This window comes from Nycticebus coucang, chromosome 1 (genome assembly GCF_027406575.1).
Source record: "Nycticebus coucang isolate mNycCou1 chromosome 1, mNycCou1.pri, whole genome shotgun sequence".
Lineage (NCBI taxonomy): Eukaryota > Metazoa > Chordata > Mammalia > Primates > Lorisidae > Nycticebus > Nycticebus coucang.
The window spans coordinates 47,292,633-47,436,811 of record NC_069780.1 but is presented as its reverse complement, the minus strand read 5'-3'; the positions used below and the strand labels follow the sequence as shown (position 1 = coordinate 47,436,811).

The 144,179-nt window shown below is 38.7% G+C and overlaps 1 protein-coding gene and 1 non-coding gene across 2 annotated transcripts; one reads left to right on the top strand and one right to left on the bottom strand.

Annotated features, from left to right (window-relative positions):
• The first annotated feature begins 59,183 nt into the window (after positions 1–59,183).
• On the top strand, positions 59,184–118,885 carry QRFPR (pyroglutamylated RFamide peptide receptor). The gene is made up of 6 exons (XM_053597490.1): positions 59,184–59,523; positions 109,568–109,726; positions 112,551–112,612; positions 115,948–116,183; positions 117,665–117,762; positions 118,494–118,885. Exons 1-6 carry the CDS (start codon positions 59,184–59,186, stop codon positions 118,883–118,885), a joined length of 1,287 nt encoding a protein of 428 aa, XP_053453465.1.
• Positions 61,254–61,360, bottom strand: LOC128591974 (U6 spliceosomal RNA). Its single transcript, XR_008381727.1, has one exon. It is a non-coding gene; the product is annotated as a U6 spliceosomal RNA (small nuclear RNA).
• Positions 118,886–144,179: the final 25,294 nt, after the last annotated feature.

The window sequence follows — 144,179 nt, the reverse complement described above, 5'->3', positions numbered from 1 at the left end:
GAGGAGAGGGCACTCCGCTGAGGGGAAATCAAGCCTTGGCGGCACTTCCCTGCAGTGCAGTGCAGGAGCCCTCCCCGGGCACAAGACTGAATAAGACTCTGGCCTCCCCGCTGAGAGCTGAGAGCCCCTACTCTCACTCGGGGTCTGAGGGCCTATCCCTCCGGAGTTCGGCTCCTTGGGTGATTTCTCGAGGGGAGTGCACAGTGCCGGAGCTGCGTCAGGTCAGCGCTGACTCTGGGATACGTGAGCGAGGAGAGGGCACTCCGCTGAGGGGAAATCAAGCCTTGGCGGCACTTCCCTGCGGTGCAGTGCAGGAGCCCTCCCCGGACCGTAGTATTGCGTGAAACTGAATGAAACTCTAGCTTCCCCCCGCCCCACTCCCAATCCGGGTCTGGGCGCCCATCCCCCAAGAGTTCTGATTCTTGGGGGATCTCTTAAGGGGTGTGGACCCAGCACAAACTGCGGCCGCTCAGTGCTGACTCTGGGGCGCGGGACAGAGGAGAAAAGGGTCGCCTGAGTGCCCACACCAGAGCAGCAGTTCCCTGGAGGTAGATCAACAGCCGTTTTTTCTTTAACGGCAGAACGCTCACTTCTGGATATTCTGAGGCCACACCCCCTGTCTCCCTGGGCAACCAGAGGAGGCCACCGGTGACACGGCTCACAAACCCGGAAGCCTCCAGGGCGGGGCCGACCCAGAGAGGTGTTCAGACGCAATTCTCCAGCAGCAAAGACGTTTGAACTCAAAACAGCCCGTCTCCTGTAGGCGACGACAGGAACAGAGACAGAACCTCACAAAGTTGTCTGTTCTGTTCTGTTCTGTTAGCAGCATCCATCAGGGACGGGGCTAAGCCTGAGTGAACACCTCCTTCCCATCACCTGCATCAAACACTCAAAGATGTCAGGCCCCATCTCCTCCTGCTAGATAGCGGCAGTCTGCGGGGGCCTGGCAGACTTCCTCGCGATTCAGGCAGGTGCAAACCCCTGGAGTGTCTGTTCACTGCAGGCAACTGGGTTAGCCATCTGCAGAGATACCAGTGACTGGGTCCGACGGAGGGGCAAAGTGGGGAAGGAGACGTCAACCTTCCCAGACTGCTCTGTTTGCGGGGTGGCTCCTCCTGACTCCACGCTGCACTGGAGTGAGCTGTCTCAGAGGAGTCACCAGGCCCCTGTGATCCAGTTCCCAGAGACCTCTTGAACCCTTCCACCTGAGACAAGTGCCGATTGAGACAGTTGATTCGGACCTTTTGAACTGGGCTAATAGACTGAGGACTTTTCAGGTGGTACCCTGGGTGTGCGATTGTAGGAAGGTTTGATTCTCCTTTTCCAACTGGGGCCAGAGGTGGGCAGGCGGGGTGACTTAATTGCTGATTTTTCCACACAGCTGAGACTTCAAGCCAGAGTAGAAGTTGCAATAGGATAGAACAGAAACCAGCTGAAAACAAGACAGAACCACTTTGCTCCACCACACCAGACAGGGCCCCAGTTTCTCAGGCCACAACACTGTACGGGCCCTCGATAAAACCCCAGGGGAAAAACCAAAGGGAGTAAACCATGGGGCGGAATCAGCGGAAAAACTCTGGTAACATGAATAACCAGAATAGATCAACCCCCCCAAGAAAAGATACGGCAGATGTGATTGAAGATCCCATTCATAAACAACTGGCTGAGATGTCAGAAGTCGAATTCAGAATTTGGTTTGCAGACAAGATTAATAAAATGGAATTAGGAATTCGTGGAGAAATTCAAAAACTGTCTCAAGAATTTAACGAATTTAAAGACAAAACCACCAAAGACTTAGACACACTGAAACAAGAACTTACAGCCCTCAAAGATATGAAAAATACAGTAGAATCCCTCAGTAACAGAATGGAGCAAGCAGAAGAAAGGATTTCTGACATTGAAGATAAAGTCTTCGAACGCTCCCAATCTCTCAAAGAGGAAGAGAAATGGAGAGCAAAAACGGATCACTCACTCAGAGAGCTCTCAGATAATTCGAAAAAACATAACATAAGGGTTATAGGAATTTCGGAGGCTGATGACGTGGCAGCCAAGGGCACAGAGGCCCTTCTACATGAAATTATGAAAGAAAATTTTCCAGACATGCCTAGAGAATCTGAAATTCAGATAGCAGACAGCTTCAGAACCCCAGCACGATTCAACCCCAAAAAGCCATCTCCCAGACATATCATAATTAGCTTCACTAAAGTTAACATGAAAGAGAAGATTCTCAAAGCAGCCCGGCGAAAGAAAACTATAACGTACAAAGGTAAGAATATTAGAATAACTGCAGATCTCTCTGCTGAAACTTTTCAAGCAAGAAGAGGCTGGTCATCAACTTTTAATCTCCTAAAGCAAAAAAACTTTCAACCCAGGATCTTGTATCCAGCTAAACTGAGTTTCATCTATGATGGAGAAATTAAATACTTCAATGACATTCATATGTTGAAAAAATTTGCCATAAGTAAACCAGCTCTTCAGGATGTTCTCAGACCTATCCTCCACAATGACCAACCCAATCCTATACCACAAAAGTAAACTCACTCAGAAACTTCGGATCAAACTCCAACTTCCACACTGGCGAAAGGATTAAAAATGTCCACTGGACCTTTGAAAAACTCGATACCCAAAATTCCACCAGACTTATCCTTACTCTCCATCAATGTGAATGGCTTAAACTGTCCTCTAAAGAGGCATAGGTTAGCTGACTGGATACAAAAACTTAAGCCAGATATTTGTTGCATACAAGAGTCACATCTCAACTTAAAAGACAAATACAGACTCAGGGTGAAAGGATGGTCATCCATATTTCAGGCAAATGGTAATCAGAAAAAAGCAGGTGTTGCAATTTTATTTGCAGATACAGTAGGCTTTAAACCATCAAAAGTAAGGAAGGACAAGAATGGTCACTTCATATTTGTTAAGGGTATAACTCAATATGACGAGATCTCAATTATTAATATCTATGCACCCAACCAGAATGCACCTCAATTTATAAGAGAAACTCTAACAGACATGAGTAACTTGATTTCCTCCAGCTCCATAATCGTTGGAGATTTCAACACTCCCTTGGCAGTGTTGGATCGATCCTCCAGAAAGAAGCTGAGCAAAGAAATCTTAGATTTAAACCTAACCATCCAATATTTAGATTTAGCAGACATCTACAGAACATTTCATCCCAACAAAACTGAATACACATACTTCTCATCAGCCCACGGAACTTACTCCAAAATTGATCACATTTTAGGTCACAAGTCTAACCTCAGTAAATTTAAAGGAATAGAAATTATTCCGTGCATCTTCTCGGACCATCATGGAATAAAACTTGAATTGAGTAACAACAGGAATCTGCATACCCATACAAAAACATGGAAGTTAAATAACCTTATGCTGAATGATAGCTGGGTCAGAGATGAGATTAAGAAAGAAATCACCAATTTTTTGGAACAAAATGACAATGAAGACACAAGCTATCAGAACCTCTGGGACACTGCAAAGGCAGTTCTAAGAGGGAAATTTATAGCACTGCAAGCCTTCCTCAAGAGAACGGAAAGAGAGGAAGTTAACAACTTAATGGGACATCTCACGCAACTGGAAAAGGAAGAACATTCCAACCCCAAACCCAGTAGAAGAAAAGAAATAACCAAAATTAGAGCAGAATTAAATGAAATTGAAAACAAAAGAATAATACAACAGATCAATAAATCAAAAAGCTGGTTTTTTGAAAAGGTCAATAAAATAGATAAACCTCTGGCCAACCTAATCAGGAAAAAAAGAGTAAAATCTCTAATATCATCAATCAGAAACAACAAAGACAAAATAACCACAGACTCATCAGAAATCCAAAAAATCCTTAATGAATATTACAAGAAACTTTATTCTCAGAAATATGAAAATCTGAAGGAAATAGACCAATACTTGGAAGCACGCCACCTTCCAAGACTTAACCAGAATCAAGTGGAAATGTTGAACAGACCCATATCAAGTTCAGAAATAGCATCAACTATACAAAACCTCCCTAAAAAGAAAAGCCCGGGACCAGATGGTTTCACATCAGAATTCTACCAAACCTTTAAAGAGGAATTAGTACCTATATTACTCAACCTGTTCCAAAATGTAGAAAAAGAAGGAAGACTACCCAACACGTTCTATGAAGCAAATATCACCCTGATCCCCAAACCAGGAAAAGACCCAACAAGAAAAGAAAATTATAGACCAATATCACTAATGAATATAGATGCAAAAATATTCAACAAGATCCTAACAAACAGAATCCAGCAACACATCAAACAAATTATACATCATGACCAAGTTGGTTTTATCCCAGGGTCTCAAGGCTGGTTCAATATACGTAAATCTATAAATGTAATTCAGCACATAAACAAATTAAAAAACAAAGACCATATGATTCTCTCAATTGATGCAGAAAAAGCTTTTGATAATATCCAGCATCCCTTCATGATCAGAACACTCAAGAAAATTGGTCTAGAAGGGACTTTTCTTAAACTGATAGAGGCTATCTACAGCAAACCCACAGCCAATATCATATTGAATGGAGTTAAATTGGAATCATTTCCACTCAGATCAGGAACCAGACAAGGCTGCCCATTGTCTCCATTGCTTTTCAACATTGTAATGGAAGTTTTAGCCACCGCAATTAGGGAAGAAAAGGCGATCAAGGGTATCCATATAGGGTCAGAAGAGATCAAACTCTCGCTCTTCGCAGATGATATGATTGTGTATCTGGAAAACACTAGGGACTCTACTACAAAACTCCTAGAAGTGATCAAGGAATACAGCAGCGTCTCAGGTTACAAAATCAACATTCATAAATCGGTAGCCTTTATATACACCAACAACAGTCAAATTGAAAAAGCAGTTAAGGACTCTATCCCATTCACAGTAGTGCCAAAGAAGATGAAATATTTGGGAATTTACCTAACAAAAAACGTGAAAGATCTCTATAAAGAGAACTATGAAACTCTAAGAAAAGAAATAGCTGAAAATGTTAACAAATGGAAAAACATACCATGCTCATGGCTAGGAAGAATCAACATTATCAAAATGTCCATACTACCCAAAGCAATATATACTTTCAACGCACTCCCTATTAAAGCTCCACTGTCATATTTTAAAGATCTTGAAAAAACATTACTTCGTTTTATATGGAATCAGAAAAAACCTCGAATAGCCAAGACATTACTCAGAAATAAAAACAAAACAGGAGGAATCACACTACCAGACCTCAGACTTTACTACAAATCGATAGTGATCAAAACAGCATGGTATTGGCACAAAAACAGAGAAGTAGATATCTGGAATAGAATAGAGAACCAAGAGATGAATCCAGCTACTTACCGCTATTTGATTTTTGACAAGCCAATTAAAAACATTCAGTGGGGAAAAGATTCCCTATTTAACAAATGGTGCTGGGTGAACTGGCTGGCAACCTGCAGAAGACTGAAATTAGACCCACACCTTTCACCATTAACTAAGATAGACTCTCATTGGATTAAAGATTTAAACTTAAGACATGAAACTATAAAAATACTAGAGGAGAATGCAGGGAAAACCCTTGAAGAAATTGGTCTGGGTGAGTATTTCATGAGGAAAACCCCCCGGGCAATTGAAGCAGCTTCAAAAATACACTACTGGGACTTGATCAAACTAAAAAGCTTCTGCACAGCTAAGAACACAGTAAGCAGAGCAAGCAGACAGCCCTCAGAATGGGAGAAGATATTTGCAGGGTATAACTCTGACAAAGGTTTAATAACCAGAATCCACAGAGAACTCAAACGCATCAGCAAGAAAAAAACAAGGGATCCCATCGCAGGCTGGGCAAGGGATTTGAAGAGAAACTTCTCTGAAGAAGACAGGCGCACGGCCTTCAGACATATGAAAAAATGCTCATCATCTTTAATCATCAGAGAAATGCAAATCAAAACTACTTTGAGATATCATCTAACTCCAATGAGACTAGCCTATATCACAAAATCTCTAGACCAGAGATGTTGGCGTGGATGCGGAGAAAAGGGAACACTTCTGCACTGCTGGTGGGAATGCAAATTAATACATTCCTTTTGGAGGGATATATGGAGAACACTCAGAGATCTAAAAATAGATCTGCCATTCAATCCTGTAATTCCTCTGCTGGGCATATACCCAGAAGACCAAAAATCACAACATAACAAAGATATTTGTACCAGAATGTTTATTGCAGCCCAATTCATAATTGCTAAGTCATGGAAAAAGCCCAAGTGCCCATCGATCCACGAATGGATTAATAAATTGTGGTATATGTATACCATGGAATACTATGCAGCCTTAAAGAAAGATGGAGACTTTACCTCTTTCATGTTTACATGGATGGAGCTGGAACATATTCTTCTTAGTAAAGTATCCCAAGAATGGAAGAAAAAATATCCAATGTACACAGCCCTACTATGAAACTAATTTGGGACTCTCACATGAAAGCTATAACCCAGCTACAACTTAACAATAGGGGGAAGTGGGAAAGGGGGGGGTGGGTAAAAAAAAAAAAAAAAAAAATAAAAATAAAAATAAAAAGATTTTTTAAAAATTGTAAAAATATAGAAAAGTTTAACAAGGTGATAGAGGTAGAAATAGGGAAATCAGATAGTTGTTTTATATACATTATATATATATATATAATTATATATGTATATATTACCTTGATAGTAATAATAATGCAAAGAAAACATAGTATTATTGAGGTAAAATATACATATATAATTTACCATCTTTACCATTTTTAAGTGTATAGTACACTGGTAATAAATACATTTCTATATTTTTCCCTTCATTCATCAAGCTTCATTAGCTGTGGAAATTCACTAATCTACTCTGAATAATTATGAGATCCACTTTTTAGCTCCCACGTATGAGTGAAAATATGCAATATATTCTTTCTGTGGTCAGCATATTTCACTTAACATAATGTCCTCCAGGCTCATTCATGTAGCCATGAGCAATGAGATTTTACTCTTTTTTATGTCTGAATAATATTTCTTTGTGAATATACACCACATTTTATTTATCCATTCATCTGGTTGATGAATACAGGTTGATTTTATATCTTGGCTATTGTGAATAGTGCTGTAATAAATGTGGGAATGTTGTATCAGTTGTAATATCTTCTTTTTTACTTCTGATTGAGTTTATTGGAGTTCTTTCTTTTCTATTTTTGGTTAATCTAGCAAGAGGTCAATTTTGTTTTAGTTTCAAAGAACCAACTTTTTGTTTTGTTAATTACATTATTTCTTTTTTATCAATTTCATTTAGTTCTCTCTGACCAGAGTTATTTCTTTTCTTTTGCTGGGTTTGGGATTGGTTTATTCTTCCTTTTCTAGTTCCTTGAGGTGATTTGTTAGATTATTGATTTGTGATCTCTCTATTTTTTATTTTATTTTTTGATGTAGGCATTTAAGGTTATGGATTTTCCTTGTAGGTCTGCTTTTTGCTGAAACCAACAGATTTTAATAATATGTGTCCCCTTTGTTATTTATTTAATGAATCTTATAGATTCCATCTTAATTTACTCCTTGACCCAATAATTGTTCAGCAGCAGATTGTCTAATTTTCACAACTTTTTTTAGAATTGAGTATTTCGGTTGGGAGTGGATTTCTAATTTTATTCCACTGTGGTGTGTGAAGATACATGATCTAATTTCTATTTTATTAGTTTCTTGAATTTTTTGAGTTATGTTTTGTGGCATAAGATGTGATCAATCTTGGAGAATATTTCATGTGCTGATAAGAATATATATTCAGTAGTTTGGGGGTAGAGTGTTCTATGAATGTCTATTAGGCCAATTTGCTCTAGAGTCTGATTTAACTCCTATTTTTTAATTTATTTTCTGTTTGGAAGATCTGTCCAGTTTTGTCAGTGGAGTTTTGAAGTTGCCAGCTACCACAATGTTGCTGTTTATCATTTTGTTTAGATCTAGTATGGTTTGCTTTATAAATCTAAGTGCCCTTGTGATAGGTGCTTAAGTTTTATAATTTATATCTCTTTGTTATTATTATTAAATCATAGCTGTGTACATTAATGTGATCATGGGGCACCATACACTGGTTTTATAAACAGTTTGACACATTCTCATCACACGGGTTAACATGGACTTCCTGGCATTTTCTTAGTAATTGCATTAAGACATTTATATTCTACACTTACTAAGTTTCACATGCACCCTTGTAAAATGCACCACAGGTATAATCCCAGAAGTCACTCTCCCTCTGAAAATCCTCTCCCCCCCTCCCCTCCCTCTCACCCTTCCCCATATTCTTAGGTTATAACTGGGTTATAGCTTTCATATGAAAGCCATTAATTAGTTTCATAGTAGGACTGAGTACATTGGATACTTTTGCTTCCATTCTTGAGATATTTACTAAGAACATGTTCCAGCTCCATTCATGTAAACATGAAAGAGGTAAAGTCTCCCTCTTTCTTTAAGACTGCATAGTATTCCATGGTGCACATATACCACAATTTATTAATCCATTTGTAGATCGATGGGCACTTGGGCTTTTTCTATGACTTATCAAATATGAATTGGGCTGCAATAAACATTCTGGTACAAATATCTTTGTTATAATGTGATTTTTGGCCTTCTTGGTATATACTTAATGGAGGAATTATAGAATTGAATGGCTGATCTATTTTTAGATCTCTAAGTGTTCTCCAAACACCTTTCCAAAAAGAATGTATTAATTTGCCTTCCCACCATCAGTGTAGAAGTGATCTCTTTTCTCCACATTCATGCTAACATCTCTGGTCTTGGGACTTTGTTATTTGGGCTAATCTTACTGGAGTTAGGTGGTATCTTAAAGTAGTTTTGATCTGCATTTCTGTGATGATTAAAGATGTTGAGCACTTTTTCATATGTCTGTAGGCCGTGCGCCTGTCTTCTTCAGAGAAGTTTCTCTTCAAGTCCCTTGCCCAGCCTGCAATGGGATCACTTGTTCTTTTCTTGCTTATACATTTGAGTTCTTTGTGGATTCTGGTTATTAAACCTTTGTCAGAGACATAACCTGCAAATATCTTCTCCCACTCTGAGGGCTGTTTGCTTGCTTTACTTACTTTGTTCTTGGCTGTGCAGAAGCTTTTTAGTTTGATCAAGTCCCAGTAGTGTATTTTTGAAGCTGCTTCAATTGCCCAGGGGATCCTCCTCATGAAATACTCACCCAGACTGATTTCTTCAAGGATTTTCCCAGCACTCTCTTCTAGTATTTTTATAGTTTCATGTCTTAAGTTTAAATCTTTAATCCAGTGAGAGTCTATCTTAGTTAATAGTGCAAGGTGTGGGTCCAGTTTCAGGCTTCTACAGGTTGCCAGCCAGTTCACCCAGCACCATTTGTTAAATAGGGAATCTTTTCCTCACTGAATGTTTTTAATTGGCTTGTCAAAGATCAAACAACGGTAAGTAGCTGGACTCATCTCTTGGTTCTCTATTCTGTTCCATATAACTACCTCTCTGTTTCTGTGCCAGTACCATGCTGTTTTGTTCACTATCAATTTATAGTATAGTCTGAGGTCTGGTAGCGTGATTCCTCCTGCTTTGTTTATATTTCTGAGTAATGTCTTGGCTAGTCGAGGTTTTTTATGATTCCATATAAAACGAAGTTTTATGTTTTCAAGATCTTTAAAGTATAACAGTGGAGCTTTAATAGGGATTGCATTAAAATTGTATACTGCTTTGGGTAGTGTGGACATTTTAACAATGTTGATTCTTCCCAGCCATGAGCATGCTATGTTTTTCCATTTGTTAACATTTTCAGCTATTTCTTTTTATAGAGTTTCATAGTTCTCTTTATAGAGATATTTCACGTCCTTTGTTAGATAAACTCCCAAATATTTCATCTTCTTTGGCACTACTGTGAATGGAATAGAGTCCTTAACTGTTTTTTTCAGCTTGACTATTGTTGGTATACATAAAGACTACTGATTTATGAATGTTAATTTTGTAACCTGAGACACTCCTGTATTCCTGGATCATTTCTAAGAGTTTTGTAGTAGAATCTCTGGTGTTTTCCAGATATACAATCATATCATCTGAGAAGAGTCAAAGTTTGATCTCTTCTGACCTTATATGGATACCCTTGATCACCTTTTCTTCCCTAATTGCGATGGCTAAAGCTTCCATTACAATGTTAAAGAGCAGTGGAGACAATGGGCAACCTTGTCTGGTTCCTGATCTGAGTGGAAATGTTTTCAATTTAACTCCATTCAATACAATATTGGCTGTGGGTTTGCTGTAGATGGCCTCTATCAGTTTAAGAAATGTCCCTTCTGGGTGGCGCCTGTGGCTCAAGGAGTAGGGCGCCGGTCCCATATGCCATAGGTGGCGGGTTCAAACCCAGCCCCGGCCAAAAAACACAAAAAAAAAAAAAAAAAAAGAAAAGAAATGTCCCTTCTATACCAATTTTCTTAAGTGTTCTGATCATGAAGGGATGCTGGACATTATCAAAAGTTTTCTGCATCACTTGAGAGAATCATATGGTCTTTGGTTTTTAATTTGTTTATGTGCTGAATTATATTTATAGATTTACATATATTGAACCAGCCCTGAGACCCTGGGATAAAACTGACTTGGTCATGATGTATAATTTGTTTGATGTGTTGCTGGATTCTGTTTGTTAGGATCTTGTTGGATATTTTTGCATCTATATTCATTAGTGATATTGGTCTATAATTTTCTTTTCTTGTTGGGTCTTTTCCTGGTTTGGGATCAGGGTGATGTTTGCTTCATAGAATGTGTTGGGTAGTCTTCCTTCTTTTTCTACATTTGGAACAGGTTGAGTAATATAGGTTCTAGTTCCTCTTTAAAGGTTTGGTAGACTTCTGACAGAAGCCATCTGGTCCTGGGCATTTCTTTTTAGGGAGATTTCATATGGTTGATGCTATTTCAGAACTTGATATTGGCATGTTCAATGTTTCCACTTGATTCTGGCTAAGTCTTGGAAGGTGATGTGCTTCCAAGTATTGGTCAATTTCCTTCAGATTTTCATATTTCTGAGAATAAAGTTTCTTGTAATATTCATTAAGGATTTTTGAATTTCTGAGGAGTCTGTTGTTATTTCATCTTTGTCGTTTCTGATTGATGAGATTAGAGATTTTACTTTTTTTTTCTGATTAGGTTAGCCAGAGGTTTATCTATTTTATTGATCTTTTCAAAACACCAACTTTTTGATTTATTGATCTGTTGTATAATTCTTTTGTTTTCAATTTCATTTAATTCTGCTCTAATTTTGGTTATTTCTTTTCTTCTGCTGGGTTTGGGGTTGGAATGTTCTTCCTTTTCCAGTTGCTTGAGATGTCCCATTAACTTGTTCACTTCCTCTCTTTCCGTTCTCTTGAGGAAGGCTTGCAGTACTATAAATTTCCCTCTTAAGACTACCTTTGCGGTATCCCAGAGGTTCTAATAATTTGTGTCTTCATTGTTGTTTTGTTCCAAAAATTTGGCAATTTCCTTCTTAATCTCATCTCTGACCCAACTATCATTCAACATAAGGTTATTTAACTTCCATGTTTTTGTATGAGTATGCAGGTTCCTGTTGTTACTGAGTTCAACTTTTATTCCATGGTGGTCCGAGAAGATGCATGGAATAATTTCTATTCCTTTAAATTTACTGAGGTTAGACTTGTGACCTAAGATGTGATTGATTTTGGAGTATGTTCCATGGGCTGATGAGAAGTATGTGTATTCAGTTTTGTTGGGATGAAATGTTCTGTAGACGTCTGCTAAATCCAAATGTTGGATGGTTAGGTTTAAATCTAAAATTTCTTTGCTCAGCTTCTTATTGGAGGATCTATCCTCTGACTATTATGGAGCTGGAGGAAATCAAGTTGCTCATGTCTGTTAGAGTTTCTCTTATAAATTGAGGTGCATTGTGGTTGTGTGCATAAATATTCATAATTGAAATCTCATCATATTGAGTATTACCCTTAACAAATATGAAGTGACCATTCTTATCCTTCCTTACTTTTGTTGGTTTAAAGCCTGTTGTGTCTGCAAATAGAATTGCAACACCTGCTTTTTTCTGGTTACCATTTGCCTGAAATATGGATGACCATCCTTTCACCCTGAGTCTATATTTATCTTTTAAGGTAAGATGTGACTCTTGTATGCAGTAAATATCTGGCCTGAGTTTTTGTATCCAGTCAGCTAACCTGTGCCTCTTTAGAGGACAGTTTAAGCCATTCACATTAATGGAGATTATTGATACGTCTGGTAAAATTTGGGGTATCGAGTTTTTCAAAAGTCCAGTGGACATTTTTAATCCTTTCGCCACTGTGGAAGTTGGAGTTTGATCAAAAGTTTCTGAGTGAGTTTACTTTTGTGGTAGAGGATTGGGCTGGTCATTATGGAGGATAGGTCTGAGAATATCCTGAAGAGCCTGTTTGGTTAGGGCAAATTTCTTCAATGTATGAATGTCATTAAAGTATTTAATTTCTCCATCATAAATGAAACTAAGTTTAGCTGAATACAGGATCTGGGGTTGAAAGTTATTTTGTTTTAGGATATTAAAAGTCGATGAACACCCTCTTCTGGCTTGAAAATTTCAGCAGAGAGATCTTCAGTCATTCTAATATTCTTCCCTTTGTAGGTAATGGATTTTTTTATGTCTGGTTGCTTTGAGACTTTTCTCCTTCATATTAACTTTAGTGAAGTTAATTATGATATGCCTGGGGGATGTCTTATTGGGATTTAGTCGTGCTGAGGTTCTGAAACTGTCTTCTATCTGAATTTCAGAATCTCTTGTCATGTCTGGAAAATTCTCTTATATAATTTCATGGAGAAGGGTCTCAGTGCCTTGTGAAGCCACTTCATCACTTTCAGGGATTCCAATGAGGCAGATATTACCCTTCTTTGAATTATCCCACAGCTCTCTGAGAGAATGATCCATTTTTGTTCTCCATTTCTCTCCCTCCTTGAGAGTTTGGGAGCGTTCAAAAGCTTTGTCTTCAATGTCAGAGATCCTTTTTTCTGCTTGCTCCACTCTGTTACTGAGGGATTCTACTGTATTTTTCAGATCTTTGAGGGCTGCAAATTCTTGCTTCAGTGCATCAAAATCTTTGGTGGTTTTGTCTTTAAATTCATTAAATTCTTGAGACAACTTTTCAATTTCTCCTCGAATTTCTAATTCTCACTTTTGAATTGCTCTTCGTATTTCTAATTCCAAATTTTCCTCCATTCTATTAATTTTGTTTACAATCCAAATTCTGAATTTGATTTCTGACATTTCAGCTAGTTGTTTATGAATGAGATCTTCAGTTACATCTGCCATATCTTTCCTTGGGGCAGGCTGGGGGGGGGGGGCTGTTGATCTATTCTGGTTATGCATGTTACCAGAGTTTTTCCACTGATTCCGCCTCATGATTATATTACACCATTTGACTTTTCCCCTGGAGGTTTGTCGAGGATCTGTACAGTGCTATGGCCTGAGAAACTGAGGATCTGTTTGGTGTGGTGGGGCTAAATGGTTCTGTCTTGTTTTCAGCTGGCCTCTGTCTGACCCTAGTGAAACAGTTACCTTGGGTTGATGTCTCAGCTATGGAGAAATACCAGCAATTAAGTCAACCCGCCCCCCACAGCCAACAATTGGAAAAGGAAAATCAAACCTTCCTACAACCACACACCCAGGGCACCACTTGAATAATCCTCAGGTGATTGGCTCAGTTCAAAACATCCAAATCAATTGTCTCAGTCAGCACCTGTCTGACGTGGGAGAGCTTAAAATGTCTCTGGCAACTGGATTGCAGGGGTCTGTTGACAACTCAAATATGACTTGCTCTGGTGCTCTGTGATTTTAGGAGGACCCACCCAGCAAATATATTAGTATGGGAAAGTTGATGCCTCCTTCCCCACCTTGTACCTCTGTCACACCCAGTCAGTGATAGCCTCACAGAGCTGTGATCCAGTTGCCTCCAGTGAGCAGATACTCCAGGGATTTGCACCTGCCTGAATCATAAGGAAATGTATATGTGCTCAACCAGGCCGCTTCTCTCTGTCTCTATCCAGCAGGGAGAGGTGAGGCCTGACAACCTCGGGCACTTGATGGAGGCTGGGGGGTGTTCACTCAGTTCCAGCCCTGCCCCTGACTGATGTTACTGACAGAACAGAACAACTTTGTGGGAATTTGTTTCTCTACCTGCTAAATTCCCCTGCTGAAGAGAAGGTGTTTTGAGTTCCCAGAACCTGTACCTTGGGCCCTGTCGTTACTCCTGCAGGTTTGTATTTGCAGCACAGTTAGCTGTCAGCTCTAACCTCCTGCTTGTTCTTGTTGAATGTGAAAATTGGAGTTAGGGAAAATAGCCCACCGGAGAATTTAGCAAAACACCAAACTCATTGAAGCCAGATGAGCAAATAGACAGATAAAAAGGCTACCAGACACACAAGCTCACAGATGGACAATCAGAAACACATTGACATACAGGCAACAACAAAAAAACTACAATAAAAATAATAATAATTTTAAGATAAATGGAAAAAAAGTTAAAAAACAAACAAAATGACCAAACAAAAAAACCTCTAAAAATCTGATGTAAGCACTCTCAGAAACCATAAGTAGGGAAGAAGAGGAAGAGAGAAGGGAAAAGGATAAAAAAAAGTGTTGTCATAAAAAAGTTATAAAAGAAGACAGAAAAAGTTAAAAATAGAAACAATAAAAATAAAAAATATATATATATAATAATAATAATAATAAAATTAACAATAGCTCCTCCAAGAAAGTGATGAGGAAAAAAAAAAGAAAAGCACCAACCACAAAAATATTATTCTTGTATATATGTAGAAATATACATCTGTATGTATCACGTAAGGATCAACTTTCATAGAAATATATTTATAATGCAATATACTTTCTGGACACCAGGTGGCGCTGTGAGTGGTTCCCAGACTTATACCTGGTTCACAGTTTACACTGTTACCATGGTAACTACCCTACTTGGCCGATGGCCATTTTGGAGTTTCTGTAAAAGTTTATTACCTAGTTATTGTTGAATCTCAGCCGCTCTGTTCCAGATAGCACTCCTATCTGACCTCCCAACTCAGTGCAGGAATCCACGCTTCACAAATCTTTCCACTCTGCTCCCACGTTCTCCTGTAAACTGGCAACTGCAATTGGCTGTGGGTGAGGGTGCTGGCTGCCACTGGCTTTAGCTGCTGCTGGCTCCGGCGGCTGCACGGAGACCTTATCCTCAGTTTTTGTGGCTCAGAGTCTCACTTTTGAATCTGGAATTTTGAGTCCAGCCACCCACCAGTTCACCAAACAGCCTGAACTGCCAGCCCACACCAATATTCCCCACCAGGAATGGTCCAGTGTATTTAATCACTCCTGTTGTTCTGGGGGAAGGTGTCCGCCGTTTCAGACAATTCAAAATGTCTGTTTCCCGGCAGATCCCTTCCCTTCAATTTTCCATCGGGTTGCCTAGCCCCTTGTGGCTCTGAGCAGGACCCCTTTCAGGTCATTAAACTTGGCTCAGGAATAAATTTTCGTCAATTGGGTTTTGCCAGGAATTGCAAGCTACTGACCTCCGTGAGGGTTGGGCCTGCTGGCCAGCAAAAATCTCTACAAAATCTCTCTTCGTGGTTTTAAATTACACCTCATATACAGAAGTCCGCCAATTCGCTGCACATCTCCAGCTGTCTGTCCACACCAACAATTCACACGGGGAAAAGGTCCAGACCCCCCTTCCTCTCACCTGATGACCTGGGAGAGGTGGGCTACATGTCCGTCCCATCTGCCATCATGCTCTGCCTCTATAATTTTTATCTCTTATTGTTGATTCGTTCCCTTTACAATGACCATTTTTGTCTTTCTTTACTTTTGTTGCTTTGAAATCTATTATCTGATATGAGAATGGCTACAGTAGCTTTCTTTTAGTTTGCATTTGAATGGAATGTTGCTTTCCATCCCTTCACCTTGACTCTGATTGAGTTCTTGTGGATTATATGTGTTTCCTGGAGACAGAAGATACTGGCTTATGTTCTTTTCAACCATTCATGCCGCCTATATCTCTTGAGAGGAGAGTTCAATCCAATTACATTTACTGAAAAAAAATTAATAAATGGGGTAGATTTCCACTCATTGCTTTGAGTAGAACTTTACTGCTTTATTTTACTTCTTGAAGCTTTGTGGTATCTGGACTCTGAACTTTAACATTGGGATAATTTTATACTGGTGGGTGTCTAATGTGCTGATTGATATATAATGCAGGTCTGAGTATTTGTTGCAGGGCAGATCTGTTCTTATCAAATTCCTCACTGTTTGCTTGTTTGAGAAAGTCTTTTTTTCTCTTTCATATAAAATACTTAGTTATACAAGATACAAAATACTAGGTTAACTATTATTCTGTTTGAGAAGACTTGGGACCCAAGTTCATTCTGACTTGTAAGATCTCAGTTGAGAAGGGCGGCACCTGTGGCTCAGTCGGTAGGGCGCTGGCCCCATATACCGAGGGTGGTGGGTTCAAACCCGGCCCCGGCCAAACTGCAACCAAAAAATAGCCGGGCGCCTGTAGTCCCAGCTACTCAGGAGGCTGAGGCAGGAGAATCACTTAAGCCCAGGAGTTGGAGGTTGCTGTGAGCTGTGTGAGGCCACGGCACTCTACAAAGGGCCATAAAGTGAGACTCTGTCTCTACAAAAAAAAAAAAAAAAAGATCTCAGTTGAGAAGTCTGCAGTTAGTCTGATGGGTTTTCCTTTGTAAGTTACCTGAGGTGTTTGCCTTGTGGTTTGTAGGAGTTCCTCTTTTGTGTTAACTTTGGCCAGTCTGATGACCACAAATTATGGTGATTTCCTCTTGGTAACAAATTTCCTAGAAGTTTATTGAGTACCTGTATTACCAGATTTCCATAAAGACCTAGGACAATTTGCCACGTATTCCCTCAAATACCCTGTTTTCCCGAAAATAAGACATCCTCCGAAAATACGACCTACTTACAGGAAAGATAAGATGTCCCCTGAAAATAAGACCTAGTGCATCTTTGGGAGCACACCTTAAAATAAGACACTGTCTTATTTTGTGGAAAACAGGGTAGGTTTTCCAGCCCTTGTGTATTTTCTTCCTTACCCTCAGAGATGCCTATGACTTTTAGTTTAGGCCTCTTTACACAATCCCATATTTCTTGAAGGCTTTGTTCATTCCCCTTATTTCTCTGTTCATTCTCTTTGACTGACTTCAAAGTTGTCATCTTCCAGATCTGATATTCTTTCTTCTGTTTTAAGGCTTTTCACTGTGTTCTGTATTTCCTTAAATGAATTTTTTATCTTCAGAAGCTCTACTTGATTCTTTTTAATAATTTAATTTTTAATAATTAAATTTATTGAATTTCTCATTCATTTCCTGCATTATTTTTGTGGTTTCTTTGTTTTCATTTGTACTTTCTCTTCTATTTCATTGAGCTTTATTTCAATCATCATTCAATATTCTGTTTCTGTCATTTCTATATTTTAATTTTGGTTAGTTTCCATTAGTAGAGAGTTATTGTTTTCTTTGATGGTGTCCTTTCATTCTGATTTTTCATTTTTCTTTTTCTTAATTCTTTTCAAAATTTCAGGTTAATATGAGGGTACAAATGATTATATTACATTGTTTGCATTTGTTAGGAAAAGTTCAAGTTGTAGTTGAGACTTTCACCCAGAAGATTGTGCTGTATACCCTTCTATTGTGCCCATTAGCTAAGAGCTTAACAATCCCCCACCCTCTTCCCCCTCTCCTCTCCTCTCCTTTCCCTCCTGTCTGTCTCATTTGAATTTAATTATGTTTTTTTTTTTTTCTCATGTGGGCATGTATCTGTTTATCTATTGGTCACATATTAGCATTAAGTATATTGGATACTTGCTTTTCAAATTTTGTGATACTTTACTAAGAAGAATGTTCTTCAACTCCATTCAGGTAAATACAAAAGATGTAAAGTTTCCATCTTTTATTATGGCTGAATTCATGTTTTCAGAGTTCTTTTGCTAATTCCTTCTGCTCTGTAGTGGCTGTTGCTTCTTATTTTTGAATTTTCTTTTGTTTAGATAATGGCCTTACCAGTTTAATCAGTGGGATAATAGATGGTGCTTGTAGGTGAGACTCACCCACATCCTGTATTATTGAGTCAATAAATGCTGTGAATGGCATGCAAATTGACCTTTCTGTCAGTAGATGGCAGTTGCTAGAAGAAACAAACTGCAATGTTGTTTGGGGGGTTCTGTGACTGGCTCTAATCCCCAGCAGAAGCACTGGTTGCCCTAGGTGGTTGGTGAGGCCCTTGAACTACAGGTGAGTCCTTGTTCTCTGCCATAGCTGATGTGGGTGGGGGAGTGCCATTGAGCGGGGATGCATTGGGAGAGCTTGCACTCAGGCTTCAAGTAGGCAGAGCTCCCCCATGACTGTAAGGCAGGCTGGGCAGATCCCTGCCCAGGGACTGGCCTGAGCTGAGGGCATGGCCCTCCCATAGGGGTAGGGTTGTCCTGAAAGCACATTTCAGCTAGGACTCACACTGCACTCTCCCTCTGATCTGCCTATGCAAGCAGACTAATTCATAAATTTCCCCTCTATGCCCTTGAGCAATGTGATCAATACCTGGGGTATGGGATCTGGCTTATGGGCTTGTCCTCAGGTCCCTGAAGATCAATCCCTCACAATGCCAGTGGGAAGCACAGTGGTCCTGAGTTACCCACAGGGTTCACAGCAGGTTTGATGTCCATCTACCTTGGGGAATGCCCTTCTCTGATGGAATTTCTGGGCAAGCAGCATCAGGGAGGGCTAGTGAGCAGGGAGCTCACAGTCACAGTACCTCTCTGTCCACTGCACCACTCAAGGAAAGGGCACAGCCTCACTCTGTATAGAAGTCTTGGTGTGGTGGCTCAATTGTCTCTCTTGGAAACCATGGATGGGGAAGGGAAAGAGGATAAAAGGCGTCTGAATGGTCATATCTATCCCTCTCTGCAGGAGGCTGCCTGCTCAGAATGTCCAGGCACTGGAGTCACACATTATCTGGGACCCACTGAACTACTGTGTCTCCTGCAGCCTGGGCCAGAGTTGGGAAATGTCTGTGTGGGAATGAGCAAGACAAAATCTGAGGAGTTGAAGCCTCTAAGGGGAGACAAAGGTGCACAGTGGGTAGTGAAGCAATGTGGTGCCGGCCATTTCAGCTCAGGTCCATGGAGATGAGCAGTGTCCTGGGGGACTGACAGCCTGGTACTCTATCCATAGGAAGTTCCAGCTCACTGGCTGCAGCACTCTTTAGGTTTATGTGGGCAGAAAGTCTTTCCAGCAGCTCAGAAACCTGCTGACCATCAGAGATTTGGGAGAAGGAGAAATGAATTGCTCCCCCTTCCTTTCTTACTAGGCTCCCAGCCTCTCCAGAATTGATCTCTACTGATATCTGGCTCCTTCATGTTCTGCTCCACAACTTCTTCCCATAGGGTCTCCTGAAGTTTCTGGAGAACCTTCCCTCAGACCAGCACCTGATCTATGTTTGTCTATTTTTTCTCTTTCATCTAAAACTCTTTCTTATTGAGATGCTCTGGCAGTGGATGTCACAGGTCATCCATCTTGCCCAGCCAGAATGTCCACTTATTTGTTCATCAAACACACTTTGCGCCCAAGATATATCATATATTATATTGTGTCCTAGAAATAAAATAATGAATGATACATAATCTAATCCTTGCTGGCAGAGATTTTTACCTTTATAGAAAAGACAAGAAGCCTAAATTTTCCTAAGTCAGAGGTGGTCAGGCTTAGAGACACATTAGAATCACCTGGGGAGCTCTTACTTTTTTTTTCTGTGTAGATTCCCAGTAATGGATTGATGCTTTGGCCCCACCTGCAAAGATTCTCATTTAATTAAAAAGTGAATTAGGTGATTCTAACATGCAGCCACAATCTGAAGAATGCTGATGTAGCAGTAAAAAGAACCAGACTGGAAGCTGGTCAATGATCACAGAAACAGAGGGCTAGCAGGCACCAAACCATGAATCTCTGTACTTAAAAGAGTGGACATGGGCATTTGAAAAGACAGGCCATTTGAGTAAAGACAAAGTCAGGAAATAGATTGAAGCATCTAGGAAAATTCAGTACTTGATAATGATGAGCTTTTTAATTAGTGTGTTTGGGACAAATGGTAGCTTTTTGAGAGAAGAAGAAGATAGAGCTATGCTTACCCTATAGATTAAATCTCGAATTGATCAGAGATATAAATGCTAAAAAAAAATTATACAAGTACCAGAATAACACACAGGTGCATTTTTTTTATTTCTTAAAACTATAGACAAATCTTCCTCCTAAGTCTGACTTACAATTGTAATGTAATAAATTATTTTAATAAAGTTCCATGTGCATGCCTTAAAAAATGTGTACCCCAATTTCCCTTAAAATATAATTATTTTCAATGTGAGTCATATTACAGAATTCTTTTTCTCCTATTCTTTTTTCTCTTTTTTTCTGCAAATTTCAAATAACATACTTGACTTACATGAGATGTTGTCTATTTTTAGAAATAAGTTAAAAAATCAAACACTTAATATACTTGTAGGTAAATTTTAAAGGGAAATCATTACATAACTTAAACATTTTACTTTTGCAAAGAATCATACTGTTCCTTGATAATACCAAGATACACCAATTCAAGTGAATACAATCCCTAGGGAAGGTGTGATTACGAAAAGGCTTTTATTCTTTTCTTCAATCTTCAAATTTACAGTTAATATACTGTTTAGAATTAGAGTTCTAACAAATATCTCACACATACTGCTCAATGAAAAACACAATCTAAAATATGTATCCCTAAGAAAACTGTTTATATATTTTTTTCTTTTTTTTTATTGTTGGGTATTCATTGAGGGTACAAAGAACCAGGTTACATTGATTACATTTGTTAGATAAAGACCTTCTTATAATTGTGTCTCATCCCCAAAAGGTGTGTCACACATCATGACCCCTCATCCCCCTTCCTCCTTCCCTCTCTCTGCTCTCCCCTTCCCCCACCTCCCACCATGTACTAGGTCATTAATTGTCCTCATATCAGAATTGAGTACATAGGATTCTTGATTCTCCATTCTTGTGATGATTTACTAAGAATAAGGTATTCGATTTCCATACAGGTTAATACAAAAGATGTAAAGTCTCCATCTTTTTTAATGACAGAATAGTTTTCCATGGTATACATATACCACATCTTGTTAACCCATTCCTGGGTTAGTGGGCATTTAGGCTGTTTCCACATTTTGACAATTGTAATTGAACTGCAGTAAACAGTCTAGTGCAAGTGTCTTTGTGGCAAAAGGATTTTCTTTTTCCTGTGTGGATGCCCAGTAATGGATTGCAGGATCAAATGAGAAGTCTAGGTAAGTTCATTCAGGGTTCTCCATACCTTCCAGAAAGGTTGTATTAGTTTGCAGTCCCACCAGCAGTGCAAAAGTATTCCCTTCTTTCCATATCCACACCAGCATTTGCAGTTTTGAGATTTTGTGATGTGGGCCATTCTCGCTGGGGTTAGAGGATATCTCAGGGTGGTTTTGATTTGTATTTCTCTAATAATTAGAGATGATGAACATTTTTCATGTGTTTGCTAGCCATTCACCTGTCTTCTTCAGAGAAGGTTTTATTCATCTCTCTTGCCCATTGTTATATGGGATTGTTGGGTGTTTCCTACTATGTAGGCTATTTGCTTTCATTGTTTTCTTGTTACAGAAGCTTTTCAGTTTAATTAAGTCCCATTTGTTTATTTATTTATTTTTTTTTTATTGTTGGGGATTCATTGAGGGTACAATAAGCCAGTTACATTGATTGCAATTGTTAGGTAAAGTCCCTCTTGCAATCATGTCTTGCCCCCATAAAGTGTGACACACACCAAGGCCCCACCCTCCTCCCTCCATCCCTCTTTCTGCTTCCCCCCCATAACCTTAATTGTCATTAATTGTCCTCATATCAAGATTGAGTACATAGGATTCATGCTTCTCCATTTTTGTGATGCTTTACTAAGAATAATGTCTTCCACGTCCATCCAGGTTAATACGAAAGATGTAAAGTCTCCATTTTTTTTAATGGCTGAATAGTAATTCCATGGTATACATATACCACAGCTTGTTAATCCATTCCCGGGTTGGTGGGCATTTAGGCTGTTTCCACATTTTGGCGATTGTAAATTGAGCTGCAATAAACAGTCTAGTACAAGTGTCCTTATGATAAAAGGATTTCTTTCCTTCTGGGTAGATGCCCAGTAATGGGATTGCAGGATCAAATGGGAGGTCTAGCTTGAGTGCTTTGAGGTTTCTCCATACTTCCTTCTAGAAAGGTTGTACTAGTTTGCAGTCCCACCAGCAGTGTAAAAGTGTTCCCTTCTCTCTACATCCACGCCAGCATCTGCAGTTTTGAGATTTTGTGATGTGGGCCATTCTCACTGGGGTTAGATGATATCTCAGGGTTGCTTTGATTTGCATTTCTCTAATATATAGAGATGATGAACATTTTTTCATGTGTTTGTTAGCCATTTGTCTGTCGTCTTTAGAGAAAGTTCTATTCATGTCTCTTGCCCATTGATATAAGGGATTGTTGGCTTTTTTCATGTGGATTAATTTGAGTTCTCTATAGATCCTGGTTATCAAGCTTTTGTCTGACTGAAAATATGCAAATATCCTTTCCCATTGCGTAGGTTGTCTCTTTGCTTTGGTTATTGTGTCCTTAGCTGTACAGAAGCTTTTCAGTTTAATGAAGTCCCATTTGTTTATTTTTGTTGTTGTTGCAATTGCCATGGCAGTCTTCTTCATGAAGTCTTTCCCCAGGTCAATATCTTCCAGTGTTTTTCCTATGCTTTCTTGGAGGATTATTATTGTTGCATGCCTTAAGTTTAAGTCCTTTATCCATCTTGAATCAATTTTTGTGAGTGGGGAAAGGTGTGGGTCCAGTTTCAGTCTTTTACATGTAGACATCCAATTCTCCCAACACCATTTATTGAATAGGGAGTCTTTCCCCCAAGGTAAGTTCTTGTTTGGTTTATCAAAGATTAGGTGGTTGTAAGATGTTAGTTTCATTTCTTGGTGTTCAATTCGATTCCAAGTGTCTATGTCTCTGTTTTTGTGCCAGTACCATGCTGTCTTGACCACTATGGCTTTGTAGTACAGACTAAAATCTGGTATGCTGATGCCCCCTGCTTTATTTTTGTTACTAAGAACTGCCTTAGCTATACGGGGTTTTTTCCGGTTCCATACAAAATGCAGAATCATTTTTTCCAAATCTTGAAAGTACGATGTAGGTACTTTGATAGGAATGGCATTGAATAGGTAGATTGCTTTGGGAAGTATAGACATTTTAACAATGTTAATTCTTCCCATCCATAAGCATGGTATGTTCTTCCATTTGTTAATATCCTCTGCTATTTCCTTTCTGAGGATTTCACAGTTTTCTTTATAGAGGTCCTTCACCTCCTTCGTTAGGTATATTCCTAGGTATTTCATTTTCTTTGAAACTATGGTGAAGGGAGTTGTGTCCTTAATTAGCTTCTCATCTTGACTGTTATTGGTGTATACAAAGGCTACTGACTTGTGGACATTGATTTTATATCCTGAAACATTACTGTATTTTTTGATGACTTCTAGGAGTCTTGTGGTTGAGTCTCTGGGGTTCTCTAAGTATAAGATCATGTCGTCAGCAAAGAGGGAGAGTTTGACCTCCTCTGCTCCCATTTGGATTCCCTTTATTTCCTTGTCTTGCCTAATTGTATTGGCTAGAACTTCCAGCACTATGTTGAATAGTAAAGGTGACAGAGGACAACCTTGTCTGGTTACAGTTCTAAGAGGAAAAGCTTTCAGTTTTACTCCATTTAGTAAAATATTGGCTGTGGGTTTGTCATACATAGCTTCAATCAATTTTAGAAATGTGCCACCTATGCCTATACTCTTCAGTGTTCTAATTAGAAAAGGATGCTGGATTTTATCAAATGCTTTTTCTGCATCTATTGAGAGGATCATATGATTTTTATTTTTGCCTCTGTTAATATGGCGGATAACGTTTATGGACTTGCGTATGTTAAACCAGCCTTGCATCCCTGGGATGAAGCCTACTTGATCATGATGAATGACTTTTTTGATGATAAGCTGTAATCTATTGGCTAGGATTTTGTTGAGAATTTTTCCATCTATATTCATGAGTGAGATTGGTCTGAAATTCTCCTTTTTGCTTGGGTCTTTTCCTGGTTTTGGTATCAGGGTGATGTTTGCTTCATAGAATGTGTTGGGGAAGATTCCTTCTTCCTCAGTTTTTTGGAATAATTTCTCCAGTACAGGAATAAGCTCTTCCTTGAAGGTTTGATAGAATTCTGGAGTGAAGCCATCTGGACAACAGCATTTTTTAGTTGGAAGCTTTTTTATTGTTTCTTTGATCTCAGTGCTTGAAATTGGTCTGTTCAGGATGTCTATTTCTTCCTGGCTAAGTCTAGGGAGAGGGTGTGATTCCAAATATTGATCCATTTCCTTCACATTGTCAAATTTCTGGGCATAGAGTTTCTGGTAGTATTCAGAGATGATCTCTTGTATCTCTGTAGGATCAGTTGTTATTTCCCCTTCATCATTTCTGATTGAGGTTATTAGAGATTTTACTTTTCTATTTCTAGTTAGTCTGGCCAATGGTTTATCTATTTTATTTATTTTTTCAAAAAACCAACTCCTTGTTTCATTAATTTTCTGAATGATTCTTTTGTTTTCAATTTCATTGATCTCTGATTTGATTTTGGATATTTCTTTTCTTCTACTGAGTTTAGGCTTAGATTGTTCTTCTTTTTCCAATTCCATAAGATCTCTTGTGAGATTGTTGATGTGCTCTCTTTCTGTTTTTCGAATGTAGGCATCTAAAGCGATGAATTTTCCTTTCAAAACTGCTTTTGCAGTATCCCACAGGTTTTGGTAGCTTGTGTCTTCATTGTTGTTATGCTCAAGGAAGTTAATGATTTCCTGTTTTATTTCTTCCTTCACCCATCTGTTATTCAACAGAAGATTGTTTAATTTCCATGCCTTTCGGTAGGGTTGAGCATTTTTGTTAGAGTTGAGTTCCACCTTTAGTGCCTTATGGTCTGAAAAGATACAAGGTAAAATTTCAATTCTTTTGATTCTGTTGATATTTGTTTTGTGTCCCAGGATATGATCAATTTTGGAGAATGTTCCATGGGGTGATGAGAAGAATGTATATTCTTTATCTTTGGGGTGGAGTGATATACGTCTATCAAGCATAATTGTTCTAGGTTCTCATTTAAATCTCTTACATCTTTGTTTAATTTCTGTTTAGAGGATCTGTCCAGCTCTGTAAGAGGTGTGTTAAAGTCCCCTGTTATGATGGTATTATCAGATATCATATTGCTCAGACTGAGTAAGGTGTGCTTCAGGAATCTGGGAGCATTTAAATTGGGTGCATAAATATTTAGAATTGAAATGTCTTCTTGTTTTATTTTTCCCTTGACCAATATAAAGTGACCATCTTTGTTTTTTTTGACTTTAGTTGCTTTAAATCCACATGTATCTGAAAATAAGATTGCAACTCCTCTTTTCTTCTGAATTCCATTTGCCTGAAAAATTGTCTTCCAACCCTTGACTCGGAGCTTTAATTTGTCTTTTGAAGCCAGGTGTGTTTCTTGCAGACAGCAAATGGATGGCTTGTGTTTTTTAATCCACTCAGCCAATCTATGTCTCTTCAGTGGGGAATTCAAGCCATTAACATTTATGGAGATAATTGATAAGTGTGGTAGTATTCTATTCGTCTTATTTGGTGAGAGTCCATTGCTTAGTTTTATCTTTTGCATCAGTGTGGAGGTTAGGTTCTGTCCTTTGATTTCTGAGTTCTTACTTTGCTGCTGATCCATTGTGGTGGTCAGTGTGCAGAACAGGTTGAAGTATTTCCTGTAGAGCTGGTCTTGTTGTGGCAAATTTCCTCAATGTTTGTATATCCGTAAATGATTTGATTTCTCCGTCAATTTTGAAGCTTAGCTTAGCAGGGTACAGAATTCTGGGCTGAAAATTGTTCTGTTTAAGTAGATTAAAGGTAGATGACCATTGTCTTCTTGCTTGGAAAGTTTCATTAGAGAAGTCTGCAGTAACTCTGATGGATTTGCCCCTGTAGGTCAACTGGCGCTTACTCCTGGCAGCTTGCAGAATCTTTTCTTTTGTCTTGACTTTGGACAGGTTCATCACAATGTGTCTTGGAGAAGCTCGGTTAGAGTTGAGGCGACCCGGGGTCCGATATCCCTCTGAAAGCAGTGTGTCAGAATCTTTGGTGATGTTTGGGAAATTTTCTTTTATAATATTCTCTAGTATGGCTTCCATTCCTCTGGGGCATTCTTCTTCCCCTTCTGGAATTCCTATAACTCGTATGTTGGAACGCTTCATAAAGTCCCATAATTCTGACAGTGAACGTTCTGCTTTCTCTCTCTTCTTTTCTGCCTCTTTTACTGTCTGAGTTATCTCAAGAACTTTGTCTTCTACCTCTGAAATTCTTTCTTCTGCATGGTCTAACTTGTTGCTGATACTTTCCATTGCATCTTTAAGTTCCCTAATTGACTGTTTCAGTTCCTTCAGCTCTGCTATATCCTTTTTATATTCTTCATATCGTTCATCTCTTATTTGATTCTGTTTTTGGATTTCCTTTTGGTTATTTTCCACTTTATTAGCAATTTCCTTCATTGTTTCCATCATTTCTTTCATTGTTTTCAACATGTGTATTCTAAATTCCCTTTCTGTTATTCCTAACATTTCTATACTGGTGGAATCATCTGCAGTAGCTACCTCATGGTCCCTTGGTGGGGTTGTTCTAGACTGGTTCTTCATGTTGCATGGAGTTTTCTGCTGATTCTTCCTCATGAGTGATTTCTTTTATCTGTTTCCTTGCCCTAATTTTCCTTTCACTTCCTCTTGCTCTTTAAGTTCTTGTGCCTGTGGACTAAGGGTTACAGGACCAGAAGGGTGAGAAGGTTGAAGAGCAAAAAAAAGGGGATTTAAGAAAGGAGGACCGAGTGATAAGAAAAAAAGAAAGATAGAGAAAGGAGAGGGGGTGGGTATAAGGAATATTCACAAAAAGAAGAGAGCCACAGAAAGAGGGAGACAGGGCAATATAGGTGTACAGTAGGGTACTTTGACACAACCTTAAAAAACCCCACCTTCTGGGGGTGCCCAGTTGGGTGGTTCCCTTGAGGTCAGCAGCTCTTTGCTAACCTGATCAGACACAGTACCCCACCTCCACCAAGTAGAGAGGAAAGACAAAAATGCTATAAATCAAACCAAAACAAGCAAACAGAAAACTTTACAGGGATAAAATTGGGTGAAAAACCAAATTATATCGGTAGAAACACTAGCAAAAATGAAGTTGAAGTTATTTAAAAAGGCAGCAATGGGAAATTATAATTAAACTAGGAAAATTGAGAAAGAAAAAGGGATCTGTGTGGAAAAGTTTGAAATTAAAAAAACAAAAGAACATCAGCAACGTCAAAATAAACAAACAAACAAAAACAACCAAACAAAAAAAAAAAAAGAAAAAAATACACAACCAAAAACAAAGCAGTTTGTATATGTTATTGAATATTGTCTGGGCAACATGTGGTCTTCTGGGGTATGAGATGTTAGTCACAGTTCTGATACGACTGGAGGCTGCTGATTTCTCAAACCCCAGCAGGTAGACACCCTAAATCTCTCTTCAGCCTACTTAAAAGGCACTTTGAACTTGTAAACTTGCTGAGCAGAAGCTTTCCCAGCTTTCTCGCTGGAATCGCTGCTGAAGTGGCTATCCACTTACCCAGTGTGCCAAAACCTGTCTCACTCTGCCCCTGAGGGTTAGGGCTGCAAGGCGGCTCAGACCCCACCCTTAGGCTACTTGGTTGCTGGGTTACCAGCTCCCACCCGTTTCTAGCTCTGCGACCCTGAGGGCGGAGCTTGCCGGGGCAGATCACTGACAATGGATCCGTGTGACCCACCGCCAAACACTATTAGCTCTGTCTGGCTCAGCGGCTCAGACTGGGGCCCTAGACAATGGCCAAAGTTCTCCGCACTCCCGCTCAGGCCTTCCCGAAGGCAGTTCAACTCAGTGCCAAGTCCAAGGACATCAAAACAGTTCACAGGTAAGGCCTTTCTGGTTTGCAGTCTCGCTGCTACTGAACTTACAGTTGTGGGCGGGTTTAGAAGGATAGAACACACGCGACCACTTGCCAGTTTTCCACGGTTTTAGTCCTCCTCTTGGGGTCCAGAAGTCTCTCTCTGACTCCCTGTATCCTCATAGGAGTGATGATAGGCAGATCCCACCAGCCAGAGATGCCTGGAGTCCTATCTCCCCAGACTCACGGTGCCCAGATGCAAGGAAGCTGTTACTCGGCTGCCATCTTGCTCCGCCTCCTCTGGATGTTTTTTCCTATTTGTTTATTTTTGTTGTTGCAATTGCCAAGGAAATCTTCTTCATAAAGTTTTCCCCAGGCTGATATCTTCAAGTGTTTTTCCCATGCTTTCTTTGAGGATTTTTATCAGTTCATACCTTAAGTTGAGGTCTTTTACATTTTTAAATGATAGAAAAAATTCATGTTCCCTAGCAGAGATAATAAAATATCTTGAAAGTGTGATGATAATTCTTCCATGTTGGAGCAATAATTTGGAGTTTTAGGTTGTCTTCAAAATACTCTTAGTTCTTGGGTATAGGCAAAGGTTGAGTTCTGCTGAAGTGAATGTAATATTTCTAAGAAAAACAAATGTTTAATTTAAAACTCCTTTCCCTATTGTAACCTCCAGTGTGATTTCAAGGTATGATGCTATCACATTGTTGGTTAAACATTTAGAACTGAGTTTAAGAATGTGGTCGTACAACAGAAACTCCAAATTGCTGCTAAGAGAATTGAATAGTAATTGTGGCATTAGGTTTCTACCAATGATTGTTCTCCTTTCCCAGAATATGACAAAGTTAGGAGAAGCCATTCAAGCCAAAAGGGGTTTAAACAGAATAGAATAATTGTTTTAGATCAGTTATATCAAAATGAACCAAGAGAACATAACCATTGCAGTTACATCTTGAAGTTAAGGTAGAGCTAATCTTTATGACCTAAAGTTTTCTTTCTTACAAAGCAATTTGTTCTGATAGAGGAAAAACATGTCATTCAACAGACCATGTTGAAGGCTGATTATGTTTTTAGTGTTCATTGATAGTGAGATTGGCTAGTTCCAACAGTACATTTTGCCCTATCTTAGAAACAAGAGTATGGAAATTTTCTGCTAGAGGAACTTACAAGTCCAGATGGATTATAAAAGGAAGTAGGAAATTCTTGCTCCTAGGAACTCACTGCACCTGCTCTCTAAAATCCAATTGAGGATGAAGCATCTGTCTGTGGATTGGAACTGCAAAGGAGTGAAGACAGGTGGAACTGGGTGTTCCTGGTGTTCAGCACCCTGCCTCTTATACCCCAAGATGACAATCTTCAGTGGGTTCAAAAGTTTTGCTTCATTTCTTTGCCAATGAACTTTGGAAAGCCACCTTGAGTCTTTCAGGCAAACTTCAAGACCAGTAGAACTCAGATTCTCTGAGGCAACTTAGAAATTTAGGAAACACTGAAAATGTTTGAAAACTCTTAATTTCTTTGCAGTCTTTATCTCCTCATGCTCATAAATCAAGATAATCTTCCCAAATTAGGAATTTCTTACTGTGTGTTCAGAATCAATTTCAACTAAGCTTAAACAGCTCTTAAATATAAAACTTCAACCCAACACACTTCATATCTGTTTTGACTACAGGAAGACCATTAAGGAGGAAGGAGGAAGTTGGAGGTTACAGGGCCTGGCCCTTCCTTTCCCACTCCAAGAATCCAGTGCCAATTAGCAGAATTAGCCGTGGTTCTAAAGCTCAGGACAACAGTCAGGTGGGGTCACTATGAAGAACCCAAGTCTTGGGTGGGCAACGAGAAATAGAAAATAAAAAAAAAAAAAAGGAAGGAAAGAGGGGGAGAGGAAGCAGAAGGTTTGCACAGATCTGTCAGGATTGTCAGCCACAAAGGGTCCTCTTTGTATCATTTCATCCTTAGTGTGGGAGGTCTCTAGGGCCTAGCATTGTGTGTAGACACCATATCACCTACAAAATTGGTAAATAATGGGAATAGTAGGAATAAATTTTACTATAACAGAAACTAAGATATCTCCATTTGCTCCTGTGTATTCTCTGGTTAGTCCTTTTCATTAAAAATGAGCTCAAAAGCCTGGGTAATTTTACATAAAGTTCAAATTTTTTATAACAAATTTATATGTCAGTATAATAATAATCATGCCTTGACTGTCCAGATCAGATGTCAAGAAACTTAAATTTGCATTTAAGAAGTTTTGCATTCTTCTTGGCATCCACTGGGCTGAACCCAGAACGATTCAAAGACTGACATCCTGGTTAACATAGCATAGCCTTCCTGGCATTTTCTTAGTTATTGTGTTAAGACATTTATATTCTACATATACTAAGTTTCACATGTACCCATGTAAGATGCATTGTAGGTGTGAACCAGTGTGATGAAAATATGTCAAATGATATATAAAACCAGTGTATGGTACACCATGATTGCATTAATGTACACAGCTATGATTTAATAATAAATTAAAAAAAAAAAAAGACTGACATCCTGGCAAAGGCAAAATTGTGAGAAGAATGTCTGGCTTAGCTGTCTGGGTAGGATTGGAGATCTTATGGGGTCCATTTTCAACCTGCTGGAACTGCTTGTGAGTTTAGCAGGCTTTAAAGATGGTTGACTTAATGTTTGTATTTAATTTAATTGTCTTCTTAAATATCTGTAATTACAAGTTAAAGTTTGTTATGAAAAAAAATTCAAACTTTATGTAAAATTACCCAGTTCAAGGCTTTTCCTTGCTGCTTCCTCATTCCCAATCCTGCATAGGGATTGCTGTTAAGGTTTCTATGTAAGGCAATTAGATTTAGAATAGAATTTTTAGAGAAGTATTACACTAAGATTTAAACAAAAATGTTCTGCAACCATAAGATCGTAAAAAGGAGTGTTTGAAAATTCCCAAATTAACTTTGTGAGCACAAAATCAACTTCAAAAACAAAAAATAACCATGAATATGGTGGAAAGAAAACAGCATGTGTATTTTGGGAATGTAAATGATGAAGGATGAAACTTGGAGAAGCACTTTAGACTTTACATTAAGGCCTAGATTCATTAATTAATACCATTACTAAGTCACTTTCTGGATCTTAGTTTAAGTTTGCATAATAATAGCTAGTATTTGCTTAGTATTTATCATGTGTGCACTATAGAAAGACTTTACACAAAATAATAGCCAATGAGGTAGATACGATTACAATCTCAATTTGTGGTAAGGAGAGAGGGAGCAGTGACAAAATTGACCTACCCCAATGTTATGGCAAATAATGAGGAGTAGGGCGCTGACCCCACATGCTGGAGGTGGCAGGTTCAAATCCAGCTCCAGCCAAAAACTGACAAAAAAAAAAAAAAGAGGGGAACTTTAATATGCAAGCGAAAGTGTGCATGTGGCACAGAATCTGCGATGCCGTCCTGCCTGTGCTTCTTGCTTCTCCAGGCAAGGGTAGCCAGAGGAGCTGCTTAGCACTGGACACTGGCCAAGACCCATAATTGAAGAGCTGTCTCTGCCCTAAACGTCTCCAAACCCAGAAAACTCTGAGAAGTACAACAACCTGTGGGTTTCTTCCCAGACTGTAAAAAGAAAAAACAAAACCTGTACATTAAATATAAAATTAAATTCCAAAAAAATGAATGGATGAATCCCATGTGCTATTTGCTATTGCGGAAACCCAAGAATATTCCAAGCTATTTCCTAATGTGAGAGAGCTATAGACAAATGATGCCCTCGGCTTCTTATACCGCTTCTCTGCCATCCTGGATATCCCCTCGCTGGCAATTGTAACATGGTCCACACTCAGAAGTAATTCTGGCAAAATGATTTTTTTTTTTTTTTTTTTGGAAAGAAGCACTGCTTATCTTATTTTCTCTACTTCTGAATGCAAGTGTTGAATTTTATCAGATAGGGTGTTTGTGGTTCAAGTGTCTATACATAACAAAATCAGAAAGGAACTTTTAATTAGAGATTTTGTGAAGATTTACTTAATAAGGAAGCCTTCTGTCATGCCATCTGTGAAGGCATTCTTCTAGATGATTTGCAAATAGGAATTTGTTTAATCTTCCTAACAATCTTTTGGAAGAAGGTCCTTTTATGGTCTCTGCCTTACAGATGATGAGACTGTGCTTGAGTTTCTGTGGCGGGCCACAGAAACGTGGCTGGGCCAGGGGTTGGGCGTCAGAGTCAGTTGTGCTGTGTTACACTGTGGACTTATGGAGATTGAACATAACTATAATCTGTGCAGGGAGTCACACGCATTTAATCACACACGCAGTATACGGAAGGTTATGCAGTGGGTGTGGGGGTGTGGGTCTCCTCCACCTCCTCACTAAAGAACTGGTGATGGCCTTTAACCCGTGTGGCTAAAGGACTCTACCCTTTTGTCAGCGTCCATCCAATGCAATGGTTATTTCTCACTTCGGAGTTCCTAATAAAAATTTTAGAAAAATTCTATATTTGCTTATTGTTCTAAATTCAGTCTTTAAGCAGCATATAATCAATTTCTTCAGAAAACGTTGATTCCTTCCAAAACATTGCACAAAATTCTGGCTGCCTACCTTGCTCACTAACCTCAGAAATTCTGCAGCCCCCTGACTCTTTAATCCGAACACACTGTGTCTGCCTGCTGTTTCCTGGCTGTAGTCTCTCTGCAATCACTGGGTTCTCCTGCACTAAGGGGCAAAGGAATTTACTCTCTCTTTGGATGAAAGAACTATTTGCTACTCAGATTCTGAATTTAAAACTGATTTCCCATTCTGTGACACTGTAGCATTTTCTGGAAAACAAAGTACCGGTAACTATTTTTGTAACAGCAACTCAGAAGTGGCCTTAAGGGAGAGTTTCTGTTTAAATAAGGAGCGTGTCTGCTATACTGTCATGGGAATATAATTAATTATATGTTACTCTCATCATACATCAACCCTGAGGAATAGTAAAGGCTTATGATTATAATCTTCGCATGAATACACACACCCACCATTCTGAGAACAGAACTTTTCCCCCTTGTGGTTCTCTTGACAAAACATCTGCTCAATTCATCTCTTGCAAACTTGACTTGGCAATTATATATTGCTTTGCACTATTTTTATGGTAATTCTCATAGTGTGAGAACCTGTAAAACAAGCATGATGGATTTAATGCTATCACCTCCCAAATTCAGGCCATGAAGCTGATTCTTTCCAGTTGGTTCTATATGTGACGTTTGATTAGCTATCATTAGTGGATAGCATAGACTCATAATTTTGTTATAAAAATTATGTAATTCAACAAAAATTATCACTTAAAGCAAGGGAGTAATTATTAATGTCAGTGGCTCTCAAATTCAATTACTCATTGGACTCAGCTGGGGAGCTTTTGCCCACGCTGCATCCAAATTATTTTTATTTTTACTTTTATTTTTGAGACAGCCTCACTATGTCACCCTGGATAGAGTACTGTGGCATCACAGCTCATAGCAACCTCAAACTCTTGGGCTTAGGTAATTCTCTTGCCTCAGCCTCCCAAGTAACTGGGACTACAGACACCCACCACAACGGCTGGTTTATTTTTTTTGTTGCAGTTGGTTAGCTGGCCCATGCCAGGTTCAAACCCACCACCCTCCATGGATGTGGCTGGTTCCATGACCACTGTGCTATGGGCACCAAGCCATGCATCCAAATTAGTTATATCAAAATCTCAGGGGATGGGATTCCAAGACACACTTACTAAAGTTCCCCAGAAGATTTCAACATGAAACTGAATTTGGAAACTACTGATTTACAGGGAGTTTTCAAAACTGATACTGTTAATTTATTAAGAGGTGATAATAAGAACACTTGTTATATTCTACACTGATAGATAGCAAGAGCAATGTAGCAAGTGTTCTCTATTTAATCTTCGCTATGACCCTGTCATATTATTGCTATCTCCATGTTATAGTTGATGAAAATAAGGGAGAGAAATTAAGTAACTTGTCTGAAGTTGCCCATATTCTAAGTGACAGACTCATGATTTTTGCTCTGTCAGTTTGACTCTTAAGCCCTGTATTATTCTTCCCGTTAAATTTTCACCTGTTAAACTAGAGTAGCTGTAGCAGCAGGCATCAGAGAATGCAGATTCTGAATGAGGTATCCTGCCAAGTGCCTGACACTCAGACATACATTGGGGGCCAAATGAAGTTTCCTGAATAAGTGCGAGCTCGTCTTAGTAACTGCTTGATCTCATTCTACTTTTTATTTTTCTACCCTCAGAATAAGCCCGCAATCCCTGTAGACTACTCCCTAAAAACTCTGCCCAGTGCTGCTGGCATTCTTACCTCTGCTCTCTGCCTTCCCCACTTTCCTCATTTACCTCCCTACAATTCTCTCACCACCCAGTTTCCACACAGAAGCAAACTGCTCATGGGCCCTTGACAATCAGGGAAAGAGCTCGCTTTCCTCTGGTGCAGTAGGAAGCAGAGAGGATTCTCCTAGCCATAGATAGTCCCTAAGACCATGTGGGGATGGGGGAGTAGACGGCTCTGATTGCCACCTTCCTGGAATCTGTTGCCCCTCTGCTTTATAACAACCAGCTGGGCTCCCTGACACAGGGTGCCCTTTGAAGCTCTGTCGCTGGAACCACGTAGCTGTAGCTGGTGCCATCTGAGCCCAGCTGCAGGCCCTAACATTGTCTTACACAAGGGACATCAAAGAGTAACTGAGTGTAAAGTTGGCATAAATGTAGTCGTTGATCATAGTCTGACCCTTGGTCCACTCCAAAATAGTACATTGAGTTATTTCTGTACCCACACTCTGCTTTGCATCTTATTTTTAAGAAATGTGTCTGCTTTTCTCTTCACACTCAAGTCTCTGACACAGGCTCTGACCTGAGATAATTGTCCTATTCCCTTCAGGCCAGCTGGGTTCTATCACCCAAGCCCCTAATTCCATCTCTTACCCCTGATTGGCCACCTGCCATCAGATCTCCTCAGGATGTGTTGCCTGGTCTCGTGGTCCTACACCAATTTCCAGGCCGCTCTGATTTCACTTGCCAGCCCCCTTGGAATTTTTTTGTGTTATCGCTTTTGCTGAGTCTTGTTCGGTGACCTCCCGTACCCTAGGTACTTGGTGAATTTTGGGTTGTGGTCTTTTCTAGCCTGCCAATCCAAGTGGCCATTTGAGCCTGAGGTTTGGTGGTCTTCCCTCTAGCTGACCTCCTCGGGTTTGTGATAAGTTATTTCTGTCTATGTGGAATTTTGGCTTGTTACTGAGCTCTATCACAGGCTTCTAGCCATTTTCCCACCTGTCTCAGGATGGCTGACATAGACTGCTCCTTTATTGAAGTGGCCAGGTCCTTTTTTGTAAAAATATTCAAAAGCCACATTTGAGCAGGACAAATCTGTAAGCAGGTATGCCTCATTTCTCAGGGCACCATTGGGCGTCAGTACTTCCCATGTTCCCACATCCCTCCTCCATCTCTGTGATCACTGCCAGCCTCCAGCCAGGCTGATCTTTCCCCTTTCCCAGACACACCCCTCCTCGCAGCCCTCATCTACCAAGTTCAATACCCATTCCCATTCTGCAAACATTCTCTGAGCCACAGCTGCTTATTAGCACCACTTGAATCAATTTTTAATTTCAGAATCTCTGCAGGTATGGCCTGGGAGTTGCCATTGCCAGTGTTAAGAGCTTCTCAAGTGGTTCTAATGCATCTCCAAGCCTAACAACTTCTTATTTTAGGAAAATGCAGGCCTGTGTCTTTTATATGATGGTAAAAATGCTCCATCACTCAGGATTAGATTATATTTCATTTATAATTTTATTCCAAATACACAACATAGCATGTGCTGTATCTTGGGAGCAATATGTGTTTGGTGAATAAATGGATATTCTGAAATGTGTTTATGACTTTTTTGCTAGCTCCAGAAGCTATGATTCCTGCCCACTAAACTCAATCAGCTAAAAGTTGAAACAAATACATTCCAAGCATGTTCACATCCAATTATAAAAATTTTATTTTGCTATTCTTAACCCCTCTGCTTTTAAAATTTTACAACATTTTCTCCATCTATATGGAGAAATATATACACACCCACACATACATATATACATTGTAGGAAAATCAGAAAATGCTTATAGCCAAAACAAAAAAACTAAAAAATAATAATAATAAAATCATGCCACCTAGAAATAACCTGATATTAATCCTTTATCTCTCTCCATTTACTGTGTATATTTATTCTTTTTCTTTTCTTTTTTTGGAGACAGAGTCTCACTTTGTCGCCCTTGGTAGAGTGTTGTGGTGTCATAGCTCACAGCAATCTCAACATCTTGGGATCAAGCAATCCTCTTGCCTCAGTCTCCTGAGTAGCTAGGGTTATAGGTATCCACCACAATTCCTGGCTGTTTTTTAGAGATGGGGTCTCGCTATGGCTCAGGCTGGTCTGGAACCTGTGAGCTCAGGCAATCCACCTGCCTCAGCCTCCCAAGTGCTAGGATTACAGGGGTGAGCCACTGCACCAGGCCAATGTATGTATTCTTGCATCTGTTATGTTGAATCATATCTTATTCACTCAGCAATATAGTGAATGTTGTCTTAATATTATTAATATATAACTCATAGATAAGTCAGCTAAATATTAGGTTAAAATTTAAATAGAAAATTCTCTAAAAGAACCCTAAGACTTTTTTAAACATTCAGCTTCATTAGTGATCAAATCTTTAAATACTGTGTTTGAAAAAACAAACCTTAGGGACTATGAAATAAAGTTAATCTCCAATGAACTACATACAGAGTGTAAAAAAAGAATTTTAATGAAAATGAAAATATTCCCTAAAAGATTTGAATCTAAATTCATAGTATTTTTTTAAATCTATCGTGCCTTTTGCTTTTGAAATCATGATAGCTGATGCTTATCAATAACTTCTTATTAGGCAAAGTGATAAACATTTTATGTTAATTATTTTGTTTACTGCTAGAAACAGAAACATTAAGATGGTTTTACAGTCCTCGAGTTACAGTGGAACAAACTGAGGCTTCGAGGTTACCAAAGTCATTGGGTCCTGCAGAGCTGAGACTTATGACCAAATAAGTATCCCCTGACTAGAACATTCTGCTGTTAGTCCAATGATGTTAAAAAAATACAAATGTAGCTATTTTGGCAATATTTGTTCTTTCTAAAAAACCGTGCTGATAATCTTTCTTCCTCTCCTTTCCTTTATTAGAATTTTACTGTGTCTTTTTTTTTTTTTTATTGTTGGGGATTCATCGAGGGTACAATAAGCCAGGTTACACTGATTGCAATTGTTAGGTAAAGTCCCTCTTGCAATCATGTCTTGCCCCCATAAAGTGTGACACACACCAAGGCCCCACCCCCCTCCCTCCGTCCCTCTTTCTGCTTCCCCCCCAACCTTAATTGTCATTAATTGTCCTCATATCAAAATTGAGTACATAGGATTCATGCTTCTCCATTCTTGTGATGCTTTACTAAGAACAATGTCTTCCACTTCCATCCAGGTTAATACGAAGGATGTAAAGTCTCCATTTTTTTTTTAATAGCTGAATAGTATTCCATGGTATACATATACCACAGCTTGTTAATCCATTCCTGGGTTGGTGGGCATTTAGGCTGTTTCCACATTTTGGCGATTGTAAATTGAGCTGCAATAAACAGTCTAGTACAAGTGTCCTTATGATAAAAGGATTTCTTTCCTTCTGGGTAGATGCCCAGTAAGGGGATTGCAGGATCAAATGGGATGTCTAGCTTGAGTGCTTTGAGGTTTCTCCATACTTCCTTCCAGAAAGGTTGTACTAGTTTGCAGTCCCACCAGCAGTTGAAGCCAAAAAGGCTCTGTCACCCTGGATTAGATTATATCTCATTTATCATTTTATTCCTTATACACTACTGTAGCACTAATGTATATCTTGGGAGCAATGTGTGTTTGATAAGTAAATCAGCAACTATTCTAAAATGCGTTTATAACTTTTTTCTAAATCTGGCAACCACAATTCCTGTCTGCTAAACTCAATTACCTCAAATTCATGGTTTAAAATCCCTACTTTCCTTCTTGAGAAAATTGGGAATTTACCCATATCTAGTCTTCAATAGTTTTCTTGATCTTCTAATTTCCAAAAGATTTTTGGTACTGGTTCTCCAGACATGTCAGTTAAATTCTCCTCATGCTTTCCAGTTAGTCTGTTGCTGACTTTTGTATAGAATTGAAGGGATGCACTTGAACAGTAGGATAACACAGCTGAGCCCTTAACTTTGAAAGGAATCCACTTACTGGCAGATATGCTGTGGCCGGAGCTAATCAACAAGGCTTACCTCGTTTATCTCAATTTAGAGCCTTTAATATTGCTCCTGTCTAAAGCCTGACAAAGCCAATTCATATCCAGGGCTGGTAGTGTATGAGATATGGGTGATTGTATAGTTGCTAAGCTTTCTCCTACTGGACCAAATCACCAGGAAGCAGCATTCGGTACCTGCATTACTTTACGCAGCTCTCTGTAGAAGTTACTTTCCAGAACTACAACGTGAATGATGCCTTCAGCTTGCACCTAGCTTTAGGAATTGCTACGTCTAGCATGTCCACTGCTATTGAAGGCACTCTCCATGATGTATTTCACTGCTTCTTATATGAAAACTAATGCAGTAAATCTTCCCCAGAGATCAGAGCCAGAAAAATGTTATTCTCTGCTGACACGCCAGAGAATAACATTTTCTTTAGAGGTAATGAGGACTGCAATATTCCTTTATATTGTCCTTTTACCTCTGACTTCCTGGCTGTCAGAAGTTTATAATCAGAAGTGAACAGAACTGATTAAAATGTTTCTAATCAGTTGCTGTAGCTTCCCATAATCTAAATGTGCTGATATAATTATCTGCTTAGCCTTTTTCATGGCTATTCTCAAGTCTTCTCCTCCCTCTCCTTTGGGTTTTGTCCTAATATTAGTTTATGCTTTCTGGATTAGTAGTAAAGACAGTGTGGGCTGAAGAGTCTGGCTGGATGGAATTTTGAGAAACAAACTAACAGTTTTTAGCTGTATGACCTTGAGCAAGTTTCATTATATTCTCTATGCCTTGCTTTTTCATCTATATATAAAACAGGGGTAACAGAACATCTACTCCACATGGTTGTTGTGAAAATTAAATTAAATAATGCGTATGTATGTATAAAGTTTAACATAGTTTAGCAGACATTAATTTTTATTTTTTTCTTTTTAAAATTGTGGTAAAATGCTAAAAGTTTCCATTTCAACCATTTTTAAGTATCTATTCACATTGTTGTGTAACTAATCTCCAAAACTCTCTTCATCTTAACTGAAACCCTATACCCACTAAACAACACTTTCATTCTACCTCCTCCCAGCCCTTGGAAATTACTAATCTGGCTCCATGATTCTGACAAGAGTAGGTGCCTGATGGAAGTTAAATCATGCAGTATTTTTTCTTTTTCTGACTGGCTTATTTCACTGAGCATAATGTGCTCAAAGTTCATCCATGTTGTAGCAGGTGTCAGAATTCCTTCCATTTTAAGGCTGAGTATGGCATAAGTCGCATTTTGTTTATCCAGTCAGCTGTCTCTACACACTTGTGTTGCTTTTGCCTTTTGGCTGTTGTGAATAATACAGCTATAAATATGGTGTACAAGTGTATATTTTGGACCTTGTTTTCAAATATTTTTAGTACAAACCCAGAAGTGGTATTTCTGCACCATATGGTAATTCTATTTTTAATATTTTGTGGAATAATCACATATTTTCCATAAGGGGGTACTAATTTACAGTCCCACCAACAGTGAACAACAGTTCTTTTTAAACCACATCCTTGCCAACATTTATTGTCTTTTGGTCCTTTTGAAAATAGCCATTCTAACAAATGTAAAGTGATTTCTCATTCTGGATTTGATTTTCCTTTCCCTACTAACTGCTAATGAGTCTCTTTTCGTGTGCTTTTTTGGGCCATTTGTATATTTTACTTGAGAAATGTCTATTCAAGTCCTTTGCTTATTTTTTTAATTGAGCTTATTTTGTTGGAATATAGGAGTTCTTCATAAATTTTGGATATTAACCCCTTAGCAGATATACGATTTGCAAATATTTTCTCCCATTCCATAGATTGCATTTTTACTCCATTGTGTCCTTTGATACATAGAAGTTTTACATTTTGATGTTAATTAAATTTACTTTTAATTTCTATTTTTACTTTTATTATCTGTACTTTTGGTATCATAGCCAAGACATCATTGTGAAAGCCAATGTCATAAAAGTTTTCCCCTGTTTTCTTCTAGGAATTTTAGAGTTTTAGTTCTTATGTTTAGGTCTTGGATACAATTTGAGTTAATTTTTATATATGTGTAGGGCAAAAGCCCAACTTCATTCTTGTACATATGAGTATTCATTTTACCCAGTACCATTAATTGAAAAAGTTTCTTCTTTTTCCATTAAATAGTCTTGGTAGCCCAGCCCAAAATCATTTGATCATGCATATGAGAGTTTATTTTGGGGCTCCCTATTCTATTCCATTGGTCTGTATGTTTGTCTTTATACAAGTGCCACAGTTTTGATGACTATAGCTTTGCAGTAAGTTTTAAAAATAAAAAGAGTGAGATCTCCAATGTTGTTCTATTTCAAGGTCAATTTTGCTATTCGGGGTCCCTTGAGATTTTATATGAATTATAGAATGAGTTATTCTATTTCTGCAAAAAAATGCCATCAAGATTTTGATTAGAAAATCTGTAGGTTGCTTTGGATAGTATTGACATCCTAATAGTAAGTCATCTAATCCAGAAACACTGAATGTCTTCCTATTTATTTGTGTCTTGTTTAATTTCTGTTAGCAGCATTTTGCTGTATTCAGTGTTCAAAGTCTTTTGCTTCTTTGGTAAAGTATATTCCTAAGTATTTTATTCATTTGGATGTTATCACAAATAGAATTGCTTTTTTAATTTCCTTTTCAGGTTGTTCATTGTTAATGTATAGAAACACAACTAATTTTTGCATGGTGGTTTTATAGCCCACAATTTTGCTAGATTCATTTATAACTTCTACCAGGATTTCTTTGCATTCTTTATGTGCAATTATTTTTTTAAGCATGAGTTTCCTCCAATCCTCCCTTATGGTAATTAATATGGTTATAAAAATATCTAGCACATACAGTTACACAATTCTCTCTCTCTTGCTGGAAGTGCTTTTCACAAAACCCAATTTCTTGTGGACCTTCCTGAAATCACTATTGTTAGATGTTACATGTGTGTCTCCCTGCTATAATTAAATATATATACATATATATACATATATACACACACACACATTTACGTATCCCTGCTAAAATTAACAGAATTAATTTTATTCTGAACTTTGCTCTGTAACAGAGTTCAGAATATTGATTTATGTATCCTCATTACATAGTGTGGATTTTGCTGCATCTTTTTTGTTTTTCATTGTGATATTTTGCTATTTTGTATTAGAAAATTAAATTTTAGAGCTACTTAGCCCTCTTTAGCTAGCTACTATTTTGCAAACACTAGCCAAGAGATCAGACAGTCTTTTCTAAGCACCATTAACTTAGCGTCTTAAAGCTTAAAATCCTTATCTGATAACACATAACATGTCTTGCCTTGTTTCATACAAGGAGTTGGAAGCAACTCTTCTCAAGCTTTCAGTCACCCTAATCTCATCATCAACTCTTTCCTCACTGGTCATAATTAAGAACAAAAAACAGATCTCCCAGACTCTTCTTCCTTCTGAAAGTCAAAATTCTTAGCAAGGCGAGGAAAACATTTAGCTCATACTATGCTTTTACCTTCAGCCAATATCCAGTGAATCCTCCTTCTCTGACAATGTGATGACCTTTTCTAAGGAAGGTTTGATTATTACACCATCTGACTCTAGAACATTCCCATTAAAGTATCACTTGCCTTTCCTTTTGCATTTATCCAGATACTTTCTCGAGTGTTCCTAGAGAATCTTTTGTGATTCTCTTTTCCCTGTTAGCTTGTTTCTTTTAGAAAAGGGCCCCTCTGTAACTGTTGTCTTCCAGTCGTGAAAATTGGCAACAACTATTAAAAGCCTAGAGATATCCCCCACCATTTCCTATCTCTAACATAATTATTTCTACCCCTTTGGAAAGGCTGCTCCTCAAGGTGAAATAAGCGACCTTTCCCTTATTCAGTTTACTCCTTCTTGGCCCTATTCATATTCCACTTTCTCCGCATAGCATTTGTGGACCTGTCTTTGCTTGAATTTCCAGAAGATGTCTTTTCTGCATATGGATATGGCACTTACCACCCTGCTTTGGGCTATAAATATTTGTGTCCATCCTGCTTCACCAATAAGATCAGGGGATAGCAAACTTTTTCTACAAAGATTCAGGTAGAAAATATTTTCTGCTTTGTGAGCCACATAGTCTCTGCTGCGAATATGCAACTATCAATGCATTATGGAAGTGAGTATGGTGTGCTCCAATAAAACTTTTCTATTTTTATAGACACTGAAATTTGAATTTCATATGATTTTTGTATAATAAAATGTATTTCCTTATGATTACTTTTCAATAATTTAAAAGTGTGAAAACCATTCTTGCTTATGAGCTATACAAACACAGGTAGTGGACTGTGTCTGGCCCAGGCTGTAGTTTGCTGACTCTGAACTAAATAATGAGTTTCCAAAAGACTGAGCTGAGTTGCATGCCCTTGTGGACATGCTGTGACACTCTGCATGTTGGTCATTACATTTTAAGGGTAAGAGCTAAGTCTGTTTTGTCATCATATTACTCTCAGTGAGGAGCACAATGCCTGGCATATGTCAGATGTCCAAAGAAGTTATTGAATAGAGGAGTAAGTATTCTCCTTGATTAAGCAATTTTCTAATAACAAACATTTATTTTATTATGGAAATGGGTCACTAAGAGTTGTAGGGGGGCAGTGGTGAAAGAAAGATCAGGAGTCCTGGAAGTATTTTGTCAGCTTAGCCTTGGGTTGCCTTAACTGGGCTATTTTCACTGGGGAAGGAACTGAAAGTAGATGAGTAAGATAGAGTGGATTGGGAGGCTGGGGATATGAGGTTGAACAGGTATAGAGAAGTAGTAGAAATGAGGAATGGTGCAATGTCAAGAAAGGAAGGAAGACCAAAGAGAGTTTGAAACTTTAAAGGCAAATTTCATTGTTTTAATACCTAGCTCCAATCAACCAAACTTCCATCATATACCATTTCAATGAGCAATTCTCCTATACTGGATCTCACTGGTCTCTAAAAAAGTTCTGAGATTTCTTGTCTGGGTCACCCTGGGCTAGAATCAGTGTACAGCTATGCTGTTGGCCTTCCTTGCTCCCAACATCAAGGAGGGGCAGCATGTGTCTTCCATCTCTGTGGCTCCTGCATCATTTGACCCAAACCTTCAGGGCCCAGACCAGACACTGAGCTCACACCTGTGAACTACTGCTCCTACAGAGGGCTATGATTGGTGTGCAACATTACCACCATGACATCTTCTTCTCTTAGGTCTTCTTCAACGGTTATGGGATTAACCTTTTCAAATGCCCTTGGAGCATATACCAAAATAGATTGCATCCTTGGCCATGAAGCAAATATCAACAAATTTAAAAGAACTTAAATCATACTAAGTATGTTCTTTGACCATAAAGGAGTCAAACTAGAAAAGCGGGAGAAAGGCTTTTAAAACTTGAAAAGTAAGTAACACGTTTCTGAATAAGCCATAGGTCAAAGAAGAAATCTAAAAGGGAATAATAAAATGCATTGAATGGAATGAAAATGTATTAATAAATGCAACATATAACAACAAGTAGTGCTGAAAGGGAAAGCTAAACCAGTGTTGAGGGAAATACACAGCACTAGATGCTTACATTAGAAAACAGGAAAAGTCTCAAGTCAATCATTTAAGCCCCCACTTCAAGAAACTAGAAAAAGAGCAGCAAAAATAAACTGAAAACAAACAGAAGAAAACAGTAAGAATAAGAGCAGATATTAATGAAATTCAAAGTAGAAAAATAATAGAGAAAAATCAATGAAGCTAAGAATGGATTCTTTGTAAAAGACAGGATTATCAAACTTCTAACCAGGTTGATGAGGGAGAGAACCAAATCAGGAATAGAAACGGGTTACCACTGCAAACCCTGCAGACATTGAAAGGGTACTAAGAGACTGCTATTAACAATTCTACACATATATATATATAAGTTTAAATGAAATTTATCAATTCCTCAAAAAAATACAACTCACTGAATATGAAACAAATAATTTGAAAACCCCTATACTATTAACAAAACTAAATATATAATGTAAAAACTCCTGCAAAAGAAATCTCCAGACTCATATAGCTTCCTGAGAGAATTTTACCAGCCTTTAAAGAATTAACACCAATTCTGCACAATAATTTCTAGAAAATATAAAAGGAAGTAACACTTCCCAATTCATTCTATGAATATTGAAACCACAAAAAAAGAAAAAAATACAGACCAACATCGCTTATGAAGATAGACATAGAGAGCCTTAAACATTATAGCTAATGGGATTTAGCAATGTATGAAAAGAATTATGCACAGATATTTAAAGCTAATTCAGTATTAAACAGTCAATCAATATAATCCATCATATTAACAGGCTGAAGGAAAAAAATCACATGAGCCTATCAATTGATGTAGAAAAAACATCTAACAAAAATTCAACACCATTAATAAAAGTCTTTCAACAAGTTAAGAATTGAGATTCTGAGAGACAAGATGGCGGACTGAAGCCAGCTTTCAACAAAGGCTCCCGTCCAGAAGGAGAGTTAAGGGACAGGAATTTAGTAAGTATCCTGGTGGACTTGAGCCTCACCAAGAGAGAAGGCTGAAGAACGCACATCAACACCGCTGAGGCAAGTTGTGATCACAAGGACGCAAACAAAAGGTACAAAATCCACCACCAAGCGGACGGGAGTCCCCCTCCCCCATGAGACCGGCTCTGGAGCCCCACAATTGAACAAGCGGGCAGAAATTAAAGGCCCTCCCACTACACTCCACGGGAGAGACCTTCTAAAAACTGGACCTACCTCCCCTACTGGGGTGCCGTGGCGTTCTCCTGCCGGACATAGGGCTGAATAAAACTTTGGGAATCCTTTGCCAGCAACCCTGAATCCCCGGCGCTCCCCTCCCGCCCACTGAGGTCTGGAGGCCTGTCCCCCAGGACTTCGGATCCTTGGGTGATTTCTCAAGGGGAGTGGACAGTCCCCGAGTTGCGACTGGTCAGCATTGACTCTGAGGCGCGCGAGTGAGGAGAGGGCACCGGGCTGAGGGGGAGTCACGCCTCGCGGCACTTCCCTGCGGTGCAGTGCACCAACCCTCCCCGGGCATACGGGGCCCAAGACTGAATCAGACTCTGGCCTCCCCGCTGAGAGCTGAGAACCCCTGCTCTCACTCGGGGTCTGAGGGCCTATCCCCCAGGAGTTCAGCTCCTTGGGTGATTTCTCCAGGGGAGTGCACAGTGCCTGAGCTGCGTCAGGTCAGCGCTGACTCTGGGATACGTGAGCGAGGAGAGGGCACTCTGCTGAGGGGAAATCAAGCCTTGGCGGCACTTCCCTGCGGTGCAGTGCAGCAACCCTCCCCAGGCATACGGGGCCCAAGACTGAATCAGACTCTGGCCTCCCCGCTGAGAGCTGAGAGCCCCTACTCTCACTCGGGGTCTGAGGGCCTATCCCCCAGGAGTTCGGCTCCTTGGGTGATTTCTCGAGGGGAGTGCACAGTGCCTGAGCTGCGTCAGGTCAGCGCTGACTCTGGGACACGTGAGCGAGGAGAGGGCACTCTGCTGAGGGGAAATCAAGCCTTGGCGGCACTTCCCTGCGGTGCAGTGCAGGAGCCCTCCCCGGACATACGGGGCCCAAGACTGAATCAGACTCTGGCCTCCCCGCTGAGAGCTGAGAGCCCCTACTCTCACTCAGGGTCTGAGGGCCTATCCCTCCAGAGTTCGGCTCCTTGGGTGATTTCTCGAAGGGAGTGCACAGTGCCTAAGCTGCGTCAGGTCAGCGCTGACTCTGGGATACGTGAGCGAGGAGAGGGCACTCTGCTGAGGGGAAATCAAGCCTTGGCGGCACTTCCCTGCGGTGCAGTGCAGGAGCCCTCCCCGGACCGTAGTATTGCGTGAAACTGAATGAAACTCTAGCTTCCCCCCGCCCCACTCCCAATCCGGGTCTGGGGGCCCATCCCCCAAGAGTTCTGATTCTTGGGGGATCTCTTAAGGGGTGTGGACCCAGCACAAACTGCGGCCGCTCAATGCTGACTCTGGGGCGCGGGACAGAGGAGAAAAGGGTCGCCTGAGTGCCCACACCAGAGCAGCAGTTCCCTGGAGGTAGATCAACAGCCGTTTTTTCTTTAATGGCAGAACACTCACTTCTGGATATTCTGAGGCCACACCCCCTGTCTCCCTGGGCAACCAGAGGAGGCCACCGGTGACACGGCTCACAAACCCGGAAGCCTCCAGGGCGGGGCCGACCCAGAGAGGTGTTCAGACGCAATTCTCCAGCAGCAAAGACGTTTGAACTCAAAACAGCCCGTCTCCTGTAGGCGACGACAGGAACAGAGACAGAACCTCACAAAGTTGTCTGTTCTGTTCTGTTCTGTTAGCAGCATCCATCAGGGACGGGGCTAAGCCTGAGTGAACACCTCCTTCCCATCACCTGCATCAAACACTCAAAGATGTCAGGCCCCATCTCCTCCTGCTAGATAGCGGCAGTCTGCGGGGGCCTGGCAGACTTCCTCGCGATTCAGGCAGGTGCAAACCCCTGGAGTGTCTGTTCACTGCAGGCAACTGGGTTAGCCATCTGCAGAGATACCAGTGACTGGGTCCGACGGAGGGGCAAAGTGGGGAAGGAGACGTCAACCTTCCCAGACTGCTCTGTTTGCAGGGTGGCTCCTCCTGACTCCACGCTGCATTGGGGTGAGCTGTCTCAGAGGAGTCACCAGGCCCCTGTGATCCAGTTCCCAGAGACCTCTTGAACCCTTCCACCCGAGACAAGTGCCGATTGAGACAGTTGATTCGGACCTTTTGAACTGGGCTAATAGACTGAGGACTTTTCAGGTGGTGCCCTGGGTGTGCGATTGTAGGAAGGTTTGATTCTCCTTTTCCAACTGGGGCCAGAGGTGGGCAGGCGGGGTGACTTAATTGCTGATTTTTCCACACAGCTGAGACTTCAAGCCAGAGTAGAAGTTGCAATAGGATCGAACAGAAACCAGCTGAAAACAAGACAGAACCACTTTGCTCCACCACACCAGACAGGGCCCCAGTTTCTCAGGCCACAACACTGTACGGGCCCTCGATAAAACCCCAGGGGAAAAACCAAAGGGAGTAAACCATGGGGCCGAATCAGCGGAAAAACTCTGGTAACATGAATAACCAGAATAGATCAACCCCCCCAAGAAAAGATACGGCAGATGTGATTGAAGATCCCATTCATAAACAACTGGCTGAGATGTCAGAAGTCGAATTCAGAATTTGGTTTGCAGACAAGATCAATAAAATGGAATTAGGAATTCGAGGAGAAATTCAAAAACTGTCTCAAGAATTTAACGAATTTAAAGACAAAACCACCAAAGACTTAGACACACTGAAACAAGAACTTACAGCCCTCAAAGATATGAAAAATACAGTAGAATCCCTCAGTAACAGAATGGAGCAAGCAGAAGAAAGGATTTCTGACATTGAAGATAAAGTCTTCGAACGCTCCCAATCTCTCAAAGAGGAAGAGAAATGGAGAGCAAAAACGGATCACTCACTCAGAGAGCTCTCAGATAATTCGAAAAAAAATAACATAAGAGTTATAGGAATTTCGGAGACTGATGACGTGGCAGCCAAGGGCACAGAGGCCCTTCTACATGAAATTATGAAAGAAAATTTTCCAGACATGCCTAGAGAATCTGAAATTCAGATAGCAGACAGCTTCAGAACCCCAGCACGATTCAACCCCAATAAGCCATCTCCCAGACATATCATAATTAGCTTCACTAAAGTTAACATGAAAGAGAAGATTCTCAAAGCAGCCCGGCGAAAGAAAACTATAACGTACAAAGGTAAGAATATTAGAATAACTGCAGATCTCTCTGCTGAAACTTTTCAAGCAAGAAGAGGCTGGTCATCAACTTTTAATCTCCTAAAGCAAAAAAACTTTCAACCCAGGATCTTGTATCCAGCTAAACTGAGTTTCATCTATGATGGAGAAATTAAATACTTCAATGACATTCATATGTTGAAAAAATTTGCCATAAGTAAACCAGCTCTTCAGGATGTTCTCAGACCTATCCTCCACAATGACCAACCCAATCCTATACCACAAAAGTAAACTCAATCAGAAACTTCGGATCAAACTCCAACTTCCACACTTCCAAAAGGATTAAAAATGTCCACTGGACCTTTGAAAAACTCGATACCCAAAATTCCACCAGACTTATCCTTACTCTCCATCAATGTGAATGGCTTAAACTGTCCTCTAAAGAGGCATAGGTTAGCTGACTGGATACAAAAACTTAAGCCAGATATTTGTTGCATACAAGAGTCACATCTCAACTTAAAAGACAAATACAGACTCAGGGTGAAAGGATGGTCATCCATATTTCACGCAAATGGTAATCAGAAAAAAGCAGGTGTTGCAATTTTATTTGCAGATACAGTAGGCTTTAAACCATCAAAAGTAAGGAAGGACAAGAATGGTCACTTCATATTTGTTAAGGGTAATACTCAATATGACGAGATCTCAATTATTAATATCTATGCACCCAACCAGAATGCACCTCAATTTATAAGAGAAACTCTAACAGACATGAGTAACTTGATTTCCTCCAGCTCCATAATCGTTGGAGATTTCAACACTCCCTTGGCAGTGTTGGATCGATCCTCCAGAAAGAAGCTGAGCAAAGAAATCTTAGATTTAAACCTAACCATCCAATATTTAGATTTAGCAGACATCTACAGAACATTTCATCCCAACAAAACTGAATACACATACTTCTCATCAGCCCACGGAACTTACTCCAAAATTGATCACATTTTAGGTCACAAGTCTAACCTCAGTCAATTTAAAGGAATAGAAATTATTCCATGCATCTTCTCGGACCATCATGGAATAAAACTTGAATTGAGTAACAACAGGAATCTGCATACCCATACAAAAACATGGAAGTTAAATAACCTTATGCTGAATGATAGCTGGGTCAGAGATGAGATTAAGAAAGAAATCACCAATTTTTTGGAACAAAATGACAATGAAGACACAAGCTATCAGAACCTCTGGGACACTGCAAAGGCAGTTCTAAGAGGGAAATTTATAGCACTGCAAGCCTTCCTCAAGAGAACGGAAAGAGAGGAAGTTAACAACTTAATGGGACATCTCACGCAACTGGAAAAGGAAGAACATTCCAACCCCAAACCCAGTAGAAGAAAAGAAATAACCAAAATTAGAGCAGAATTAAATGAAATTGAAAACAAAAGAATAATACAACAGATCAATAAATCAAAAAGCTGGTTTTTTGAAAAGGTCAATAAAATAGATAAACCTCTGGCCAACCTAATCAGGAAAAAAAGAGTAAAATCTCTAATATCATCAATCAGAAACAACAAGGACAAAATAACCACAGACTCATCAGAAATCCAAAAAATCCTTAATGAATATTACAAGAAACTTTATTCTCAGAAATATGAAAATCTGAAGGAAATAGACCGATACTTGCAAGCACGCCACCTTCCAAGACTTAACCAGAATCAAGTGGAAATGTTGAACAGACCCATGTCAAGTTCAGAAATAGCATCAACTATACAAAACCTCCCTAAAAAGAAAAGCCCGGGACCAGATGGTTTCACGTCAGAATTCTACCAAACCTTTAAAGAGGAATTAGTACCTATATTACTCAACCTGTTCCAAAATGTAGAAAAAGAAGGAAGACTACCCAACACGTTCTATGAAGCAAATATCACCCTGATCCCCAAACCAGGAAAAGACCCAACAAGAAAAGAAAATTATAGACCAATATCACTAATGAATATAGATGCAAAAATATTCAACAAGATCCTAACAAACAGAATCCAGCAACACATCAAACAAATTATACATCATGACCAAGTTGGTTTTATCCCAGGGTCTCAAGGCTGGTTCAATATACGTAAATCTATAAATGTAATTCAGCACATAAACAAATTAAAAAACAAAGACCATATGATTCTCTCAATTGATGCAGAAAAAGCTTTTGATAATATCCAGCATCCCTTCATGATCAGAACACTCAAGAAAATTGGTCTAGAAGGGACTTTTCTTAAACTGATAGAGGCTATCTACAGCAAACCCACAGCCAATATCATATTGAATGGAGTTAAATTGGAATCATTTCCACTCAGATCAGGAACCAGACAAGGCTGCCCATTGTCTCCATTGCTTTTCAACATTGTAATGGAAGTTTTAGCCACCGCAATTAGGGAAGAAAAGGCGATCAAGGGTATCCATATAGGGTCAGAAGAGATCAAACTCTCGCTCTTCGCAGATGATATGATTGTGTATCTGGAAAACACTAGGGACTCTACTACAAAACTCCTAGAAGTGATCAAGGAATACAGCAGCGTCTCAGGTTACAAAATCAACATTCATAAATCGGTAGCCTTTATATACACCAACAACAGTCAAACTGAAAAAGCAGTTAAGGACTCTATCCCATTCACAGTAGTGCCAAAGAAGATGAAATATTTGGGAATTTACCTAACAAAAGACGTGAAAGATCTCTATAAAGAGAACTATGAAACTCTAAGAAAAGAAATAGCGGAAAATGTTAACAAATGGAAAAACATACTATGTTCATGGCTTGGCAGAATCAACATTATCAAAATGTCCATACTACCCAAAGCAATATATAATTTCAACGCACTCCCTATTAAAGCTCCACTGTCATATTTTAAAGATCTTGAAAAAACATTACTTCGTTTTATATGGAATCAGAAAAAACCTCGAATAGCCAAGACATTACTCAGAAATAAAAACAAAACAGGAGGAATCACACTACCAGACCTCAGACTTTACTACAAAACGATAGTGATCAAAACAGCCATGGTATTGGCACAAAAACAGAGAAGTAGATATCTGGAATAGAATAGAGAACCAAGAGATGAATCCAGCTACTTACCGCTATTTGATTTTTGACAAGCCAATTAAAAACATTCAGTGGGGAAAAGATTCCCTATTTAACAAATGGTGCTGGGTGAACTGGCTGGCAACCTGCAGAAGACTGAAATTGGACCCACACCTTTCACCTTTAACTAAGATAGACTCTCATTGGATTAAAGATTTAAACTTAAGACATGAAACTATAAAAATACTAGAGGAGAATGCAGGGAAAACCCTTGAAGAAATTGGTCTGGGTGAGTATTTCATGAGGAGAACCCCCCGGGCAATTGAAGCAGCTTCAAAAATACACTACTGGGACTTGATCAAACTAAAAAGCTTCTGCACAGCTAAGAACACAGTAAGCAGAGCAAGCAGACAGCCCTCAGAATGGGAGAAGATATTTGCAGGGTATAACTCTGACAAAGGTTTAATAACCAGAATCCACAGAGAACTCAAACGCATCAGCAAGAAAAAAACAAGGGATCCCATCGCAGGCTGGGCAAGGGATTTGAAGAGAAACTTCTCTGAAGAAGACAGGCGCACGGCCTTCAGACATATGAAAAAATGCTCATCATCTTTAATCATCAGAGAAATGCAAATCAAAACTACTTTGAGATATCATCTAACTCCAATGAGACTAGCCTATATCACAAAATCTCTAGACCAGAGATGTTGGCGTGGATGCGGAGAAAAGGGAACACTTCTGCACTGCTGGTGGGAATGCAAATTAATACATTCCTTTTGGAAAGATATATGGAGAACACTCAGAGATCTAAAAATAGATCTGCCATTCAATCCTGTAATTCCTCTGCTTGGCATATACCCAGAAGACCAAAAATCACAACATAACAAAGATATTTGTACCAGAATGTTTATTGCAGCCCAATTCATAATTGCTAAGTCATGGAAAAAGCCGAAGTGCCCATCGATCCACGAATGGATTAATAAATTGTGGTATATGTATACCATGGAATACTATGCAGCCTTAAAGAAAGATGGAGACTTTACCTCTTTCATGTTTACATGGATGGAGCTGGAACATATTCTTCTTAGTAAAGTATCCCAAGAATGGAAGAAAAAATACCCAATGTACACAGCCCTACTATGAAACTAATTTGGGACTCTCACATGAAAGCTATAACCCAGCTACAACTTAACAACAGGGGGAAGTGGGAAAGGGGGGGGTGGGTAGAGGGAGGGGGATCTGTGGGATCACACCTGTGGTGCATCTTACAGGGGTATTTGCGAAACTTGGTAAATGTAGAATGTAAATGTTTTGGCACAGTAACTGAGATAACGCCGGAAAGGCTATGTTAACCACTGTGATAAAAATGTGTCAAATGGTTTATGAAGTGAGTGTATGATGCCCCATAATCATATCATTGTATACAGTTATGATTTAATAAAAAAATTAAAAAAAAAAAAAGAATTGAGAGGAACTTTCTCAAGTTGATAAAGAACATCAGGTCAGAAAGAAAGAAATAATACTGCCCTTCTTGTCAGATAACATGATTTTCCATATAGAAAATCCCAAGAAATCTATAAAAAAAAAAAAAACCTCTCCCAAAATTAAGTGCATTCATCGACACTGTTGGAGTCAAGATCAACATAAAAATAAATTGCCTTTCTGTGTACTAGTAATGAATACATGGAACCAATAACTGGAAATTCAGTAAGCACAAATGCTCCCCCCCAAATGAAATATTAAGTACTGCACTTATATACTGAAAACTGTAAAAGGCTTTTAAGAAATCAAAGAAGGGTACATGTGAAACCTACTAAATATAGAATATAAATGTCTTAACACAATAACTAAGAAAAAGCCAGAAAGGCTATGTTAACTAATGTGATGAAAATTTGTCAAATGGTATATGAAACCAGTGTATGGTGAAAAAAAAATAAAATAAAATATTAAAAAAAAAAAGAAATCGGTTCCTACTTCTTAGAATGCAGACAAGCAGCTGAAGACTGAGCCTTGCGCCAACAAAGGAGTCAGAAGAATTTAGGAGGGAAGGAGCAAAGACTCAGAAGAGATCTGGACATTTGGATAAAGTATAGGCCAAATGACAGAAGCCAGTACTAAAGACTTAAAGTAGAGAAGCGGAGCAAGATGGCAGCCGAGTAACACCTTCCTTGCATCTGGGCACCGTGAGTCTGGGGAGATAGGACTCCAGGCATCTCTGGCTGGTGGGAACTGCCTATCATCACTCCTATGAGGATGCAGGGAGTCAGCGAGAGACTTCTGGACCCCAAGAGGAGGACTAAAACAGTGGAAAACCGGCAAGTGGTCACATGTGTTCAATCCGTCTAAACCTGCCCACAACTGTAAGTTCAGTAGCAGCGAGATTGCAAACCACAAAGGCCTTACCTGTGAACTGTTTTGATGTCCTTGGACTTGGCACTGAGTTGAACTGCCTTGGGGAAGGCCTGAGCGGGAGTGCGGAGAACTTTGGCCATTGTCTAGGGCCCCGGTCTGAGCCGCTGAGCCAGACGGAGCTAATAGTGTTTGGCGGTGGGTCACACGGATCCATTGTCAGTGGTCTGCCCCGGCAAGCTCGGCCCTCAGGGTCGCAGAGCTAGAAACGGGTGGGAGCTGGTAACCCAGCAACCAAGTAGCCTAAGGGTGGGGTCTGAGCCGCCTTGCAGCCCTAACCCTCAGGGGCAGAGTGAGACCGGTTTGGGCACACTGGGTAAGTGGATAGCCACTTCAGCAGTGATTCCAGCGAGAAAGCTGGGAAAGCTTCTGCTCAGCAAGTTTACAAGTTCAAAGTGCCTTTTAAGTAGGCTGAAGAGAGATTTAGGGTGTCTACCTGCTGGGGTTTGAGAAATCAGCAGCCTCCAGTCGTATCAGAACTGTGACTAACATCTCATACCCCAGAAGACCACGTGTTGCCCAGACAATATTCAATAACATATACAAACTGCTTTGTTTTTGGTTGTGTATTTTTTCTTTTTTTTTTTTTTGTTTGTTGATTTTGACGCTGCTGATGTTCTTTTGTTTTTTTAATTTCAATCTTTTCCATACAGATCCCTTTTTCTTTCTCAATTTTCCTAGTTTAATTATAATTTCCCATTGCTGCCTTTTTTAATAACTACAACTTCATTTTTGCTAGTGTTTCTACCGATATCATTTGGTTTTTCACCCAATTTTATCCCCGTAAAGTTTTCTGTTTGCTTGTTTTGGTTTGATTTATAGCATTTTTGTCTTTCCTCTCTACTTGGTGGAGGTGGGGTACTGTGTCTGATCAGGTTAGCAAAGTGCTGCTGACCTCAAGGGAACCACGCAACTGGGCACTCCCAGAAGGTGGGGTTTTTTAAGGTTGTGTCAAAGTACCCTACTGTACACCTATATTGCCCTGTCTCCCTCTTTCTGTGCCTCTCTTCTTTTTGTCAATATTCCTTATACCCACCCCCTCTCCTTTCTCTATCTTTCTTTTTTTCTTATCACTCGGTCCTCCTTTCTTTCATCCCCTTTTTTTGCTCTTCAACCTTCTCACCCTTCTGGTCCTGTAACCCTTAGTCCACAGGCACAAGAACTTAAAGAGCAAGAGGAAGTGAAAGGAAAATTAGGGCAAGGAAACAGATAAAAGAAATCACTCATGAGGAAGAATCAGCAGAAAACTCCAGGCAACATGAAGAACCAGTCTAGAACAACCCCACCAAGGGACCATGAGGTAGCTACTGCAGATGATTCCACCAGTATAGAAATGTTAGGAATGACAGAAAGGGAATTTAGAATACACATGTTGAAAACAATGAAAGAAATGATGGAAACAATGAAGGAAATTGCTAATAAAGTGGAAAATAACCAAAAGGAAATCCAAAAAAAGAATCAAATAAGAGATGAACGATATGAAGAATATAAAAAGGATATAGCAGACCTGAAGGAACTGAAACAGTCAATTAGGGAACTTAAAGATGCAATGGAAAGTATCAGCAACAGGTTAGACCATGCAGAAGAAAGAATTTCAGAGGTAGAAGACAAAGTTCTTGAGATAACTCAGACAGTAAGAGGCAGAAAAGAAGAGAGAGAAAGCAGAACGTTCACTGTCAGAATTATGGGACTTTATGAAGCGTTCCAACATACGAGTTATAGGAATTCCAGAAGGGGAAGAAGAATGCCCCAGAGGAATGGAAGCCATACTAGAGAATACTATAAAAGAAAATTTCCCAAACATCACCAAAGATTCTGACACACTGCTTTCAGAGGGATATCGGACCCCGGGTCGCCTCAACTCTAACCGAGCTTCTCCAAGACACATTGTGATGAACCTGTCCAAAGTCAAGACAAAAGAAAAGATTCTGCAAGCTGCCAGGAGTAAGCGGCAGTTGACCTACAGGGGCAAATCCATCAGAGTTACTGCAGACTTCTCTTATGAAACTTTCCAAGCAAGAAGACAATGGTCATCTACCTTTAATCTACTTAAACAGAACAATTTCCACCCCAGAATTCTGTACCCTGCTAAGCTAAGCTTCAAAATTGACAGAGAAATCAAATCATTTACGGATATACAAACATTGAGGAAATTCGCCACAACAAGACCAGCTCTACAGGAAATACTTCAACCTGTTCTGCACACTGACCACCACAATGGATCAGCAGCAAAGTAAGAACTCAGAAATCAAAGGACAGAACCTAACCTCCACACTGATGCAAAAGATAAAACTAAGCAATGGACTCTCACCAAATAAGACGAATAGAATACTACCACACTTATCAATTATCTCGATAAATGTTAATGGCTTGAATTCCCCACTGAAGAGACATAGATTGGCTGACTGGATTAAAAAACACAAGCCATCCATTTGCTGTCTGCAAGAAACATACCTGGCTTCAAAAGACAAATTAAAGCTCCGAGTCAAGGGTTGGAAGACAATTTTTCAGGCAAATGGAATTCAGAAGAAAAGAGGAGTTGCAATCTTATTTTCAGATACATGTGGATTTAAAGCAACTAACGTCAAAAAAGACAAAGATGGTCACTTTATATTGGTCAAGGGAAAACTACAACAAGAAGACATTTCAATTCTAAATATTTATGCACCCAATTTAAATGCTCCCAGATTCTTGAAGCAGACCTTACTCAGTCTGAGCAATATGATATCTGATAATACCATCATACCAGGGGACTTTAACACTCCTCTTACAGAGCTGGACAGATCCTCTGAACAGAAATTAAACAAAGATGTAAGAGATTTAAATGAGACCCTAGAACAACTATGCTTGATAGACGCATATAGAACACTCCACCCCAAAGATAAAGAATATACATTCTTCTCATCACCCCATGGAACATTCTCCAAAATTGATCATATCCTGGGACACAAAACAAATATCAACAGAATCAAAAGAATTGAAATTTTACCTTGTATCTTTTCAGACCATAAGGCACTAAAGGTGGAACTCAACTCTAACAAAAATGCTCAACCTCACCCAAAGGCATGGAAATTAAACAATCTTCTGTTGAATAACAGATGGGTGAAGGAAGAAATAAAACAGGAAATCATTAACTTCCTTGAGCATAACAACAATGAAGACACAAGCTACCAAAACCTGTGGGATACTGCAAAAGCAGTTTTGAGAGGAAAATTCATTGCTTTAGATGCCTACATTCGAAAAACAGAAAGAGAGCACATCAACAATCTCACAAGAGATCTTATGGAATTGGAAAAAGAAGAACAATCTAAGCCTAAACTCAGTAGAAGAAAAGAAATATCCAAAATCAAATCAGAGATCAATGAAATTGAAAACAAAAGAATCATTCAGAAAATTAATGAAACAAGGAGTTGGTTTTTTGAAAAAATAAATAAAATAGATAAACCATTGGCAAGACTAACTAGAAATAGAAAAGTAAAAAAAAAAAAAAGAGAAATCAAAGGAGATCTACACATATGGAGAGACATATTCTGCTCATGAATGGGAAGATTCAACATAGTAAAGATGTTAATGCCTATCAAAATCCCAGCATAGACACAGACAAGTTTATTGGAAAATGTGTGTGTTTAGGCACAGATCCTAGAACAGCTATAAAATTTTGAAAAATAAGAATAGGAGAAATCACTCTACTTGGTTTCCAGACTTACTAATAATCAATACTGTGGAGGACAGATGGACACACCCATGAATTCAATAAAAATGTAAAACTGTAACATTTTCAGGAAAAAGTATGAGAGAAAAATTTTGAGATACAAAGTTTGGTGAAGAGTTGTTAGACTGAACAGCAAAAGCATAATCAATAAAAGAAATAGTTGATAAGCACAACCTTCATTAAAATTCAAAATTTTGTTCCCTGAAAGACCCTGTTAGGAAGATAAATTACAGGCTATAGATTGGAATATTTGCAAACTATTTACTTGACAAATGACATGTATCTAAAATTTAAAAACAAAAAAACCCCTCAACTCAGCAACGATTAAATCAAACACTTCAATTAGAAAGTGGAAAAAAATACGTGGAAAGATATTTCCCCAAAGAAGATACTGGGATGGCAAATAAACTCACGAGATGCCAAAATCAGTTGCCATTAAGGAAATGCAAATTAAACCCCCAATGAGATCTCACTACACCTCTAGAACAGCTAAAATAAGAAAAATCGTGACAATCCCAAATACTGACAAGGGTATGGAAAAGTTAAATCTCTCCTGCATTACATTTCTACATTGTTAGTAAAAGTGTAAAAGAGTACAACTCTCTGGAAAGTAGTTTACCAATCTTCAAAACTAAATGTATGCATCACAAACTCAACAGTCAACTTCTTGGCATTTCCCATAGAAATAAAAATGATGTCCACATAAAAAATCTGTACATGGTTCTTCATAGCAGCTTTATTTGTAATAGCCCCAAACTGAAATCAACCAAAATGTCCTACAGTGCGTGAATGGTTAAATAAACTGCAATGAAAGGGAACAGTTATTAATACATGCAACAACTTGGATGCACATAAAGGCCTTTATGCTGAGTGGAAAAAATCGATACCAAGGGTTACACATTGTGTGATTTCGCTTATGCATGTTCAACCATCTGATAAAAGTATAGAGATGGGGGACAAAGAAGTGATTGCCTGGACTTCGAGGCAGTGGACGAAGGGGCTGGTGTGATTATGGAGGCATGGTACCAGGGAGATCTTGGTGTTGACAGAAGATTTTACAGATGGTTACCGGAATCTATTTGGGTAATAAAATAGCACAGAACTATACACCCAAACTGTAGCTATGTCAAATTCCTGGTTTTGTATTGTGCCTCAGATAAGGAAGATGTAATTAATGGAGGAAACTGGATGAAGTGTATACACGGGATCTTTCTGAACAATTTTTGCAACTTCCTAATGTTATATAATTATTTTTTAATAAGGAAAATAATTTAAAATAAAGCCCGTTTGCCTTGGTAGCTGTGTCCCACGTTATTTCTTAAGAGCAGAAACCGTGGAACTCCGGAAAACCCCAATACCCAATTTTACATATAAGCGTGAAAGGGGCAGCCCAGCAGAAAGGTGGGCAGCCAGGGACGTGCCAGCTCGGGGCCGGGAGGCAGCGGCGCGCGGCTGCCGCGGGGAGGTGGGCGGGCGCTGCGGAGCTCGGCCCCACCCTCCGCCGCTCCCCTAGCGGGGGCGGCGCCCGCACCACACGGCCAGAGGCCGGGGAGCTGGAGGCTCGGGGTCTCTCGCCTCGCAGGCGCTCGGGTGCTACGGACCTTCGCAGGCGTCTCCTTAGACAAGAGCTCGGGAGAACTTTCTTTGAACCGCAAACATGTTTAATCAAGGAGATTGAATTTCTTCTGCTTTGGCTTCCCGCCTCTTTACTGTGGGTTGAATCCCTGTGCCGCCTTCCCTCTCCCGAAGCTCCCGGGGTGCAGCCGAGCGTCCTCCGGCGCGCCCGAGTCCGGGACAAAGGAAGGGAGGCGACTGCCCGCTGTTCCCCGGCAGCCCGGGATGGCCCGGCGCTAGCGGGCTGTGCCCCGCGCCCCGAGAGCGCGCAGCATGCAGGCGCTCAACATCACCCCGGAGCAGTTCTCCCGGCTGCTGCGGGACCACAACCTGACACGCGAGCAGTTCATCTCGCTCTACGGGCTGCGGCCACTGGTCTACACCCCGGAGCTGCCTGGGCGCGCCAAGCTGGCCTTAGTGCTCACCGGCGCGCTCATCTTCACTCTGGCTCTCTTGGGCAATGCGCTGGTAATCTATGTGGTGACCCGCAGCAAGGCCATGCGCACCGTCACCAACATCTTCATCTGCTCCTTGGCGCTCAGCGACCTGCTCATCACCTTCTTCTGTATCCCAGTCACGATGCTCCAGAACATCTCCAACAACTGGCTGGGGGGTAAGAGAGTCCACCGGTCTCTTTTCCCGTAATCCCCACCACACACACACACACACACACACACACACACACGCGCGCGCGCGCGCGCGCGCGCGCGTTCACACCTCCCCTGACTCCTTTCATCTCTCTGTCAAATGCATCTGTGCTCTTTCTCAGTAACTTCATCAGCTGCGCTCACTTGGAGATTAGTTTTTTGCCGCCTCTGACTTGGTCCGGTGTTTCCTCCTTGTCCTTTAGAGACATTGGTTGGGAAAGGTATAGGTCCAGCTCCCTTTACCATAATTGCCGGTTTCTTTCCTATTGTTCTTAATAAAAGTAAGATTAAGATATTCAAATAATAGAAATAAAGTTAAAAATCTCATCCCCTCAGGTCCCCCAAACTCCGGGTCACTTCCCTGTTACTTGTGTGGCTTCCAGATACTTTCTTGCACTTACACACATATGTATAGACTTAAAAACTTGGTGGAATAAATATAATACATTTTCAGGAAAAAGACAGCTTGGACTAGTTCTTCTTTTTAAATTAACCGAATCGTGCAGGAAGAAGGAACACAGAAAACCTATGCCTTCTGAACTGATAAAGGAAAGATGAAATTCTCCTTCCTAAAAGGGGAGAAGACGTTACGGAGGAGACATTTGGAGTCACTAATTTAGGAGCAGTCTGTGGAGGCTGGAAATAAAAAAGACACTATATTTCGCAAATGATCAGTCTTCCCAAAGAGACACAGCTGGAGAGCGTCCCGTCGTAATCCAATAAGGGGGACGTGTTGTATTCTCATCACTGCTTAGGGTGCACCGTAAGGAGGAAGTACTGCTTGCACCCCATTTTCACAGTTGGGTGCATTTTTGTAGTCACATCAAAAATTTTGAAGAACAGTTAGAAATGTGAGCAAAATGGATCATTAATGCCTTCAAACTCTTCCATTTCCAGCCCATTATTAATTCTGTTTAAACACATGGAAGGTGTCTTTCATCCCACCATTACCAATTTGAGATCTTCAGTTTATATCCCCAGCATTGCCTTTTTTCCATTAACTTAATGTTAGTAGTTTAAGATGCTGAAATCTTTGATTCCCATCTCATGTATAATGTATATATTTCCAAACAAGCATTAAACACTTAGTACAGAGCATTGACTTGAAAATGACACATAATGTGGAAAGCTGTAAATTGATTTATGGGTTACTTTCTTATGTATTCTGATGGAGTAATTGTGCTTGGGTATTTTAAAGTTGCCCAGTGCAACCAACACCATAAAATTAATAGCAAAGTTTTTGATCATTATACAGAATTGCTTTTTTTTTTTAGGAAAAGGTGCAAGTGTTTTCATTTCTAAATGCTTGTGAAAGCAGATTTATGGAGCTTGTTTGTACGGCTGTATGAATACGGTTCCTTTGGCAGAGGTGAACATGACTAAGCAAAGTAAAATCTGACACTGGGAATCAAAAGGTCTGAGTTAACTACTTTGGCTCTCGTACATATTAATTCAGCATGCCTGGGTCTCAGTTTTTCCATAAAATATTAGGGGTTAGGGAAGTTTCAAAGTGGAATGCGACCTATTTAGCCCCCAGCTACATGGAGTGATGCCCGGGGAAGGCCATGTCAAGTGCATCTTCCCTATTGAGGGCTTCACTGTTCCCTGCTGAGGCTTTTCTCAAGTTTTCTGTTTTCCTTGCTTTCTGCTTCACTTGAGCTTCTTTTTTTTTTTTCCAAATTAATGAATCTTTTATAAAAATATGGAATGCTTCACGAATTTGCGTGTCATCCTTGCGCAGGGGCCATGCTAATCTTCTCTGTATCGTTCCAATTTTAGTATATGTGCTCCCGAAGCGAGCACTTCACTTGAGCTTCTAAAGACTGGATACAAGTAATAAGTAATAACGTTGGTCATGTGTTTTATAGGGTTAGTGTAAGACTAAAGTATATTAGTATATGTGCTTTGAAAAAAACTGGTCATGCCATGAAAGTGTAAGGTATTAAATATAGTAAGGAGTGTTTAATTGGAGGTAGCCTTTGTTTATCTGGGACCAGATTTGTAGATTAAATAATATTCTTATACAGTAAACAACTCTGAAATTGAAGTTTAGGGGGGAGGGGAGAGGCTGCAGGGGGTGAGGGTGGAGTTAGATATGTGAAAAGAATTAACTTGTATGCTATAGGAAAGAATAATAATTTCAAAACTCTCTTAATAAATTATCAAATGAGCAAGAGAATATAATCTAAGAGCTTAAAATTAATTCAAAATTTATTATTTTATAAAGCTATTAAGGACCTTTGCTATGGCAAAACAATCTACCTTGGGAATGCAAAAATGAATAAAGCTCATTTATGCCCTCTGGGCCCCAGAGAATAGGAGAGACTCCAAAATGAACAAAAATAAGGTTTAATAGACAGGGTCTACTCTGCTGTAGGAGCACAGTTGAGTCAGGAAGGCTTCCCCAAGGAGTTGATGCTTGAGGTGGGTGGGGAAGAATAACTTAAACTGTTTCCAGCAGAGAAGGAACAGGGGCCAATCGCAAGTTGGTGGAAAGAAAGAAGATGGTATTCAAAGAGTTTTGTGCAAGACATTTCAAGACTATATAGTTTATATGTGGGGAATGGTGGGAAATGAGACAGATAGTGTAACTGGGTGGGGAGGGAATCCAATGTATTGAAAGTTAAATGAAAGCCTAAAATATGAATGCCCCTTGGTTTCCTTCAGGTGTCAGATAGGAAATACAAACAAAGCAAAGACCACCAGGAGGTAACAGTGGCAAAGGAAGACTCTGGCTCCTCTAAACAGGGCAGGATTGCAGCATGTGGGAGGTTTCATGTCTTCTGTCCATGCTAGTGTCCCTGCCCCCACCCCCAAAGAACCTGGAGATATAGATTTTTATGATGTTGGCATCTAATTCAAATTAAAAAGTGAAATGCAATTGAGCAAAACAAAACATCCCCATTACAGGTTTTGATAGCTTGCGGCTTCTTTGTGGTTTTGTTCTAGGAATCCAATGATTTCCTTCATTTATCTCCTCCTTGACCCAGCTATCATTCAGCATGAGGTTGCTTAATTTTCATGACTTTGTGTGGGGATGAAGGTTTTTGTTGGAGTTAAGTTCTACTTTTATCCCATTATGATCTGAAAAGATACAAGGTATAATTTCTGTTCTTTTAAATTTGTACTGAAAACTAATTTGAAACTAGTGAGTGAACAACTACTGTAAGGGAGCAGTCAACTCAACCAAGTCATGAAGCCCAATGTAGAGCAATAACTAAAGTTTATTTGGCACCTTGGTGAACATGGCTGAGACTCAATAGCCATCAACCTGGAAGAACAAAAGTGCTTATCTTTTAAAGGTTTTAGGTAAGGTGGGAGAGGAAAGTGTTACTTTGGTGTGCTAGTGACTGTTGCCAGGTACCATTCCAGTTGGCTTCTTGCTGAGGCTGAGACCATTGTTCCTTTATGGGCTAGCCCCCCTGGAGCCATTGTGTTCGTTACTTTCTCATTTTTTCAGATTGGGTCACAGAAGGAAGTGGTTTCAGCACAGGTCACTAAACAGGCAAGATGGAGTGCCTTATGCTCGAAATGGAGTGGCCTATGCTTGCTCTGTTTTTGGAGTTCCTCCAACCAACCTATCAACTACAGGCTCATGTGAGAGGAAAAACATAATGAAATTCAAGAAGGGGGGAGGCAGAACTAGAGAAATGGGCTCAGTAAGATTTCACTTAAGGGAAAAATGTAGGGGTGTATAGTGCACCTCCTGGATGCAGGACTCAAATACAAACTTGAACTTTTCCTAACAAACTCAAACAATGTAATCTAATCATATATACCCTCATATAGATCTGAAATAAATAAATAAATACATCTCTAAGGCTTGGTCACAAATAAATTATGGACTTCCAGTTTGCAAGTTCTTTACATAGCCCTTCTCTGAAACATTTCTGATATGGTAAGGCTGTGAATGCCTTTTTTCTTCTTTTGGTCCACACTTCTTTCTTGTTAGGCACCAGCATCACCTACTGACTCAAAACATGCACTTTAACAAAATTCCTAGTTGATTTATATGCACATTAAAATTTGATAAACACTAAGAATAGTTAATAGTTCTCAGACCTGCCTAGAGGAAGAATCTTTGTGCCAGCCCCAATTCAGACCAGTTGCAGTTGATGCTTTGGGGCCAGCTTGCCCTGACTCAACAGAGGCCACTGTACGTAACTCCACCCAGATCTTCTTTCTGGAACGTCATGGTCAGCCCTGAAATCAGTCACGGTGGGATATTTAAATCATGGAAATGGGTGGGCTACTAATTAGGCCTATAAGCAAACAAACAAAATCAAACAATTATTTTCCAGCACACTATTGAGCAAAGAAATTGAGTTTTTTTGGTCCACCCTTGACACCATCAGTGACAGGTGAGACAAAGTATACCCGTAAACATTTACTTTATTTACATGAATTAGCTGGAGGGAGATCCAGCTCTTCTGTAGCATCCAGGTGTTGCCCAGCATGGAGGCAGGCTGATGCGTCCTCTCTTCCATCCACCTTGCATTACCAGTCTCAGATCAGCTTAGATTTTGAGATAAGTTGTTGACTCACTCTCACATCACTCTCCAGGACTTCTTCCAACATAGAGCTAGCAGGAGCCCCAGGACTATAAACAGCATATGCTCATGACTTTTCTTTTATCACTCACATGAGAATGAGGTTGTGTTGGCATGGCATTTAAGAGTTCTAGCTCTGTTCTCTTCTCTGATGTATTTGGTCAGACTCTGGTAGTAAATTTGCCTGTTGCCTTTTTTTGAGGTCACCAAATGTACCTATCCTTATCTGCAGCCTATTCCTCTTTAGTTTTGCTTTTTTTCTTCCTTTTTATTTCATTCTTCACAGTATCTAAATCCTCCTCTAAAATTACTCGCTAAACATCTTGTTTCTTCCAGCTAAAGTCAGAACAATTGATTTTGCTTCTGACCAACTCTGCAGAACACTACCGTCTTCTCTAGGTTTCCATGAACTTCTCTTTTCCTTTCCTCTCTGTTGTCTTTATGTATCTATCTCTTTCTATGTTCTATCTATTGACAGTTCTTACACTTCCCCTTATTTTGCAAGGGAGTGTGTCCACTGAAGCTTTGTGTGCAATGCCTTTCTTGAATTATACATTTCTGCATAGTAGCTATAGTCAAGACACTCATTTCTTTGCTGATTATTCTGAAATCTGTAGCTAATCGTTATCTTAAACCATAGTCTTTCACCTGATCTGAAGACCAGACATTTACTCATAGATATCTTTTCAGCATCCAACATTCTCTCATGGTATCTTAACCTTCTGCCCAGGGTCTAAACTATGATTATTGGTACTGCAAGTCCTTCTTGTAATCAGCATTTCCTGAGTATCTACAGTGTGTTCTGGAATATAGTCGATAGATATTGAGAAAGCTGTGTCTATGTGAAATAGCCAGGTTTCAGTTAGATTAAGAAAGGGAAGGAAACATTCAAAGAGATGGAGAATGCAGGGGATTTTGTTGGAAAATGGGAAGCTTGAATTAGATTGGGGGATGTTCACAGCTTTTTGAGTTCAGAGCCAAGGGATAGTCTGGGAGAGAATAGGACTGGTGGTGATTGGGATAATTGAAAACTTAAGGCATAAGGGGATTAATTAATTGTGAATGTCTCCCAGAAGGATGTCAATAGTTCTAATTCTAGCCTCCTTTATGACTCTTAAGCTTTAATAATGTGGGTAACGGAGCATTTGGGGGAGGGAACAGGGGTAGTGGCGCTGAAAGGAGCCCACTTTCTCCCTGCAGTGGGTGCTGGAACAGTCAGAGGAAGGGATTGTCTCCTCAGGTGTACACAGGGTTCTATGAGTCTCCCTGAAATCCTGCTGTGGGCAGTGAAAGAATTTTCAGATAGTGGCTGGCAAATAGTCTGACTAAAAGCAATTTCAGAAAGGGAGTTCTGAAAATATTCTAAGTAATGGCAGCATTGTCAGGAGACCTACACATCCACATACATTTACATGTATTCACTTGGGCAAGAAAATAAGTATAGAAAATTCATTTTCTCAGCAGGTCTGATAAGAATTGTTTTTAGAGCAGTGGTTCTTAATCTTAGCAACGTGAGGGGATCACCTGGGGAGTTCTTAAAAATACAGACGGTTCCCACCTCTAGAGATTCTGATTTAATTGGTCTGATTGCAATATCTATTGTCAAGTTTCCAAAAGTTCCCCAAGTTAGAAAAGATTATAAATTACAGCCGAGGTTGAGAACCACTGATATGGTATAAATGCTGACAGCACCAAGACTCGGGCTGTTAGGAAGAGTAAAAGAAATAATGGATGAAAGTTTTTAAATAGCACAGTCCCTACCACATATACCAGCTCAATATAGCTATTATATTGAAAATATAGCAATAGAAGTCAGAATATTCAAAAAATGCAAAAGTAGTTCGTATAAAGTGGAGTCCAACAAAGACCTCAGAGGCAATTATTCCATTATCTGCAGCCTATTACATCTTACTAAAGCTCTTCTTAACCTTTCTGGAATCTTTAAAGATGAATTTTGAAAGAAGTCAAAAATGATCCAAAAGGTCAGAATATAAAACAAACAGGGAAATACAAGGAGAAGTATACATTTTTGACTAGTGCTTTTGTCACTTAGCGCACCTCCCAACAAAGGTTTTCAGCCTGTGTTACCCAGAGCCATGACTGGTGTGGGTGGATGACATGGTGCACCCCAGGTGCATCAAAACAGTTCTTGTCTCCTTTTTTCATAAATAGACATGAGTATGACTTTGACTTTATGAGGGGGAAAAAAGGAGATTTTACTGGAAAGAAGGAAAGGTACTCATTGTATAAAGAATGAGTATTTTGAGAATATATAGAGGTTGAGAGCTGATAAATTGTGAAATGTGTTAAAGGATGTTATCAAATTATTTTATTTTATTTTATTTTATTTTTGAGACTGTATCTCACTCTATTCCCTGAGATGGAGTAGAGTGGCACAATCATAGCCCACTGCAACCTCATACTCATGGGCTCTAGCAGTCCTCTTGCCTCAGCCTCTTGAGTAGCTGGGACTGCAAGTATGAGCCACCATGCCAGGCTAATTTTTTAATATTTTGTAGAGATGAAGAGGAGTCTCACTATATTACCCAGGCTGGTCTAGAACTCCTTGGCTTCAAGTGATCCTCCTGCCTTGGACTCCCAAAGTGCTAGGATTACAAGCAGGAGCTACCATGCCTAGCCAGGAAGTTGTTGAACTTCTATTTAGTGAAAAGATATTAATTTTTGGAGCCAATTTGGAATAGAAGGCTTAACCTGGAATTCTTCGGTTCTATTTTATGTTTCAATTAGTGGTTAGAAAACATCAATTACCTTTGTTATTTTAATAATTTTCACTTTTCTGTGACATTTCAGCAATTTCAAAATTCTTAGGAATATTTACATACGATGAATTGATGTAAAATAAATAGTACTATAGGGCTTTAAAAACATCGTCTAACAGGAATGATGAAAGCTATTGATGAAAAATAGATTTTAATAATACTTTTAAAGTAAAGAAGTATAAAAACATATAATAAATAAATTAAAGAGAGACCCACCAGCAACAGAGGTGTGAAAGTGAAGTCAGAGACTGTGCAATGGGCTAGACCAGTGTTTTCAACCGGCACACTTGAACCTATAGTTAACCTTCTGTGGCACACTTAGATTATGTTGATCAAAAAAAAAAAGAGTAAAAAAAGGAATATACTTATTGTGCTTGAACTACTTTAGAAAATAATTTAATTAATAATCTTTAGAAACTTTCAAAGCATACCTAAGATCCTCTCATGGCACATTGGTTGAAAATCACTTGGCTAGACTCTGGCTGATCTTCCCTAGAGTCAGTTATGTGCACACTTTGAAAAGATGCTACAGGTTAAGAAATCACTAAATTTTCTTCCATTTTTTAATGTCCTCTGCTATTTCCTTTCTTAGGGTTTCATAATTTTCTTTATAGAGGTCCTTCACCACTTTTGTTAGGTATATTCCTAAGTATTTCATTTTCTCTGGGGCTATGGTGAAGGGAGTTGAGTCCTTAATTAACCTCTCATCTTGGCTATTATTGGCGTATACAAAGGCAACTGACTTGTGGACATTGATTTTATATCCTGAGATATGACTGTATTTTTTGATGACTTCCAAGAGTCTTGTGGTTGAGTCTTTAGGGTTCTCTAAGTATAAGATTGTATCATCAGCAAAAAGGGAGAGTTTGACCTCCTCTGCTCCCATTGGGATGCCCTTTATTTTCTTGTCTTGTCTAATTGTATTGGCTAGAACTTCCAGGACTATGTTGAATAGTAATGGTGCCAGAGGACAACCTTGTCTGGTTTCAGTTCTAAGAGGAAAAGCTTTCAGTTTTACTCCATTCAGTAAAATATTAGCTGTGGGTTTATCATAGATAGCTTGGATCAGTTTAAGAAATGTGCCACCTATGCCTATACTCTTCAGTGTTCTAATTAGAAAAAGATGCTGGATTTTATCGAATGCTTTTTCTGCATCTATTGAGAGGATCATATAGTTTTTGATTTTGCTTCTGTTGATATGGTGAATAACATTTACAAACTTGTGTATATTAAACCAGCCTTGCATCCCTGGAATGAAACCTACTTGATCATGATGTATGACTTTTTTGATGATAAGCTGTAACCAGGATCTATACAGAACTTCAATTAATCCACAAGAAAAAAACCAACAATCCCATACATCAATGGGGAAGAGAGATGAATAGAATCTTCTCTAAAGATGACAGATGAATGGCTAGCAAACACATGAAAAAATGCTCATCATCCCTAATTATTAGAGAAATGCAAATACAAGAAATGCAAAAGACTTTTATTACGAAGACACTTGTATTAGGCTGTTTATCCCAGTCCAATTTACAATTGCCAAAATGTGGAAACAGCCTAATGTCCTTCAACCCAGGAATGGATTGGAAAGCTATGGTATATGCGTACCATGGAATATTATTCAGTCATAAAAAAATGGAGATTGTGCAGCATTTGTACTAACCTGGATAGAGGTGGAACACATTATTCTTAGTGAAGCAACACAGGAATGGAGAAGTATGAAACCTATGTATTCAATTTTTATATGAAGACAATTAATGACAATTAATGGCATGGTGGGGCATGGGGGAGGGGAGACCAGACAAAGAAGGAGGGAAGGGGTGAGGGAAAGAAAAAGAAAAAAGAAAAGATAAGAAAATAGTGACTAATTCTCACATAAATTGGATTTAATTTTGGCTAAAGTACATTACTTAAACATTAATTTTTAATTCAACTTATTAATATGTTGTTTAGGATATTGCATCCTCATTTATAAGTGACATATGTTTGTAATTTCCCCTGTATAATAATATATTTTCTCCAATTTTAATATCAGGTGTACCCAGATCAAGTAGAATGATTTTGAAGTATTTCTTCTTTTTCTATTGTCTATAAGATTTGGCATGTTTTGTTTTTCAAAATTATCTTTTACTCTTATTTATATATATATTAGTTGTCTACTTTTTGACACTTAAAAAAAATAAGAAGTTAACTGATGACTCCGTAGTGAATCTCAGAGTCAAAGCATTCTATAATATATATACCCTTATTTGACAATGTGAATGTTACTTTCTTTGCATCATTATTATTATCATTATTATTGTTATTGCTTAATATTTTGATGTAGCAATTATCTGATTCCTGTTCTGATTGTATTTATGTTTGTTTGTTCTTTCTAAGGTTTTTGTTTCTAGTCTTTATCTTTTTTTTTGTAGAGACAGAGTCTCACTTTATGGCCCTCAGTAGAGTGCCATGGCATCACACAGCTCACAGCAACCTCCAACTCCTGGGCTTAAGCGATTCTCTTGCCTCAGCCTCCCGAGTAGCTGGGACCACAGGTGCCCTCCACAACACCCAGCTATTTTTTTTTTTGGTTGCAGTTCAGCCAGGGCCGGGTTTGAACCCGCCACCCTCGGTATATGGGGCCGGCGCCCCACTGACTGAGCCACAGGCGCCGCCCTCTAGTCCTTATCTTAAACATTGTTATTGTTATTAAATTTGAAGCCTTTTTAATTTTGTGAGGGCAAAAAAATGGAAACCAAATAAATACATGTATATGTAAAAATAAAAAATATAATTTAAAAAAATCACGTGTCAAAAAAAAAGAAATCACTGAATTTTCTTAGGAGGTGAGAGAGTAGCAGTTACAGCAACAGGACTTATATAAAAGTTTTTGTCTACTTAGGACCACAGCAGTTCACAATTAAAATAATGACAGGAGAGAATTTAGCAATGAGAATGTTTGAATGAATTCATTGTACACATATGAGCCATAAACAGAATCTTGTCTTTAATTGTCATTTCTGGAACATAGCTAAGCATGTTCTTTGACCAGTGGTTGCTTTATTAAGATTCTTGTTTCCAAGTAGAAGAGCCCAACTTAAACTATCGTGTTTTTTTTTATTAGAAATAAAAACCTTGTAAAGGACGAACGAACATAAATACATTCAGAAAAGGAATCAGACAATTGCTAACAACTTAAACTAGCTTAAGAAAAAAAGGGATTATTCTGCCTCCTGGAACTAAAAAGCTTGGGGTTAAGGCTGGCTATAGGCCAGCGGTTCTCAATCTGTGGGTCGCAACCTACAGGAACTGTATTAACGGGCCGCTGCTCTAGGCACAAGTAAACTTAAATCTTCCAACAGTGATTCATTCTCCCTCTGCATGGCCAGTTTCACTTTGTTCCATATCATGGTTACATTCCTGGATTGTCTTTTGCCCAGCTGTGAAACATGACTCCAGGAACTATAGGCTTACTTTAAAAAAAAAAAAAAACTCCCTGTTCCAACCCAAGTGTCCATTGATGGATAAATGGATAAGAAAGTGTGCTACACACACACACACACACACACACACACACACACATATACACAAAGAGGAATATTACTCAGCCACAAACAGGAATGAAGTTCTGATACTACAGCATGAATGCAGCATGAAACATTATGTGGGGTGAAATAAGCCAGATGCAAAAGGGCAAATATTGTATGAATCCATTTATATGAATTATCTAGAACAGACAAATTCATAGAGACAGAAAAGCAATTAGAGGCTACGAGTGGCTGCAGGATGGGGATAGGGAATTACTGGGTAAAGCTTTGAATTGTGTTTGAGGTCATGAAAAATTTTGAAAGCAGGTGGTAGTAATGGTTACTGAATGTAATTAATGCTGCTGAATTATACACTTAAAAATGGCTAAAATAATAAATTTTATGGTATAGATGTGTTACCACAGTAAAAAATATAAGAAGAAAGAAGAAAATTTTCTATCTTAGGAGGTGAGAGAGGACACTTCCTGGTCACTACAGAAAATTCCCGGAGGAGCCCAGCCAGTTTGTCCTTGCTTTCTTACTCGCAGAAGCAGTTGTGCCCCCAGCTATGAAATCCTCTGCCCAGACTTAGGCACATGCTCGTGACAGTGAGGTGTGAGGGTGGTGTCGCTCCTACTCAAAGAGCTGGGCATGGCTCTTGGAACAAGAGGGGGAATGCTGCCGAGGAGCCCCTGGGAGGCACTTTCCTTTCCCTCCTGGGGAGACTGTCGCTCATCCATCTCTTCCAGGTAGGTCTCAGTTGAGTGCAGAACTTCCTGCCTCGCTCCCACTGAAGGTAAAGCCACAGGCTTTCAGGGCACGACTGTGAAATTTCTTTCAGTTTAAGGGTGGCTCCTCCCCTGCAGATCAGCCCATTTCCCATGCTGTCACCTTGCCCTCCAGGGCTGGAGTCTTCCTGTGGGACTTGGGGGACAGGGAGCTGACACTTGTTTTTGCTATGTGTGTAAGTAGCAAACTTCCTGAATTCATTGACACCCACTGTTTCCTTACTCACTGTATCTGTGGAAGTGTGACAAGCCAAACTGCAGGGTGGTGGTGACACCTATGGCCCTATTAGCCACCAAGCTTCTTGGGAAGGCTCGACTGTTTAGCCATAAGTTCTTCCAGAGGAAGGCACTCAGGGCAGGCACATGTACAATAGAATTGGCCACATGAGCCTACCGGACTGAGTTAGTTAATGGTAACTATAACCCTTGAGTGTATGTCCTCCCACAGGGCCCATGCTCTCCCCTGGGCTTTCCAGGATCAAACCAAACCAGAGTTTTGAGGATCCACTCCTTGTCTCCTCCCCTGGTCTGAGATGGGGTGTTAGCATCCCGCCTGCTGCTCCCATCTCGTTTGCATCCTGTGCAGTGGACCAGCTACCTGGCTGCCACTTCCCCTCCATGCTGGACGATGTGTTTCTCCCTCGGCTGAGGAACTATTGAAAAGTCAGTGAATGAGCTAGGGGAACTTGATCTTGGCAGTTCCCTCTCAGTCTGTACAGCTGTACTTCTTGTTTCCTTTCATGTCTAAGGATTCGTAATGATTAATTCCAAAGTACTCATGTAAATGCTTATTGTTTTTAATCTGTCGTTGCAAAGCTAAATTTGTTCTTCCTGTGGCTGGATTTCTGAGAAATACATTTCACATCGAACCAGAAAGATTGTAGACTATTAAAAATAATAGAAATCTCAAAAGACAGCTTCTATTTCTCACATCCTGGGAGACAGTTGGGTGCACTGAAAGTGAACTTGTAATGTGGAATCAAACATTCTTGGGCTCTAATCCTACTCCACATACTTGTATGTTATTGTATTAACTAGGTTGTAAGTTACCTTGCCTGGCATTAAATCTCCCTCATTAGAAGACCAGAGAAGTTATAATATGAAACAATGTTTGATGCTGTCCCCCAGGGTTCAATGCAGCCACGTACATTATAACAAAGATGGAAATTTCACAGCATGCTGTATTTTAACAAAAATATTAATGCATATTCAGTTCGTACGATTTCCCATTTGATTTCTGTATGGAGTGTGCAGTATTTACATATTTTTGTTTGTGAAATCTCACTTGAAAATCTTCTTCAATACATGGATGAAAAGTCATTAACCTTTTTAAAAATAATTTTCTTTGTGGAACTGAGATATATTTAATATCCATAACTATTACAGGCTGGCAAACACAGTGTTTGATTTATGAACAATTATGTAATTTCTTTTTGCTATAGTTTCTTCTTCGGTAACCTTGGGGAGACGTATGCCCGCCTTACAGGACTGCTGTAAGAATGAATGAATGACCCTATGTGTAAAAAGGACCTGGCATCTAGTGGGCATACAGGAAAAGGGAGCTAAAACTGTGGTTCACAGATTTAAAGTATTACTATTTAGAATTTGTGTGAACGAAAGATTTATATCTAATAAGGATATTGGAGAGTTAAAAAATAAACTGTCATTGCACTATTAGTAATATTGCAAGTACATTTGGTACATATTAATAACCAAACAACTGTAAGAATCAGATCCATTATAGTTTTTTATGTTAACATATTGAAAAATTTACATGAAAAAATCACTTTTGTACCCAAACTGTGAGAATTTAAGCTAATCATCTGTACTCAGAAAGGACAAAAAAATGCTTTCATTTATTTCAGACATGATAATGCATCTCCCGAGAAGGATAAAGTGGGCCATAAAACAAATGGTTAGGGCCAGGATTTCATTTCTTGTAAGGCTCATGTGTCTTTCTTGCCACCCCAGTGGGCACAGTGTTGCCACACCAGTATTCATACAAAGCTGTCCCATAGGCTCGTGCCTCTGTCTTGTACTTCAGAGCAAGTTCCCTTGACTTATTTGTGTCAAACTCCCCATCCCATCACAGCTGAACAGCTCTTGGCAGTGAGCACATGCAGCCAGTTAGTTATCTTGTGGACATTCCCGCTGCACAGCTCATGGCCTGAAAAGGTGCATTAGGGCACTAAACTTAGCCACCAGAGTCAGACCGGCTGTGAAGCAATGATGTCAGTGTCCTGACTGTTGTCTTTTGACTTTCCCATGATGCAGAGATCTGGGCAATCCTGGGCACTAGACCCTTGCTCTGCACTGCAGAGAAGTGGGACTAATAACATTGAAAGGAATACCAAACTCTTGACATTAGAGCTTTCTGTGTGCCAGGAATATTCTCATTCTCATTTTACAGACAGGAAAATGGGATAAGGTGTTAGGGTATCAGCTACTTGTTCTTTCTAATAAACCACTCAAAATTTAGGGAATTGAAGAAATCAGTGTTCACGATTCTGCAGGTCAACAATTTCAGCTTGGTCCAATTGGCTGGTTATTATGCTGGCCTCACCTCGTTTGCTCATGACACTACATTCATCTGGTGACCTCATAGGGGTTTATTGTTTTAGATGACCTCAGCAAGGGACAGGTCATCTCTGTCACATGTGGTTTCCCCTTCACCAGGGTATCCCAGAATTCCTTACATGGAGGCACCTCACCTTTCAAGAGAGGGAGAACAGATGCTTCAAAATATCTGGAGACCTAGGGTAGAAAATTATACAAATGTCACTTCTGTGATAAAGTAAATTACATCCCTGGCCCAGATTCAAAGAGAAGAGAAACAGATTCTTCTCACATCAATGAGAAGTGGCAAAGTGGCATTGTAGAAGGCTTGCAAATAGTGATGGGAAGAATGTGTAGCCTCTTTTTTTCTTTTTCTTTTTCTTTTTTTTTTGAGATACAGTCTCAGTAGAGTGCTATGGCATCATAGCTCACAGCAATCTCAAACTCTTAGGTTCAAGTGATTCTCTTGCCTCAGCCTCCAGAGTAGCAGGGACTACAGGCATCCGCCACAATGCCCAGCTATGTTTAGAGACAAGGTCTCACTCTGGCTCAGGCGGGTATCGAATCTGTGAGCTCAGGCAATCCACTCACATAGGCCTCCCAGAGTACTAGGATTACAGGCAAGAGCCACTGTGCCAGGCCCTCTTTTTTTCTTTTTTAAAAATAATCTATCACATTCAGTAAATTGCCCAAGCTCACATAGATTGGGAGTGCTGGTGTCAGAATTTGAACCCAAACAGTCTGTTTCAGTGGTGGGTTTTTTAACAACACTGATAGTACCAGAACGGGGTACAGTGGGGCCCTCCTCAGTTCTCCCTATCCACCTAGTTTGGGATCTGGCGGGCAAATTTCTGCAATGAAAAATTTGCCATGATCTTTTCTTCAGAACCCCTCATACATATGGACTCCTGCACATTGACCATCAGTGGCCCTGCCCATGAACCTGCTAATACACATACTTATTCACAGAAGTTTATATCAGCTCAGCAATAGAAGTAACTATCAAGCTATTCTACAGATGAAACCACATGCTTGCTTTTTAAAAAAGTTTTTAATGCAGTATTTACAAACAATGTTTTGTTTTTATAAGAAAGAATTTTATCGGACCAAGATCTAGTGAGTTCTCAATAGGACACTGGGGATTCTGAAAAAAAATTTTTTTGAATGAAATAATGCACATCCTCTTATTAGTCGAGGCTTTTCAGGAATCAATCATATTTATTTTTGTGATGTGCCTCATAAGAATGAGATTATACTTATCCCTTGTATATATTACATTTTTGCTTTTTTGGTTGCAGTGGACAAAGATTCAATTTACCTAAAATAATTGGCAAGGCTATTTTGTAGCAATAATAGAGAGGGGTTTCTCTTTTGAATTTGAGGACAATATGAAGTAGGGCTCATAGAAATTTAAGTGGAACCTGAAGTAGCAGCTCTGTGGAGCTCAGTATGAAGAATTCATGAGTCTTCAGGGCTCTGCTGTGAATGTGACCTTACCGCTCCAGCAGTGAAGAAAGGCGGGTGTATTCAATCTGCTTTTTACTATTTGAGTGTTTAATTTTTTGGTTTGTTTTCTCTTTTTACCATCTCCTGTCTCCTACCTTCCTCTTGATGTTTGGTAGGCCAGATAGATCCTTCTTCTCCAGGTGGCCCAAGCCAGTTACATTGTCAAATTCAAAGGAATTCAGTATAGTAACCAACACTAATGTGAGATAATTTTAATCTTTAATTACATATATCAAAGAAATCTTAAAAGATTTCAATTATTCACTGAAATATGTCTTAAAACTCCTTTATCGCATTACATTTAAGTCTTTTCTGTTGTGCCTTGTAGTGGTACCTCACTAAACTCTTTTCATTTTGTAAGGCTCGTGTATCTTTCCAGGCTACCCCAGACTGTAGGCAAAGTGTTCCCACCCAGTGTTATTTACAAAGCATCCCGTTCGCTTGTGCCCTTGTCTTGTAATGCAGGACCTCCCTCAACCCTTTTGTGCCTGCTTATACATGATGATGTACAAGTCCAGCCCGTCATCTTTTCTTTTTTTATTATTATTATTATTTTTGTTGTTGTTGTTGGGGATTCATTGAGGGTACAATAAGCCAGTTACACTGATTGCAATTGTTAGGTAAAGTCCCTCTTGCAATCATGTCTTGCCCCCATAAAGTGTGACACACACCAAGGCCCCACCCCCCTCCCTCCATCCCTCTTTCTGCTTCCCCCCCCATAACCTTAATTGTCATTAATTGTCCTCATATCAAAATTGAGTACATAGGATTCATGCTTCTCCATTCTTGTGATGCTTTACTAAGAATAATGTCTTCCACTTCCATCCAGGTTAATACGAAGGATGTAAAGTCTCCATTTTTTTTAATGGCTGAATAGTATTCCATGGACATATACCACAGTTTGTTAATCCATTCCTGGGTTGGTGGGCATTTAGGCTGTTTCCACATTTTGGCGATTGTAAATTGAGCTGCAATAAACAGTCTAGTACAAGTGTCCTTAAGATAAAAGGATTTTTTTCCTTCTGGGTAGATGCCCAGTAATGGGATTGCAGGATCAAATGGGAGGTCTAGCTTGAGTGCTTTGAGGTTTCTACATACTTCCTTCCAGAAAGGTTGTACTAGTTTGCAGTCCCACCAGCAGTGTAAAAGTGTTCCCTTCTCTCCACATCCACGCCAGCATCTGCAGTTTTGAGATTTTGTGATGTGGGCCATTCTCAGTGGGGTTAGATGATATCTCAGGGTTGTTTTGATTTGCATTTCTCTAATAGATAGAGATGATGAACATTTTTTCATGTGTTTGTTAGTCATTTGTTGTCTGTCATCTTTAGAGAAAGTTCTATTCATGTCTCTTGCCCATTGATATATGGGATTGTTGGCTTTTTTCATGTGGATTAATTTGAGTTCTCTATAGATCCTAGTTATCAAGCTTTTGTCTGATTGAAAATATACAAATATCCTTTCCCATTGTGTAGGTTGTCTCTTTGCTTTGGTTATTGTCTCCTTAGCTGTACAGAAGCTTTTCAGTTTAATGAAGTCCCATTTGTTTATTTTTGTTGTTGCAATTGCCACGGCAGTCTTCTTCATGAAGTCTTTCCCCAGGCCAATATCTTCCAGTGTTTTTCCTATGCTTTCTTTGAGGATTTTTATTGTCTCATGCCTTAAATTTAAGCTTTCTCACTGGCTAGTTCCTTTCCTCCACTCCAGCTCAGGCTTTGCTCTTTTTTCCTTCTTTAATATTTTCTATATGTTCTGCCATTCTCGCACTTTCTGTCTCCTTCTACCAGTCTTGTTTACACAAATATCCTATCTTGATTTCCTAATATCTACCCCACCTTAGTCCATGTAATCTGGTTAATTAAATGGCCAGGAGAAGCAAATATTCAGTAAACAATTCCCTCAATTGAAGAGTAAAGGGTGGAAGAGAAAAAACTAGGAAAACTCATGCCTGTATAAATTTTATTCCTCATTATATTTATGTCTTTAGGCTTTCTATTGTATTTTCATAATCCTTGTTGAAAGGTGTAAGTGGTGGCACCTAGAAACGAGACACGAGGGGAGATGTTCAGGTCAGGTTTATTGAAAGGGGAGGGCGACCCTGTGCAGTGCAAAGGTGGCATCTGTACCCCAGGGTAGTTTAGAGACCCCTTTTATGTGGGGTTATAGGGGGTGAGCAAATTCTACAGCTTGCAGGGAAAGTTAGAGGGTCTTTGTCAAGAACTTCACTTCAGTGTGTGTGGGGTGGGGGTGGGGGGCGGAGCCCTAGTGTCTGTCTGAGGAGGAGGAGGAGGGGAAAGGTTCATGTGTGGCCCCACTCTTGCTTGTATCTGTTCTATATATACTTTTGGATTCATCCCCCTCTATATCCTCATTCTATTTCATTATTCTCACTCCCAAAAGAAGGAATTTTGTTGACCTCAGTTTAGGGTTTGATATGGTTCCATCAGGAAAGCGCTGGGGGAAGGGGTATGTTTGTGGGACACCACAGGGCCTTTCCTTCAGCAAGGTCACGAGAAAGGGCAGTGCCCGAGGCTGGCATGATTGGCGTATGAAATGGGATGTGATGTTGGCTCCTTCCTCATAAAATCCCCTGGAGGCTGAAAATGTACGAAGCTTGTACAGACTCCAGAGAAGTTAATTGACTAATCTGTTTCTTTTAAATTTATCTATGAAACTCTCAAGTTTTGGGTGTTTTGTTTTTTTTTGAGACAGAGTCTCAAGCTATTGCCCTGGATAGAGTGCCATGGCGTCACAGCTCTCAGCAACCTCAAACTCTTGGGCTTAAGTGATTCTTTTGCGTCAATGTCCCAAGGGACTACAGGTGCCCACTACAACACCTGGCTATTTTTGTTGTTGTTGCAGTTGTCATTGTTGTTTAGCAGGCCTGCGGTGTGTTAGAACCTGCCAGCCTCAGTGTATGTAGCCAGTGCCCTAGCCACTGAGCTATAAGCACTGCCCAAAACTCTAAAGTTTTTAGAAGAACAGATTTCTGTCATATATTTACAAGTTTATTTCAATAACAATAGTGGGTATTTCATATTAGGTATGATAAGCTATCATAATTGATATGATAAGCTATGATAAGCTATCTCAATTGGATTTGCTTTTATCCTTAGTAGACTTCATTTTATGATAAGCTATCATAATTGATATGATAAGCTATATAAATTGGATTAGCTTTTATTCTTAGTAGACTTCATTTTAAATGATCTTTCTCATAATGTCTAAGATAGACTTGTTTGTATGTGGATGCCCGGTTTCAGCACCATTTGTTGAAAACCCGGCCTTTGCTTCATTGTATTCTTTGCTCCGTTGTGAAAGATCAGTTGACTATAACTAGTCTCCAAACTCTCTATTCTGTTCTGCTCTATTGATCTGCTTATCTGTTCTTTCCCCAGTATCACATTATCTAGATTATCATAGCTTTATAATAGTCTTCAAGTTGGTTAGTATCAGTCCTCCAACTTTATTCTTCTTCTTCAACATCTGGTTGGCCATTCTGGATCTTGTGTCTCTCCATATAAACTTCAGAGTCAGTTTGTTGGTATCCACAAAAATAACTTGCTGGGATTTTATCTTTCTTATAGTAAACATACTAAAGAAAAACTTTCTCTGTGAAAGCAGCGGTATACACATCTTGCCTTATTTTTCTTTTCCTGCATGAGGGCACATAGCAAAAAATACTTACAGAGAGAAAGAGAACTGAAAAAAAAAAACCCACATTTTTCTATTATTGTCAGAAAGTCTTAATTTACAGATGTTCCTGACTGATGGGAAGCTGACTATATGAGAATGTGATTTCATTACATTTCATTAAGGAGCTTATGAAAATCTAATTTAAAAAAAAATATATTAAGTGAGAGACCTATGAGCCAGAACTGTGTGCTGAGATATTTGGGCTCTGAATACTTCCAGCTCTAGGTAGTGGCAATGTAGAAAATTTTGATTATTGTTTAAAAAAAAATTCTGATATAAAGTTCTTAATATAAATAAAAGTGCTTACTTCACTGATAACTGGAAGATATTTTATTTTGTGAAAGAAACAGAATTTATTTTTAATAATTTGAAAAGAGAGCAAGAAAGGGGAAGGAGGCTGAAGAAAAAAGTGACTCCTTTGATTAAATGGCTCAGCCTTCAGAGTGACAGATCATTAGGTCAAGTGGTCATAGCACCAGTTTCTGGCCTAATTACCTTGTGACAAAAACATTTGCATATGAAAAGTGTTGTTCTCTAGGAGCAAAATAAACAGTCTTCAATCTGTTGTGCACTATTCTTCTGCTTAAAGCCTGGTGCATGGACCAGCAGCATTAACATCACCTGGAACCTTGTTAGACATGGTCTCCAGCTCCATCCCAGACCTACTGAATCAGAATCTATTTTTGAACAAAATTCCCCTCATGGTTCATGTGCTTGAGACTTGCTGGTCTGTAATATACCATTGCCATATTCCACTCTTGCTCCTGAAGAACATGGGGCTGATTATTTTGGCCAGTGGTAATAGGCCACCACTGGAGAACTTTTCATTAGCAAATGGACTGTGGCTACATGTCTCTCCCAGATTATTTATTTTACCATAGAAGTGGTTGCCACAGTAACTGGGGCTTTATGCTCTCAAAGCTTATTTTTTTTCTATATCATTATGCTGAGGAGGGTAGAGAATTTAATACACAGTCACCTTTCCTTGTCTGCTTGATTTGTTGATGACTAAAATCAACTGACCCAAATTAAATGGATGAAAATTTTCTCAAAGTAAAGATGGTCTTTATGAAACTGCTTATTTTCAGAAATTACAGTGTTTCGTAATTGTAATTAAGAAAAGTGGGTGTTTCTTTGCCTTTTTGTAGCCTGTGTCTGGATTTTCACAGTGAAATCTGTGAGGTATTATTGTTGGAGTACATTCCTCTGAATAGATCTTGATGGATTTTTTTATCTGTTCGTTTATTTACTCATTTCATCTAGTATTTACTGAATGCTACGCACTATACTGAAATCTGGATAAAGGTAAACGTGTTGTGGAAAGCTCTTGAGGACAGACAGCGGGTTTCCTGGCAAATGCAAGTAGTTCTAATATGCATGGAGTTTGACATTCAAAGGGGAAATAGTGAGAGATGAAGTTGGAAATGAAAGAAAGATATGGATCCTGAAGAGCGTTTCAGTGCTATGTCAATGAGTTTAACTTCTTTTTGGAGCAGAGTTAACACTACTCTGAGGCAGTGCATTTCCAACTGCGAGTTCGGCCTCTTAATGAACCATGAAGCCAGTTGGTAAGTCCGTATTAGCAGTTTACAAAAACTGAAATACATTAGAATAGAAAAAAAATCAAAGAACATTTTCATAATAAAATTGTTAGATATACAAGTGTGTGTGTGTGTGTGTGCGTGTGTGTGTGTGCATGTGATGATTATAATCAAAACCACTACTGTAAGGGGAATCGGGCCAGAGCAAGTACACTTGGCCATAAGCAAATGAAACCTATCAGCGCTCTCAGTGGCATTGCAGTCATGGTCCACTTCCATGCAGGGGTGATGCTTTGTCCTGGCCACCTCTCAGAACTGGGGTACAAAACCTGAAAAGTTGGCGTCGCACTTTATAAGGGAACACAGCTAATGGAAAAAATGATTTGCTTGTGATGAGCTGCTAATAAAATAGTAAGCTTTTTATCCATCTTAGAATGTTTGTGTGTGGCTGAGATTGACAAAGGCAAACTGTTTTAGATTAGATTATGCCAAAAGATGTAGGTGGTGCCTGAGCAGGGGAAAGACTATCACTGTCTGATTTCTGCCTAGGGCCTGATAGCTCTTTGACTATTTTTATTGCTGCAATAAACGCAGAGTTCAGTGCCTGGGGGAAAAATTGTCATGTACTCATTCTGGATAATAATTTTCAATTTTTAGATGATGTTAAGTGCAGAGATGACTAATTTGTAACAGAGGAGCCCTGCTAGTCAAAAAATTTTAGAAAAGTTTTACCCAGCAAGATTTTTTTTAGTGGCATTTAGAAAAATAGAAAGAGCAGAGGCATGTGAAGGGTACAGAGATGAGAGGTAGAAAGAAGGAAATGGAAATAGCTGTCTTCCACATCTAAATATGTGTACAGGTAGAGAATGGAATTACATTAATTTGCCAAGTAGTGAAGTCTTCCAAAAGAAATCACACTGATGCTTCCAAACACTGGAACACCTTGGATATTTACTTCTTTTGTAAGTCCAGTTTTCCATATTAGTTGTAGAAAACCTGTGGTTTGGGGGCTGTTTTTCATGGTGGTTAAGAGTACAGACTCTGGAGCTGGAGTGTTTGACTTCATGGCTTAGTTGAAGCCACACTGGGCAAGTTACTTTATCCCTCATTTCTTACAACAGATGGAGACGATAACACACTTATCTGTTAGTGTTGCTACTAAGGTTATAGGAGTTGATGACATTAACGCTTATTACAACAGTACCTAGCATGTGGTGAATGCTCCATAAATGTCACTAGAGTGTAAGTTAGTCTTTTAACTTAGAACCTCATTATCACTGTGGTCCAGCCTCAACCAAGGACACTGTCAGCAAGTACAAGGCATAAACAAGTACCAAAGAAGAGAGAGCAGAGAAACAATGCCATTCTGTTGCAAAACTCTAGCAGTTAATGGATAGCAGTGAAGGGAGAGGAAAGATGAGTTATCTATGCAAGCTTCCATCCCTAGCTAGTCTGCCAAGCAATAGAGATTCCAAAATAGAAAGGACAGAGAAGGAAACAAAACAAAAAGGCCACAAGTAATAAAAGGCACTTAAGTTGGCATTATTTTTAGTTATCATTTATTTGAGTACTATCAGGTACCCACTGGCATACTTGAGCTACTTTTTACCAGCCCTTGAAGGTTGCTTGTGTGGATCTTACCCCAACTCCACGTTCATTTCTATCATGTTGGTAGTTAGAAATTAGTCCTGGTGGGAGTATTTACATCAGGAACTTGGCAAACACTACAAATCAAGGCATCTTTATTTTTCTTTTAATCCTGGATTAAAAGAGAGCTGGTATCCACATTTGCCAGCATACTTGTGCAGGTAATGGCTTATAATTTTAGACAATGGGTGACAGGCAACATCCTGTTACTATTGCTATAACACATGTTTTTCTTTTGCCATCTCTCATTCAACTTTAACCCAGCTTTTTACTTTTTTAAATAACTATTTTGACTGTATTTAAACAGAATTTATTGGAATACCACTTAGTAATTACATGTTTCTTTGTGGGATATTGTTTTATGCCTGCTTTTCATCCCTAAATAAAAGCATGGAAAGTATATATTTTGAGCAGCCTGTATTCAAAGAGCTTAGAGTAGTGTATGACCCAGATGCGAGTGAATAAACAAATGCCTGAATGAATGAGAAGGTAAAATACAAAATTATATATCAATGTGACAGACTAAGAATATCCCCTCCTCCCCCAATTCCCCCAACCCCCCTGTAACTGGAAGCATTTTCTCAAAGGTACACCTTGAGGTGAAGGTTCCCTCTCAAATGCATTCTGTAGTCCAGTGATTCTTAATCTTTGCTTCATATGAAAATCAACTGGGAACGTTTGTAAAACCCAAGACCCCAGGCATACCCTATAACTCACAGTCTGTCAGAGGGGTATCTGGACATCTATTTCTTTTAAAGGTCCCCACGTTATTCCAATACACAGCTGAATTTGAGAACTGGTGCTGTCTAGGGCCTGGAATCTGGGGCGAGGCCTTGGAATTCCCAGGGTATACATTTTCCTGTTGTAGGGAAGGGCATCTGAATACCCCCCTTCGAGTAACTGCTGGAAATGTAACTGATGATTCCTGTTTTCATCAGCAGATAGGGAGGTCTGAAGTCTTGGTTACCTCTTTTTAAAAAAAAAATTCCCATTTCAGCTTATCTCTCTTGCAAAATTATTAATCTGCTTTCTTTTTCTTCTCTCTCCTCCTCCCCTACTTTTCTTACTCATTCGTCTTTCATACTATCTGTTAGATCTCAGATTCATGGCATTGAATTAATAATACTGTTAGATCTCAGATTCATAGCATTGAATTAATAATACACTATTATTATCACTTGAGCAATGATCTTCTCTGTTTTTATTACACACACACAAATATATATACACATATATATATTGGCATATTTGTGTGTGTATACATATCCCTTCGTCTCTGCTTTTATTCCTTTCTCCCTGTGTAGACAGCTACAATAGTATTTTGGGTATGTATCCTTCAATTTGTTTGTTTCTTGTTACATACATTGTGTAGGTATGCGTTGTTACTGCACTCGGTGCTTTTTAAAAACATCTGTGCATACTCATTTCTCTTCTGATTGTATAAATATTTCAGCTTTTACTAAAAACGTCTATCCATACAGCTGTGTTTATCTACTACTTTTATTTGTAATGGGTAATTTGTCTACTTAGAGTTTACCTTTGTCCAGTGGTATCCCTTACCCGTGGTTTTACCTTCTGTGGTGTCAGTTACCCACGGTCAAGTATGATCTGAAAGTATTACAGTACTTGTAATACTTGTGCAGGTAATGGCTTATAATTTTAGACAATGGGTGACAGGCAACATCCTGTTACTATTGCTATAACACATGTTTTTCTTTTGCAGTATTTTTACAGTATTTTTATTTATTTATTTATTTCTACAGTATTTTTACAGTATATTTACAGTAAATTACAGTATTTTAAGAGAGAGAAAGAGACCACATCCACATAGCTTTTTTATAGTATATTATTATAATTGTTATATTATATTTTATTAAGTTATTGTTACTAATCTCTTTCTGTGCCTAATGTATAAATTAAACTTTATCATAGGTGTGTATTGCCAACCCAAATAAATGACTGAGGCCCAAATCACAGGTACAAAGGTTTAGTAAGCCAAGATTTTGAGGACATGCCCAGGAAAATCACTCACTACAGACAAGCTGTGGCTGTTTCTCCAAGGGGGAGCTTGGAACCTACAGCATTTTAAAGGCATACGGAGAGAAGGGAGACAGCAGGCACCAGGGAGCTGTTGAGATAGTGATTACATTCTGAGGAGGCCCAAGAAATGTCATTTTACATAAAATAAAGATGTAAAGAAAGCATCAATTATGCAGCTATCCCTGGGTAGGTGGAAGAATATCTGATTCTGTCTTGTTTCCAGTTCTGTTCCTTGTCAGATAAACTTGTAATTTATTATTAGTGTAGAATAATAAATTAGGTTTAGGTGCTAAACATAGGGTACATTTTGCATGTCCTTGGTTATGGGAAGTTAGGAAGAAATGTCCGTAATGAATCATCTGTGGGGCCTGTTCTTCCCATGAGCCTGAGGCTTTTCCTTTCTCTTTTGCATAAGGAGTTGAGGGAGTGGCCCTGGGACTGATTTTCTTTTTATAGTATATATAGGGGGAAAAAATAGTATATGTAGAGTTCTGTACAATCCATGGTCTTAGGCTTCCATCAGGGATCCTGGACAGTATCCCCTGAGATAAAGAAAACTGTACATGATGTAACACAAGAATCTGGGTTATTTTTCTTCATGTAGAAAGCTACTCCTCTCTATACAGCTCATTATCTGTCTACCTATATGTGGTACCACTTTAATTATATATCCCCTTCCAGTCTTCTCAGCTCAATTTTGAAAGATTGTCTCATTGCCTGTTCCCACAAGGTGCTTTATTGCAAAGGCTTTTAGCATTTCTAAATATTGCATAGGAAAAGTCCCATGTTCTTTTTCAGAGTTGATTTAGACATGTATGGACCTTTATTTTTCCATATGCATTTAAAAATAAGTCTGTCAACTACCTGAAAAGATCCTCCAAGGATTTCGATTGGTATTGCATTAAATTTACATAATGTTTTGGCGATAATGGACATCTTTACAAAGTTAAGTTACTGTGCAACATGTTGATTTCATGTATTAAGACAGAATCATGTTCTCTTACAGATTCCACATCCCAAACCTCACAACCTGTGATATGTTACCTTACATGAGAAAAGAAATTTTTCTGATGTGATTAAGTTAAAGATCTAGAGATACGGAGCTTATCCTAGATTATCTGGTGTGGGGGGGAGGACCCAATGTAATTAACAGGTCCTTATAAAAGGGAGTCTGAAGTGTCAGAAACAGAGAAGGAAATGTGACAACTGTGTTACAAGTCAGAGTAGTGCAGGGCCGTGAGCCAAGGAGGGCAGACAACCTCTAAGAACTAGAAAAGGCAAGGAAATGAATATTTTCCTACAGCCTAGTTGGCCCATTTTAAACTTCTGGCCTCCATAACTGTAAGATAGGAATTTTTGTTCTTGTAAGTCACTATGGTTGTGGTACTTTGTTGCAGAAGCAATAGGAAGCTACTTCTGGTGCCCTGTGCATAAGCGTAGTTTACTTCTTCGTTTATTTAGGTATTATTGATATTATTCCTTGCAAAACCTGGTATGTTCAAGGTGTTGGGTGGGCATGTTCTTCTTCGGGGAAGGTTATGACCCATTCTTAGCCTTCAGAGATGGATCCAAGTAATTCAGGCCAATGTTTTAAATTTAATTTCCCTCATCAATGATGATCTTTAAAACGGGCCATTCTGGCCCTGGGGTCTGAGGTTCTCCTTACTTTAACAAAGGGCTTGAGAAAAGTATATACTTACTTTTCCCCATTTGGTCTTTGATCGCTATTCGGGACACAATGCTTGGAGATACTGCAGTCATCTTACTCATACAAAGCAACAATTGTAAGAACAAAAGCAAAGCCAAGCTGAGGAGGACAAGTTGCCCAATGGAGAGAAGCCGGATGTGTAGTGAAGTCATCGTGGCACGGAATTGACCATCCTGTTACTAGCACACCTCTGACATCCTTTCATGTTAGATCATGCATTTCCCTTATTATTTAAGCCACTTGAGTTGAATTTTTCTTTTTACTTGTAGTCCAAAACATTCTAATAAATGAATAGAATAAATAAGCATAAAGAAAATAATAAGTATTTATTAGTACAGCCAGAGAGCATTGCAATCATTTCAGTATATTACATTCAGTGTATTTAGATGTTTCCTACATGTATTTTTAGTAAAGTAGAAACCCTTTAGTGTTTGTGTATGTGTGCACATGATTATATTATTTGTTTACTGTTTCATTTCAACTGGCTTTCTGCTGTACTGTTAAACATTCTTTGAAATATTATTTAATGGTTTATATTATATTAATGTACTGTAAATTATTTAGTCATTCTGCTATTTTTGACATTAGTTTGTACAAATTTGAAGTTATTATGTGCTTGATGAACAACTGAGCACATAAATTACATATATTCCTAACATTTTATTAAGCCTTTTTATTAAGAAGTTCACTTTATGATGTATTTTGTTGGTTTATAACCTTACATTCAAGAAATTCTTTCTAATGCCTAACCTAACCTTTCTCCATTTCTTTGAAATATGCAAAAAAGTTCCTGTTACTACTTCACAATGGGTTGGTTTAACTTTATGAACATAATATGAACATAATATTATGAACATATTATGAACATAATATTATTTCAGATTTTTGCTTTATTGTCCTAGTATTTAACCTGGGCTCATTTTAGTCTATTATTTCAAAGTGTAATTTTTGTCATTTGTGGAGGGTGGAGAGGAACAGTTACTTTTCTAAACTAGTATTTGCAACTTTTAGAATAATGGAAATGAAAAGAAAAAAATACCAGTGTAGATTTAATTATACGCAAGGGAACTTGTTTTCTGGTACAAATGTACATACAAACAGTTTGAAGGAAGCACTTGAAGAGAACTACAGAACTACAGCTGTGGCTCCAGAAAGTAAAACTCGGTGCTTGAAATTCATGAGGCCCAGTGTGAAGACCCACTCTGCCTAAATCAAAGCTTGCCAGGGTACACCCCGCCAGTGCGCACAGAGTAGCCAGTGGTCTTTCATGTCGCTTGGTTCTTAAACATGTAAGGACATCATGGATTGTCAGTTCAAGAAAGATTTTAGAATGAAAGCTATTGAGATAAACACATAAATGAAACCTGGAGGAAATGGCTGAATCATAGATGGAATTTAGAAATAAACCCTAATTAATATTTTTTTTATTAAATCATAGCTGTGTACATTGATATGATCATGGGGCATCATTCACTAGCTTTACAGACCGTTTACCAAGTTTCACATATACCCTTGTAAGATGCACCACTGGTGTAATCCCACCTTCCCTCTACCCACCTCCCCCCTCCCTCCCCTCCCTTTCCCCCTTCCCCCTATTCTTAGGTTGTAACTGGGTTATAGCTTTCATGTGCAAACCCTAAATAAGTTTCATAGTAGGGCTGAGTACATTGGGTACTTTTTCTTCCATTCTTGAGATACTTTACTAAGAAGAATATGTTCCAGCTCCATCCATGTAAACATGAAAAAGGTAAAGTATCCATCTTTCTTTAAGGCTGCATAATATTCCATGGTGTACATGTACCACAATTTATTAATCCATTCATGGATCAATGGGCACTTGGGATTTTTCCATGACTTAGCAATTATGAATTGAGCTGCAATAAACATTCTGGTACAAATATCTTTGTTATGATGTGCTTTTTGGTCTTCTGGGTATATGCCCAGTAGAGGGATTACAGGATTGAATGGCAGATCTATTTTTAGATCTCTAAGTGTTCTCCATATCTCTTTCCAAAAGGAATGTATTAATTTGCATTCCCACCAGCAGTGCAGAAGTGTTCCCTTTTCTCCACATCTGCGCCAACATCTCTGGTCTTGGGATTTTGTGATATAGGCTAGCCTCGCTGGAGTTAGATGGTATCTCAAAGTAGTTTTGATTTGCATTTCTCTGATGATTAAAGATGATGACCATTTTTTCATATGTCTGAAGGCCTCACGCCTGTCTTCTTCAGAGAAGTTTCTCTTCAAATCCCTTGCCCAGCCTGCAATGGGATCCCTTGTTCTATTCTTGCTAATGCGTTTGAGTTCTCTGTGGATTCTTGTTATTAAACCTTTGTCGGAGACATAACCTGCAAATATCTTCTCCCATTCTGAGGGCTGTTTGCTTGCTTTACTTACTGTGTTCTTGGCTGTGCAGAAGCTTTTTAGTTTGATCAAGTCCCAGTAGTGTATTTTTGAAGCTGCTTCAATTGCCCAGGGGGTCCTACTCATAAAATACTCGCCCAGCCCGATTTCTTCAAGGGTTTTCCCTGCACTCTCCTCTAGTATTTTTATAGTTTCATTTCTTAAGTTTAAATCTTTGATCCAGTGAGAGTCTATCTTAGTTAATGATGAAAGGTGTGGGTCCAGTTTCAGTCTTCTACAGGTTGCCAGCCAGTTCACCCAGCACCATTTGTTAAATAGGGAATCTTTTCCCCACTGAATGCTTTTAATTGGCTTGTCAAAGATTAAATAACGGTAAATAGCTGGATTCATCTCTTGGTTCTCTATTCTGTTCCAGACATCTACTTCTCTGTTTTTGTGCCAATACCATGCTGTTTTGATCACTATTGATTTGTAGTATAGTCTGAGGTCTGGTTGCGTAATTCCTACTGCTTTGTTTTTATTTTTGAGTAATGTCTTGGCTATTCTAGGTTTTTTCTGATTCCATATAAAACGAAGTATTGTTTTTTCAAGATCTTTAAAGTATGACAGTGGAGCTTTAATAGGGATTTCATTGAAATTATATATTGCTTTGGTAGTATAGACATTTTAACAATTGATTCTTCCCAGCCATGAGCATGGTATGTTTTTCCATTTGTTAATATTTTCAGCTATTTCTTTTCTTAGAGTTTCATAGTTCTCTTTATAGAGATCTTTCCCATCCTCTGTTAGATAAATTCCCAAATATTTCATCTTCTTTGGCACTACTGTGAATGGGATAGAGTCCTTAACTGTTTTTTCAACTTGACTGTTGTTGGTATATATAAAGGCTACCGATTTATGAATGTTGATTTTGTAACCTGAGACGCTGCTGTATTCCTTGATCACTTCTAAGTTTTGTAGTAGAGTCCCTAGTGTTTTCCAGATATACTATCATATCATCTGCGAACAGCGAAAGTTTGATCTCTTCTGACCCTATATGGATACTCTTGATCACCTTTTCTTCCCTAATTGCGGTGGCTAAAACTTCCATTACAATGTTAAAAAGCAATGGAGACAATGGGCAGCCTTGTTTGGTTCCTGATCTGAGTGGAAATGATTCCAATTTAACTCCATTCAATATGATATTGGCTGTAGGTTTGCTGTAGATGGCCTCTATCAGTTTAAGAAATGTCCCTTCTATACCAATTTTCTTAAGTGTTCTGATCATGAAGGGATGCTGGATATTATCAAAAGCTTTTTATGCATCTATTGAGAGAATCATATGGTCTTTGTTTTTTAATTTGTTTATGTGCTGGATTACATTTATAGATTTATGTATATTGAACCAGCCTAGAGATCCTGGGATAAAAGCGACTTGGTCATGATGTATAATTTGTTTGATGTGTTGCTGGATTCTGTTTGTTAGGATCTTGTTGAATATTTTTGCATCTACATTCATTAGTGATATCGGTCTATAATTTTCTTTTCTTGTTGAGTCTTTTCCTGTTTTGGGGATCAGGGTGATGTTTGCTTCATAGAACGTGTTGGGTAGTCTTCCTTCTTTTTCTACCTTTTGGAACAGGTTGAGTAATATAGGTACTAATTCCTCTTTAAAGGTTTGGTAGAATTCAAACGTGAAACCATTTGGTCCCGGGCTTTTCTTTTTAGGGAGGTTTTGTATGGTTGATGCTATTTCCGAACTTGATATGGGCCTGTTCAACATTTCCACTTGATTCTGGCTAAGTCTTGGAAGGTGACGTGCTTCCAAGTATCGGTCAATTTCCTTCAGATTTTCATATTTCTGAGAATAAAGTTTCTTGTAATATTCATTAAGGATTTTTTTTGATTTCTGAGGAGTCTGTTGTTATTTCATCTTTGTTGTTTCTGATTGATGAGATTAGAGATTTTACTGTTTTTTTTTTTCCTGATTAGGTTGCCCAAAGGTTTATCTATTTTATTGACCTTTTCAAAAACCCAGCTTTTTGATTTATTGATCTGTTGTATTATTCTTTTGTTTTCAATTTCATTTAATTCTGCTCTAATTTAGGTTATTTCTTTTCTTCTACTGGGTTTGGGGTGGGAATGTTCTTCCTTTTCCAGTTGCTTGAGATGTCCCATTAAATTGTTAACGTCCTCTCTTTCCATTCTCTTGAGGAAGGCTTGCAGTGCTATAAATTTCCCTCTTAGAACTGCCTTTGTGGTGTCCCAGAGGTTCTGATAGTTCGTGTCTTCATTGTTGTTTTGTTCCAAAAAATTGGCGATTTCTTTCTTAATCTCATCTCTGACCCAGCTATCATTCAGCGTAAGGTATTTAACTTCCATGTTTTTGTATGAGTATGCAGATTCCTGTTGTTACTCAGCTCAAGTTTTATTCCATGGTGGTCCGAGAAGATGCATGGAATAATTTCTATTCCTTTAAATTTACTAAGGTTAGACTTGTGACCTAAGATGTGATCGATTTTGGAGTAAGTTCCATGGGCTGATGAGAAGTATGTGTATTCAGTTTTGTTGGGATGAAATGTTCTGTAGATGTCTGCTAAATCCAAATGTTGGATGGTTAGGTTTAAATCTAAGATTTCTTTGCTCAGCTTCTTGTTGGAGGATCGATCCAACACTGCCAAAGGAGTGTTGAAATCTCTGACGATTATGGAGCTGGAGGAAATCAAGTTGCTCATGTCTGTTAGAGTTTCTCTTATAAATTGAGGTGCATTCTGGTTGGGTGCATAGATATTAATAATTGAGATCTCATCATATTGAGTATTACCCTTAACAAATATGAAGTGACCATTCTTGTACTTCCTTACTTTTGTTGGTTTAAAGCCTATTGTATCTGCAAATAAAATTGCAACACCTGCTTTTTTCTGATTACCATTTGCCTGAAATATGGACGACCATCCTTTCACCCTGAGTCTGTATCTGTCTTTTAGGTTAAGATGTGACTCTTGTATGCAACAAATATCTGGCCTGAGTTTTTGTATCCAATCAGCTAAGCTATGCCTCTTTAGAGGACAGTTTAAGCTGTTCACATTAATGGAGAATATTGATAAGTCTGGTGAAGTTTTGGGTATTGAGTTTTTCAAAAGTCCAGTGGGCATTTTTAATCTTTTCGCCAGTGTGGAAATTAGAGTTTGATCCAAAGTTTCTGAGTGAGTTTACTTTTGTGATATAGGATTGGGTTCGTCATTATGGAGGATAGGTCTGAGAATATCCTGAAGAGCTGGTTTGGTTATGGCAAATTTCTTCAACCTATGAATGCCATTAAAGTATTTAATCTCTCCATCATAAATGAAACTCAGTTTAGCTGGATACGAGATCCGAGGTTGAAAGTTATTTTGCTTTATGAGATTAAAAGTCGGTGACCACCTTCTTCTGGTTTGAAAAGTTTCAGCAGAGAGATCTGCAGTCATTCTAATATTCTTCCCTTTGAAGGTAATGGTTTTCTTTCTCCTGGAAGCTTTGAGGATTTTCTCCTTCATATTAACTTTAGTGAAGTTAATAATGATATGCCTGGGGGATGTCTTATTGGGGTTGAGTCGTGCTGGGGTTCTGAAGCTGTCTGCTATCTGAATTTCAGAATCTCTGGGCATGTCTGGAAAATCTCTTTCATAATTTCATGAAGAAGGGCCTCTGTGCCCAGCAAGGCCACTTCATCTGTTTCTGGAACTCCTATGATTCGGATATTCACCTTCTTCGAATTATCCCAGAGCTCTCGGAGAGATGATCCATTTTTGCTCTCCATTTTTCTTCCTCTTTGAGAGTTTGGGAGCATTCAAAGGCTTTATCTTTGATGTCAGAAATCCTTTCTTCTGCTTGCTCCATTCTGTTGCTGAGGGATTCTACTGTATTTTTCATATCTTTGAGGGCTGCAAATTCTTGCTTCAGTGTGTCTAAGTCTTTGGTGGTTTTGTCTTTTATTTCATTAAATTCTTGAGACAACTTTTGAATTTCTCCTCAAATTCCTATTTCCACTTTGTTAATCTTGTCTGCAATCCAAATTCTGAATTTGATTTCTGACATCTCAGCCGGTTGTTTATGAATGGGATCTTCAATTGCATCTGCCATATCTTTCCTTGGGGGGGTTGATCTATTCTGGTTATTCATGTTACCAGAGTTTTTCCACTGATTCTGTCCCATGGTTGTTTTACTCCTTCTGATTTTTTCCCCTGCGGCTTTGTCGAGGGCCCGTATGGTGTTGTGGCCTGAGAAACTGGGGCCCTGTCTGGTGCGGTGGGGCTAAGTGGTTTTGTCTTGTTTTCAGCTGGTTTCTGTTCCACCCTAGTGAAACAGATACTTTGGATTGAAGTCTCAGCTGTCAAGAAATATCAGCAATTAAGTCACCCCGCCCCCCCACCGGCAAACAATTGGAGAAGAAAAATCAAACCTTCACCGTGCACCCCGGGCACCACCTGATTTGTCCTCAGGCGATTGGTTCAGTTCAAAAAGGTCCAAATCAATTGTCTCCGTCTGCACCTGTCTCGGGTGAGAGAGTTTAAGAGGTCTCTGGGAACTGGATCACAGGGGTCTGGTGACTACTCTGGTGTGACTTGCTCCAGTGCTGCGTGGAGTCAGGAGAAGCCACCCAGCCAATAAATCAGTCTGGGAAGGTTGCTGCCTCCTTCCCCACCTTGCACCACTTCACATCCAGTCACTGATAGCCCTGCATTTGGCTCACCCAGTTGCCTGTAGTGAATCGGTACTCCAAGAGTTTGTACCTGCCTGAATCACAAGGAAGTCTGCCAGGCCGCTGCGCTCTGCCTCTCTCCAGCAGGAGGAGGTGAGACCTGACAACCTCGGGCACTTGATGAAGGTTGAGGGGTTTTCACTCAGGTCCAGTCTTGCCCCTGATTAATGTTACTGACAGAACAGAACTGAACAACTCTGTAGTTCCCCTGCAGAAGAGAAGCTGAATTGAGCTCCAAATCAGCTTGTCTTTGCTCCTGTATTGTCTATAGGCTGATGATCCCCTGAGGGCCAGGTGCGTCTTAGGTTTAGTAAAGCGGACCTCTGGGTTAGCCCCACCCTGGTTTGCAAGTTTATGTTGCCTCAGGCAAACTCAGAGTCTCTGGTTGCCCAGGGAGACAGGGGGTGTGGCTCAGAATATTCGGTAGTGAGCCATATTGCTAGCAAAAGAGGGCCGCTGCTTTATTGCTCAGGCAACGGCCGCTCTGGTGTAGCTCCCCTCTGGCCAACCGTCCTCTCTCCACTCCCATACCCCAGAGTCTGCACCGATAGGTTGCAGCCCAGCACTGTCTACACCCCTCGAACAATCGCCCAAGAGTCTGGACCCCTGGGGGACAGGCCTCCAGACCTTGGAGCGACAGCAGAGGGAAGTGCGGGGAGCACTGGGAGCCTGGGGTTGTGGGCAGAGAACACACAGAGCTTTACACCGTTTTATGCCTGGCCGTATTGTCACCAAAAGATGGCTGTCAGACTGTGCCTCAGGGAACTGCCACTCCGGTGCAGTCCCGTCTCCGCCGACCAACCAGGACTGGCCTCCAGACCCCAGTGTGAGCGAAGGGGAGTGCTGGGAGCTCAGAATTCCAGGTAGAGACTATATACAGTTTATACAGTTTTATGCCTGGCAGGAGGATGCTGTGGCACCCTAGTAGGGGAGGTAGGTCCAGTTTTTAGGGAGTGTAGTGGGAGGACCTTTGAACTCTGACTGGTTGTTTGTGGGGCACTCTGAGCCGTTCCCATGGGGGAGGGGACTCCCGTCCGCTTGGTGATGGATTTTGTACCTTTTGTTTGTATCCTTGTGGTCGCAGCTCGCCTCAGTGGGGTTGATGTGCGTTCTACAACCTTCTCTCTTAGTGCAGCTCAAATCCACCAGGTTACTTGCTGAATTTTTGTCCTTTAACTCTCCTTCTGGACGGGAGCCTCTGTGGAAAGCTGGCTTCAGTCAGCCATCTTGTCTCCTCCCCCCCCAATTAGTATTTTTGTATGTACAGCCCTATCCGAAAGAATGTCTCCTCATTTGATATATTCCCAGTGAAATTGTTATTGGCTTTTAAGCCTCTAACTTCTACAGTTAATGTATTGCTCAATGCAACCATTTTTTTAAGGTTGTGTATATAGAGGAATCATTTATGTCCTCAAAATCAATAAATCATTCTAAGAAAAATGATATATAGGACAACTCTGAAGCTACTTTCCAAATACAGTTGGTAGAACACCAAAATCACAAGCAGTTTTTTTGAAAAGCAGGCCTAGGAATTAGGGAAGAAAAGGCATTCAAGAGTATCCATATAGGGTCAGAAGAGATCAAACTTTCGCTCTTCGCAGATGATATGATTGTATGCCTGGAAAACACCAGGGATTCTAAAACAAACTCTTAGAAGTGATCATGGAATACAGCAGCATCTCAGGTTACAAAATCAACATTCCTAAATCGGTAGCCTTTATGTATACCAGCAATAGTCAAGCTGAAAAAACAATTAAGGACTCTATTCCATTCACAGTAGTACCAAAGAAGATAAAATATTTGAGAGTTTATCTAACAAAGGATGTGAAAGATCTCTATAAAGAGAACTATGAAACTCTAAGAAAAGAAATAGCTGAAAACGTTAACAAATGGAAAAACATACCATGCTTATGGCTGGAAAGAATCAACATTGTTAAAATGTCCATATTACCCAAAGCAATATACAATTTTAATGCAATCCCTATTAAAGCTCCACTGTCACACTTCAAAGTTCTTGAAAAAATAATACTTCATTTTATATGGAATCAGAAAAAAACTTGAATAGCCAATACATTACTCAGAAATAAAAACAAAGCAGAAGGAATCACACTACCAGACCTCAGACTATACTATAAATTGATAATGATCAAAACAGCATGGTACTGGCACAAAAACAGTGAAGTAGATGTCTGGAATAGAATAGAGAACCAAGAGATAAATCCAGCTACTTACCATTATTTGATCTTTGACAAGCCAATTAAAAACATTCAGTGGGGAAAAGATTCCCTATTTAACAAATGGTGCTGGGTGAACTGGCTGGGAAACTGTAGAAGACTGAAACTGGACCCACACCTTTCACCATTAACTAAGATAGAGTTTCACTGGATTAAAGATTTAAACTTAAAACATGAAACGATAAAAATACTAGAAGATAGTGCAGGGAAAACCCTTGAAGAAATTGGTCTGGGCAAGTATTTTATGAGGAGGACTCCCCAGGCAATTGAAGCAGCTTCAAAAATGCACTACTGTGACCTGATCAAACTAAAAAGCTTCTGCACAGCCTAGAACACAGTAAGTAAAGCAAGCAAACAGCCCTCAGAATGGGAGAAGATATTTGCAGGTTATGTCTCCGAGAAACATTTAATAACCAGAATCCACAGAGAACTCAAACGTATAAGCAAGAAAAGAACAAGGGATCCCATCGCAGGCTGGGCAAGGGACTTGAAGAGAAACTTCTCTGAAGAAGACAGGCACGCAGCCTACAGACATATGAAAAAATGGTCATCATCTTTAATCATCAGAGAAATGCAAATCAAAACTACTTTAAGATATCATCTAACTCCAGTAAGATTAGCCCATATCATGAAATCCCAAGACCAGAGATGTTGGCGTGGATGTGGAGAAAAGGAAACACTTCTGCACTGCTGGTGGGAATGCAAATTAATACATTCCTTTTGGAAAGATGTTTGGACAACACTTAGAGATCTAAAAATAGATCTGCCATTCAATCCTATAATTCCTCTAGTAGGTATATACCCAGAAGACCAAAAATCACATCATAACAAAGATATTTGTACCAGAATGTTTATTGCAGCCCAATTCAGAATTGCTAAGTCATGGAAAAAGCCCAAGTGCTCATTGTTCCATGAATGGATTAATAAATTGTGGTATATATACACCATGGAATATTATGCATCCTTAAAGAAAGATTGAGACTTTACCTGTTTCGTGTTCACTCACAATAAGGAAGTCAAATCCACAATCCTCTTCTGTTTAGAAATAAAAATTTAGGTTGGGCAAAAAAGAAAAAGAACTATTATCTTTAAACTTGGTGAACTGTGATTGCCTGATATCTCTACAGTACCATGCAAAGATTTCTATAAACATAGTCTTGAGGAGAGTAAGTAAAGCTGTATTCTGTAGCTTTTCATTCTAAAGTAACAGCTACCTCCCCTGCCAAGCTATTCAGAAGTCCCTACGTCAGAATGAAATTGATAGAGAATCTCTGCCAGTTTCTGTATTTTATAGTTTGCCTTAAATTTCCCTTTTGCCACCCAACTCACCAATGATGATCACTCTCTACCACCACTGGCAATGACCACACTTTAACCTTCCTCCCCTTACAACTTTCTTCAAACTTCTACTTTTCTTCATAAGTAACAGATCATCTCATTGCCCCATCTTTATTGCAAATTTTACCTGCATTTTTCTAACACAAATTCTAATCACTGTGTGCTGGTTGGAAACCATATTTACAGTACTCTGTGAAAATTGTAAACATCATGGGTGTTGCTGATACAGAGCAGCGTGCACATAAACCATCTGACAACAGCCATTCTAAATGTTTTGTAATCAGGAAACAATTCACAGATCTTAAATGATAATCTTCTTGTGTTTTGGTTATACTTAAGGAAGTATGTTGGAGGTTTAATTTGGCATTTAAAACTAGGCTACTGATACACATTTTCACATAGAAAGTTCTCACTTTCAAGAATGGGTTTCTCATCCTAACTGGGGGATGTCTGGACTTAAGATATTGACTTGACAAATCAAGAGGAAGCACCTCTAAAAAGACACAAGGGCAGGGAACATCTCTTCAAAGTAAAAATATGATTGTTGAAATTATACATAAATTAGAGGGATTGGAAGACAAAGTATAAAAAATCTCCATAATATGGAACAAATACACAAAGAAAATTTTAAAAACACACATAAGGGCGGTGCCTGTGGCTCAAAAGAATAGGGCGCAGGCCCCATATACCAGAGGTGGCGGGTTCAAACCCAGCCCTGGCCAAAAACTGCAAAAAAAATAAAAATAAAAAATACATAAACAAAAGATATAAACAGAGAAGAGTCAATCCAGGAATCTCAATAGCAGATTAATGGGATTTACAAATCCTTCATAAAATGCACAGAAATAAATAAATGAGAAGTCATTCAATGTAACAGGCACACACAGTGCTAAGGAGAGAGTGAAAAGTGACGCATCCTTCAAAACATCTCCCCAAAACATTTTAGAATTCTAATTACAAAGAAATCAATAAAAGCTTTCAAATAGTAAGCCAGGATATTTATAAGGGAGCAAAAATCAGACTGAAAATATAGACAGATTAGCACCAACAATGGATGCTAAAAATGAATTAAGATATTCAACATTCTAAAAGAAGTCGATATTGAATTTAATTCAAGCTATAGCCATTTTAAAATGTTTACTTTCTTACTTTCTTCATTATTTTGCAAATGATTCATGCAAAACAGGGCTGAAAAAAAGAAATAAAAATTCATGAAATTAAAGGTACCAGAGGAAAAAATCCATTGAAAATCAACTTAAAGATGGCAATTGTACAGCAGTCGTTAAAAACAAAATAAAACATAAGGCTGCAGTAATGAAAATTGTAAGTTAGTGTTCTTCTAGAAGAAAGTCTTAAAAGAAGAAACACTGGAATTGATTCTTAAAAGTATATATGGGTTTTTTTAAAGTTTCAATGTAAGCTATATAAAATAATGATGCTGGTGATGATGATGGTGACTCAGTGCAATTAGGGTAATGCATCTTAGCATCATGCAGAGAACTAGTGGTGGACTCATGATACAAGCCAAGACAGCCCAATTCTAGAGCCCATAGACTAAACCACTATTCTGTGATGTAAGGGGTACATGTTTCTTCCTCTAACTAGAAACTCTAGGAAAAAAGAAATAAGGAAAAATACTCTGTAAGAAGTCATGGCCCAGATATAAAGGAAACTAATATGGCAGACTTTAGAGAGATAAGTAAATTCAGGAGGATCTTGGCTATAAAATCACAGAAAATGAAATATATTTAGAGCATAAATATTGACTTCGTAGTTAATATTAGTTATGATAATTAAAATGCTGTTTATGATTTTAGTCTTTTACAATTAAAATGTAGGCCAAGAGAAGACAACTTAAATATGGAAGAGAATGAAAAGCCAGCAGTCTTGATAGAGTAAATGTAAAGGTGCAGTTAAAAGAAGTTCAGAGAAAGAAGAAAGGGAGAAAAGGAGGAGAGAAGCAGGGAGATGACCTTATCATCACCTTACAAAGCAGGAACAAGATAAACTGTTAGCAGTTGAGAGACTTGTGACGATGACTTCAGTATTTCACTCTAAGAGTCAGATATAGCGGAAAGCTCATGGTAGACTTTAAGAAATACATCCCCCAACAGGGGTCCTCAATCTACGGCCCACGGCCACATGAGGCAGTGTGATTGTATTTGTTCTCATTTTGTTTTTTTACTTCAAAATAAGATATGTGCAGTGTGCATAGGAATTTGATCATAGTTTTGTTTTTTTTTAAACTATAGTCCAGCCCTCCAATGGTCTGAGGGACAGTGAACTGGCCCCCTGTTTAAAAAGTTTGAGGACGCCTGCAAACTTTCCCAAAGAAGTTATTGAAGAGGATGTTATAACTATAAGAAAATTAGAAGCTCTGGAGAAGCAGAGGTAGAAGGTAATATAAATGAACCAAAGGCCCATTTATCCTAAAGGAAATCAATATATATATCATCTGAAATCAGTAAATTGCACTGGTATATTGTACATGTCCTGGGTAAAGGACACTCCTAAAAAAAGCAAACTATGTAACCTAATCATATGTACCCCATAGTAATCTGAAATTAAAAAAATAAATAAATAAATCTGTATAAAGCAGTTTATTTAGAGATGTGAATGTACCCAGCAAAAGAATTCAAAACAGGACAAGTGTCTGCTAGGGAATAAGCAGAGACATATTCTTTTTCATTGTAGCCCTTCTTAACTATGAGCTCATAATTCTTTGATAAAGAATATTCTTTAGAGGAAGAGATAAAGAAATTGAACTTGGAACTAAAAGCTCTCCAAAAAGAAACTTGCAGGCCCAGGTGGTTTCATTGGAGAATTCTGCCCAACATTTAAAAAAGAATTAACATGAATTTTGTACAAATTCTTCCAGAAAACACAGTAGGAGAGAACACTTCCCAATTTACCCTTTAGGTCTCTGTTGCTCTGACACTTAAACTAGACAAAAGTGGTACAATTAAAATAATTGCAGATTAATCTCTTCAGAAACAAAAATCATCAATATATTAGCAGACAGAATCCAACAATGTCTAAAAAATGCTATATATCATGACTAACTGAGATTTACCCCAGACATGCAAGGGTACTCAGTACTCCATTCCAAAATCAATGTAATCAATTATGTCATGTGGCTAAAGAAGAAAAATGATATGATCATATCAATCGACACAAGAAAACATTTAATGAATTTCAACACTCATTTATGATAAAAATTTTGAGCAAGTTAGTAATATACAGGAACATCCTAAACTTGAAATGAGTGTGGCTGCCTAGCCAAGTTCATTTGCCCACTGCGTAAGGGGAAGCTAATACATCAAGACAGCAGGGTTTACAGCAGAGAAAGAGTTGTTAATTCCACATATCGCTAAGTGGGGAGATGGGAGGAATTTCTCAAATCCACCTCCCTGAGAATTTGAGAGACAAAGTTTTTAAAGATAGTTTTCTGGGAGAGGGTTAGGTAATGAGGGTCTGCTAATTGGCCGAGTTTAGGGTAGAACCATTCGTCCCATGGTATGGGCCCCAGCCTGGGTGAGTCAGCCAATTCCCTGAAAGGCAGAACAAGGTTCTTGGGTGGGAAGTCACAAGACCAATTGAGTCAGTTCCTTGGTATGGGCCACCAGTCTACGTGGGTCAGCCAATCCACCAGAATGCAAGTTCTATAAGATATCTCAGAAACTACCCCTAGATTTCCAAAAAGGCAATTTTATCTATGGAGAAAGCTAAGAATCTTTATGACCACCAGCTATGTAACTCCAGAGTAGCAGGGGACAGTGGCTAATTACTATCATTATTTTTCACTGGGTGTGTGCCTTATTTTTAGCTAGGCCCTTACCACAGTTCTTGCCTTGCACCCCATTACTAATTTGTAAGGGTGGTTTCAAGAACATTACAAGTTCACATCAGCCTTAATGGTGAAAAGCCTACAGTTCACATCATACTTAACGGTGAAAGACTGAATGCTTTTCTTCTAAGATTGAGAATGAGGTGAGGATATCTGCTCCTTACCACTGTTTTGCAAAATAGCGCTTAAAGTACAAGCCACTAAGGGAGGCAAGGGCAATAAATAAAAGACATACAGATTGGAAAGGAAGAAATAAAACCATCTCTACTTACAGGTGACATTACTTTTTGTGTAGAAAATTCCAAGGAATTTATGAAAAACACCTAAAATAAGTGAGTTCAGCGAGGTTACAGGAGACAGAATAATCACACAAAAAATCAAATTCATTTCTGTATGTTAACAAGTATGATGCAGAAACTGAAATGAAAAGCACAAAACCACTCACTTTACTCCAAAAAAAAAAAAATGAAATACTTAGGTATACACTTAACAAACCATGTGAAGGTTCTGTGCGCAGAAAACTACAGAATGCTGATGAAAGCAGCCAAAGGAAACATAAATAAATGGAGCCACACTGTGTTTGTGAATGGGAAGATTCACCATAGTAAGGATGCCAACTTTCCCAAACTTGATCAATAGGTTTAATATAATGCCTACCAAAATTTCAGTAAGGATTTTTGCAGATGTGGAAGCGTTTATCCTAAAATTCACATAAATAGACACAGGTCCTAGAATAGCTGAGACAATCTAGACAATCAAGAATAAAGTGAGAGGAATCACTCTACCCAATATAAAAGCTCACTAAGATAAAGTAATCGTGATAATGTAGTGATGGTGAAGGAATAGGTATAGATGGATGGAACAGCATAGAGGACCCAGAACTAGGTTGACACAAATATGTTCAAAAGACATTTTTGACAATGTTATGATTCAATGGTAAGAAAGATTGCCTGTTTAACAGCAGTGCTGGAGCAACTGCATATTCCCAGGCCAGAACAAACAACAAACCCCCCACTAACTATGTATCACACCTTACACATACTACAAAGTCTAAATCAATGTAGACTCAGATGTAAATGTACACTATAAATCTTTTTAGAAAAATATATGAGGCTCAGCCCCTGTAGCTCAGGGCGCCGGCCACATACACCAGGGCTGGTGGGTTTGAACCCAGCCCGGGTCTACCAAACAACAATGACAACTACTACAACAACAACAACAACAAATTCCTGGTGTTGTGGCAGGTGCCTGTAGTCCAAACTACTTGGAAGGCTGAGGCAAGAGAATCACTTAAGCCCAAGAGTTTGAGGTTGCTGTGAGCTATGACGCTATGGCACTCTACCAAGGATGACAAAGTGAGACCCTGTCTCCAAAAAAAAAAAAAAAGAGAGAGAGAGAGAGAAAATCTTTAGGGCAAAGCATAAATTTCTTACCTGACACAGCACAGTGCATAACAGGAAAAATTGATGAATTGAATCTCATCAAAATTAAACACCTTTGTTGTGTGGAGGCTCATGTGAAGAGATGGAAAGACACGTTACTGACTGGGAGAAAGTATTTATAAAGCTCATTTTTGACAAAAGAATAGAATCTAGAATACATAAGGAACTCTTAAAACTCAATAGTGAAAAGACAAACAATCCAATTAGAAAATAGACAAAGGGGGCGGCGCCTGTGGCTCAGTGAGTAGGGCGCTGGCCCCATATGCCGAGGGTGGCGGGTTCAAACCCAGCCCCGGCCAAACTGCAACAAAAAAAATAGCCGGGCGTTGTGGTGGGCACCTGTAGTCCCAGCTGCTTGGGAGGCTGAGGCAAGAGAATCGCGTAAGCCCAAGAGTTAGAGGTTGCTGTGAGCCATGTGACACCACGGCACTCTACCCGAGGGCGGTACAGTGAGACTCTGTCTCTACAAAAAAAAAAAGAAAATAGACAAAGGACATAAAGAAACATTTCATAAAAGAGAATATAAAGACCACAGATAACACATAAGATCTGTTCAGCATCATTAGCCATCTGAGACGTGTGAATTAAAACCACTGTGAGACACCACTGCACAGCTATCAAAATGGCGAAAATAAAAAATAGGGACAACACCAAATGCTGGTGAGGATATAGAGAGATTGGATCAATTACACATTGCCAGCAAGACTGGAACCATTCAGGCAAAAAAATTGATAGTTCTTCTAAATATAGAATTACCATATAACTCAGAACTTATACTTGGACATTTATCCCAAAGAAACGAAAGCTTGTGTTCACACCAAAACCTGCACATGAACAATTGCTTTATTTGTAACAGTCAAAAACTGGAATCTGCCCTGATGTCCTTTGTGGATGAATGGTTGAACAAACTGTGGTGCATATTTAAACTGTAGGGTAAGTGTCCTATCTCAGGGCCAGCTGGGTAGCTCTGTTTCCTTTCATGATTCTAGAAAAAATCCTAGAGAATAATGGCTCATCTTCTTCACTTCTAAGTTTCCTACTTAGAAGTTTCCTACTGTACACGGATCCTGTATCAATTCTTTTTCTTGGCACCTGGCAGCCGTAGGACTTTTCTCCATTTCCCTTTACTCTGCAGAAGCCAAAGCTCCTTCTGCCTCCTCTCATGCCTTTTCCTTTGCACCAACCCAGGGTTTTCTTCCCCCTGGATGATGAAGTTCTTTTTTATCTCCTGCTATACAAACAGAGCATTGGAGGAAAGTTCTTGAGATGTAGGATAATTTCTAGAGTGCTTGGTAATAATCTTAGGCTAAACAGGAGTAATTATAAGGAGGGTTTAGATGTGAAAAGAAGCAGGTCACAAATCTGTGTTAAAATATGTAGCAGTTATGGTTCTTTTCTTTGGTCTGTACAGTTTAAATTGGCAAGATGTTCCAGTGTATATTGGATACATCCACTTTGGGGTTTTAGAACATTTTCTTTAAAATTACAGATGATTTGTATGCTGGAGCTATAGTAAATTAAACTAGATGCAGTTGCAGCTGCTTCTTTTGAAGCAGGGCTGGAGTTTGGACCGTCTCTCCCTCTTCACATTGGGCCGGGCCCCACCTTGTAGGCAGCTCCTATAATAGAAATACAGTGCTCTCTGGAACAGTGATGGAAGTCACTCTCCGGGCTCATCTCTGAGAGGCTTTTCTGGGTGAAGAATTCCATAGTTCTGTTTTTGTGTGGATCTCAGCCACACTTGTGCAATAGTTCTCCTATCGACTATATTTAATTTGATCCCTAATCTTCTATACAATGTGGTTGAGTGGAATGAAATAGAACTCAGGATTTGGTTAATGCGCTCACTGGCAGCTACTTAAGAAACATTGGGAAAACAAACAAAAACATTGGACAAAACTGGAAACTTAGAGGCTATACTGAGACAGAGTTGGATAGAGTGCTGAATATAGTTAGTGTTTGGTACATGAGAGTAAGGTAATTATAAACCAGATGGTTTTATAATGTTAGACCCGTATTTCAAATAGTGGTTGTATAGCGTATCTTTCATAAAACTGCAAACGTCTATTCACATTGTTTTTCAACAATCTTGGAACGAATTCTTCACAGAGTGGTTATTGTCTTTGGGTACTTTTGTGCAATTATAGCTCATTACACCATTTTCTAAATTAATAAACAATGCTTTTTTTAAAACCAGTAACCATCATTTATTATGTACTTTATATATTTGCTATCCTTTTATACAACTAGAAGGGAGTATTGTCAAAAACACATGTGTAATGCATTGGGCTACAACATTATGATGGCTACCATGTCACCAGGCAAAAGGAATTTTTCTGCTCTTTATAATCTTATGGGACCACTCATATATATATGTATATAGATAGATAGATAGATATCAATAAACAACGCTTTTCATCTTCTCTGTGTACAAATACTCTATTTTTTCAATTCTATCCTTTCCAATTGAATCCTTTTTAAAGTCACTGTTACCCTCCAGGGTGAATAGAAATACTGCCCAAATTGAAAACAATTGCACCATGCTTAGAAGTAATGAAGTGTTATGTTTCTAAATCATCGAAACCTGCTCTGTATGTAGTGGAGACTGAGTGGATAAAAGAGTGGACACAATTCCCATCAAGAGCAAAAAATTCATCTTTTGGGAAATAAAGTTATATAAGTAAGTTAGGTTGGAAATAGATGGCAGTAAGATATTAAGCCTAAGCAATCCAGTAGGCAAAATAAAACTATTATAGTTTCTTATGTAAGAGTCAGTCATAGTAGAAATGGGAGCAGCAACAGGGGCAAACTCCAATAGTAGGATTGAGGACTGTTTTACCTTACAGTTAAGAGTATACACAGAAGGAACATTGATCATATTATGTTACATTTTAGGAAATCTACCTTCCAGAGAAAAGGGTAGTAAAGAGAAGTATATCAAATAAGTTTACTTGGTTACATGCAAGAGTTGATAGCTAAGTAGCTTAAAAGAAGGGGCTATATTAGAAAGATACTAGAGGCTCACAGGGTCAGTATGAAGCTGAAGGAATGGCAGTGATCAAGGGTGCTTTAAAGTCAACAGCAATAACTAAGCAATGATCTGTTAGCATTCATGATCTGGTGAGTATGTGACCACACCACCTCAAAGCTCCCTTCCATTTGTATTTTAGTCTTTTGACAGATAGTAGGGAGGATCTCACTGATAGCTGCCTTATCTTCCTAAGTAGAGTCACAGGGCCAGCAGTGGAGGAAAGTTAATGTTCTGGAAGGAAATGATGTTGCCATTAGGAGATATGTAAGTGGATGCTGGATAATCAAAATAAAAGAAATATCCATTCCAGGTAGGCTTTCAGAAACACAACTCTGGTATTAAAATCAGATAATCCTGTAAGAAAAAAGGGAAGGACAGCCTAAGAAAACAGTACCTATGCAGGGAGTGAAGGGTTATCCCAGTTCAAAATTGCCCTTTATGAGAAGAATATCACGAAGGACACATTCTTACAAAGTAGCTTAGACCTATATAATTCCCATTACAGAAGTCTAAAAGATAGCGTGATTGAAGAGATACCAGAAATATTACAACACCAAGAACCTGGAAAAGAAAAGGTCGGTTGATATAGAAACTTAATGAAGGGCAGAGAAAAACCAAAACTCTTTGATGTCTATTTCACTTTGATCTTAGACCTTGTAAAATGATTTCCCAATTAAAAAGGACAAAGATGGTTAGAACGAAAATAAATATCCCAGATAAGTGAGTAGATAGCAAAACATCATCTACCTGTTTTTAAAATAACTCAGATCTGCATCCTGGGGAAATTAACATGTCAGAACAGTGAAGAAACTTGGAGATGTGATCAAGGAAACACTGTCAGTAATTTCTTAAAAAACTGTTAGAGAAATGTCAGAGAGCAAGGAGTTGGGCAAATGCTGCCTGGATTTTTTTAAAGGGTAAGATGACATTGTAGAAATACAGCTTGGTGCAAAATTCTCAAGTGGGTTATTAAACAGATGATTTATGGGTGTGTAGACAAGCATGTGCTACACAGCATGGCACTGTGAGGATGAGGTCATGGAAGGAGCTGGAGTCAGACAACGTGGGGCCCGTGCCCTCCTTCTGTCTGCAAATAGCTGTGTGGACATGAACACATCATTCAACCTCTTTGAACTGTAGTATCTATTGCAAAAATAAAGTTATCAAATTATTAATAGATATCCTCTAGTGGTCAGTTTCTAAAGGTACCAAATTTACCACAATTATTTTAATTGGGCTACCCAGTGATAAAAGAGCACATCCTGAACTAAGTATTTATGGCATTTTCTGAAATACATTGGTCCTATGACAGGGAGGTATTCGTAATCCCTTTTTTACAAGTGACGATCAGGATCAAAATGTATCCTTTTTTTTTTTTTTTTTGAGACAAGAGTCTCACTCTGTCACCCTGTGTAGAATGTCATAGCTCACAGCAGTCTCAAGCAATCCTGTTGGGCTCAAGCAATCCTGTTGCCTCAGCTTCCTAGAGTGCTGGAATTATAAGCATTATGAACCACCATATCTGGCTCAGAATATATCCTGATATCAGAATCAATTAACAGGTTTCCCATGCTGTTATTATAAGCAAGATGAACATATTTAGGATGGATAACACTATAATGAGATAACACTAGAGTGAAGATGGCAACAAAAATTCTTTTTTTTTCAGGATAGTGATATCTAAAGTATGTCAATAACGGATCCATGTCCAATTCATAAAAAGTTTCTTCTAGTATTCCTGTAACCCTGAACTGTTTAATAATTTTTATAAACAATTTGGTTGAAAGACTAGAAACCATTTTGATGAAATTACAAGAAAAGAAGACAACTAAATATCCAGATTAATAATTTATTCACATGTTCGTTTATTCAAGTATTAGATCCAAAGCAGGTTTTGAGACAGGTTAATTCATTCACAGAATAATAAGTATCAAAACACAGTGAAATGTATTAGCAATGAAATTAAATTCCTGCACTTGGCATCTAAATTATCTTTCTAAACAAAAAAGGGCCCTAACTTTGAGCAGGGTTGGGAATTAGGAAATTGTAGTAAATACTGGGAGTGGTTAAGATTGATTCTTGGGATGCCATTTGGAGCTCTTCAAAAGGATTGGAAAGGGTGTATCTGGAGTGATTTCTAAATACATTTTTTTCCCTTAGTCATAGGATGGGAGGTAAGAGGTTCTTGGGTTAACAAAAACTTGTATTAAATTGATCCAGTTCTTTTCAAGTTGATTCCAAGTTTAACAGAAACTAATCATTTGAAATTTCTAGCTCAAAAGACTAATATAAACTTCAGTTACAGTCATGGAAGACAATGTTTAGGCCTGGGGAGCAATATAGTCCCATAGTTTCTGCTTTTACCAGGCCACATCCTGACCAAGGTTGGTTTCCTTCTCCATGGTCCATGGTCCATAGTGGGTTTCCTTCCCTAGTGGACCTTTTGAAATATTGGAAAAGCATATCAAATGTGAAACAGCAGGGATTATTAGAAAAGATAAGACTCAGGAGTGACATGAAAGCTTCTTATAAATATATAAGGAGCCATTGTTTGGAAAAAATGGTTGGTTCTGAGACTAGAAACAAATCTAGAAGCATTTTTTTTTTTTTTTCAGTTAAAGCCTCGCCAAAGTTAAATGGAGTATCTTCAGAGGTTAAGAGAACCTCATTGGTTCTCTTCAATTCACTGAATATTTGTTGAAGGCTTACTGTGTGCCATTTTGAATACTGGGAATACATCAGTGAAAAAAGGAGACAAAAATCTTTGTTCTTGGGTTATTAATATTCTAGCAGGGGTTGGGGTACTTTAAATAAATAATTACAAGCAAATTAGTAAAATATATATTATATAATATGTATATATCTTTAAAAGAAGAGATAATTATGGGGAAAATAATAGAATAAGAGATGAGGAGTGAGAGGCAATGGAAAGGGAATGGGACAGACCGTGCTACAAATACTTTTGTTAGAGTAGATTGGCCTCATTGAGAAGGTGACTGTAGTAGTTGGGGTTCTCCAGAGAAATAGAACCAACAGGATCTATAGAGATATACAGAAAGAGATTTATTACGAGGGATTGGTTCACACAATGATGGAGTCTATAAGCTGGAGCCTCAGGAATGCCGATGGTGAAGATTCACTGCAAACCTGAGAGTCTGAGGACCATAGGTTTAATGGTCTGGATCCAAGTCTTAGTTTAAGGCCTGAGCACCAGGACCATTGATGTTCAAGGGCAGGAGATTAGTGTTCCAGCCTAAGCACATAGCAAATTTGCCCTTATTCCACCTTTGTCTTCTATTCAGGGCCTCAACAGATGGGATAATGCTGAACCACATTGGGGAGGAAGAGTCTTCTTCACTCATTTTATTGATTTAAAACCAATCTTTTCCAGAAACATCCTTACAGACACACTCAGAAATACTGTTTGGCCTGTGACTAAGGTATCCCTTAAGCCAGTCAACTTAACACATAGAATTACCCATCATAGTGACATTAGAGTAAAGATTTCAGTGAAGGATGTGAGGGAGTTTTCTTAGGGAAGAACATTCCAAAGACAAGGAACAGCCTTGCAAAGCCCTGAAGTGGGAGTGTGACAGCAAGAAGGCTCCTGTGGAGGTGCAGGTTGAATATCCCTTATCTGAAATGCTGGGGGCCAGAAGTATTTCAGATTTAAAAAATTTCTTTTGATTTTTGAATATTTGCATATATAGAGAGATATCTTCATGCTGGGACCCAGGTCTAAACATGAAATTCGTTTATGTTTCATCTACATAGCTTGAAAGTACTCTGTTCAATATTTTTAATAATTTTTTGTGTTTTGAGTGCAGCTCTTCATATAAGGTAGAGTACAGAATGTTCTAATTATAGTGGGTGTTTAAGAAGTTTCACATTTTGCAGCATTTGAGATTTCAGGTTTTCAGATTAGGGGTGTTCAACCTGTTTTTGAGTAGAGCCTGGGAGAGCATTTGGGAGAGAAAAGAGAGGATTGGAATTACATGACCTCTTGGGGCTCTTACAACTCCATATTCCCAGTGTTTACGATTCTCTGAATTCAACAGCAAAAGTGACAGACCAGGCTCAAAAATTATAATGATGAATGACCTAGACTGATGGAATAAGCATTTTAAAAGATTGACAATATCAAAATAATTTTTAAATATTATGTAAATCAAATGAAGCATGTTTGCAGGCCAAATCTGGCTCAGTGGCCACCAGTTTGAAATCATTGCATTAGAGAAAGTAAACTCAGTTAAGAATATAATGGTATAATCCCTATGTAAAGTCTTGAACAGGGATTCAAAGGAGAATGAAAGATAAAATAAGAAATCTGGTAATCTTTGTAAGAATTATCTCTTTGTCATGACTTGACAAGGAAACAAAAGGGAAGAATCAAAGATTGCCGTTAAGCATAGATGTTGGGAGACCAGTTCACACTGACTTCGCTCTTACACAAGCAAAGGTCACTTTGATTTTTCCCACATGTTATCAATGGCTAAATACTGATTTAGCCTCTTCTTGTCTTATCACACATAAGTATATAGCTTTTAGGCACTTTGAATCCAGTTAGAAAACTAAAATTTAAGCTAATGCAGTCTATAATGTAATTACAGTCATGAAACTTTTGAATGGAGGCTCAGAATGAATTGTGATGATTACAAAGAGACAAATAAAACTTCTTTTTGACGTATGTCTTTTCCTCTTTTCTTACCACAGGTGCCTTCATTTGTAAGATGGTACCATTTGTCCAGTGTTCTGCCATTGTGACAGAAATTCTCACTATGACCTGCATTGCTGTGGAAAGGCACCAGGGCCTGGTGCATCCTTTTAAAATGAAGTGGCAGTACACCAACCGAAGGGCTTTCACCATGCTAGGTGAGGCTACTGGATGTGCCAAGGGCAGTGCCAATGTCACTCTTTATTACAGACACAGAGAATCATGTTTATAAACCAGAAGAATAGCTTCTTATGTAACGTATAAACCATGAAAGTGTAATTTGAGAGTTTGCCTCCTCCAGCCCTTCTCTCCTATATACCCACTCCAGCACTGTGAAATCTATCAATCTCCATATCATTCTTCAGTTTAACTCTTAAACTTTTAAGCACTACTTTCAGCTGATCTAGGATAACCTGTTAGTGCCATTGTCACACCAACACTCATTCAATTTGTAAACTTCCATCTAAGAAAGTTCTAGGCTAAGATAACAAGGGCAGCAGAAAATGTTTTTAGAAGAGTGGAGAACAAGGAGTGCTGCTCAGAGCCACCCTGGTGGTGAGTGCACAGTAGTAGAAGGTACAGGGTGCTGAGGATAACGGGTACTGAGCAGTGAAGACCAGACCAAGACAGATTCTGCCCGCTTCATCATTTTGCTTTAGACACTCCTGGGTCCTCAGCTTTCTGTAACTGTACGTGATTCAACAAGTCATGATAGGCACACACTTCATGATAAATGGTAAATTTGAAGCAATCTCCTATTGCCTAGCGCAGTAAAATGGAATAACTTCTCTTTTCAGTAATTATAATTGAGCCATTTAAAATCTTAATGGACTTCACAGTGGTTTGAATTTACAATAGCTAGAAAATCATAGGTATTATATGCAACTACTGTGATAATAAAAGAAAGCAATTTTTACTGATATCTCACTTGAGAAGAAATGAGTAAACATTTATTTCTGCTGTAAGAATTTAGCCAGTATTGGATTCTGGAATTACAGAAAGAACCCCTGGAGGCTTTGCAATGCCAAACTCATTTTTAATAGTTTGAAATAAATCATTAGGGAAAAACATATTAGTTTTAGTTAGTTATTTTCAAGTTTATGTAATATCTTTCTTACAAAGAATTCAAAGATCTCTGGGCTTTTAATAATTGACATCATCCAACATCAGAACATCTGAAAACAGCATGTGGGATAGGAAGAGGGTGAGGAGAGGAATACATGGAGGAGGAGAGTGATTAAAAAGGAAAGAAAAGTGGAGGGGCTTTCAACATCTGAAAGCATAGTTGATAATGGACAGTCAAGGAAGTTTCTACTCAAGTCATAGGTGACAAGCTGGTTTTAAAATCAAATTGACTCATCTCCCCAAGGGGACTGTGCTTCACTGTTGCGTGATATCTCCTGCAGCTCTGTTACACTGGAAACCAGCCTTGTCAGTCCCTATCTATCATATCCTATGTTCCTTCCAGCTGAGACTGCCTACACCCCTGGCTCCAGCCAAGAGAGACTTTCTAGGCTTTCACGCCCAGCAGTAGTCACATTCTTAGGAATGTTGATCTAGCCCTAGTTCTTCTATCCCTGAATGGAGACCAGGAGGGTTGGCAATGAACTACATCAACTAGACTTGATTTCTCAGAAGTTATGCTAAAAATTTGAAAAATCACTGGACATAATATAACTATATGTGATTAGAATAGATGTGTATGGTGATGTGGACACAGGAAGAAAAAAAGAGAAAGAGTTAGTGAGAGAGGCACACACAGAGACTTGCAAACCCTGTAAATATCTTAGGGTTACTGAATCATGATGATTTTCTATACGCAGCATCCATTCATGTATTTCTTTAAAATAAACCCTAGTTAGGGATAAGTGAGTCTCAGTTCCTTGAAACCCAAAGCAATATTATACTCTTAATGGTCCACCCAATATAGAAAGAGCAAGCAGAATTTATCTGGACAATTTTCCCCAAAATTAAAGTTGAGGCTCTTGGTTCTGCTCTCATTCTAGTCTCTTAAGATTCATTGGTTGATTCTCTGTATGTAATGTTTTTCTTTTTTCTTTGCTAAAGGCACATCATTCAAGCAATTCCTCTCAAAAAACTCATGGAGGACATGGAATTTGGAAAGAGCACCCTGGTTCTTGAAGTTATAGGTGTTCGTTTTCTAAATAAGAAAATAATTCTCATGATGTTGTGCTTAAGATAAATGGACTTTGGATTTTAAGAAGAAATGATAGAGAGCAGTTTCTGTCATGTTTAAAGTTATCCAGCCATTCAATAAACATGGATCTGCCCTTATGACAGCCAGGACTTTGCCTTGGAATCTTATTTAAGAAAACAAAAATAAATAAATAAATAAATAAACAAATGGCATTGTCCTTGCCCTCCAGAAGTTCAGAGGAAGTTGAGAAGAAGTGAGTAAGGACAATGAAGTTACTGCACTAGAGACAATAAGGAATTAGTGGTCAGTTTATTAGGAAATGTTTGTGGATACAAAGGTTCCCTAAAAAAGGTGACTTTTAAGTCAAGTCCTGGAAAATAGACAGTGGGATGGGATGGCTGATCCAGGGTAAAGGCATGAAGCATAAAAAGCACAGTGCATTCCCAGATGAGGGACTGAAGCCAGTTTCCTCAGTAAAGACTAGGGTGTGAAGACCTGGGGCTGAAATCAAGGAAGAAGAGGCAAGTGAGATTACAGAGAACCTCATGGGCTGTACTAAGGAATTTGAGTTTTATCTTACAGGCAACAGAACATTCAAAAGAGTGTCAGACATTTAAATCTTGTCCTAAAAAGACTAACTACTCCAGCAGCAACTTTGAGGGTGATGAAAGAGTGGAAGTGAGAACCATGGAGGAGACCACTGCCCTGCTCTCGGGCAGGGACTGGCTGCCTTGAATATAGGGAGTCTTGATGGTTAGAGAATTACACATGGGTGTATTTTGCTCAGCTGTGGCCTATTCTGATGATTTTTAACGTCTTTACAGGTGTGGTCTGGCTGGTGGCAGTCATCGTAGGATCTCCCATGTGGCACGTGCAGCGACTTGAGGTAGACTCAACACTGGGATGGATAACTGTATTGTTCGTATTCTCACCCCTCCTAAATATTATCATTTTCCTTCCTGCAAGAGCATACAGCAAATTTGTATGACCTTTAGTTCTTCTTGAGACTGTATTAAGACTTTAATGCTTAAAATAAAATCCTTAAGAAGAATCAAGGTCCCTTTCTACATTTTCTTGCAGGCCAAGTAGGCTTTTTCTACTGTCCTCAAATGTGTTAGATTTTAGGTGTTCAATGACTGCTCTAGGTTTTTCTTTTTTGGGGGAGGGGGGTTATAGAAAAAATTTATAATAAATTGTCTACTTCTTTATAATAAATCAACTACTTCTAGTTGATAATCCTTCATGAGTCCTTTCTTACCTGCTTCCTAATCATGGACAAATTGAAATTTTAATCAGAAATATGTCACAGACCATCTTATCTAATTTCTCTCCTTTCCCTACACCTTTGTCAGGGGGTTTCAGGCAGCCCAACCTGTCCTTTGGGTGTACTGAACATGTCCTGTATAGGTAGGCGGTCTGATATGGACAGTAGTTCTCAAAGACACTAGGATTTTTCAACATAGCCCCTAAGATAATTTCTTAAAATGATATCTCCCTTTGTACCTTTTTAAATAGAGATAGGCAAATGTAAAATTTTACTGGCCATGCCACCATCCATCAGTAACAATAACAAATAAGCCTTACAGTAAGACTATACTTTAAAAGTTGCCTGATTTTTTTATGTAACTGGTTTATTGAATGGCCTGGATTCCATACGTGAACACAGGAAACAACTTGATTTTGTCCCTTGCTCCCTACAAAATTGCCATCTGGGGACTTCTCAGTCCTCCTGGTAAAATATTATGAATGAAACCTTGAACAGGCCCCATAACTCCACCATTCATTCAGGTAACAAAATTTCTTGGGTCACTTTCAGTCACAAGAAGAACTAGTTACATGATTAAAATGTCCAGTCTGGCACCACAGTCCCATAAATTATACTCGTAATCAATTTGAAACTTCTTTGTTGTCCTGGTTTGAATAGATTTTAGGCCTAGAAATGTGAAGGGAGTGAAGGTCGGCTTCATTTGGCTGCCTCTCTCTCTTGACAAGCTGAGGAGGAGGATAGAGAGTGGAAGGGACAGATGTCGCTGGACTCAGCACCCTCTGTGTATGGCTGTTGTTCATGATCGATTCTTTACTTCATGGGTTTCTTGAAGACAGTCCCACTGAGACTTCCAGCTGCTACTGCATTCTCCAGCCAGCTGCTCACAAAGACCTTTCAGCTTCCACACACCCTGCATCCTTCCAGCTCCTTTCTGCTGAGCTGCAGGAAGCCACGGTGCTGGAGCCCTTTTATAAATGACTCCATCTAGTTCTGAGATGTGGGGTCCATTCCTGACTCATAGAAAACGAACAGATTTATCGATATTTTTAAAATAAAATTATTTTATTATATACTCTACATACATTTTTAAATATATAACTCATTTTGTTTGTAGAAAATGCATATAATCTAATTGGCAAAGGCCAGTCCTCACTGGTTATCAGATCGGCTAAACCAGATTTATTTCCTGTCAGGAAAATGTCTGCTTTTATTTTTCAAGTCAAGTAAATGTATTAATATGTAATCCCATAGCCACCTTCTCACTCCTAAATTCTATTAGAGAGGGCAGGTGAGCGCAGGGAGCCTGGATTTCTCACCTGGGTGATAGAAAGCACCACTGCTTCCAGCATGTCTCCCCCACGCGCCCTGCTTAACCCTCTCTGGGCTCTCTCAGGAATGATGTATTTAGCAATTTTCAAGTGATGGAAGCAATGAGGTGGTTAAATTAAAACTGTCATCACTGCCTCCTCATGTATGAAGAATGTGAATTCCACAATGTAGCAACACTTGTCAAAATACCTTTTTTCCTATGCCAGGCTTTCCTCGGAAAAGAAATATATTTAAGACAGGGAAAAGCACAAACTCCCATCATGGGTTTGTCATGCCTCCATCAAGGTGGCTTCACTGACATCAGCAAATCCAATTATCGTTATTTATTTATTTATTGGCGCCCCATGGTAAGATCTGGATTGGGTGAGTGACGTAACTTGTGTAAGTTGGGAGAAAGATGATTATGAAAGGGGGAACTGGGAATATAGACCTGGTGTGACACCTCAACCTCAGAGACTGTATTAGACAGTAGAATTTTACACAAGTATCATGTAAGTGTACACTTGCAAAGAAAGAAGGCGAAGTAGCTCCCCATAAACAATCTGAACATGCATTTGGGCAGTCTTTGCTTGTCCGTGGGGCTCTGTGAACCAGTCTAGCATGCTTTAGGAGATGTTGGGCCCTAGGGTTGTTGGCCCTCATAGGCTCTGCTGACATGGAGTCAGAATAAATTTCATTTTTGCATCCTATTCCCAGGGAGTTTGGCTCTTGAAATTATTTTTAAATAAGTGTTATCCTTCCTAGTTGTACATAACCAAAATCTTCTTTTCCCCCATTAAAAACTGACATCAAAAGATTGCAGGTAAAATTTGCTGGAAATGTGGGCAGAAATATGTCTTAAGATCTAAGTATTCATCTGGAAAGCTCCAGAATGACTAAAATGACAATTGTTTTGATAAATTCATTTTTATTTCTGTTACCTGGAGAAGTGACTCTTGAATGTGCTTTAAATGTTCAGTTTGTCCTTGAAATGAGCCCTTTGTAGCACTTTCTATTATTATTAATATTATTAGAAATAGTATGAATAAATTAGCAAACAATCTGAGTCTTTATAGATTAGAATAGTTTAAGTCCCAATATTTCATTCCTCTCAGAATTTAAAAACTACCAGTTACCTTTAAAATTTCTTTCTAAGCAATCTGATCATTGCAACATGAAATAGCAGTAACAAGATTGGCTTTCAGTACTTTCCAACTGGAAGAAGTCTGATGTCTTATCAAAATCTATCTTTTCAATGATTGAAGAAGCAAAATAATTTAATATTAAATTAGCTAAGATACAATGCAAAATATTTTTCAGCTTATATTTGCATAAGCATAGTGCTCTTTCAGCCAATTGAAAACTTGTGACTGGTGACTGTAAAAGTTGAGAAACATAAAAAATGTACCTGAATTCCATTTAAAACAGAAAAGGTAGTAAAAAAAAACTCTTATGACCTTTGATACGTAAGAAGAAAAACCACCCTTCACAACAAGAGAACAATTAAAATTGTGTCTCATTTGGAATATGTACCAGTGGCAAATTCGAGAAGGCTTTTAAAATACTACATGACAGTAATACTTGGCTGCTTTTGGTTCTTTGATATGACTACTGATTATTTTAACCAAATTATTTTTCTTATAAAGATTAAGTATGACTTCCTATATGAAAAAGAACACATCTGCTGCTTGGAAGAGTGGACCAGCCCTGTGCACCAGAAAGTCTACACCACCTTCATCCTCGTCATCCTCTTCCTCCTGCCTCTTATGGTGATGCTTGTCCTATACAGTAAAATTGGTTATGAACTTTGGATAAAGAAAAGAGTGGGGGATGGTTCAGTGCTTCGAACTATTCACGGAAAAGAAATGTCCAAAATAGCCAGGTCTGTTTCAGGAAAATATTCACCTCTGTTTAAAATATTTTTAATTAGTTGTGCCAGAAGGGATAATTTCCAGGGACCTCTAGGGAATTTCGTCTGAGTATCATTCATAATTCATACTTAGGGCATTGGCTGACTTTAAATTCTTGAGGTTTTGTGTGATGGAAAAAAAGAACAAGAGCCCTAGCTTTACATCAAAGGAAAGTTAGAGCTGTAGGTAGAAACTGACTTGGCATGTAGAACATGGCTCCACTTTTCATCTATATGTAAATATGGCATTGGTAGGAGAAGCTGTGGGCTGGTGTCAGGACCCAGTGGTCATGTGAGTTCCTTCCTTTCTTCACACACCAGCCATAAGAGATAGATCAGTCTTGTTTCCAAGGTCCCGGTTCCTCATATGCACACAGCAACATAATAATATCCATCCTGACCTCCTCCCACCCAAGGATGATGCTAAGATACCTGACATGTTATGTAGGAAAAGCCTTGGAAAGCACAGCATGCTGTTTTATTTTAAATTATTATTATTGAAATATTTTAATTTTATCTGAGGGCTTTGTTTTCCGATTTTATCCATTCGTAGAAATTTTAAAATACAATTTGCTGCTATGGCACTTGTAGTTCATATAATTAATAATCTACACTGAATGATTTTTCAAAACAAAACAAAAAAACTGTGTATGGCACAGTCTAGTGTTTTGATGGGATTTTTATCATTTCTTCAAGTGTGTAGTGACCTCTAGCGCCCAATTTGTAGAAAGAAATCTGTCCTCTCAATATACTGGGGCCCCTGGTCCGTTCAGCACCTTGGGACCCATTGCTGAGTTAGTTCTCTCTCTTCTTCAGAAGAAAGGGCTACCATGTTGAAATAAGAGATGAATGTGGGTTTTTCTAAAACCAAAGTACCATAAAAAAGTGTAGATCTCTTAAATGTATAAATCTCCTTTACAAGAATAATGAAGAAACTTAGTTTGAATTTCTGGGTAATTATATTATTTAGATATATAACAAAGTCTTGAATTTTAATTCTATCTTTAGAGATTCCCATATTTCATAAATATTGATATTTTATCACCATAGGTATGAATGCTCTTTAATAAAAAGTTAATAGGAGCTTAGTCACCAGCTTAAATTCTCATCCAAAATACATCTCTTTTTAGCTATCTGCAAGTTACTTAACCTATATTTAACCTTTTCTGTGCCTCAGTTTCTGAAATTGTCAAATGGCTCATTGAAAAGATTAATTACATAATCTGTGAGTGCCAGACAATATAAGGATACTAATGATATGAGAAATACAAGGATAAGGGTAATATCAATGTGAAATTCAAGATGATAATCAGCCCGCAGTTAACCTCTCAGGAACTTATTTGAAAAATTTTGGTTCAGCAGACAAAGCTCAAACTTTATTTAATAGCTTTGTATAAGCTTGACACATTTGCCAAGAAGAAATTAACCAATACGGTGTTCCTTTGTGAGTTTAGGAAGAAGAAGCGAGCTGTCATTATGATGGTAACAGTGGTGGCTCTATTTGCTGTGTGCTGGGCACCTTTCCATGTCGTTCATATGATGATTGAATACAGTGAGTGCTTATCATTCTCATTTGATAGATGTTCTGGTTCATTTCTTGCTAGAATGGACAATGAATCATCGAAATTTTTGCTATTCACGTGGTAATCAAATATTAAACATTTCGTACCTTTCGTGTTTTCAAGATTACCAGGTCATTATGTGATAGGTAATTATGGATAACTATGAGGAAATCTTTAATAATTATGGAAGATAAGAAGAGGCTTTGAGATCTTCTCCTACATTATGCCTTCTGTTGTCTCTAAACTATTGGAACACTGGGACAGGTGTGACATCCTATGGGTGTTCCCTATTTAGAATCTTGACTCGAACGATATGAATTTAATAATAGTGAGGGTTTCAGTCAGACTCTTGGTGTATTCTCTCTGAAAACCAAAGACTTAACATAATTCCCAGTTTGATTTTGTTTCTGTAACGCAAGTGAACATTTGAAGGGCAACTGTTACTTCCAATTTATGGGAAACTTGGAATCATCAAGCCCCTAATACATATATGTGCTGGGCACCAGGCTACGTTTGTAATTCCAGATGTTTCAAAAATGGAAACTCATCACAAAGGTTATTTTTATTCAGACATCAGATGCCTCTTCCAAAATGGTCTTCAGAACTTTTCACATCTTTGACATGTACACGTGTAAGTCTTTGATAAAGATGGATAATAAAAAGAAGTTTTATTTTACGCTCATTAAAATAAATATGCCTTCTATGTATTACTTTATTTCAGGTGATTTTGAGAAGAAATATGATGATGTCACAATCAAGATGGTTTTTGCTATCGTGCAAATCATTGGATTTTCCAACTCCATCTGCAATCCTATTGTCTATGCATTTATGAATGAAAACTTCAAAAAAAATGTTTTGTCTGCAGTTTGCTACTGCATAGTAAAAGAAACCTTGTCTCCAGCACAAAGGCATGGAAATTCTGGAATGACAATGACGCAGAAGAAAGCAAACTTGTCCCGGAAAGAAAACTCAGTAGAGGAGACCAAAGGAGAAGCGTTCAGTGATGGCAACATCGAAGTCAAATTGTGTGAACAGCCGGAGGCAAATAAAAAGCCCCAACGACATCTTGCCTTCTTTAGTTCCGAACTCTCTGAGAATTCTGCTCATAATTAGTACCTTTCACATTGTAATCTGAAGAGAAAATTATTTTTGAGCAAAGGTCATTGATTTTTTTTTTTTTTTTTGTAGAGACAGAGTTTCACTTTATGGCCCTAGGTAGAGTGCCATGGCATCACATAGCTCACAGCAACCTCCAACTCTTGGACTTAAGTGATTCTCTTGCCTCAGCCTCCCAAGTAGCTGGGACTACAGGTGCCCGCCACAACACCCAGCTATTTTTTTGTTGCAGTTCGGCCGGGGCTGGGTTTGAACCCGCCACCCTCGGTATATGGGGCCGGCACCTTACTGACTGAGCCACAGGTGCCGCCCGGTCATTGATTTTTTTTTAATTCTTAAAATTATGACAAGAAGGAAAGATAATATTTCCATTTAAAAATGTCATGAAGATACATGAAAATATAATTAGGAATAATTAGTGACCCGTGCTTGTAGATTATTAATGTGGATTTTTAAAAATCTTGTACAGAAATTCATATTTTTTGCCAGCAGTTCTCTACCCCCTGCAGTCAATAGAATGTGAATGTGATTTTCTGTGTATTGCTTAATCAGATGAGAAAATAACTTTAAAATTTTATCTTTTTTCTTGAATATTAAGTTAATAGTTCAACAGAGTGATATAATTTTTAGTACACTGTTGTACTTTCTGTCTGATCCCAAATGTCATGGATCCAGAGGCTACCATCACAGCACCCTGACCTTTCCCCTTCAACAGGTGGTACAGTCTCTTGCAAAGAAGGTCTGTGCCCTAATCTTAACGTCAAAGAAGAGACCGAAGCAGCCAAGTGACAGATAAATGAAGCTGAGCGGTGGATGCCTGCATTACAGCTTCTGGCACCCCTCCCAGCTACCCCGCCAGCTTGCTGTGATGAATGGCTTGGCATTTAACCTTTTTAAGCCTCCAAGTTTTTATGTGTAAAATGGACCAGAGATCTCCAGTACTTCAAAGAGTCGCTGCAAGAATAAAATGAGATATGAGCAGGAAGCACTTTTCCTCTCACGCATTCTTAGGTTCTGAAGCATTATCACAGCTCCTTAGCTTTCAGACCTCTCCTTCCTGTTCCCTTTTCCTTTCTGAGATTTGCACTCAACTCTGCCCAACCTGCCTCTCAGGCCTGTTTGTAACTGGTTTCCTCTAATCAAAAGAAGAGCGAGCCTTATTTGTGGATCAACTGTAATATATTTAGACCAAATTATCCCAAGTATTTATATTTTTAAGCCCCTAATTTTCACTAAGAGGATGAAAGACTTTTTTTATGTGAAAGGGATTTTCTGTATAGTTACAGTAGTTAAGGGATGAATCAACACCTAAGTCCATGAAATTTTGTGGTGCCCAAGGCTGATCCCCTTAAACTGAGCTGGGTAGAATGATAGAATTCCCAACCTGTAATCCATCCCTTCATTTCTTTTGAACACGATCTCTCTCCCTTCAATTTTCTCTCTAGCTCCCAAATGTCATGGATCCAGAGGTCACCATCACAGCACCCTGTTCTTTTCCCTTCAACATCTGAGATTCCCAAAGTCCGGTTATAGTCTCAGAGCCCAAATGTTTCTTCTGCCTCCAGCTTTCTACCACTATTCTTCCAGCCCAGTTAATAGGAAAAGAAACTCAAGAACTCCCAGGATATTTTACTGGTAAAGTTTTAATATTTGAGAACCGAAGAACTCAGGCTGTTGGGACTTTCAAAATACAGACTTTTAATTAATTTTATACATGCATCAGTAAAACATACATGAAAAAGACAGAAATGAAATAGTGTGTGGAATTAGTAAAAATTGCCAATATGGCACAAGAAAATTGGCAAACTGAACAAAGACTGATTATTTGGTTTGTATTGAACTAATTATGGGATATTTCTGTGAAGTCTACCTATTTCATCTTCTTATACTGTAAAAAAAATTAATGATTATCATTATACCACTAAAAATTCATTGCGTTCACTGATTCTGGTTATACTTCTTAATCAGCAAATATTCATATGTCTCTAAATTTGGTATATACATGCTCTAAATATGACTTAATGAAAATGGATAAATCAACATTGTTACTGATAATTATTAGGGTGAGAGTTCTTTTTTAATTTCTAAATATTGCAGAGCTTGATCTACAAACATTTAGATTTAATTAATAATTTAAATATTTATTATAATTTCCAGACATCTAGTGAAAGCTTTTTAAGAATACATTGTTCATGTTGGATTGAAGCCATTTTCTTTTTTTGTCCTTTAGACAAAATCCCTTTGCTCTGTATAAAAGTTCAGAGAGAAATGTGGCCCAAACTGTTACTGAGAATTTACTACAATTAGCCAAAGATGCTCTGAGTCCCGTCTGGACACTGAATCCAGACAGTGGTGTAATACAGTTTATGAGTCCACAGAGCATTCACCCGGGATTCACAAAAGGAACCTGATTGCTGCCTTTCATTCTCTTCTCTCTGCTTCACAGTCCCTTGGGCCTTTTAACCCCTTTATCTTCTCAGGCATCTGTTTTTTTCCTCTTTTTCTCTGCCATAAGCTCTCACTAAGTGTATTCCATCTGGTTTTCCTTTATTTGTTGCTGGAGGTGAGAATTGAAAATGTTTCTTTGGATCCAGGAGGTAGGCTTGGGGAGTGGTAGAGAAAACTAGTGTTTCTTTCATTAGCATTTGGGTAAAACATCTATGAAAGCAGCAAATAGGTATGTTTCACTGCTCACACATCTAAGCCTTTTATTTATTTCATTATGGATCATTATGTCAAAAAGAGATCTGTAACTTTTATTCACTCTGCAAAATGATATTATCTTCTGTGGACTATCCAAGCAGTTCATGTCCCTTTCAGCTATATTGTGAAGGAAAGCCTCTTTACTTATCATAGCTTAGCAGGGGTCAGGACACCAGAATTATATACACTAGTTGATTAAAGACTAATTATAGTTTTAAGACCACCTTTAAAAGACCCCAGTTGAAGGCCCCATTATTTTAATTTATTTTATAACAAATTAAAATAATCAAGAGAATGTGGCATTGGTTCAGGGATATTTAGCTAAATACAAAATAATAGGGATAGCAGAAATAGATGCACAAATACATGGTCAACTTCTTTTAGCCACAGTGGCAACATAGTTCAATGGAGAAGGAACAATCTTTCCAACTGAAGCTACTGGAACAATTGGATCCAAGTACCAAAAAACAAGACCTTGATACTTATACTGCATATAAAAATTAACTCATAATGCATCATAGACTTAATATAAGAGTTAAATCTATAAACGTTTTGAATAAAACATAGAAGAATATCCTTGTTCCCTGGATTAGGCAAAGATTCCATATGGCACTAAAAGCAGGAAACCTACAAGAAAACCGATAAAATTAACTTCATTAAAATAAACTACTTCTGCTATTCAAAAGATACTGCTATGAAAATGAAAAGACAAGCCACCAATGATAAGAAAATATGTACAAAATATATCTGGGTAAAGAACATATACCTATTATTTAAAAACAACTCATACAATTCAATAACAAGATTACTTGAAAAAAACACTTTACCTAAAGAGATAATATAAATCTAAAATAACAGTAGTCATCAGAAATAGGTAAAACACAACAAAAGATACCACTACTGCCACTACACACCAAATAAAATAATTAAGATTTAAAAGTGTTGGCAGGAATGTTGAGCACCTAGAAATCTTATACCTGGCTGGTGGGAATGTAAAATGACATCCACTTTGGAAACAATTTTCTGGTAAATTGTACATTTATTCTACAACCCAGAAATTATACTCCTGTGTATTTTCCCAAGAAGAATTAAAACATACCTTCATACAAATACTTATACATGAATGTTCATAGCAGTATAATTTATAATAACCCCCAAATGGAAACAACGCAAATGTTTATCAACTGGCGAATGGATTAACAAATTGTGGTAAAGTTATCCCATTGAATGTGATTCAGTAATAACAAGCAACTGCGTACTGACACATGCAACAAGGATCAATTTCAAAAGTACTATGCCAAGTAAAAGAAGCCAGGCAGAAAAGACTATATACTGTATGATTCTGTTTATAAGACATTACAAATTAATAGATAAAATTATAGGACTAGAAAACAAGCAGGTGATTGTTCATGGCTAGTTAAGTTTAGGAAATTGAATGCCAAGAGGCATAAGAGAACTTTTCAGATGACAGAAATGTGTCCTGTCTTGATTCTGTCGATGGCTACTTGACAACATAATACATTTGTCAAAATTCATTGAGTTGAATACTTTTAAAGGATGAATTTATCATATGCAAATCATATAAAAGCACATAAAGGAGTTTCATTTTGCAACGTAAAAATGCCAATTCCTCATGCTGGTTCCTTGACCTGAAGAATGAGATCTATAGGAGGAAAAGCCTATAGAAGTCTTTGAAACCACCTATAACCACCAGCAGCAGCAGCCTTGAGAGTGAATTAAAAATAATTATTTTGCCTCCAGGGTGATCAACAGAGATGAGCTCTGCTCTCAAAGATTTAAAAGATGAAGCACCCATCATTTCCCTCATCTTATTCACTAATGTGACCCTGGCAAAACCCAAGTGAATCATAATGAATGATGGGGGAATACCATGAAAGTAAGAAGTAGCCCCAAGTGCTGTGCTGCTCCGTATGGTGTCTTTACCACAGAAGATAACCTCTGTCTGCAGCTATTATCAGGTGTATGCACTGTGTTCAATGCAAGGAGAATCAGCAGCAGTTTACATTCACGTGGAATGGACAACAGTATAAATTCCAGTTTTAACCAAGATTATTTGCCTGTTCCTTCACAGAATAGTCCAAAGGGACATAAACTATCCAGACATTACATACACAATCTTATTGGTCCTAAATGTTTATGACATTATATTAATTCGATCTGACAAAAAAAAAAATGGCAAGGACTTTTGGCTTTAGTAGGATATGGGTGTCCCAGAAAGTGGGAGATGACAGAGAGAAAATTTAAAAAGATGTAGAGGCTGCTACATTAGTGAACCTTCCCATTGGTTAAGGTTGGACTTCCTACCACTGGCAAGGAAATGCAGAGCTTGAAAGGCCTTAGATTTGATATTCTGTTCTTAGGGATTCCGTTTTGACCCCTTTATTGGTTAAATGGTAGGCTGCTAGATTTGAGTGTGTCCCAGAGCTAGAAAGAGCTCTGCAGCAGACCTAAGTTGTAATAAATGCAGCTTGTCATTTGGATCTTATAACCTAAAAATCCAGTGGTTTAAGATGTAGCTTGAGAAAAGCCTATCATTTGGGATTGTATGACCCAGAAAATCTTACAGTAGAAAGTTGTCTGTGTTAGATAAATATGTCAGGTGAACCCTATGACAGGTGCTCTTTCTTTCCTTCCTTCCTTCCTCTTTTCCTTCCTTCCTTCCTTTCTTCCTTCATTCATTCTTTTTTCTTTTTCTTTTTGACAAAGTCTTACTCCATTGCCTAGCTAGAGTGCCATCGTGTTGGCCTAACTCACAGCAACTTCAAACTCCTGGGCTCAAATGATCCTCCTGCCTCCTAAGTTGCTAGGACTTCAGGTGCACTCCACAATGCCAAGCTAATTTTTCCATTTTCAGTAGAGACAGGATCTTGCTCTTGCTCAGGCTGGTCTCAAGCCTCTGAGCTCAAACAATTCTCCCACCTCAACCTCCCAGAGTTCTAGGATTACAAGCATGAGACACCATACCCAGCCTCTGATAAGTCTTAATTAAGGAATTGCAGGATATACCCCTAGATTTCTGGAGCAAACTCATGCCATTTACAGCAAAGAGAGCAAGTGACTTCTACCCAGTGACCACATTAGCCAAAACTTCTTACTGTGAGCTGGGTATTGTAAGTCTTAAGGTTGGGCAGTCTCAGGAATAATTCATAATAAAAATGGAAGTAGTACATCTAGGATCAGTTAGGTCCAGAGAGCACAGACAAGCTATACAGACAAGGGTACATATCTCCACAACACTGAGCACTCCTGCACCTGTGGTCTCTTGTTGCTTGGATTATCAGTTACTGAGAGGCATCCGGAGGTCTTCTAGTACAGTTTGCATTTGTCTATTTCCCCTTTTTGCAAGCTTTTGCTGCAGTGTTAAGGCTATGTTATTGGTATATGCTCGTGCACATGCATTCTTAGGTCTTCCTTTGTAACTTGCCATTTTCTTTGAGAATTGTTTCTTCTTAACTTTTATGAATAAGAAAGATTTAAAAGAAAAGATACATTATCAAAAGGCTTCTCCAAATATATTAAATAATTTTTTCTTCCTTTCTTTTTTTTTTTTTTTGCAGTTTTTGGCCAGGGGTGGGGCTGGGTTTGAACCCACCACCTCTGGTATATGGGGTCAGCGCCCTACTCCTTTGAGCCACAGACACTACCCCATATTAAATAATTTTTTTAAATTATGGGCACTGCTCATAATAGAAACAATAATTCAAAAATAGAAAACAAAAACAACCCTGGTCACTTGTCGATAGAGGAATGGCCAAATGACTGATGCTACGGCCATTTGATCTATATTTTGAAAGAATATTTATTGCCATGTGTGGCAAGTGAAGTAATGCTAATAAAATGTGAAAACTACACATTTAAGAAGTTCCTCCTAATGTTTAACTTGGCCTTCTCCACTCCCATATGGTCTATATAAATAAAATCCTTTCTTTGTCACTGCCATAAAGCTATTTTTATAGTCTCAGCTCACCAAAGTCAGCTTATCCTGATTTTCTGCTTTCTTGCCCTGAAGTTTAACCTGGACTCACTTAATTCCATTGTCTGTAACATTAGCAGACTCTTTAAATATAATGTTAATACGTCATTGCTATGAGTAGAGTAAAAAAGCAATTCAGTTACTTTTCAAATGCCTTATCTGTGCAAGAGTTCTTAACATGTTATAACAAACAGATACATCCATATGCTATTCTCATTCACTTATTCAACAAATATTCTTGGAGGTCCTGCTATGTGTCAGATGCCCTTTTTCCATTTCGAAATCAAGAAAATCCTTTCCACTTTGAACCAGATAAGGCTGAAAACCATTGATTGGCAAATGAGCAAACTGGGGAAAAGAAAGTCATAAAAACCAGATGAATCCAGGAGCTTTAAAAACTGACATAGCTTTACTGGCTTAGATCTCAGGCCCTCTTTTTTCTCTTATTCACCAAAGTTCTGTTTTCCAGAACTGAGATTATGATTTATCTAAATAAGAAAGATATTAGAAAAATATTTTATAAAATGACAAAATGGCCCTATTGAATCACTAGCATTATGAGAAGACAGAAATAAATGAACTATTTGTTCTGACTCCCATGGCTTCTGGTCACTATGCCAGAATCCTTGGTTTCTGCTATATTTGCAAAGCTGTGTTAACTCAGGAAAATTTCCATATAAATAAATTATTTTTAAAATTAATTTTTAATGAACTGGCAAAGGTGATTTTTAATAGCGGAATTTCACAGCAAAGGAGCATCCAAGAAAACTCCAATTATCTCTCTTCTCTGTAGGGAACAGGTATATGAAGTGTAACAGATGTTCTCTAAACTCCACTAGCTTGAGTGAGTTCCAGAACAATTAGGAATGATTTCTTATTTAAGATGGCAGACTGAGTAAACATATTTATTTCTCCTCCCTAGTGAGATACTACCAGAATAATGCTAAAAGAATAATGAATGTACAAACCCATAAAAATGATGAAAAAGAGAGGATAGTCATAGTCAATGAGAATTTTTAAGAAATGTTTTGACTTTAGAAACCCTGGATGTGGATGATTAAGATTGCAATTGCAATGAAAATAGAGGAAGTTACAGGGTATGCCAAGAGTAGCTCACAGCAGGAAAGGGGACTTATACACCACATCAGCGGAATGCTAGAGAGACTGGGAATATTTTAGATGAAAACTGCATTGGAGAGTGAGAGAGAGAAAGGTGAAAATAAGGGAACGGTCATGATATGTCTCCAGAGCAGTTAGCATTCCCTGTCTATTTCATCATCCACCATGAACAGAATGACCCTCTTGAAGTTTATCCCTCCGTGCTTAACACTCCACCCCAAATACACACAAGCTTTTTTTAAAAAAAAGAAATTAAAGGAGGAGCCTGGGTGGGGGTGGGGACTATAGAAGTTAGTGTAAATATTCCCATACACCCTAGTGTTCTGGAATGTTGGGTGCCCAACTGTGATGACTAAATCCACACCCAGTGACCCTAAATCAAAGCCAGTTTCACCCCATGGACACAGTTTTGGGTTGGCTTCACGTTCCTGCATTCTGAAGAAATATATTTATTTCTCCTCCCTACTGAGATACTACCAGAATAATGCTAAAAGAATAACAAATGTACAAACCCATAAAAATCATTAGACATTTTAAAAACCTGAAAAATGAAGGAACAAGATAAAGATAAATAGGATACTAAGTCTAGAATAATCAAATAATTCAAGGTAATAAAAGCAAACTTAAAAATGAACTTTATTTAGTTTTCTTATAGAGATTCAGTAAGATATTGTTTCTATGAAACCATAAATAAAGCATGCTACAAAAAGGAAGAAATGGATTAATAAAGCTTTTGAGAATTAAAAATAGATTGCTGAAATTAAGAAATAGATTAATGACACACCCTTATCTCCCATATATTTAATAGAAGCCCCCACAAACATTTCTTTATAACTGTTTTCTAAAGTATGTTTGTATGGCAAACCTGTGTTTATTATTCTTGATGCTGTCTGGAAACAGATGGCACATTCAAAGTGAGTAATTTGAGGGGTGATCAATGAAGGGACTATTTACAAAGGAATGAGCTTGGTAGAAAAAACAAAAGATTAGTGTAACCTAGCTGCTAATAACAGCAAAGTACCCTTCCCACCCCTAGCCCTGAAGGGAGTCAAAAGAAGGAAAAGAAAAAGAAGAGAATAAGGAAGAGAAGAAGGAGAGGGAGAAAAATGAAAAAGGAGAGAGAGAGAAAAAAACCCACTGCATGGCAAGAACTGCCTAAAAGGAGATATAACTTGGATAGAGGAGTGCAGGCAGTTTTGCCTCATGGCTAGCATAAACATGCTGACCTGACTCATTTCCTCCTCTGATCTGCTAGTGGTTTCCATTCCTCAAACACAAATGAACAGCAAAGGAGACTTTTTTTCTTTTGAGACAGAGTCTTACTATGTCACCCTTGGTACGGTGCTGTGGCATCACAGCTCACAGCAACCTCCAAATCTTGGGCTTAAGCTATTCTCTTGCCTCGGCCTCCTTAGTAGCTGGGACTACAGGCCCCCGCCACAGTGCCTGGCTATTTTGTTGTTGTTGTTGTTGTCATTGTTGTTTTAGCAGGCCCAGGCCGGGTTTGAACCGCCAGCCCTGTGCACGTGGCCGGCACCCTAACCCCTGAGCTATGGGTGCTAAGCCAGCAAAGGAGATTCTTGAAACAGTCATGGAGCACCATGGTGCAGAGGGGTAATTCTGGGTGAGCAAACAGAAGATATCCACTACTTGTGTGCATCTGCATATGTTGGTTATGCCCTCATTCTTCACTGGTGGTTTAGCTGAGTATAAAAGTCTAATCTCATTTCTTTCAATACATCTGAATCTGTAATGATTTGTCTTTTTGATACCAATCTGTCTATTTAGAATTCAGATGTCAATCTGAGATACCCTCTTTCTCTTCGGTGTCATTTAAAACTCACTCTTGGTCTTAGATCTTATAAATTTTCAAGAATAAGATAAAGCTAGGATTTATAAAATGTGTAAAAATTAAAATATATATGCCCCTAAAATAAGAAGTTGTACTTTAAGATTCAGGCTCATTAAGTTCAAACTCTAAGACACCATAATAAGAATTATCCCACGAATTCTGTCCTTGGTGTTTATTGTTACTCCAGAAGGCAGAATGTTCATGTTAAGACAATTAACGCTAGTTAGCAAAGGATAAGTGTCAAATGAGAGGTACAAATACTATCATGAATATTTAGAGAAGGTTCTAGAATAGTTAAGGAAACAGGAAAGAAACTATAGCTCAAGTTGGAAGGACTTAGACCAGTATGGAGTTGGAATGGTCTGTTTTAAGTAAGAAAAATAAAAATCCCTGGAGATAATGAGGGAAAAATTTGTAGAAATTCAAATAAGATCACTTTTAGCAAAGTCATCTACTGTGAGTAGAGATAGTGTTTGTAGAAATGGTCCAGAATAGTCAACTTTGGGGAATGTGTCAATAAAGAATGACTGAGAGGTTTTCTGAGTGGACAGTGGACCAGATTTCACAAATCAGTGGCCAACAAAGCCGCATGGTCTTAAAAACATTTTCTAACAATACCCAAGGGAGGTTGTCTGGGAAATACAGATCAACAGAGAAGGTGAACACAAGAAGCACTAAAGTAATTACTGTTTGTCCTGAAAATGTAACAGTTGTTCTAGTAATACTGCTAGTAAAGAAAAAAATGATGAGAAAACAAAGAAGGACAGATAAGGAGGAGAACTAATTTGGACAGGGATGAGAACATATGAAAGATTATCTCATCTTGTCAGACACATATAGTCAGACTGATACCATAGGAGGTTGGGCAGTAGATGAACAGTGACACAGAACACATTGGTGTAGCAGACTTTTGTGGACAAACAAGAATGAGGGTCTTCTGGTATCATTGCCTCAGTTGAAAATTTCATGCAGCTGAGCCTCTAGACACCACCTTTTTCTCATCATTTCAAGCTATATTTCACCTTGCTGGTAATAAAGTCCTCTAAGAATCCAATCTCAAAGGAGCTTTCAAAATACGATAGAAGAAATGTTATGACCTAAGATTGTCTAAGACCTGATGAAACTTTTATGTGTCCATGGTTATAGATAACATCCTTTCCTCAGTAGGTTTTTCATAAATGCACACCTATGTCACCAGAGAAATAAGGTAAAAATATGCAATTGAATCACTTTCAAGGTGTTACTGTGTACTGGAGAGAGAAAAGCAAGTTAAAAGCACACATCTGGATGTGTCTTGCGTCATCTTCACATGTGAAAGACATAACATGGCTGTCTCCATTTCTTCCTGAAGATCTTGGCCTAAATTGATCTCTCACCAAATTCCTAAGACATCTTTTACACAGAGCGTTATCTCTGGCAATTAATCCCTCTCTGGCTTCTGTTGCTGTCTTTGGCCTTGTTGGTTTTTGTATCCTCCTGTCCTCCCATAAGTGACATGTATGTATACAGATTTCTGTTAAAGTGAGGGCAGATTTCTGTCAAAGTAAGGGCAAAATGAGGTAAGCAGTCCACCTAGGACTAGAATGAAGAAAACAAAACCAGCGCGTGGATCAAGATTCACTAAAGGATTAGCTCCTGGAATTTTCAAATACATGTGTCGATAAATTCAATTTTGCTTAAACCATTTGCCATTTTCTGTCCTTTGCAACTGAAAAGATATAAGCAATTAAATGCATATACACTTGAAGTTCAAAATGAAAATGTATTTCTGATTTACTAATGTCCTTACGTTTTCTGTGTTTATTCATTTATTTGACCCATTTATTTGAAGGCAGTCCACCTAGTCCTACTGGTGGACTGCACCACCTGTCCACTGGTGCAATAGTTATTTGTTAATTTTAATTGACATGTATCCTTATTATCTATGCAAGGATCAGTGAGTTTATTTTCTTGCTGTGTGTATAAACAACTTGAGTCCTATGCCACAGTGTCAGCTGTAAAGTTTATACAATATTTACTAAAGCTTTTCAAAGATAAGAACGCTATGTAGGAAAACAAGATATTATGTATATATAAACTGTGGCCTTGAATCATTGCTTTGGAGAACTTTATAAGTTTTAAACTTATCTAACATTATATGTCTCTTGATCATGAAATTATTGAAAATACTGATGGGAGGCCTCAGATCTTTTATTAATGAAATGTTCGTGTTAATCAGAGTAGGAATATAGAATAGGGGTTTAACAAAAGATCTGGGCTAGCATACAGACACTATTGAACGAGATGGTATGTGGAAAGAAATGAAGGGTGGAGAAACCCTGGTTAAGTCACTGTTTATCACCAAGGCTTTATCAGAACATAATAATTACTTGGATATTTCTACTCATTTCAAAAAGACAGAACCTTCTAATCTACATGGAGGGATGTTCAAGACAGTTTGGAATACCTTCCCTGTGCTATCCCCACTTCCTATCTAGTTAGTCATCCGTGCACCAGTGTATAGAGCATGGACTGAGGTCATATCCTGGGTTCATGTTCCCACCTCTGCCACTTATTTGCTGAACTGGCTTGGGTAAATCACTTCATCTCTTTGAATCTCATTGTTTTATTTATAGAATGAAATGATAGTATAAAGATTCAATAAGATGTTGGTTAAAAGTTTAAAATCTAAAACTTAGAAACTTTAAGCATACTATATTAATTTACTTGCTTTAAATTAAATAAATTTAATCACTAATAAAGTTAAATCTGACCATAGAATCCCCTTTTTAGAAGGCTGGCAGGAAATTTATTTGAAACATGAAGTTACTGGTTACTCCTTACGTAATATTTATTTATATTTTCCATTATGGAAACTTGTACCCTATTGTATAATTTAAATGCCTACTTGAAGCAAATTTCTTCAGGAACATGATTTTCAAAAATAGCATAGATCAGACTCATAGTTAAATGAAGATAAAAGGGACAAGCTATATGCTTTTTTGGTTAAAAGAATTGAGAGTTGGGTTATATAATAAAAATGAAGAAATTCTAGGTAAATGAACAGTTTTAATCAGCATAACTTAAGACAATTTTTATCTCCAGTAACTGTTAGGCTATCTGATGACTGGCTTACTTTTTCAGAGTGTTGAAGGTATAAAAGTTAAGAGCTAAAAGGAAAGCAGATATTCTTATTTTGTCCATTATAATTGAGGTACTGCTTTTCCCAGATTATAAATCTTTATTGCCTCACAATTGTAGAGATTTGGAGGAAGGAATAGTAAACAGAGAGATACATTAATATTTGGTATTATAATGCAAGTATATTTAAATTGCACCCTGATTGTACTTGAAGTATATTTTGTCATTTTACTAAGATAGTAAACTTGTACTTCATGTGCACATTAATCTGACATATATTTACTTGTCTCCTATAGTGGCTAATACACTGAGCATATAATACAAAATAAATTCTCACCCTAGGAGCTTAGTCTATATTGGTGTATGGGAGGCAAAAAAAAAAAAAAAAAAAAAAAAAAAATCAGGTAAAATGGGCAAGTTGAAAAGAACAAGATTGTCCTATAAAGAGACTGGACAGTTTGGAATGAGAGCTCTGCTGAAGGCAGCCAGGAATAGGAATCACGCGTAAATGAATAAATGGATTAAGCATAAATTGGAAGAGACAGGTCATTAAATAACCAGACATATTTTCTATAAGTGTTCAGTACTTTTAGTCAGAAATTGGTTAATGGGACATTGAATTTTCATGTACTGAAAACTTCAATAGATTTGTTTTTTCTTTTCCCTTTTTAACAATTTCTAGTATTTTTGCTATTATTCTGCTTCAAGATTTTTTTTCTGAAGTATTTTCCCCTGTTTTCTAGTTTTTTTATTCTGGCAAAATACACATAATGTGCAATTTACTGCCTTCACCATTTTGGCTTAACAAGTGTTAAGCGTACATAGTAGCGTTAAGTGCGTTCCTAATGTAGGGCAAACATCGCGAGACTTTGGTTACTAATTCAATCGCTTCACTAATTATTGATCTATTCAGATTTTTTATTTCTTCTTGAGCCAGTTTCAGCGATGTTTACTTTTCTGGGATTTGTTAATTCCATCTAAGTTATCTAGTTTGTTGGCATATAATTATTTATAGTATTATGACATGATCTCTTTCATTTCTGCAAATTGAGAGTGATGTTCCCTCTTCCACTCTACTACATAGACATACAGAACTAAATGCAATAATATTTCCTTCAGTTTCCCAGCATTAGGAAAGAGTCCACTGAGACATTCAAGTTCATGATTGTTGATTATATACTAAATCCCTGAAACGGGGTTGTATTTCTTCCTCCTTCTTTTTATTATTATTCACATTTTCTATTACTAATGTGTTTTCCTTTTTGTTGTTGTTGTTCTATCGCTCTGTGTTGCTTACAGTTCAATTTGCTGCAACAAAATGAATAAACTAGTCTAGTGTGTTTAGACAAAACTGGCTTTTTAAAAAGTGTTCAGCTATTTGGAATCCAACATTGATGGGTGGGAAATTGGGAGCGGACTCCCACTGCTGGCTTCAGGACCACACCACTCCCAGCACAGTCCATGCCAAGGGAATGGATGTCCCTTGTCCAGCTGTCCAACACTGGACAAAGAGGGACCCATTCCTGGGATCTCTGCTACAGCTACCACAGAAAATCCAAATGCTTTTGTGAGTAGAATTTTATCAGTAGAATTCAGATCTTTTTTTTTTTTTACCCACCTGGTTTTATTCCTTTTGAGGTGATACTGCTGGAAAACACTCAGATTTCCTAACTGTTTAATTATAATTTATTTTAGTCATTATAACTCAAGCCACTTAGAAATGTAAACAAAACTTTGAGAGCAATTTTCTCCTTGGATAAAAACATCTGTCTCCAAGGAATTTAAATATGTTCCTTGTTTGTTTCAGCTTTTATATTTTTAGAGACTTTCTGTTATACACTTCTTTATATAATTCATGTTTATATTATATAACTGCTAGTATTTGCATATTTTGTTCCTTGACTTAAAGCTTACTTGAGCTCTCTCTCTACACCATTGTTACATACTTCTGAGATAAAAAGTGTTTATATTTTCCAAGTGTTTGAAAGAGTACCTACATTTAAAATGTTTGTGACTGTGGTGATGGCATACTACAGAAACAAATATTTGTCTGATGATAAAAGGAGAAGAAATTCTGTGACAAGGGGAGAAAACTATAATCTTTACTTAGATTAGTGGTAAAAAATAGTCATTTGGAATCCTGATTAAAGACTCATTTTTAACAGCTGTGCATTTTTCTCTTTTGACTTAAATCCATGTATTATGGTGAAAATCTCTTAGATTTGAAAACAATACTGTGAGTCAAGATTCCCAAAACACAACTGTATAAAATCTTCTTCTTGAGGAGGAGAGCAAGATGGCGGCCGAGTAACAGCTTCCTTGCATCTGGGCACCATGAGTCTGGGGAGATAGGACTCCAGGCATCTCTGGCTGGTGGGATCTGCCTATCATCACCCCTGTGAGGATACAGGGAGTCAGCAACAGACTTCTGGACCCCAAGAGGAGGACTAAAACAGTGGAATAATGGCAAGTGGTCACATGTATTCAATTGGTCTAAACCCGCCCGCAACTGTAACTTCAGTAGCAGCGAGACTGCAAATCGGAAAGGCCTTACCTGTGAACTGTTTTGGTGTCTTTGGAATTGGAACTCAGTTGAACTGCCTTGTGGAGAGCCTGAGCGGGAGTGCGGAGAACTTTGGCCGTTGTCTAGGGCCCCAGTCTGAGCCGCTGAGCCAGATGGGGCTAATAGTGTTTGGCTGTGGGCCACAGGAAGCCATTGTGAGTGATCTGCTCCGGCAAGCTCCGCCCTCAGGGTTGCAGAACAAGAATTGGCTGGGAGCCGGTAACCTAGTGACTGAGTAGCCTAAGGGTGGGGTCTGAGTCGCCTTGCAGACCTAACCCTCAGGGGCAGAGTGAGACTGGTTTTGGCACACTGGGTAAGTGGATAGAGACTTCAGCAGTGATTCCAGAGACAAGCACTTTCCTGGGAAAGCTTCTGCTCAGCAAGTTTACAAGTTCAAAGTGCCTTTTAAGTGGGCTGAAGAGAGATTTAGGGTGTCTACCTGCTGGGGTTTGAGAAATCAGCAGCCTCCAGTTGTATCAGAATTGTGATTAACATCTCATACCCCAGAAGACCACGTGTTGCCCAGACAATATTCAACAACATATACATACTGCTTTGTTTTTGGTTGTGTGTTTTTTTTTTTTTTTTTTTGGTTTGGTTTTTTTTGTTGTCGTTGTTTATTTTGATATTGTTGATTTTTTTTTTGTTTTTTAATTTCAACCTTTTCCGTACAGATCTTTTTTCTTTCTAAATTTTTCTAGTTTAATAATAATTTCCCATTGCTGCCTTTTTCAATAACTAGAACTTCATTTTTGCTAGTGTTTCTACCAATATTATTTGGTTTTTCACCCAATTTTATCCCATAAAGTTTTCCATCTGCTTGTTTTGATTTGATTTATAGCATTTTTGTCTTTTTTCCCTAATTGGTGGAGGTGGGGTACTGTGTCTGATCAGGTTAGCAAAGAGCTGCTGACCTCAAGGGAACCACCCAACTGGGCACCCCAAGAAGGTGGGTTTTTTTTAAGGTTGTGTCAAAGTACCCTACTGTACACCTATATTGCTCTGTCTCCCTCTTTCTGTGCCTCTCTTCTTTTTGTCAATATTCCTTTTACCCACCCCTCTCCTTCTCTATTTTTTTTTTCTTACCACTCGGTCCTCCTTTCTTTCATCTATTTCTTCCTCTTCAACCTTCTCATCCTTCTGGTCCTGTACCAAAAGGACTCATCAAACCCTTAATCCACAGGAACGAGAACTTATAGTGCAAGAGGAAGTGAAAGGAAAATTAGGGCAAGGAAACAGATAAAAGAAATCACTCATGAGGAAGAAACAGGAGAAAACTCCAGGCAAAATGAAGAACCAGTCCGGAACAACCCCACCAAGGGACCATGAGGTAGCTACTGCAGAGGATTCCACCTATAAAGATATGTTAGGAATGACAGACTGGGAATTTAGAATACACATGATGAAAACAATGAAAGAAATGATGGAAACAATGAAGGAAACTGCTAATAAAGTGGAAAATAACCAAAAGGAAATCCAAAAACAGAATCAAATAAGAGATGAACGATATGAAGAATATAAAAAGGATATAGCAGACCTGAAGGAACTGAAACAGTCAATTAGGGAACTTAAAGATGCAATGGAAAGTATCAGCAACAGGTTAGACCATGCAGAAGAAAGAATTTCAGAGGTAGAAGACAAAGTTCCTGAGATAACTCAGATAGTAAAAGAGGCAGAAAAGAAGAGAGAGAAAGCAGAACGTTCACTGTCAGAATTATGGGACTTTATGAAGCGTTCCAACATACGAGTTATAGGAATCCCAGAAGGAGAAGAAGAATGCCCAGAGGAATGGAAGCCATACTAGAGAATATTATAAAAGAAAATTTCCCAAATATCACCAAAGATTCTGACACACTGCTTTCAGAGGGATATCCGGCCCCAGGTCACCTCAACTCTAACAGAGCTTCTCCAAGACACGTTGTGATGAACCTGTCCAAAGTCAAGACAAAAGAAAAGATTCTGGAAGCTGCCAGGAGTAAGCGCCAGCTGACCTACAGGGGCAAATCCATCAGAGTGACCGCAGACTTCTCTAATGAAACTTTCCAAGCAAGAAGACAATGGTCATCTACCTTTAATCTACTTAAACAGAACAATTTCCAGCCCAGAATTCTGTACCCTGCTAAGCTAAGCTTAAAAATTGACGGAGAAATCAAATCATTTATGGATATACAAATTTGAGAAAATTCACCACAACAAGACCAGCTCTACAGGAAATAATTCAACCTGTTCTGCATACTGACCACCACAATGGATCAGCAGCAAAGTAAGAATTCAGAAATTAAAGGACAGAACCTAACCTCCACACTGATGCAAAAGATAAAATTAAGCAATGGACTCTCACAAAATAAGATGAATAGAATAATACCACACTTATCAATTATCTCAATAAATGTTAATGGCTTGAATTCCCCACTGAAGAGACATAGATTGGCTGACTGGATTAAAAAACACAAGCCATCCATTTGCTGTCTGCAAGAAACACACTTGGCTTCAAAAGACAAATTAAAGCTCTGAGTCGAGGATTGGAAGACAATTTTTCAGGCAAATGGAATTCAGAAGAAAAGAGGAGTTGCAATCTATTTTCAGATACATGTGGATTTAAAGCAACTAAAGTCAAAAAAGACAAAGATGGTCACTTTATATTGGTCAAGGGAAAAATACAACGAGAAGACGTTTCAATTCTAAATATTTATGCACCCAATTTAAATGCTCCCAGATTCTTGAAACAGACCTTACTCAGTCTCAGTAATGTGATATCTGATAATACCATCATAACAGGGGACTTTAACACTCCTCTTACAGAGCTGGACAGATCCTCTAAACAGAAATTAAACAAAGATATAAGAGATTTAAATGAGACCCTAGAACATCTGTGCTTGATAGACGCATATAGAACACTCCATCCCAAAGATAAAGAATACACATTCTTGGAGAGAGGCGGAGCAAGATGGCAGCCGAGTAACAGCTTCCTTGCATCTGGGCACCGTGAGTCTGGGGAGATAGGACTCCAGGCATCTCTGGCTGGTGGGAACTGCCTATCATCACTCCTATGAAGATACAGGGAGTCAGCGAAAGACTTCTGGACCCCAAGAGGAGGACTAAAACAGTGGAAAACCGGCAAGTGGTCGCGTGTGTTCAATCCGTCTAAACCCGCCCACAACTGTAAGTTCAGTAGCAGCGAGACTGCAAACCAGAAAGGCCTTACCTGTGAACTGTTTTGATGTCCTTGGACTTGGCACTGAGTTGAACTGCCTTGGGGAAGGCCTGAGCGGGAGTGCGGAGAACTTTGGCCGTTGTCTAGGGCCCCAGTCTGAGCCGCTGAGCCAGACGGAGCTAATAGTGTTTGGCGGTGGGTCACACGGATCCATTGTCAGTGATCTCCCAAGGCAAGCTCCGCCCTCAGGGTCGCAGAGCTAGAAACGGGTGGGAGCTGGTAACCCAGCAACCAAGTAGCCTAAGGGTGGGGTCTGAGCCGCCTTGCAGCCCTGACCCTCGGGGGCAGAGTGAGATCGGTTTTGGCACACTGAGTAAGTGGATAGCCACTTCAGCAGCGATTCCAGCGAGAAAGCTGGGAAAGCTTCTGCTCAGCAAGTTTACAAGTTCAAAGTGCCTTTTAAGTAGGCTGAAGAGAGATTTAGGGTGTCTACCTGCTGGGGTTTGAGAAATCAGCAGCCTCCAGTCGTATCAGAACTGTGACTAACATCTCATACCCCAGAAGACCACGTGTTGCCCAGACAATATTCAATAACATATACAAACTGCTTTGTTTTTGGTGGTGTATTTTTTTCTTCTTTTTTTCTTTGGTTTGGTTGTTTTTTTTTTGTTTGTTTGTTTTGACGTTGCTGATGTTCTTTTCTTTTTTTAATTTCAATCTTTTCCACACAGATCCCTTTTTCTTTCTCAATTTTCCTAGTTTAATTATAATTTCCCATTGCTGCCTTTCTAAATAACTTCAACTTCATTTTTGCTAGTGTTTCTACCAATATAATTTGGTTTTTCACCCAATTTTATCCCCGTAAACTTTTCTGTTTGCTTGTTTTGGTTTGATTTATAGCATTTTTGTCTTTCCTCTCGACTTGGTGGAGGTGGGGTACTGTGTCTGATCAGGTTAGCAAAGAGCTGCTGACCTCAAGGGAACCACGCAACTGGGCACCCCCAGAAGGTGGGGTTTTTTAAGGTTGTGTCAAAGTACCCTACTGTACACCTATATTGCCCTGTCTCCCTCTTTCTGTGGCTCTTTTCTATTTGTCAATATTCCTTATACCCACCCCCTCTCCTTTCTCTTTCTTTTTTTCTTATCACTCGGTCCTCCTTTCTTTCATCCCCTTTTTTTGCTCTTCAACCTTCTCACCCTTCTTGTCCTGTAACCCTTACTCCACAGGCACAAGAACTTAAAGAGCAAGAGGAAGTGAAAGGAAAATTAGGGCAAGGAAACAGATAAAAGAAATCACTCATGAGGAAGAATCAGCAGAAAATTCCAGGCAACATGAAGAACTAGACTAGAACAACCCCACCAAGGGACCATGAGGTAGTTACTGCAGATGATTCCACCAGTATAGAAATGTTAGGAATGACAGAAAGGGAATTTAGAATACACATGTTGAAAACAATGAAAGAAATGATGGAAACAATGAAGGAAATTGCTAATAAAGTGGAAAATAACCAAAAGGAAATCCAAAAACAGAATCAAATAAGAGATGAACGATATGAAGAATATAAAAAGGATATAGCAGACCTGAAGGAACTGAAACAGTCAATTAGGGAACTTAAAGATGCAATGGAAAGTATCAGCAACAGGTTAGACCATGCAGAAGAAAGAATTTCAGAGGTAGAAGACAAAGTTCTTGAGATAACTCAGACAGTAAAAGAGGCAGAAAAGAAGAGAGAGAAAGCAGAACGTTCACTGTCAGAATTATGGGACTTTATGAAGCGTTCCAACATACGAGTTATAGGAATTCCAGAAGGGGAAGAAGAGTGCCCCAGAGGAATGGAAGCCATACTAGAGAATATTATAAAAGAAAATTTCCCAAACATCACCAAAGAATCTGACACACTGCTTTCAGAGGGATATTGGACCCCAGGTCACCTCAACTCTAACCGAGCTTCTCCAAGACACATTGTGATGAACCTGTCCAAAGTCAAGACAAAAGAAAAGATTCTGGAAGCTGCCAGGAGTAAGCACCAGTTGACCTACAGGGGCAAATCCATCAGAGTTACCGCAGACTTCTCTAATGAAACTTTCCAAGCAAGAAGACAATGGTCATCTACCTTTAATCTACTTAAACAGAACAATTTCCAGCCCAGAATTCTGTACCCTGCTAAGCTAAGCTTAAAAATTGATGGAGAAATCAAATCATTTACGGATATACAAACATTGAGGAAATTCGCCACAAGAAGACCAGCTCTACAGGAAATACTTCAACCTGTTCTGCACACTGACCACCACAATGGATCAGCAGCAAAGTAAGAACTCAGAAATCAAAGAACAGAACCTAACCTCCACACTGATGCAAAAGATAAAACTAAGCAATGGACTCTCACCAAATAAGATGAATAGAATACTACCACACTTATCAATTATCTCAATAAATGTTAATGGCTTGAATTCCCCACTGAAGAGACATAGATTGGCTGACTGGATTAAAAAACACAAGCCATCCATTTGCTGTCTGCAAGAAACACACCTGGCCTCAAAAGACAAATTAAAGCTCCGAGTCAAGGGTTGGAAGACAATTTTTCAGGCAACCGGAATTCAGAAGAAAAGAGGAGTTGCAATCTTATTTTCAGATACATGTGGATTTAAAGCAACTAAAGTCAAAAAAGACAAAGATGGTCACTTTATATTGGTCAAGGGAAAACTACAACAAGAAGACATTTCAATTCTAAATATTTATGCACCCAATTTAAATGCTCCCAGATTCCTGAAGCACACCTTACTCAGTCTGAGCAATATGATATCTGATAATACCATCATAACAGGGGACTTTAACACACCTCTTACAGAGCTGGACAGATCCTCTAAACAGAAATTAAACAAAGATGTAAGAGATTGAAATGAGACCCTAGAACAACTATGCTTGATAGATGCATATAGAACACTCCACCCCAAATATAAAGAATATACATTCTTCTCATCACCCCATGGAACATTCTCCAAAATTGATCATATCCTGGGACACAAAACAAATATCAACAGAATCAAAAGAATTGAAATTTTACCTTGTATCTTTTCAGACCATAAGGCACTAATGGTGGAACTCAACTCTAACAAAAATGCTCAAGCCCACCCAAAGGCATGGAAATTAAACAATCTTCTGTTGAATAACAGATGGGTGAAGGAATAAATAAAACAGGAAATCATTAACTTCCTTGAGCATAACAACAATGAAGACACAAGCTACCAAAACCTGTGGGATACTGCAAAAGCAGTTTTGAGAGGAAAATTCATCGCTTTACATGCCTACATTCGAAAAACAGAAAGAGAGCACATCAACAATCTCACAAGAGATCTTATGGAATTGGAAAAAGAAGAACAATCTAAGCCTAAACTCACTAGAAGAAAAGAAATATCCAAAATCAAATCAGAGATCAATGAAATTGAAAACAAAAGAATCATTCAGAAAATTAATGAAACAAGGAGTTGGTTTTTTGAAAAAATAAATAAAATAGATAAACCATTGCCCAGACTAACTAGAAATAGAAAAGTAAAATCTCTAATAACCTCAATCAGAAACGATAAAGGGGAAATAACAACTGATCCCACAGAGATACAAGAGATTATCTCTGAATACTACCAGAAACTCTATGCCCAGAAATTTGATAATGTGAAGGAAAAGGATCAATATTTGGAATCACACCCTCTCCCTTGACTTAGCCAGGATGAAATAGACCTCCTGAACAGACCAATTTCAAGCACTGAGATCAAAGAAACAATAAAAAAGATTCCAACTAAAAAATGCCCTGGTCCAGATGGCTTCACTCCAGAATTCTATCAAACCTTCAAGGAAGAGCTTATTCCTGTACTGCAGAAATTATTCCAAAAAATTGAGGAAGAAGGTATCTTCCCCAACACATTCTATGAAGCAAACATCACCCTGATACCAAAACCAGGAAAAGACCCAAACAAAAAGGAGAATTTCAGACCAATCTCACTCATGAACATAGACGCAAAAATTCTCAACAAAATCCTAGCCAATAGATTACAGCTTATCATCAAAAAAGTCATTCATCATGATCAAGTAGGCTTCATCCCAGGGATGCAAGGCTGGTTTAACATACGCAAGTCTATAAACGTTATCCACCATATTAACAGAGGCAAAAATAAAGATCACATGATCCTCTCAATAGATGCAGAAAAAGCATTTGATAAAATCCAGCATCCTTTTCTAATTACAACTCTGAAGAGTATAGGCATAGGTGGCACATTTCTAAAACTGATTGAAGCTATTTATGACAAACCCACAGCCAATATTTTACTGAATGGAGTAAAACTGAAAGCTTTCCCTCTTAGAACTGGAACCAGACAAGGTTGTCCTCTGTCACCTTTACTATTCAACGTAGTGCTGGAAGTTCTAGCCAATACAATTAGGCAAGACAAGGAAATAAAGGGAATCCAAATGGGAGCAGAGGAGGTCAAACTCTTCCTCTTTGCTGACGACATGATCTTATACTTAGAGAACCCCAAAGACTCAACCACAAGACTCCTAGAAGTCATCAAAAAATACAGTAATGTTTCAGGATATAAAATCAATGTCCACAAGTCAGTAGCCTTTGTATACACCAATAACAGTCAAGATGAGAAGCTAATTAAGGACACAACTCCCTTCACCATAGTTTCAAAGAAAATGAAATACCTAGGAATATACCTAACGAAGGAGGTGAAGGACCTCTATAAAGAAAACTATGAAATCCTCAGAAAGGAAATAGCAGAGGATATTAACAAATGGAAGAACATACCATGCTCATGGATGGGAAGAATCAACATTGTTAAAATGTCTATACTTCCCAAAGCTATCTACCTATTCAATGCCATTCCTATCAAAGTACCTACATCGTACTTTCAAGATTTGGAAAAAATGATTCTGCGTTTTGTATGGAACCGGAAAAAACCCCGTATAGCTAAGGCAGTTCTTAGTAACAAAAATAAAGCTGGGGGCATCAGCATACCAGATTTTAGTCTGTACTACAAAGCCATAGTGGTCAAGACAGCATGGTACTGGCACAAAAACAGAGACATAGACACTTGGAATCGAATTGAACACCAAGAAATGAAACTAACATCTTACAACCACCTAATCTTTGATAAACCAAACAAGAACTTACCTTGGGGGAAAGACTCCCTATTCAGTAAATGGTGTTGGGAGAACTGGATGTCTACATGTAAAAGATTGAAACTGGACCCACACCTTTCCCCACTCACAAAAATTGATTCAAGATGGATAAAGGACTTAAATTTAAGGCATGAAACAATAAAAATCCTCCAAGAAAGCATAGGAAAAACACTGGAAGATATTGGCCTGGGGGAAGACTTCATGAAGAAGACTGCCATGGGAATTGCAACAACAAAAATAAACAAATGGGACTTCATTAAACTGAAAAGCTTCTGTACAGCTAAGGACACAATAACCAAAGCAAAGAGACAACCTACACAATGGGAAAGGATATTTGCATATTTTCAATCAGACAAAAGCTTGATAACCAGGATCTATAGAGAACTCAAATTAATCCACATGAAAAAAGCCAACAATCCCTTATATCAATGGGCAAGAGACATGAATAGAACTTTCTCTAAAGATGACAGACGAATGGCTAACAAACATATGAAAAAATGTTCATCATCTCTATATATTAGAGAAATGCAAATCAAAACAACCCTGAGATATCATCTAACCCCAGTGAGAATGGCCCACATCACAAAATCTCAAAACTGCAGATGCTGGCTTGGATGTGGAGAGAAGGGAACACTTTTACACTGCTGGTGGGACTGCAAACTAGTACAACCTTTCTGGAAGGAAGTATGGAGAAACCTCAAAGCACTCAACCTAGACCTCCCATTCGATCCTGCAATCCCATTACTGGGCATCTACCCAGAAGGACAAAAATCCTTTTATCATAAGGACACTTGTACTAGACTGTTTATGGCAGCTCAATTTACCATTGCCAAAATGTGGAAACAGCCTAAATGCCCACCAACCCAGGAATGGATTAACAAGCTGTGGTATATGTATACCATGGAATACTATTCAGCTATTAAAAAAAATGGAGACTTTACATCCTTCGTATTAACCTGGATGGAAGTGGAAGACATTATTCTTAGTAAAGCATCACAAAAATGGAGAAGCATGAATCCTATGTACTCAATCTTGATATGAGGACAATTAATGACAATTAAGTTTATGGGGGGGGAAGCAGAAAGAGGGATGGAGGGAGGAGGGTGGGGCCTTGGTGTGTGTCACACTTTATGGGGGCAAGACATGATTGCAAGAGGGACTTTACCTAACAATTGCAATCAGTGTAACTGGCTTATTGTACCCTCAATGAATCCCCAACAATAAAAAAAAAAAAAAAAAAAGAATACACATTCTTCTCATCACCCCATGGAACATTCTCCAAAATTGATCATATCCTGGGACACAAAACAAATATCAACAGAATCAAAAGAATTGAAATTTTACCTTGCATCTTCTCAGACCATAAGGCACTAAAGGTGGAACTCAACTCTAACAAAAACGCTCGACCCCACACAAAGGCATGGAAATTAAGCAATCTTCTGTTGAATAACAGATGGGTGAAGGAAGAAATAAAACAGGAAATCATTAACTTCCTTGAGCATAACAACAACGAAGACACAAGCTACCAAAACCTGTGGGATACTGCAAAAGCAGTTTTGAGAGGAAAATTCATCGCTTTAGATGCCTACATTCGAAAAACAGAAAGAGAG

Coding starts and splice junctions, on each gene's coding strand:
- QRFPR (XM_053597490.1), top strand. CDS start 59,184: ATGCAGGCGCTCAACATCACCCCGGAGCAGTTCTCCCGGCTGCTGCGG. Junction 109,727..112,550: donor AAGGGCTTTCACCATGCTAG/GTGAGGCTACTG, acceptor ACGTCTTTACAG/GTGTGGTCTGGCTGGTGGCA. Junction 116,184..117,664: donor GAAATGTCCAAAATAGCCAG/GTCTGTTTCAGG, acceptor TTGTGAGTTTAG/GAAGAAGAAGCGAGCTGTCA.